We start from the raw sequence: 144,179 nt of genomic DNA, 5'->3' as shown, positions 1-144,179 counted from the left end.
GTCTACATCTAGATCTACATACATACTCCACAATCCACAATACGGTGCGTGGCGGAGGGTACCTTGTACCACAACTATCATCTTCTCTCCCTGTTCCGCTCCCAAACAGAACAAAGAAAAAATGACTGCCTATATGCCTCTGTACGAGCTCTAATCTCTCTTATCTTATCTTTGCTGTCTTTCCGTGAAATATAAGTCGGTGGCAGTAAGATTGGACTCCCACCCGAGTTCCTGAAGCATTTCCGTAACACTCACATGATGATCAAACCTAGCAGTAACAAATCTAGCAGCCCGCCTCTGAATTGCTTCTATGTCCTCCCTCAATCCAACCTGATAGGGATACCAAATGCTCGAGCAGTGCTCAATAATAGGTCATATTAGTGTTTTATAAGCGGTCTCCTTTACAGATGAACCGCATCTTCCCAAAATTCTACCAATGAACCAAAGACGACTATCCCCCTTCCCCACAACCGCCATTACATGCTTGTCCCACTTCATATCACTCTGCAATGTTAGGCCCAAATATTTAATCGACGTGACTGTGTCAAGCGGTAAAGTACTAATGGAGTATTAAAACATTATGGGGTTCTTTTTCCCATTCATCTGCATTAATTTACATTTATCTATATTTAGAGTTAGCTGCCGTTCTTTACACCAGTCATAAATTCTATCCAAGTCATCTCGTATCCGCCTACAGTCACTCTAAGACGACACCTTCCCGTACACCACAGCATCATCAGCAAACATCCGCACATTGCTATCCACCCTATCCAAAAGATCATTTATGTAAATAGTAAACAACAGCAGACCTACCACACCACCCTGGGCACTCCAGATGATACCCTCACCTCCGATGAACACTCACCATCGAGGACAACGTACTGGGTTCTATTACTTAAGAAGTCTTGGAGCCACTCACATATTTGGGAACCAATCCCATATGCTCATACCTTAGTTAGGAGTCTGCAGTGGAGCACCGAGTCAAACGCTTTCCGGAAGTCAAGGAATATGGCGTCCATCTGATACCCTTCATCCATGGTTCACAAGATATCATGTGAAAAAATGGCGAGTTGTGTTTCGCAGGAGCGATGCTTTCTAAAGCCGTGTTGTTGCGTGGATAGCAACTTCTCTGTCTCAAGGAAATTCATTATATTCTAACTGAGAATATGTTCGAGAATCCTGCAACAAACCGATGTTGAGGATATTGGTCTGTAATTTTGAGGATCCTTCCTTCTACCCTTCTTATATACATGCATCACCAGCCCTTTTTTTCCAGTCACTCAGGACTTAACGTTGGGAAAGAGATTCGCGATAAATGCATGCTAAGTAAGGAGCCAATGCAGTAGAGTACTCTCTGTAAAACCGAATTGGAATCCCATCAGGACCTGGTGATTTATTTATTTTCAATCCATTCAGCTGCTTCACAACCCCAGGGATGTCTATCACTATGTCCTCCATACGGGAATCTGTACGGTATGTTTGTACGATCCTCTTGCGTGAAAGATTTCTCAAGTGCTAAATTTAAAATTTCAGCTTTCGTTTTGCTGTCTTCCGTTGTCAGGCCAGACTGATCAGTGAGTGACTGGATGGAAGCCTTCGACCCGCTTACCGATTTTGCGTAAGATCAGAATTTCCTTGGGTTTTCAGCAAGAGCTTTTGCTAAGGTGTGACGGTGGTTGTGGTTGTATGCTTCGCTCATTGCTCTTTTTACTGCAGCACGAATCTCTACTAACTTTTGCCTGTCCTCATTCTCCCGATCTTTCTTGTACCGCTAGTGCAACTGTCTTTGCTTCCTGAGCATTCCCCAAATTGCGCTGTTAAACCACGGTGGGTCTTTTCCGTCCGTAACCCACTTTTTTGGCACATATTTCTCCAATGCATAATTTACAATGTGTTTAAAATTTGCCCATAATTCTTCCACGTCCATCGTACCGGAAGCAAATGAAGTCGATTCATTTACTAAGTGGGATATTAACAACTGCTTATCTGCTCTTTCTAGTAAGAATACTCTCCTAGCCTTCTTGACCGATTTTTTAACTGTCGTAACCATAGTCATAATGACAACATCATGATCACTAATCCCTGACTCAACACTGACACCATCAATGAGGTCTGGTCTGTTCATGGTTACCAGATCTAAAATATTTCCACTACGCATTGGCTGTCAATTTAGCTGGTCATGTCAGTTTTCGGATAATGTGTTCAAAAGTAATTCACACGACGGCTTGTCTGTACCACCTGTAATGAATCCATAGACGTCTCAGTCTATACTAGATAGGTTGAAGTTGCCTCTGACTAATATAGCATGATCCGGGTACTTCTGCGATACAGAGTGTAGACTCCCTTTAAATGATTCTAGAACTGTCATGCCCCTCCACAACACTAAAAACGCACTCCGAACACCCAAGCCCTGCCAAAACAGCCCCCCACACCCAGAGACCAACCACAGACGTACCCCTCCCATATTTCCTTTTCCCAGACTGCGACTTGTCCACCTCCACCACAACCCCAGGCCCAACCAACTTACCCCCATACTTAATAAACTCAGAACATACTTCACGACAAAATGAAAACCAGTCAAGCACACTCTTCTCACTCACACCAGTCTCATGCGAGCAAAATAATGAGAGAATTTGTAACAAAAGTAATACATCAACAACAAAATCTCACACATGCCCAACCTAGACTTCTCGAACCAGGAACCGCGACATATGGAATGCCACAGGTTATCCCTATAGTACTGCCCCATATAACCATCCCTGTGTAATGTCTCTTGCAGCGGTCTCTCCGCGATATTTTCAGAAATTTTATAAATTATATAACTCAGTACATATCTCGAAATATCTCTTCTTATCTTACAATTATCAATGCAAAGTAGTTTCAAGCCCAATTATTCCTTGGAGCGTCCATTTACTCCATGGAATAGCTTCTCTGCTATCTATGTTTTCTCTTAAAAAAAAAGAATAGAGGACTTCTTGCCGATTAGTCGTAAAAGAAAGAGGATGTATATGTATGTATTGTTGGGCTAGTCACCATCTTGATGAGATTCTGTATGAGAAGGAATTTAATACATGAACTAAATTAAAGTAAGTGTGTTTGCGTATTATTTAACTTATTATTATTGACAGCGTCTGCTTACTACGCTGTGTTGCACGGGATCAGTGGGGAATGTCTGATTTACACTGGACGAACCTGCCGTTTTGTATGCTCAAGATATCCAGTTACTTCAAATAAATAGGCTAACACGGTCTTACCAGCAGATCTCCGGTCTTCCCCATGTGATCACCGAAAGTTAATAATTATTACAAATGTTTCCAGGAGATCGACTGACAATTTTCGTCGCTCCGAGACTTCGAAATTGCTTCACTGCCTTATGGAATTTAAGTTAAGCTCAATTTAATCAGGATAGAACAGTATTGAACTGTGTGAATGTGATAAGCCTGCTTTGTCAATGAAAATTCCCTTAATATACGCATGTTTTTACTATCCTGATCAGTGAAGCTAAATCAGGCCGGTGTGAGAGAGGTTTTTAAATTTTTAGATCCCACACAAAAAATATTAAATTTGGCTTCACTGTGACAAGACTCATTTTTGAGCATTACTTAAACATTGTGTGAATTTTATGTTGCATGTGCACGAGAGAAAAGAAGACGAGGCGTGTTCGAGAAGTCACAATTTCGCCACAACCTACGAGAACGTCGTTCAGGCCAGACAATATACAATTAATTTTTGTAGATAGAAATTTATAATAACTATTTAAATGTCTATCGGTTTGAATCAGATTGATTGGGTTGAACTTTTGATAGGAAGTGTTTATTATAAGTGAGTATTATGCAAAGCTTAGGTCAGTGACATTATTAACTCAGATGCGAGTGACTATATATTTGTTGTTCTGTGTATTAATGGTTCTTACTAGGGCGGCTTATAAAATGTCAATGCAACAGCAGAGCGAATCACAACAGCCCTCAGCTGTTTCTGAGGTTAGTGAAACATTAGACGCTAGCTTAACTGAAGTAGTGCCTAGCGGCAGCATTAGTCAGGCCCCACAACAAAGCTTAAGTGTTTCGATGTCGTCTGAGCAGGATGAAATAAACCCATTGACTGTAATCATGCAGCAGTTAACACTGTTAGCCAAAAATGTAACAGACTTAACTAAAGCGCAAATAGAGACTAAAAGGGAATTAACTAAAGTGCAAATAGAGACTAAAAGGAAATTAACTAAAGCGCAAATAGAGATTAAAAGGGAAATGAATGAACAATTAGCAGCCAATGAAGTGAAAGTCCAGGAGCAATTAGAAGCTAATCAAGTGGAATTAAATAATAAATTAATAGAGAGTTTTCAGAAACTTGATGATAAATTAAATAAAACTGCGGAAGAATTGAAAATTCAGAATGAAAAGACAGAATTAAAATTAGCTGCTCAAATTGAGCAAGTCACTCAGCAGTGTAATGAAAATGCGAAGAAGTTACACCTAGAGCTAACTGAGTATGTTGCTACTAAGCTTGATACTATTAAAGAGCAGGTCGAGTCAGTCCCACAGATAGTTCAAGCACAAGAACAGATGCAATGTTCTATGGCGGTAATTCCGGTATTAGTTGAAGTTCAAGATGAATTAAAGCAACAAGTAAATGAGATGTCAGCAGATATGCAGGATTTGAGACAATCACAAGACAAGATCCCGAAGGACATCCAAAATTTGGATAAATCCATAAATAACATAAAGGAGAGACAAGACAAGGTTGATCATAAGGTAAACATTCTCGCGGGAAAATTCTCGCAGTTAAGTTTAGAAAGGCAAAGCATTTCTTCAGACAATATTGAACATACAGTCAGAGCAGCTATACAATCTATGACCGAGAGTTCTGAACAAAATTTATTTAATAAAGGTTTTCGAGAAGCCAAAGAACAACTAGGCGAAGAACTTAAACAATGGAAAGAAAACATTGAGAGATCTTTAAATCTATCTCGAGAAGATTTGTGTTCCACGCAAGGAAATGAACCCATAACAAGATCTATCACTGAAGCTACATTATTTACCCGAACAAGTATAGACAGGGACATTAATGCACACGTTTGTTTTTGCAATCAACATCAATCACAACACTATGAGGGTAGTCATAATGACTGTAATTGTAAAAGCAATACTGAGGAGAAAATGTTGAAACAACGTCAATTCCAGATCTACAACCCAGACAAGAAAAATGTTCATCCCGTAGTGTTTATAAGAAGTTTTAGGGGAGTATTGCCAAAAAATTGGAGTGACTGACAAAAGGTTAGTTTCGTGACCGGTTATATTCAGGGGTCAGGAGCTATAAGGGCATCTGATATGATATCAACTTGGGACACATATGAAGATTTTGAACGAGCATTTTTATCCAAATACTGGTCTGAAGGAGTACAAGAACGTTTAAGGCAGGAGGTATTATACCCGGAACCTTTTTCCTTTTCACGTGGGTCTTTAAAGAAATACTTTGAGAAATATGTAAACAAATCGCGGTATTGGGATAAGCCTATGCCTCTACAAGACGTGATTGGCATATTAAAATCTCAACTTCCGGCCAGCATCAGAAATAGAATGCTGTATATTAATGAGCATGACCTTGACTCTTTCATGACTATGCTTGACACTATAGATATGATCGAGGAAGATGAACATCGGCCAAGACAACTGGTTATGCAGAGGAGAGCGATTGAGGCACCAAACGCAAACCGGAACGGAAACGGATTTAATAATTATTGTACTAGGAATAGTCAGAGATTCAACGGAAACAATTGCAACGGAAATGGAAATTTCAATAACTGTGCTGCGAGGGGCAGATTCAGAGACAATCGAACAGGTCGCAGATACAACCCAATGTTTGGAAATGCAAGAGATTATCAGAACCAGCAGTCTTCAAATAATAATAATGCATACAGAAATTACAGAAATTCTGACCCTCAATTTGAAGCAAATAACACAACCAGTCATCAACAACAACCAGTCATAACAGAAGTAGTAGATGATTCAAGAGGAAATAATAATCGACATTTAAACTGAAGAGGGCCGCTTTATGCTCCGTAAAGTCGGCCAGGGAATACAAAAGGGGCAAACCTGTTTTAAACAAAATTAATTCTGTGGCAATGTTAAGATATAGTGAAGGCGTCGAACAGCCCATACTGTTCTCCGTTGCTTGTTGTACCAAAGCCAGGAGGAAAAGTTCAATTGGTATTAGATGCAAGGGAAATTAACAAAATTATAGTACCTGTGCACACACATCCGGAGAACATTGATGAGTTAATACAGAAATTTCAAGATGTATCCTATTTAACCAGTATTGATTTGAGATGTTCATTCTGGCAAGTCCAGTTAGACAAGGACTCAAGAAAATATACTGCTTTTATATATGGAGGGAGAAGTTATCAGTTCAAGGTCGTTCCGTTTGGTCTCAATATCAGCTCTGGAGTTTTTATTTCTGCATTGGACTATGCCCTAGGACTAGAACTACGTAGTCGAATAACAATTTTTGTGGAAAATCTATTAATTGCCTCTAAAACTTGGGAGGAACATGTACAACTTATTAGGAGGATTTTTGCTGTGTTCAAACAAACTGGTATAACTGCAAATCTAAAAAAATCCCAATTTTCTCTACAGAGAATTAAATTCTTAGGACATATGATTAATGCAAAAGGCATTCTTCCAACAGAAGCGAAGATTAGTGCGATAAAAAATTTTCCAACTCCAAGAAACATAAGACAACTGAAAGGCTTTATAGGCTTGGCTTCATTTTTTCGTTGATTTATTAAAACTCAAGCAATGAACTCTGAAGCACTAAACCAGCTCCTGAGGAAAGATGTACCATGGCAATGGTCTAATGATTGTGAAAAGGCTTTTTGTGAAATTAAGGATCAACTGATAAATGCTCCGTTATTATACTACCCTGATATGAATGTCGGATTCTGTTTAGCCACTGATTCATCAGATGTCGGATTAGGATCTTGTTTATTTCAAATTAGGTACATCGATGGTGTAAAAACCTTTTGTCCAATTGCATTTGCTAGCAGAGTTTTATCCACCTGTGAAAGAGCATATACCACTACGGAATTGGAAGCTTTAGCAGTTATTTGGTCTTTGAAAAGGTTTAATTATTATGTATATGGCTCAAGGATAGCCGTTTATTGTAACCACCAATCACTAGCCTTTTTACAAACTTGTAAGTTGCTGCATCCTCGCTTGTCAAGGTGGACGCTGGCGCTGCAAGAATATCAGTTTCAAATTATTCATGTAGCCGGAAAAGAAAATATTATAGCTGACGCGTTGTCAAGATCTCCAGAAGGAATAACACCTGAACTGGATGCAAATAATAAGGCAGAATTTCCAGTGCGTCTTCTTCAAGAAAATAATTACAAGTTATATTATATTCATTTATGTAAGACAATGGCTCAGCTTCAGAAGAAGGATCGACGATGGAATGCTATAATACGACAATTCAATCAACAAAATCCTATGGTCAATTTGGAATACTACCGGCTTGTGAATAATATTTTATTTTTTAAATCTGGGAAGGCTGAGAATCCAAAGTGGTGTGTCTGCATTCCCGAAGAATATGAAGAACGATTAATTTGGTTTACACATTTGACCTGGGGTCATGTTGGTGTTGTAAAGTGTGCTAATAAGATTAGATATTATTGTTACTTCCCAAATATAAGGCGAAAAGTGCACAAAGTCATACAGAAATGTGTTCTCTGTCAAAAGGCAAAGCCGGACAACAAGGGAAATAAAATTGCGCTTAACTCAATAATACCTGAAGCACCAAGATCACTTATATCATGTGATATTTGTGGACCACTTCCTAGAGCCAGAGGTGGTGTTAAGTACATTATTGGATTCTGTGATGTGTTTACAAAATATGTTAAACTATATCCTATAAAATCAGCAACTGCAAGAGCTGCCGCAGTAAAGTTTGTAAATGACTACATTCCTCAAGCAGGGATTCCAAAATCTATAATCTCCGACAGTGCGAAGATATTTACTGGATATTTATGGAGAAAATTAGTATCACAACTAGGAATAAAACAGATATTTACATCTTGCTATCATCCACAAGGAAATTTAATTGAACGGGTTTTTCGAGAACTAAACAGATTCATGTACTGTCATGATAAACAAACTACCTGGATAAACTATTTGACCGAGTTTGAGCAGATTTATAATAATTTACCTCATAGTTCTACAAACTTTACCCCGAATGAACTGATGTTCAGAGATAACGAAAGAAACTTTTGGGTAGATAACTTGCCTAAACTCGAGGACGCCAAAATGTCATGGGAAGAAAAAATTCGCAATGCTCTCATCAATGTTACGGAGAAAGCAAGACAGCGAAAGGAAATCCTTGACAGAAACATCAAACGGATTCAGATTTTCAATATCGGACAAAAAATTTTTTTAAGAAGACACATCAAGTCATCAAGGTTGAAGAAGACCATCAGAAAATGGAATCTAATTTATACAGGTCCATATATAATAGTTGATATACCGAATCCTGGTGCGTATTTATTAGCATATCCAGATTCTGGAAGAATAAAAGGATTATTTCCCCATGTGGACCAGAAGAGGAACTTTTAAGGAAAGTGTTTCATATTAAATGAAAAGTCTGTATGAAGTAATTGAGTGTTAAAAAAAAAATTGAAGTGCGAAGGACAGTATGCCTCAGCTACTGTGATAGGTTAAATGACAGCATGCCAAGCATCTGTGATAGTTTAATGAACAGTAAGCGATTGCTTCTGTGATAGTATAGGAATATTTAGAAAAGTGGAACTGTAGCTATTGCTGCTGTGAAGACTTACGGATTATCTGTCTACACGATGATCACCAAAGAAGCTTGTGCGTGTGAAATAATATACATTCAGGGAGTGTTAATCTCCAGTGAGAATAAGTTTACTGAAACTATATGATCGAATACGGCGCTTGTGTGTGAAGTTAGTGTTTGTAAACTGACAGTTCACAGGAGAACAAATGAACCGCGTTAGGAAATTAGGATTGATTGCTACTATCCACAGATATAAAGACTCGCCGGTTTTTTTTTTTTTTTTTTTTTTTTTTTTTTTTGCGCGAGCTATATTCTATTCAAGAGAATTTAATTAACCAGCTTAGTGTGTGTTTATAAAATTAGAGTTAGTAAGAAAGTTCTTCATTGAATTTGTAATAATGTGTCATTTTCCAGTTGGATTTGTTTATTGTTATATTGCATTCATATATGTTCATGAGAAAATGCGGCATTTGGAGTATAAAAGAGAAAAATTTTATCGTCAATAACAAAGATTAATTTCAGCTGGAGAGATCATGCAGCAAGACTTAATTAAATGTCCTCTTTCAGCAAAATTTCATTTCAATCATGTATGTGTAAGATATAATTTTTTTTTGGAAATTGTCTCAAATAATGAAGTTTTTAACATTCTGACATGCTATCCACATTCGTATTTGAAACCAAATTGGGAACGATTCAGATCTACTTCCACCTGGAAAAGCCAACGAAAAAAAAAATTAAATAAATAAATAATTAAAACCAAGATTAGAACCTTTCGGCTTACTCAAGAAGATGGATGAAATTATCCATGTTTTCAAAATTGTTTTCTGATCTGGAGTTGTGATATTGTGCAACTACAGTATCGATTAAGACACCTAAGTGTGGAAAGTATAAGATGAATAGATTTTCCCATTCCTCAGATGGAAGATTGGATGGATCAGGTCCATATTTGAGTTCAAAATGAATCTGGAAAATTTCGACTAATCATTCTCTTCCAGGAATCTTTAATAGCTGACCATTCCTTAGACGCATTTCGATTGTTTCATGCCACAATCCTGAGTACCTGTTCCTGAGGTTCCTTCTGGTCTCTCAAATCCATTACGTCTCCTGTCCTGTACGCCAATGCGACGCCTGTCCTCCGTGCCATGTCCCATGTTCCTGTTCGATCAGTTTCACCGCAGTTCAGCAGGACATCGATGAAGAAAATTTTTCAGAAGATTGTAAAAAATTTGCATGTGTAAAGTTTTTTTTTTTGGCTAAGAGGCAGATTTTATCTTTCCTATGAATTCTAGATAACTGTCAAATTTCTAAATTATTCTGTCTTTCCTATCATCTGTGATACCTAGTTGGGGTCTAAGCCTCCAGGTTTTCCGGGGTTTCCCTGTGAAGGCCAGTTCCTGAATAGGTAGACCTGATTAACAACTATATAAGTCCATCTTCCCTGGTTGTGTACGTGGGATGCGGGTATGCCCCAGTACACGTGAAAGCAACAACTAGGTATCTAGGTAACGAAGATACCAAATCTCTTTCAATTCTTGTAATCAAAAAATTCTTACTAACTTCTTAAAATTTATAGGAACATATGTTCCACAAATTCTAACGAGTTAGCTAAGCCAATAGTTAGCTCGCAAAGTGGATACATATCAACTTTGCTCACTGCAAGGAGCGATGTAATGTCTCTTGCAGCGGTCTCTCCGCGATATTTTCAGAAATTTTATAAATTATATAACTCAGTACATATCTCGAAATATCTCTTCTTATCTTACCGATTATCAATGCAAAGCAGTTTCAAGCCCAATTATTCCTTGGAGCGTCCATTTACTCCATGGAATAGCTTCTCTGCTATCTATGTTTTCTCTTAAAAAAAAAAGAATAGAGGACTTCTTGCCAATTAGTCGTAATAGAAAGAGGATGTATATGTATGTATGTTGGGCTAGTCGCCATCTTGATGAGATTCTGTATGAGAAGGAATGTAATACATGAACTAAACTAAAGTAAGTGTGTTCGCGTATTATTTAACTTACTATTATTGACAGTGTCTGCTTACTACGCTGTGTTGCACGGGATCAGTGGGGAACATCTGATTTATACTGGATGAACCTGCCGTTTTGTATGCTCAAGATATCCAGTTACTTCAAATAAATAGGCTAACATGGTCTTACCAGCAGATCTCCGGTCTTCCCCATGTGATCACCGAAAGTTAATAATTATTACAAATGTTTCCAGGAGATCGACTGACAATTTTCGTCGCACCGAGACTTCGAAATTGCTTCACTGCCTTATGGAATTTAAGTTAAGCTCAATTTAATCAGGATAGAACAGTATTGAACTGTGTGAATGTGATAAGCCTGATTTGTTAATAAAAATTCCCTTAATATACACATGTTTTTACTATCCTGATCAGTGAAGCTAAATCAGGCAGGTGTGAGAGAGGTTTTTAAATTTTTAGATCCCACACAAAAATATATTAAACCTGGTCTGAGACGCCGGAACTTTTGCCAATTTCATGTCATGCCCACAAACAGCGCACTTCACAACCTCCGCCAACAAGCCAAACAGCTGCAGAAATTTAATCAACTCCAACAGACTCGCCCCTGTCATAGCATGCAAGCGCACACTGTTAATTTTATCCGTCATATCCATATCTAACAAGAGCAGCAACAAATTAATTTACTCAAATTAACACACGACATGCAGCGAACAGCACTACAATAACTTTCACACAAAAACACTAAATTGTTAACTCACTGAAAACAATTCCTCTCCACACACAGCCAAACAAGAACATGCCAGAACAACTAGTAACACTAAACTGAACCCAATACACCACACAACACGAAACCCCTAAACACACCACCAGAGGGTACCACGAACAGCAACACAAAGACACCTACAAACATGCCACACTCACAAACCAAACTCCACGCCGTCAAGACGTCACACAGCACAACAGCCTTACATCATAGGTCAAAGCCGACGGGTGGGATCAGACGCTTCGATCGAACCTTCTGGATCATTACTCCTCCTAACTATAAGATACATTTCCCTTTTCTGTTTACAGGGTAATTTTATCCCTTTTGTAAGTCATGACCTGTTAGATGATTTCAATTAACTACATGGACTGAACAGATTTCCAATGGGCAGAGATAGCTACACACAAGAACTAAATATAATCAGACAGACTGCCACACAAAATGGTTACAAAATAAACATTGTTGATAAGCTAAACCATAAAATAAAGACACAACTGACACAGAACCTAACATATGACTGATAACCACACAACAGAGAACACAAGAGGCACAGAAGATGAAGAAAACGCAAACAACAGGGAAACATGGCACACCATGACATTTGGCAACAAAATAACGCGCACAAAAGAAACATCACAAAGGAACAAGGTATAAATGTGCCATATAAAACATACAACACTCGGCAGAAAAGACTGAAAATACCTAACACCACCAAAGACAGATTCAACAAAGTAGGTATATACCAACTAACCTGCAAATACTGTGAATCAGTATACATTGGGCAGACATGCAGAAATTTCTATTTATTTATTTGTCCATATAATTCTCTTTTTCAGTATATATATTGTACATAGTATATTGAACAGAAAATCTTTTTTAGCTATTGGTTTTTCAAATGTCAAATATACATGATTTAAATTTTTATGACAAATTGGATCTATACAGTTAATAACTTGAGGACAATATTATGGAAATGGAAGAGGATGTAGATGAAGATGAAATGGGAGATAAGATACTGCGCGAAGAGTTTGACAGAGCACTGAAAGACCTGAGTCGAAACAAGGCCCCGGGAGTAGACAACATTCCATTAGAACTACTGATGGCCTTGGGAGAGCCAGTCATGACAAAAGTCTACCATCTGGTGAGCAAGATGTATGAGACAGGCGAAATACCCTCAGCCTTCAAGAAGAATATAATTCCAATCCCAAAGAAAGCAGGTGTTGACAGATGTGAAAATTACCGAACTATCAGTTTAATAAGTCACAGCTGCAAAATACTAACGCGAATTCTTTACAGACGAATGGAAAAACTGGTAGAAGCGGACCTCGGGGAAGATCAGTTTGGATTCTGTAGAAATGTTGGAACACGTGAGGCAATACTAACCTTACGACTTATCTTAGAAGAAAGATTAAGGAATGGCAAACCTACATTTCTAGCATTTGTAGAATTAGAGAAAGCTTTTGACAACGTTAACTGGAGTACTCTCTTTCAAATTCTGAAGGTGGCAGGGGTAAAATACAGGGAGCGAAAGGCTATTTACAATTTGTACAGAAACCAGATGGCAGTTATAAGAGTCGAGGGGCATGAAAGGGAAGCAGTGGTTGGGAAAGGAGTGAGACAGGGTTGTAGCCTCTCCCCGATGTTATTAAATCTGTATATTGAGCAAGCAGTAAAGGAAACAAAAGAAAAATTCGGAGTAGGTATTTAAATTCATGGAGAAGAAGTAAAAACTTTGAGGTTCGCCGATGACATTGTAATTCTGTCAGAGACAGCAAAGGACTTGGAAGAGCACTTGAACGGAATGGACAGTGTCTTGAATGGAGGATATAAGATGAACATCAACAAAAGCAAAACGAGGATAATGGAATGTAGTCAAATTAAATCGGGTGATGCTGAGGGGATTGGATGAGACACTTAAAGTAGTAAAGGAGTTTTGCTATTTAGGGAGTAAAATAACTGATGATGGTCGAAGTAGAGGGGATATAAAATGTAGACTGGCAATGGCAAGGAAAGCGTTTCTGAAGAAGAGAAATTTGTTAACATCGAGTATAGATTTAAGTGTCAGGAAGTCGTTTCTGAAAGTATTTGTATGGAGTGTAGCCATGTATGGAAGTGAAACATGGACGATAACCAGTTTGGACAAGAAGAGAATAGAAGCTTTCGAAATGTGGTGCTACAGAAGAATGCTGAAGATAAGGTGGGTAGATCACGTAACTAATGAGGAAGTATTGAATAGGATTGGGGAGAAGAGAAGTTTGTGGCACAACTTGACTAGAAGAAGGGATCGGTTGGTAGGACATATTTTGAGGCATCAAGGGATCACAAATTTAGCATTGGAGGGCAGCGTGGAGGGTAAAAATTGTAGAGGGAGACCAAGAGATCAATACACTAAGCAGATTCAGAAGGATGTAGGTTGCAGTAGGTACTGGGAGATGAAGAAGCTTGCACAGGATAGGGTAGCATGGAGAGCTGCATCAAACCAGTCTTAGGACTGAAGACCACAACAACAACAACAACAGTTAATAATTACAAAATTCTAAAATACTGAATATTTATAACTTATTTCTACAATTAAAGATACAAATTACATTTTTTCTTGCATAAGATACTGTGAGATTGAATAGTAGCAGTTTTTCAGAAGGTAGGCTGTCACAGACTTTTTAAAGCTTTGTAGTTCAGGAAGAGATTTTGTATGCCTTGGTAATATTTTGTAAAATTTGTTCAATCATGATATACACCTTTTTGGCATAATGTTGTGTTACAATGAATAACATGTATGTCACTGTCTGACCTGGTACTGTAATCATGGACACTTTTGCTTTGAGGAAAATGTTTTCTTTTCTCAGTATGCTTTTTTTGACTTGCATGACTACTTCCAGTATATAAATGCAGGGAAGGAGTAAGATCTTTAAAGAAAGGTTTGCATGGTTTTCTGAACTGTTATGGCTTGGTGTACATTTCCACAGAAAATGATACCATACTTCAGTATTGAATGTACACGAGCAAAGTCTACACCCCTAACTGTTTCTACACTAGTATTGTTGCAGAGAATTCTTACTACATAGCTCATTTTTGCTAGTTTTGAATTTAGGGATGTGATATGAGTGCTCCATTTAAGATTCTCCTGGATATGAATCCCAAGAAATTTAGCTTCATTGACAGCACTAATGTTTTGGTTATCTATACATATTACAGGTTGTGCCGGATTTTTATTTTGATCAGTGTGGAAATTCATGAGTACCATTTTTTGGGGACTAACTATTAGCCTGTTTCTGGTAAACCATTCAGACACCTCTTTTTGTAATATCTTTTGCAGATGCAGTAAGATTTTCTTCTTTATTCCCTTCAATAAATAGACTGGCGTCATCTGCAAACAGTACTGGTACAGAATCCCTAATGTGTGATGGGAAATCATTAATGTAGACCAAAAAAAGAAAGGGACCTAAAATGGAGCCCTGTGGAACACCTTGGTTTATTCCACATTGTTCTTAAAGATGTACCTGGAGTTCATTTCCTTCCATGTACTTAATTTCAGTTACCTGAGAGCGATATTCCAAATATGATTCAATCCACTAATTTGGCACACCTCTTATACCATACCATTCAAGCTTCCTCCGGAGTATACCATGATCAATCACATCAAAAGCTTTTATTAGGTCCAAGAATAAACCTGAGATATGTCTGTGGTTGTCCAATGCATTTAAGACATGGTTTATCAGATTGAAAGTGGCTGTTTCAATTGATCGCTGTGGTCTGAAGCCATGTTGACATTCAGAAATAATATTATTCTTTTCGAAGAATGTACTTAGTTTTGAAAGGAACACTTTTTCAATAATTTTCGAAAACCCTGACAACAGAGACACAGGCCTATAGTCACCCATACATTGCTGATCACCTTTATATAGGGATAATACTTTTGCCATTTTCAGTTGCTGAGGGAAGACACCACACAATAAGGATGAATTGCATATGTCATGTCCAATAAAGGCAAAAGCATTTGTCTTGCTGTTATTTTTATGATATAATCTGGAATATCATCAATACCAGTTAATACTTACTCTCCAGTGAATTAATGGTATTTAGGAGCTCTCTTTGGCTTACTGTTTCCGAATAAGATACTCAGATACATTGGACAGATATGCAGAAATTTCTTAATTAGATACTCAGAACATTTATGACCACTGAAAAGTGACAGCACACTTCCCATGTATGCAGAGCATCTCATCAAAAACGACTACTCCTTCTGTGTCATAGAAACAGACGTAAATCCTGAAACACAGAAACCTTATGTCACAACTTTTGACAATAGAAGACAATTCCTATCTCCACAAGGCTGCCACATGGGGCAAAAAGTTATCAATGACCAAACAGTACTATGTAATAAACGACTATTCAATATTCTAAATGAATTATCCGACAAACACACACACACACAGATGACATTTCAAAGTTCGCAGGCGTCAAAGAAAAACTAAAGATTAAACAAATGAGAAACGACAGCAGGAAGCGCATCAGAGGTGTAAATTTGTGCAGTTGTGCAGAGTGCAGAGAAATGGGTGTGTTCAAGCTACAGTGAAGTGACAGGACGTAGTATTTGCAAACGAACAGCAGAAAATAGAGTAAATAGTATCAACATGCTAAATCGAATATATGAAGATGTAAACTACAGGAAATAGTTCGCCTTACCAAAGCTTCACAAAATCTTTGTTGATGCCCACAGGGCCAGACCAATTATACGAAATCTCGTTGATATATAAAACAAACTTGTCGCAGCCAAGAACTAGGAAAATACGACAATGGTAAGGACAGAAACGAACATATGCCATTAATTTCACCAAAATATACAAATAATGCAGACGGTTTTCTAACATTCCTCATGTATGCAGATGTCTGGTGTTCTGATTTAGACCTGTGGCTTATTTTGGTGTGCAGCCACAGGACACACTCAGTGTAAAATAAAGGCTAAAGTGCACATATAATTTAAATGACAACAAAATTTGATGCATCATATTCCATAACCTAAAATAACTCATATATATGTATTTTCAGGAAAATAGCAAGAAACCCACTGAGGATGCTACAACTGCTGTGAGCCATTTTTGGGTGATACAGTAAAACACTTTTTTGTGTACTTACGATAAGGTGCACTCATCCTTAATTCATTAATATTTGTCTGCCAGCACTGGAACTGAGCTCAAACTCAAATATGATGTAAATAGAACATTGTATTATAGAAGATGAGAAGCAAAAATCTCAGGAATACCTGTAATGCTGCCTTCAGAGCACGTAGTTCTCCAGTTGAACAACTCTGAAGTTGCTGGGCTTAAGACTGATCAACTACAAGAGGAAATTATCAACAAATGAAGCCTTCAATGGACGGGCAGGTGGATCCTGAGAATACCCTGTGGCTTAGGATCCACTATTTTATGTGTATCTAGTGTTACCTGTGTATTTATTGTAAATAGTGTCGAATAGCAAGTATAGACTGTTGGGTCAGAATTTGTATGAGAAATAATGTTGTGAATGACTGTGCTCCCAGCGCACTTGTGAGAAATACCCCAGCTCACTGTGAGATATACCACAGTGCAGCAAACTAATGTAGACTATGGTGAGAGGTCAATGAAGCTTTCCCCTACAGCCAAACAGAGACTGTGGAGGGCTACTAGTCCTCTACCAACGAGAACTAGGGACACTGAATCCCATTCTTCAAAACCAGATATCTCACAATTATGCCCAAAGTGATAAAATGTAGTGGTAAAATATTGACATGTTTTGTGAAACTATGTATAACTGCTGAAAATAAAGAGTGATAACACTCATAATTTTGTGAGATGTGGTCAGAGGTAAAAGTGTAAAATGAGTGTTATGTTGTATAATTTTGTTGACAATGAAGAAAGTTGCCAGCCATAACTTTGTGAGTTTTAGTCACATGATAATGTAAAATGAATGTAAATAAATGGGAATAATAATCCATTGGCACTACTGATGAGGTGACAAGAAAAAATTTTATTGTCTCTGAGGTCAGTGTCTATAATATTTTTACAACGAGTTGGGAGGTGTCACAGAATCCAATATTAAGACATGAAATATCACATTAAGTGTACTTTGTATCTAAGAGCTGCCTTGGGAAGACAGCAGGTGCTGTTGTGCAATCATTTACTCAAAGAGCATCAGTATGGGACGGGCTTTCATTGGCCCTGAGTTTCCTTGAGAATTACACTGAGTTCTGTCTTGGAGCACCCTTTTAGCTGGTTGGTTCTTTACAGGTTTGAGTCCTGCAACTGCCCGCATGAAAGTCGCTATTCAGTTGCATTGATTGAGGTAAACCCTTGTCAGTCAAACATGAAATCCTTACACCCTCTCAGGACAAGACAAATATTGTTTCTTTATGGGTCTCCATCCTATCCTATGGCATTGTTTTGCACAAAAAAAGAGTATAGAATTAAAGATAATACATGAGAGATAATTTTATGATCAACATGTGTTTTTTTTTATTTTGCTGCTGTTGATGATGGTGAGAAGCTGTGTCAGGTTTCTATTGAGAAATCATCTCACTGTTCTAATGCCCCTGCATTAGGCAGCTTGTACATGCAATGTCACGGGTACAGTATGGTAGTAAGTATACATACTGTGGGGTGAAAGCCCAATAGCTATAGCAGTATTAAGTCATTGAATGTTGTTAATTTTATCACGTTAATACACATGTATCTTAAAATACATGCCGTTCCAAGTCACATTTCATGGCCACTGTTACAAAGAGTGGAGACATTATTTCATTTTTGCAGTAAATTCAGTAATAAAACAGAGCCCCTAAAATGTGCATGCATATTAGCAGCTACATGTGACAGTGGATCAAGAATACCTTTCATCAATATTGCCAGGTAACTTCTATGTGAAGTGCTAATTGGCAGTGGGAACAACCATGGGTGTCAAACCATCATCAGCTGATTAAAATACAGGGCTATTCAGAATCAAGAAACAGAGTTCAGACATTTATATCTTCCAAATTACAAAAGGTAGCACCACAATGCCAACATTTGTGGACAGAGAACAGTTTAATTTTTGAATTGTAGAACTAGACTTGCTTCAAAACTGTTTATTTCCTCAACATGAAGGTGATTCAAATGACTTCAGCTTAATACAAAATGGTGCCCTGGCTCATTTCTCTAAGTACATCCAGTGTTACCTGAAGGTCGCCATTCCAGGTGTTGGACTGGAAGAGGAGGAGCAGAAAATGGACTTCATCACCAGTGACCTCCCAGGTCTCCAGATTTGACTTCTTGTGACTTATATGTCTGAGGTTATGTAAAAGAGCACATTTTTATCCCCCCTATGTCTGACACTCTTGAAAGTCTAGTGACATCGCGTTGTTGATGCTGTGAATTTGATAACAAGGGACTAGCTGCTTTGTGTGCGGCAAGTAAAGGGCCACCGTTTTGATATTTGTTATGTAACACATGGTGCTCACATTAAATACATAAAAATTTGAAATTATCTCTTTCAACAAACATTGGATTTGTGTTACTAATTTTAGTAGTTTGGAGGTGATAATGTTTGAAATCTGTTCCTTCTTTTTGAATAGCCCTGTAAAATTGGTATTTTATTAATTGAAAACATGAAAATAAATCACTAAGAGTTTTGATGAAACATCCATTTTTATATTATGTCAATGGTTTTTTCCATCACTTGTAACTTAGCATACAGTAACTATTGTGTAAGAATGCTATCTGCATGTCAGTTTTTACCTCGCCCATAAATACCTAATCCATTTATAAATCTGACGGCACTTTAATTGTTTGTCTGTTGCTGTCTTCAGTCTGATGACTGCTTTGATGCAGCTCGCCACACTAGCAATACCTTCAGAAGCTTCTTGATCTTCAGCTAATGACTACAAACTACATGCATTTGAACTGCTTGCTGTAGTTCAGCCTTAGTGTGCATCTACAATTATTACCCACCAGGCCTCCTCCATTACGAAACTAATGATTCTACAACTGCACACACACTTACTCACTCACTCACTCACTCTGCAAGTCTGCACCATGTTCGACGACATGTCATTTCCTTTCCTGTTCCATTCCCAAATAGAGTGACAGAAAAACAGCTATCTATAAGCCTCTGTAGAAGCCCCAGTTTCCGGATGTTTTGAATGTCATTGACAAGACATTACTGAAGCTCCAGCCACTCAAAGAAGGTGCTGCAGAAATGCAAGGCAAACATTTAAACAGTCTGTATGACAACAAGTGCTATTATTTATGAAGTGTATCAGTGGTAATGAAAAAGGAAACAGTTAGTGATACATGAGATGCCTTAAAGCAGCAATAAGATGCCACATGCAAGGATCAGTTGTTTTAAAATTTGTAGAGTCATTTTCTCCATTAGTTGGAGATTCATTTGTGCTTCAGATGTGTTCTACACCAATCCCTTCTTTTGGTCAAATTGTGCCACAAATTTCTTTTTCCCATATTTTGATTCACTATCTCATTAGTTACATGATCTATTCACCTAGTGTCCAGTATCCTCCTGTAACAACTCATTTAAAATGCTTCAGTTGTTTTCTTGTCTGAAATGTTTATCATCTATATTTCACTTCCACGCAAGGCTATATTCCGCACAAGTATATTCAGAAAATGCTTCATAAAACATAAATTTATGTGGGATATTAGCAAATTTCTCTTTCTAAGAAATGCTTTTCTCTCTCTTGCCAGTTTGCATTTTGCATCTTCCATACTTATGCAATCATGAATTATTTTGCTGGCCAAATAGCAAAACACACCAACTACTTTTAATGCCTAATTTGCTAATCTAATTTCCTCAGAATTCCTTGATTTAATTGGACTGCATTCCGTTACCCTTATTTTACTTCTGTTGATACCAATATATACTGTTTCCAAATCACTGTCTATTCCATCCAACTGCTCTTCTGGTTCCTTTGCTGTCTTTACAATGTTCTTAGCAGGCCTCAAAAAGTTTTTATTTCTTTTCCTTGAAGTTTAATGTCTTGTGTGAATATCTCCTTGGTTTCCTGTACAGCTTGCTTGATGTACATATTGAAAAACATTGGGGAGAGGCTAACACTTTCTCACTACCATCTCAGCTACTACTTTCCTTTCATGCCCTTCAATTTTTAAAACTACAGTCTGATGTCAATATTAGTTGTAGATAACCAACTGCTCCTTGTATTTTACTTTTGCTGCCTTATAACTACTTTCTGATTCCTGTATTTGTATTCCAGTCAACATTGTCAGAAGCTTTCTCTATATATACAAATGTTTTAACCTAAGAGAAATGATAGGGTCTTTACTACCCCGTATGTTCCTGCATTTCTCTGGAACACAAACTGATTAATTTCCACCAGTTTTTCATGATTCTGTAAATAATTTGTGTACTTATTTTGCAGAAATGACTTAATAATAGTAGTTCAGTAATATACTACTTCAATAATATTCACACGTATCAGCAACTGCTTTTCTTGGAATTTGAATAATTATTTTCTTCTTAAAGTCCAGCAGCAATTCGTCTATCTCATATATCTTGGCGTACCAGGTAGAGTAGTTTTGACATGACAGGTTCCCTCAAGGACCTCAGTAATTCTGAGGGGCCTCTTTCAACTTAACATTTTCAGTGTTTTGTCAAATTCACTCACAGAATCGTATCTCCCACCTCATCTTCATCTATTTGTGCTTCTCTTTCTGTAAGTTCTTCTGTCTTCAAGTTTCTTTCCCTTAGTGTACATATTCATTTCAACTTCTGATATTCCATTCTTTGTTTAGTATGTTCTTGCTACCTGAGCTCTTAATATGCTACCAGTGTTTCCCTTTTCTATGAAGATCTCTTTACTTTTCCTATAGGCAGTATATATGTTTCGCATAGTCATGCATGCTTCTATAACATTGCATTTCTAATCTAGACATTGGTGCTTTGGTAATCTGCATTTCCTGTCAATCTCATTTTTTAGGTATCTGTAATTCCTTTTGTCTGATTAATTTGTTGCATTTTTACATTTTCCCCTTGAGTTACTTATCTTCAATAACCAATACATTGACCAAGGATGTCTATTGAACTTTGTCTTTTTGCTTATTTGATTATCTGTTAATCTCACTATTTTGTCTTTAAAAGCTACCCATTTGTTTATATTTCTTTCTCCTGTTTTAGTCAACCATTGCCTACTTATGCTTCCTTTCAAAGTTTCAACAACTCTAAAACCAGATTTGCCCATGGAAATTTTTTACAATTGAAAATTTCATTTTGAAATCTCTGCTTTACTATTACATTATAAGTGTGAAACTTTCTAGTGTGTACTTTGCACAACTAATTGTAAGTTAAGAACAGAAGACCCATCAACAGCTCTTAACTTCTCTCAGAAGCCAGTGTAATCACCAAAATAATTTGAAATCATCACATGCATTTACATATTGTGCCCTACTTGGTAACAGAATGACATACTACCATAGTTTACTTTTTCATACAACTGCATCACCTTAAAACTCAGGAAGAGTATCATTTGTCTACTTTTCCCCAGCATGATTGATATTACTGTAAGCTCCAATACTACAGTCAGCAGTTTCCTCAGCATTAATTCCTTCTGTAATTGTAATTTTAATATATCAAATGGTGGAAAATCCGGGATGGAATAATGACAGAATTATGAAAAATACGGATTGGTACTCATCATACAGTGGAGATGTTGAGCTGCAGATAGGCAGAACAAAAAGACTGGCAAACATTTAAGCTTTAAGCCAAAAAGGCCATCACTGATGTGCTGTAGTGGGAGCAGGAAAGTGGGTAGGAGGGTGGAAAACAATGGCTAATGAAGGCTGAGGTCAAAAGGGCTACAGGAACATAGGATATACTCCAGAGAGAGTTCTCATCTGCGCAGTTCAGAAAAACTGATGTTGGTAGGAAAGATTGTGGCACAGGCTGTGAAGCAGTCATTAAAATGAAGAATGTTGTGTTGAACAGTGGCTCAGCAACTGGGTGGCCCAGCTGTCTCTTGGGCACTGTTTGCAGGTGACCATTCACATTCAGACAGACAGATTGTTGGTTGCTAGGCCCAAGTAGAACACAGCACAGTGGGTGCAACTTAGCTCGTAGATAACAAGACTTGTTTCACAGATTGCTCTGCCTCTAATGGGATAGGTGAGGCTTGTGATCAGACTGGAGCAGGTAGTGGTGGGAGGAAGTATGTGACAGGTCTTGAATCTAGGTCTATTACAGTGATATTAGCTCTGAGGCAACAAGTTGGGAGCAGGAGTTGTGTATGGATGGATGAGGATATTGTGTAGTTTTGGCGAGCGGCAGAATACTACTGTGGGGGAGGGGTGAGAAGGATTGCGGCTCGGACAGCCCCCATTTCAGGGCATGACAAGAGGCAGTTGAAACTGTGCCAGAGCATGTGATTCAGTTGCTCCAGTCCTGGATGGTACTGAGTCACGTGGGGAATGCTCCTCTGTGGTGAGATGGTGGGACTTTTGTACATGGAGGTTGACTGGAGAGATAAGGCATGGGAGATCCGTTTGTGTACGAGGTTGGTAATGTAATTACAGTTTGTGAAGACATCATTGAAACCCTTGGTATATATCACGTGGGATTGTTCATCATTAGAGATGCAGTGGTCACGGGTGATTAGGCTTTATGAAAAGAGTGGCATCTGTTGAAGTGGAGGTATATCTCACGGTTAGAAGAGTTGATATGGATGGATGTACAGAAATAGCAATCTTTGAGAAGAGGTCAATATCAAGGAAGGTGCCTTGTTGGGTTGAGGAGAACCAGATGAAGTGAATGCAGCAGCAGGTGTTGAGATTCCGTAGGAATGTGGATAGGGCACAGGGCCCTCACTACTCGATCCAGACCATAAAAATGTCATCAGTGAATGTGAACCAGGTAAGGTGTTTGGTATTCTAGGTGGTTAGAAAGGATTCCTCCACATGGCCCATGAATATGTTGTCATAGGATGCTGCCATGCGGGTGCCCATTGCCATACCCTGTATTTGTTTGCTGGTGATGCCTTCAAAGGAGTAGTAATTGTGGGTGAGGATATAGCTGGTCATTGTAGCTAGGAAGTAGGTTGTAGGCATGAAATCCATTGGGTGTAGAGTTCAATAGTGGCAAGGCCAAGGGCATTAGGAATATTAGGGTAAAGGGAGGTGGCAATAATAGTGACAAGTGGGATACCATGTGGTACCACCAATGCACTCATCGTCTTTTTACTTGTCTCGTTATCCACTGCCCCCTGCCTCCCCTTTCTCTACCTTTTGTCTAAGCTCCTGACTTCACCTAGCTGCCCTACCCTCTCTCTACCTTGTCCATGTATGCTCCCATAAGTAGCACTTTACCATCCCCCACTCCTGCCCTACTACCCCTCCGCCTCCTCCATACCAATACCACCCAGACTGCTTCTCCTATCATGCAGTGCTGCTCACTATCTGGTCTGAGCAGTTGGAGACTGTGGTCATGTGTGTGTGATTTGTGATTGCATGTTTGTGTTGTCTAATGCTGATTATGACCTTTTGGCCAAAAGCATACTTGTTTGATAGTCTTTTTGTTCTGCATATCTGCTACCAACATCTGTGCTGTACGGTGAGTAGCAATCTGTCCTATTCATAATACTGTCATTTTAGTATACCTAAGTATTATTTTCAGCAGTGCATGATGCACCTATGTTTTTGCATCTTGAACTTAAAAAGCTAGATTAACTGCGTACAATAAATTTTGTGTTGTGGGCTGTATTAAGTTCATCAGATTTGCAAGTATTCCTAAATAGAGTTAAGCATTATTGAAAGCCAGTGGCCCACCTGCTTTCTATCTTGTTTCTGTTGGCAAAGATAATGATTTTGATCCATTATGCCATATTTCTGTAAAATCCTTATCTTAAATGCAGACTGATTTATTTGAATCCAATTGTCTAAGTTCTTGATTTATAAACCTAAGTAGTAATCAAGATCGTGTACAGTGATGTGGAAGGAAATAGCCAACTGTTCTATACATTTACTCTCTCAATCTGCAGAGCTCATTTTAGCATATTAGCAACAAATGTCCACTACCAATGGGTGGAAAGGTGTTCTCCAGGTTGTCAGGATGGCATCCAGCTCTCTCCACCTGAGTGTTTGGGGAATGATGGGTAGATGAACACTACAGGAGTCTGTTAGATGCGTAAAGTGGCCATAGCTAGACAGATGGCATGCATACAAATTCTTTATCATTTCAACAATTTTATTGCAGGTTCAGTTGTGCACTCTCATCATGTGGCGAGTGTGACATTGATCCACAGCATCCATGCTCCATGATGTGATCAGGTTTTGATCTCACAGTGGAGAAACATTGTGGTAGAGATGGCACTTGGCATGACCCAAGCACAGAGCAGCCTTGCACAGTAGACATTCTGCAGCAGCACTGTGTCATGTGCTGATGTGGCTGACTTATTTTGTTTCGGTGCTAGTGAGGCAGCCGTAGCTGTCCAGCTGAGGCAAGTGACATCTGACTGTGATCCCAGTGGCCTAGAGGCTGGGAGGGACTCAATTTGATCCCCAGCTCATCATGCAGTGTCTGTACGTCAGCTGGGCTTGACACAATGATTGTTGACTACTCAATGACTTGCAGATTTGAATCATGGTGTGATGATGTAATTGGCCTGACAGCCAGTATTTACATATGCTAAAGTGTACCTGTTGTGGTGCTGTATCTGCTAAAGTCATATACACTGCATGCTGACCTGCTTTGTGGTGTTGAGCCCATCTGCCTCCACGTACAGCTTTGCTCCACAATCAGTCCATCATCAACAGGAAAAAGTAATAATGGTGTCGTATTTTCATTGTGGAACATGTAAAGATCAATTCAGATCTCTCAGACATTACATCCACTGTGAAATTTAATAGCACATGTATATAAGCATTTTAATGCTTGCTTCGAACTATAGTTTTCAACAATTTTCTTACAGGTCCCTTATTACTGTCGTAGCATTCTGACTGATGCATTAAAATTACGTCTTCAAAAATACCATTTAGAAATGCAGTCCTTATATAAAATTGTTTTGTTGTGGATTGGCAAGACAGCCAACCCACTATGAGAGGAAGCCGAAAGGCACGTGTTTTAGCTCACGCAGGCTGGCGTGAGGTCTGGAACAGGTCAAGGAAATGAGACTAACGAAAAACATATGTAGCTGCTGGAATACTTAACTTTAATCCATAATTGGTGAACATCGCTCTTAACGGTACATGTTTTACAGCATCAATAATAACTGGTAATGGCGCTTTGCTAGGTCGTAGCAAATGACGTAGCTGAAGGCTATGCTAACTATCGTCTCGGCAAATGAGAGCATAATTTGTCAGTGAACCATCGCTAGCAAAGTCGGCTGTACAACTGGGGCGAGTGCTAGGAAGTCTCTGTAGACCTGCCGTGTGGCGGCGCTCGGTCTGCAATCACTGATAGTGGCGACACATGGGTCCGACGTATACTAACGGACCGCGGCCGATTTAAGGGCTACCACCTAGCAAGTGTGGTGTCTGGCGGTGACACCACATGTTTCATGTCTCAGATCTTGCTGCAGGACTAAATGTGCCAGTATAACCTAATCCAAATCACTATATACCCACATTTGACTTCATCAATCCACTTTATCTTTTGCAATTTAATGCACTCATCACCGTCCAGTACATTTATACCATATTTATAAAAGAATTATAGCTCCTCATCATTAAAATCTTCCTCTTAGTTTTATACATATTTATATTATTTTCATTTCTGGAAATTTCCATGCTTCATCTGTGGTCATTCACCACAGTGAAGTGCATAGTGGATGGTATTGTGCGTTGCACCAATTATTAAGGCTTCTTGCTGTTACATTCACATTTGGAGTGTGGAAGAATCATTGCTCAACATCTTGGTGCACACTGTAATCTTGTCTTTGTGATCTCAGTGGAAGCAATATTTTGGGGCTTACAATATATTTCTAGATTTATCAAACTTGCTTCTTGAAATTTTCTAAGCAGCCTTTTACACCGATAGTGTGCATCTGTCTTCAAGCAAATGCTAGTCAGTTTTCTCAGCATCTCTGTAACACTCTTCTGTGGGCCAAAGAAACCTGTGACCATTTGTGCTTCCCTTCTTGCATGGGTTCAGTATCCACAGTTAGTCCTATTTGGTATGGGTCACTCACACTTAAGCAATATTGTACGGCGAGTTGCACAAGAATTTTACAAGCAGTCTCCTTTGTAGACTGATTGCATTGCCATAGTATTCCCCAGCGAACTGTTTAGCCCCCTACTTTACATATTATTGAACCCATATGACCGTTCCAGTTCATATATATACAGTCTGTTACACCCAAATGATTGCATGCTTTCACTGATTCCCACTGTGACTTATGTGTATTGTAGTCATACACTCCGGGAAATGGAAAAAAGAACACATTGACACCGGTGTGTCAGACCCACCATACTTGCTCCGGACACTGCGAGAGGGCTGTACAAGCAATGATCACACGCACGGCACAGCGAACACTCCAGGAACCGCGGTGTTGGCCGTCGAATGGCGCTAGCTGCGCAGCGTTTGTGCACTGCCGCCGTCAGTGTCAGCCAGTTTGCCGTGGCATACAGAGCTCCATCGCAGTCTTTAACACTGGTAGCATGTCGCGACAGTGTGGACGTGAACCGTATGTGCAGTTAACGGACTTTGAGCGAGGGCATATAGTGGGCATGCAGGAGGCCGGGTGGACGTACCGCCGAATTGCTCAACACGTGGGGCGTGAGGTCTCCACAGTACATCGATGTTGTCGCCAGTGGTCGGCGGAAGGTGCACGTGCCCGTCGACCTGGGACCGGACCGCAGCGACGCACGGATGCACGCCAAGACCGTAGGATCCTACGCAGTGCCGTAGGGGACCGCACCGCAGCTTCCCAGCAAATTAGGGACACTGTTGCTCCTGGGGTATCGGCGAGGACCATTCGCAACCGTCTCCATGAAGCTGGGCTACGGTCCCGCACACCGTTAGGCCGTCTTCCGCTCACGCCCCAACATCGTGCAGCCCGCCTCCAGTGGTGTCGCGACAGGCGTGAATGGAGGGACGAATGGAGACGTGTCATCTTCAGCGATGAGAGTTGCTTCTGCCTTGGTGCCAATGATGGTCGTATGCGTGTTTGGCGCCGTGCAGGTGAGCCCCACAATCAGGACTGCATACGACCGAGGCACACAGGGCCAACACCCGGCATCATGGTGTGGGGAGCGATCTCCTACACTGGCCGTACACCACTGGTGATCGACGACGGGACACTGAATAGTGCACGGTACATCCAAACCGTCATCGAACCCATCGTTCTACCATTCCTAGACCGGCAAGGGAACTTGCTGTTCCAACAGGACAATGCACGTCCGCATGTATCCCGTGCCACCCAACGTGCTCTAGAAGGTGTAAGTCAACTACCCTGGCCAGCAAGATCTCCGGATCTGTCCCCCATTGAGCATGTTTGGGACTGGATGAAGCGTCGTCTCACGCGGTCTGCACGTCCAGCACGAACGCTGGTCCAACTGAGGCGCCAGGTGGAAATGGCATGGCAAGCTGTTCCACAGGACTACATCCAGCATCTCTACGATCGTCTCCATGGGAGAATAGCAGCCTGCATTGCTGCGAAAGGTGGATATACACTGTACTAGTGCCGACATTGTGCGTGCTCTGTTGCCTGTGTCTATGTGCCTGTGGTTCTGTCAGTGTGATCATGTGATGTATCTGACCCCAGGAATGTGTCAATAAAGTTTCCCCTTCCTGGGACAATGAATTCACGGTGTTCTTATTTCAATTTCCAGGAGTGTAGTAATCCTATGGTTTTTTTTTTCGTTTTTTTAGCCTTAGAATTTTACATATATGAACATTTAAAGCAAGTTTCCAATCTTTGTACCACTTTGGAATGTTATCAGTAATGTGACAGAATATTTGTGCAACTTTTTTTCAGACAATAATTTATTGTAAACTACAGCAGCAGAAAATTCTGAGTTTACTGTTAGTATTTTCTGCAAAGTCATAAATATATAATATGAACAGCAAGAATCCTTACACACTTCTCGACAGCATAGCTGAAGTTACTTCTGCATCTGTAGGTTACATTCTATATTTACATCTATGTCTATACTCTCCAAACCACCGTGAGATGGTGCATGGCAGAGGGTATATCCCATTGTATCAATTATTCCAATCATATACGGAATGCAGGAAGAATGGTTGTTTCAATGCCTCTGTGTGTACAGTAATTATTCTACTCGTCATAGTCATGGTCCCAATGTGAACAATATATAGGGGTTTTGTTGTATATAACTACAGTAATCAATAGACTTTTTCAGGGTAGTTTGTGTCTGTCTTGAAGAGTCTTTCAGTTCAGTTCCTTCAGTATCTCTGTGACTCTCTCCCATGGATTAAACAAACCTGTTACCATCCATGCTGCCCTAATCTGTATATGTTCAATATCCCATTGGGCCTATCTGGTATGGGCCCCATATACTTGAGCATTATTCTATAACCAGTAGCATGACTGATTCGGAAGTAATCTCCTTTGTAGATGGCTTGCACTTCGCCAGTATTCTGCCAACAAACCAACCACCTGCTTTACCCCTGACTCAGCCAATGTGATCATTCTGTTTCATACCCCTGCAAAGTAATACACCCTGGCTTTTGTATGAGTTAGCCAATTCCAACAGTGACTCATTTCTATTATAGTCACAGGATACTATGTTGTTTTTTTTTTCATTTCATGAAGTGAATAATTTCATTTTTCTGAAAATTTGAAGCAAGTTGCCAGTCTTTTCACCACTTTGTAATCTTATCAAGGTCTGACTGACTATTTCCGAAGTTTGTTTCAGATAAGTACTTCATTACAGGTAACTGCCATCATCTGCTTAAATCCTGGTTTTACTATTACTGTTGTCTGCAACATCATTAATATATAACAAGAACAGCAAGGGTCCCAACATACTTTGCTGAGGCACACCTGAAGTTACTTCTACATCTGATTATGAATCTCCATCCTAGATGATTCGCTGCCTCCTCCCTGCTGAAATGTATTCAATCTAGTCACAAATTTCACTTGATATCCCATATGATTGTACTTTCCACAATAAGTGTTGACATTGTACTGAGTCTTGGGTTTTCTGAAATCAAGATACACAGTACCTATCTGATTTCCTTGATCCAATGCTTTCAGTATATTATAGGAGGAAAGTGTGAGTTGGGTTTCACATAATCAGTGTTTTCGAAATACATGCCAGTTGGCATTGAGGAGGTCATTTTGTTCGAGGTACCTTATTATGTTTGATCACAGAATATCTACTAAGATTCTACAACAAATCAATGTCAAGGATACTGAACGGTAGTTTTGTGGATCACTTCTATTACACTCCTGTGCTTTTTCCAAGAACTGGGCACAGATTTTTTTGTTTGAGGGGTCTGTGATAGATTATAGTTAGAAGAGGTTCCAACTGAGCAGCAAATTCAGTATAGAGTCTACCGGAATTCCATTGGGCCCGGGAGCTTAGTTCAGTTTTAATGATTTCAGCTGTTTCTCAACAACACTGACACTAAAAATTATTTCTATCATCTTTTTCATGGTACAAGGATTAAATTGGGGCAATTATCCTGTGTATTAATATGTGGGGGAACATTTGAAAATGAAGTTAAGTGATTCAGCTTTTGCTTTGCTACTCTCTGTTTCCGTTCCTGTCTCATTCACTAGGGGCTGGACACTAACTTTAGTGCCACTAACAGCCTTAATATACGACCAGAATTTCTTTGGGTTCTGTAAGAGATCAGTTGACAATATTCTGCTACAGTAGCCACTGAAGGCATCACACATCTCTCTATATACAGCCCTACCCTTTGTTTAACGTCCATTATGCAGTAAACTCTGTTTAGAAGTTTCTTTACAGTGACTGTGTATCATGGAGGTTCCTTCCCATTATGAACTGTCCTTATAGGTACTTATCTATACAGTGCATGGTCAACTATTCTTTTAAACTTGAGACAGAGTTGCTTTACATGTTCCTGCCCTGTGCTGAAAGTTTCAAGTTCCTAACTGAGATATGGCACTACTGATTTTTTTTATCTAGTTTACTGAAGATGTATATCATCCTGCTTGTCTTAGTTGTCCTTTGTACTTTGGTAATCATTGCTGCCACAATCATGTCATTGTCACTGATACCAGATTCAATGTTGACATCCTCAAAAAGGTCTGATCTGTTTGTTGCCATTAGATCAAATGTATTTCCATCATGAGTGTGGTTCCTAGATACCTGTTCTAGATAGTTGTTAAAGAAGGCATTTAGTAAAGTTTCACAGGATGTCTTAAGAGCACAATTCCTAGATACCTGTTCTAGATAGTTGTTAAAAAAGGCATTTAGTAAAGTTTCACAGGATGTCTTAAGAGCACCACAAACAAAACTGTAATTTTCCCAATTTATTATTGGATGCGTAAAGTCTCCACCGATGATTACAGTATGATTGGGGAACACCCCTGATACTGAGTCTTGCCCAAACGATCTCACATGCAGCTTCAATTTTACCTCAGTGGATTTGAGTTTCTTATCTGCTGTGACAAATACACTACCTTAATTTCCCGCTTGTCTATCCTTTTGATATACACTTAAAGTTTCCACAAAATTCTCGCTGCTATCAATTCCACATTTCAACCACCTTCTGTACCCAGTATTAGATGAGCTTCACTGCTTTTCATGAGCGCTTCAAACTCTGGCACTTGGTTGTGAACGCATCAGTGGTTTACCATCAGGATTTTAATACTCTCACCTGTGGGAGGCAGTTTTTACGATCTTACACCGATACTTCTGGGTTTCCTACAGCTATGATAATCTGGATTGGATGGAGAGTTGCCTAATCTAAAAAAATCCTTGTGTGCACCCCACATATGTTCAGCTACCTGAATAGCAGCCTCTGATGTGTAGAGCACACCTGACCCATCCTGGGGGACCCTACAGTTCTCAACCCTATGGTGCAAGTCCGGGAAGTCACACCCCGGCTTGTCACAGAACTTTTGAAGTCTCTGGTTCACTCCTTCCACCTGTCTCAGAAACAAAGGGCCACGATCAGTTCTGGAGACAATGCCGTAGATTGTGAGCTTCGTTGAAACTCCAAGCACAAGGCTAGTCTTCCCGACATTCTCTGTCAGTCTCTGGAATGACAAAAGAATGACCTAGGAGCCCAGATGACAGGCATCATGTGTTCCAATATCTGCCACAATCTGCAGTTGGTTGCAACCTGTTCCCTCAGTGGCTACTGGAATAGCCTCTTCAGCATGTTGAATGAGGCACCCAGGCATAGGTAGCGCACCTGACATCCCTTGCTTCCATTTCCCTAAGGGGCACTATCATTCAACATATGTTTGAACTGGCGATGATTAATAAAAACCTTTCCATTTGCATTTCCTTCTTTTGACACCAGACAAAACAGGTTTCCCCAAAGCAGGTGAAGTGAGTCCCGTTGGGTCAGTTTCAATTTCAGTGAAAGACAGCACCTGAAACTTATTGGTTTGGGGGGACTGGTACAATACCATGAGTATTCCCTGGTCCCCATCCATCCTGTACAGGACGTCTAGATCTACCATTGCTGCACCACTCACAGTCAAGTAGTTGAGCAATGACAGATCTTGTACTTCCTGCAAAGGAGACAGGATCCACGGGAGAGGATAGTACTTGAGGTACCTCTGGTACGGTTATCACAGGTACACAACTCTTGGGAGCTCTTCCAATACAGCAGTTCGCAGCAACTGCCAATCATTTGACAGCATTAAGGGCTATTTCCAGCTGCTCATGAACATCAACCAACTCATCACATCTTTCGAGAACAGCATTCACAGTGCGACTGCACTTTAGGTGGTGCAGTGTGTTATAAGGAGTGAAAAAACATCTTTAAATTAAGTCTGATGATTATCTTTTACTCTGATCTAGCTAAAAAGTTGCCAATTCCCTGAAAATACACAAAACAATATATCTATTAATACAGCAAGAAAACCTGTTGTAAGGATAACAAGCTATGTCCTCTCTACCCTTAAATCCTCAACCCAGTCACAAATTCTGCATAATAGCACATACAGGTGTACTTTTGATAATAAGTGTATGAGTGGTAATGAGTTTGATTCATTTCAGAAGTCAAGACATTTTGTATCTAAGAAATACTGTATCTATATTGCTGCCTTGATCCCTGGTCTTCAGATTTCATGTGAGAAAAGTGAGAGTTTGGTTTCAGTAGATTAATGTTTTTGAAATAACTGCTGGTTGGCATGGAACAGGTTATTCTGTTTGAGATACCTTGTCACACTTGAGCTTAGGAAGTGTTCTAAGATTCTACAGCAAGTGGATGTTAAGGATATTGGGTAATACTTTTGTGATCAGGTCCGCTACCCTTCTAACAGAGGGTGTGACCTATTCATTCTTCCAACCACTGAGGATAGTTTTTTGTTTGAGGACTCTCCAATACCTTAAAACTAAAAGTAGGGCGAAATCAGTGACAAATCTAGTAAAGAATTTCACAGAGATTCCATTGGGTCCTGGAACTTGGAGAATTCAATTGATTTTTCAGTGCCACTGATGTTTTTTTCCTTCTTAAAATTGTTATTAAGCTGTGCCAAGCACTGATGGAGAACTCAGTAAATTTCTGCTTTTGCTTTTCTACTCTCAGTTTTGTTTATTTTCTTGGTATGATTGTCTGGACAATGACTGTGGTGCCAAAAACCTGTACATGTGACTGGAATTTCTTTTGAGCAATGTAAAATCCAGGATGGAATAATGTCAATATTATGATAAAGATTGATTGCTACTTAGATAGTAGCAATCTATCCTTTTCATAATATTGTCAGAATTTTTTTTTGGTATTATGAGATATCTTTCAATAACACTCTGCTGCAGTAGTTGTTGAAGGCTTTACCGTCAAGTGCATCTCCCTATTTACATCCCTATACTTTGGTTTACACCTGTTATGCTAATTACATCCCTATACTTTGGTTTACACCTGTTATGCTAATGTCCCTTTTCTTTTTAGAAGTTTCATTACAATAGCTATATACCATGTATGATCCCTCTCATCACAGAATGCTCTTCCAGGAGACATCAATATTGCTGTTGTGTACCAATGTTGTGTAGGGCCCCAGGGCACCAAAGTGGTTAAAATTTTCAAACTCCCAGAGCAATGCTGTCGTGCTACATTACAGCATTGTCATCACAAGTCAATTGCAATGAGAACATTTCACCACTGAGACTGGGTTAGAGCAAAACACAATATCAGTGTTTCTGGCAAGCCAGGCAGCAGACTTAAGCAGAATGTAGTGGGTCAGAGCAGCCAAACACAGTTGATTCACCTTCGTATGTGATGAAAGAAAGACTAAGGTGAATGCACCAAATGGTACCAAGAGTTTTACAAACCATTTCTATGCTATAACAAACACATTAAGCTAGCACAGCTGATGGAATACCTTTGTAATGGCAAGCCCTACGCAGTCATGGTGAATGATGTTGGGTAAACATTAGCCACTACTTCACTCCATCAATACCCCAGCAGTTTAGCTTGTAAGGCACTTGGTCGGACAGATCAATGGTGTACATGGTGTTTTCACTCAATCCCCTGATTGCAGCGAAGTGACTTCTGGTACAAGTCTGTTGTAGATTTCTTGCATGCTATTGACAACAACAGCTGCTACTAGGAGAGACGGCTACCTCACCAAATTGATCATGAAAAGGAGCACAGAATAGCACGTGCACTCAACACTGATGTATGCTACCAGAAATATTTTTCTCTGTGATTTGTGTGTAGTTTAATTTTGGCCTCATACATCAACAATGAAATCTTGTTCAACAATAAATACCATCAGCACTGTTGTTAGAAATTGCAGTCTGATACGATTAATTTTTTTTTTATAAATAGAGTTCAGTACCACCAGTGCACATTTATTTCTTACACTTGGGAATATTGTTTGCAGTTTCAAGTAATTTAAATTTGCCACTGTGATAAAGTTAAGATTGCGGCCAACAAGAGATAGAGGATTTCTTTTTTAATTAATATTTTCCTTTGCTCAATAAATAATTATTCATTTAAATTGATGCCACCAATAAAAAAATTATTAAATTGTTTTGCAAATTAGTTTAACACAAACCCATGCTATTTTCAACTAGAAGTATAGACGAAGTTGCTATATAATCGGAACTAACAATGGCTCCACTTCTTGCAGCTATGATAAAACAATTAATACAAAATTATAATTAAAAGAGGAAGTGATTTTTTCGATACTTAATTATAAATAGTTTTAACGCATTTGGCTCAATTTGTTTTTTACCAGCAAATGAACATAAAAGTACAATAATTTTACATTAAATGTTTTTCATTCAACAGATCTCAAATCGAATTGTGTCTTGCATCAGCGATGTACCTCAGAAGAAGACTACAAAAGGGTACAAAGCAAAAGAAAAGAATGACACTGATTAACAAAGAATGTGAGACAAATATTGTCTCTGTTTTACATTATTATCAACTTTTTAAGAAATAATTACATAATTGGATGAATATTATTGAGTTACGTAATTTTCCACATGTTCATAGTCCACTCGTAAAATATATATATATATATAGTTAGTTATAATAGAGGGAAACATTCCACGTAGGAAAAATATGTCTAAAAACAAAGATGATGTGACTTACCAAATGAAAGTGCTGGCAGGTCGACAGACACACAAACAAACACAAACATACACACAAAATTCAAGCTTTCGCAACAAACTGTTGCCTCATCAGGAAAGAGGGAAGGAGAGGGAAAGACGAAAGGATGTGGGTTTTAAGGGAGAGGGTAAGGAGTCATTCCAATCCCGGGAGCGGAAAGACTTACCTTAGGCGGAAAAAAGGACGGGTATACACTCGCACACACACACATATCCATCCACACATTTACAGACACAAGCAGACATATTTGAAGACAAAGAGTTTGGGCAGAGATGTCAGTCGAGGCAGAAGTGCAGGGGCAAAGATGTTGTTGAATGACAGGTGAGGTATGAGTGGCGGCAACTTGAAATTAGCGGAGATTGAGGCCTGGTGGATAACGGGAAGAGAGGATATATTGAAGAGCAAGTTCCCATCTCCGGAGTTCGGATAGGTTGGTGTTAGTGGGAAGTATCCAGATAACCCGGTCGGTGTAACACTGTGCCAAGATGTGCTGGCCGTGCACCAAGGCATGTTTAGCCACAGGGTGATCCTCATTACCAACAAACACTGTCTGCCTGTGTCCATTCATGCGAATGGACAGTTTGTTGCTGGTCATTCCCACATAGAATGCGTCACAGTGTAGGCAGGTCAGTTGATAGATCACGTGGGTGCTTTCACACGTGGCTCTGCCTTTGATCGTGTACACCTTCCGGGTTACAGGACTGGAGTAGGTGGTGGTGGGAGGGTGCATGGAACAGGTTTTACACCGGGGGCGGTTACAAGGGTAGGAGCCAGAGGGTAGGGAAGGTGGTTTGGGGATTTCATAGGGATGAACTAAGAGGTTACGAAGGTTAGGTGGACGGCGGAAAGACACTCTTGGTGGAGTGGGGACGATTTCATGAAGGATGGATCTCATTTCAGGGCAGGATTTGAGGAAGTCGTATCCCTGCTGGAGAGCCACATTCAGAATCTGATCCAGTCCCAGAAAGTATCCTGTCACAAGTGGGGCACTTTTGGGGTTCTTCTGTGGGAGGTTCTGGATTTGAGAGGATGAGGAAGTGGCTCTGGTTATTTGCTTCTGTACCAGGTCGGGAGGGTAGTTGCGGGATGCAAAAGCTGTTGTCAGGTTGTTGGTGTAATGCTTCAGGGATTCCGGACTGGAGCAGATTTGTTTGCCACGAAGACCTAGGCTGTAGGGAAGGGACCGTTTGATGTGGAATGGGTGGCAGCTGACGTAATGGAGGTACTGTTGCTTGTTGGTGGGTTTGATGTAGACGGACGTGTGAAGCTGGCCAATGGACAGGTGGAGGTCAACATCAAGGAAAGTATCATGGGATTTGGAGTAGGACCAGGTGAATCTGATGGAACCAAAGGAGTTGAGGTTGGAGAGGAAATTCTGGAGTTCTTCTTCACTGTGAGTACTCAGGTCCAGATCATGAAGATGATGAAGCATCAGATACGTAAACAGAATTTTCTGCTCATATCTACCTATGATCATGAAAGATGTGAAGCACAAATTTGGCACCTGCTTAGTGAGGTGCTAAAGATTTCAATCTAAAGTATATTGTTTTGAACACAAGTATCTTGACACAGATACAGATACGAGACAATGAATGGTTATTCATAGCTCCCAAAGTGAGGGATTGACAGTTCCATCTAATGAGTTACTGCTGTTTGATGTCATACTATGCGATACTGGCAAGTTGACGTTTCTGGGAAAATGCAGGGCTTCTGGAGCTTCGAACATGTTATGATCAGAACACATGACACATGCCAATATAAGTAGAGATAGCACCTTCTCTAAGCCCCAGTTACAAGATGTGCGTAACCTGTACACCTATGCTCCAGTGCCCCCAATCATGCATATCTGTAACTACACACTGGTTCCACTATGGAGGTAATGCTATTAATAGCGATGGCAAAGACAGCCACACTTAGAACGCTACCCTGAGGGACGCCGTTCTCCTGCTCAAAGTGGTCAGACAGGACGTCACCAATTCGGTATCTAAAATATCGTGGCGAGAGGAAATACTGAATAAAAAGAGGAAGACAACCACGAACACCCCATTCGTGAAGCTGCTCCAGGATGAGACGCCTTCAAGTGGTATCGTAGGCTTTCTCAATGTCAAAAAATACACCTAGAAGGTGATGATGGCTTAGGAAAGCTTGTTGTATAGCTGCCTCCAGGAGGGCAAGGTTATCGAAGGTGGAGCGAAACCTCCAGAACCCACATTGAAAGCGACTAAGGAGTTGCCAAGATTCTAACATCCAGACAAGGCAGCAGTTGACCATCCGCTCCAACTAGTGAGGGCAACACTACGGTAGCTACTCAGGCTCGTGCGGTCTTTCCCAGGTTTTAAAAAAGGAATTAAAACTGCCTCACGCCTCGCTTCAGGAAAGTGACCCGATGCCCAAATGGCATTAAAAAGTGCGAGGAGGATTTCTTTGTTGCGCATTGTGAGGTGCCATGGCATACTGTAATGGATCCTGTCATGACCAGGGGATGTGTCACGAGCTCCAGACAATGCAGAATCCAGCTCCCACTATAGAAAATTGGCAGTTGTAAACTTCATGAGATGTGGACTGGAAGTCCAGACTACATCTCTCAGCAACGGCTCTATGGCGCTGGAAACCTGGATCCTGACTGGTTGTTGCAGAAACTGTGGCAAAATATACTGCCATAGTCTGGGCAATGTCTCGTGAATCCACGTGGAGAGTGCCGTTATTCATTACAGCAGCCATGGAGCACCTCCCTCCTCTGCCAGAAATTCTCCTGATGGTCTCCCACACAATGGAACTTTTGGTGGAATGATTAATAGTGTTCAGGAACTTTTGCCACGACCTCTTCTTGCTCTCACGAATAATGTGGCGACATCTTGCCCTCGCCACCTGAAAGGCTGCAAGATTCTCAGCAGTCGGCCGACACTTGAACCGACGCAGAGCCGCACTCTTCGTCCTGATTGCAGAGCGGCATTCGACACTCCACCAAGGCACAGGTGGCCTCTTCCAGTGGCCTGTGGACTGTGGAATGGATGCTACAGCGGCGTGGTGGACCGTTTTGGTAATATGATCCACCCACACCTCAACATTCACACAGTGTTTGAACTGGGCCAACTGGCTATAAAGTGCCCAGTCGGCTCCACTGAGCACCCATCGTGGTGGTCTCCTTTCGGGGCTCACGCCACCTGGCAGGTGAATCCAGATTGGGACATGATCACTGCCGTGCAAGTCAGCAACCACTTCCCAGTGAGCACTGGTGGCAAGAGCTGGAGAGCAAACCAAGAGATCACTGGCAGAGAACGACCCAGTCGCTGTGCAGAAATGAGTACTCTGTCCTCCATTGAGCAAGTAGGCACAGGATGACAGGAGAAGCCTCTCAATTGCTCTACCCCTGGGGCAGGTAATTGCAGAGCCCCAAAGTACATTGTGGGCATTAAAATCACCACAAATAATGAATGGCTGGGGGAGCTGTGTAAGAAGGTCGGTGATGGCCACTTCATCAAGTGCGTCATGTGGGGGCAACTAAAGTGAACAGACAGTCAATGGATGACGCACGTGCATGGACACAGCGACGGCCTGTAAAGTCGTCGTAAGCAAGAGAGGCGAGGAGTGGTAGTCCGTCCTGACGAAAATACCTACGCCTCCTCTAGCTCTCTCTCCACGCAGGTCATCCTTTTTGTGGAGTGTATAGCCTCGTAGCTCAGGAGAGTATGAGGGACGGAAATAAGTCTCCTGGAGACAGAGACATAGTGGTCTACCCTGAGAGAGTAAACGAAGTTCCTCCACATGCGTCCTGAAACCTTCCAAGTTCCACTGAAGTATGGGAGCCATCTGTGATGGGGGTAGCACCTTCATCTTGTCTCTCTGACGGGGCAGGGAGACCGCAGCAGGTGGAGCGGCAGGCATGGGGCGAGATGATTGTCCCATACATACGTCGTATTTCATCAACTCTGGGGAAGAGTCAGATGAAGCCTCACGTAAAACAACATCCGCATGGTCAGACGGTTTACCACGGGATTTGAAATGCTGTTGCTGTTGTACGGGAGCTTTCTGCGGTTTGGTGGGCTTTGGGGGAGCCGATGTGGCAGTGGTAATGGCCATACTGGGCCTCAGAACCGCATCAGCTATTGGAGGCGCCAGGGGCTGGCCCAAGTTCACCACTATACCCTTGTCTGCCATTCGAGTAGGGGCTATTGGCTCTGAAACACTGGCTGCATTGCAAGTGCACTGACAGCTGCAGATATTAGTACCAATATTCATCACCTCTGTCTGCGTTGAGGCATCGGCTTTCGGAGAAGGCTTTTGAACCAGGGATGCAAAAGATGTAGCAAATGTGGGAGGTTGCATCGACTTATAGATCTTCTTGGCCTCACCATATGGGATACGCTGGGTTGTTTTTATTTTCCTGGACTTTGTGTTCCTCTAAAAATATTCGGCAGTCCCTACTCCAAACAGGGTGGTTTCCAGATCAATTGATACATCTGGCTGGAGACGGGCAACCAACTCCTTCATGAGCAGCCTTACCACAGTTGCCACAAGTCGCTTTGCCTTTACACCCTAACGTGGTATGCCAAAAACACTGGCATTTAAAACAGCGCATTGGGGTCAGGAAATAAGGCCTCACACTAAGGCGTAGGAAGCCAGCTTTAATATGTTCTTGAAGTTTCGTGCTACTGAAGGTCAGAATAAAGGAGTCGGATTTCACAAGATTGCCATCAACACTCTTCATGATATGTTCGACATCAATGATACCTTCCGGAGCCCACTTACGTTGCAGTTCGTCTTTGGGAATGTTGACTAGATCCTGGCATGTCACAACACCTTTTCTATAATTCAGGGTGCTGTGCAGTTCGGTGTCTATGGCATACTCCCCAAGGCAAATTGCACCTTGGAGGTTAGTTGCTTGCTGGGAAGTGGAAGTTTCCACGAGCAAGGTCCCATTACGCAAATGCTTCACTGATTTTAAGGAGCCACAGATGCCCTCCAAACCCTTTTGTATATAGAAGGGTGAAACCTTCTCAAAACTACTCTCCTTCCGTTTTACAATGAGAAACATGTTTTGTTTACCAGAATGCATTCTGTTACTAAAGACTTGACTTGTCAAAGATGTGTGGCTGTCAGGGGGACTGACTGCATGAGCCCTCTTCAGAGACTGGGTGTTAGAACCTTCCAGCAGCCCACCCTTTCCGCTGGGAAGAGGAAAAGAGGATTTCGAAGGATCCAGCTCGGTCTCACGAGCAGCTATGGAACTAGAAGTCCACCTAGACAGAGCCCCGTGTGCCTAGGTAAGCCTTATACAACTGGGGTGCGGCAGGTGCCCCAGAGGTTGCCCGCTTGTGACTGTTCCACCCCAACAGCCATGCATCTTATAGGCGCGCAGCACACCATAAGATTGAGGGGTTTTTATAGAGGTTTACCTTCCTCGCAATCTAGGCGGTCATGCCAAGATTACCGTTCCCTGCAGCACACAACATTCCACCGCCGCAGCATATGGTGGTCACTGAAGCACGTCCGGGGGTTACGATGACAGGAGACTGGCGGCGCTTACCAGTCCCCAGCTCAGGACCTCGGGGTTGCCAAGCCCGTACTCAGCAAAAGAATGCTGAGCCCCTAGGGGCCGTGGCTACCAGATCTAAAATATTTCCATTACGCATTGGCTGTCAATTTAACTGGCCAAGACAGTTTTCGGATAATGTGTTCAAAAGTAATTCACACGACGGCTTGCCTGTACCACCTGTAATGAATCCATAGACATCTCAGTCTACACTACGTAGGTTGAAGTCACCTCTGACTACTATAACATGATCCGGGTACTTCTGTGATACAGAGTGTAGACTCTCTTTGAATGATTCTAGAACTGTCACACCCCTCCACAACACTAACAATGCATCCTGAACACCCAAGCCCCGGTAAAACAGCCCCCAACACCCAGAGACCAACCACAGACTTACCCCTCCCATATTTCCTTTCCCCAAACTGCGACTTGTCCACCTCCGCCACAACCCCAGGCCCACCCAACTTACCCTCATACTTAATAAACTCAGAACATACTTTACGACATAATGAAAACCAGTCAAGCACACTCTTCTCACTCACACCAGTCTCATGCGAGCAAAATAATGAGAGAATTTGTAACAAAAGTAATACATCAACAACAAAATCTCACACATGCCCAACCTAGACTTCTCGAACCAGGAACCGCAACATATGAAATGCCACAGGTTATCCCTATAGTACTGCCCCATATAACCGTCCCTGGTCTGAGTCGCCAGAACTTTTGCCAATTTCATGCCATGCCCACAAACATCACACTTCACAACATCCGCTAACAAGCCAAACAGCTGCAGAAATTTAATCAACTCCAACAGACTCGCCCCTATCATAGCATGCAAGCGCTCACTGTTAATTTTATGCGACATATCCATATCTAACAAGAGCAGCAACAAATTAATTTACTCAAATTAACACACGATCTACAACGAACAGCACTACAATAACTTTCACACAAAAACACTAAATTGTTAACTCACTAAAAACAATTCCTCTCTACACACAGCCAAACAAGAACAGGCCAGAACAACTAGTAACACCAAACTGAACCCAATACACCACACAACACGAAACCCCCAAACACACCACCAGAGGGCACCACGAACAGCAACACAAAGACACCTACAAACACGCCACACTCACAAACCAAACTCTGCGCCGTCATGACGTCACACACCACAACAGCCTTACATCACAGCTCAAAGCCGACGGGTGGGATCGGACGCTTCGATCGAACCTTCTGGATCATTACTCCTCCTAGCTATAAGATACATTCCCTTATCTGTTTACAAGATACTTTTATCACTTTTGTAAGTCATGGCCTGTTAGATGATTTCAATTAACTACATGGACTGAACAGATTTCCAATGGGCAGAGATAGCTACACACAAGAACTAAATATAATCAGACAGACTGCCACACAAAATGGTTACAAAATAAACATTGTTGATAAGATAAACCATAAAATAAAAACACAACTGACACAGAACATAACATATGACTGATAACCACACAACAGAGAACACAAGAGGCACAGAAGATGAAGAAAATGCAAACAACAGGGAAACATGGCACACCATGACATTTGGCAACAAAATAGCACACACAAAAGAAACATCATGAAGGGACATGGTGTAAATGTGCCATATAAAACATACAACACTCGGCAGAAAAAACTGAAAATACCTAACACCACCAAAGACAGATTCAACAAAGTAGATATATACCAACTAACCTGCAAATACTGTGATTCAGTATACATTGGGCAGACATGCAGAAATTTCTATTTATTTGTTTATTTGTCCATATCATTCTTTGTTTCAGTATACATATTGTACACAGCACATTGGACAGAAAATCTTTTTTAGCTACTGGCTTTTCAAACGTCAAACATACATGATTTAAATTTTTGTGACAAATTGGATCTATACAGTTAATAATTACAAAATTCTGAAATATAACTTATTTCTACAATTAAAGATACAAATTACATTTTTTCTTGCATAAGATACTGGGAGATTGAATAGTAGCAGTTTTTCAGAACGTAGGCTGTCACAGACTTTTTAAAGCTTTGTAGTTCAGGAAGAGATTTTGTATGCCTTGGTAATATGTTGTAAAATTTGTTCAATCATGATATACACCTTTTTGGCATAATGTTGTGTTACAATGAATAACATGTATGTCACTGCCTGACCTGGTACTGTAATCACGGACACTTTTGTTTTGAGGAAAAAGGTGCTTTTTTTGACTTGCATGACTACTTCCAGTATATAAATGCAGGGAAGGGATAAGATCTTTAAAGAAAGGTTTGCATGGTTTTGTGCTGCTCACTCGTTTCATTATTCTTATAATAGCCTTTTGTTTCCCGAAAACTGATATGGCTTGGTGTTCATTTCCACAGAAAATGCAAATTCTTACTACATTGCTCATTTTTGCTAGTTTTGAATATAGGGATGTGATATGAGTGCTCCATTTAAGATTCTCCTGGATATGAATCCCAAGAAATTTAGTTTCATTGACGGCACTAATGTTTTGGTTATCTATACATATTACAGGTTGTGCTGGATTTTTATTTTGATCAGTGTGGAAATTCATGAGTACGGTTTTTTCGGGACTAACTATTAGCCTGTTTCTGGTAAACCATTTAGACACCTCTTTTTGTAATATCTTTTGCAGATGCAGTGAGGTTTTCTTCTTTATTCCCTTCAATCAATAGACTGGCGTCATCTGCAAACAGTACTGGTACAGAATCCCTAATGTGTGATGGGAAATCATTAAAGTAGACCAAAAAAAGAAAGGGACCTAAAATGGAGCCCTGTGGAACACCTTGGTTCTTACATATGTGCCTGGAGTTCATTTCCTTCCGTGTACTTAATTTCAGTTACCTGAGAGCGATATTCCAAATCTGATTCAATCCACTGATTTGGCACACCTCTTACACCATACAGGCAACGGCTTGCCACTGTGGATACACCGGTTCCCGTGAGATCACCGAAGTTAACCGCTGTCGGGCGTGGCCGGCACTTGGATGGGTGACCATCCAGTCCCCATGCGCTGTTGCCATTTTTCGGGGTGCACTCAGCCTTGTGATGCCAATTGAGGAGCTACACGACCGAATAGTAGAGGCTCCGGTCACAGAAAACCATCATAACGACCGGGAGAGCGGTGTGCTGACCATACGCCCCTCCTATCCGCATCCTCCACTGAGGAAGACATGGCGGTCGGATGGTTCCGATGGGCCATTTGTGACTAAAGACGGAGTGCTTTTACAACATACCATTCAAGCTTCCGCCGGAGTATAGCATGATCAATCACATCAAAAGCTTTTGTTAGGTCCAAGAATAAACCTGAGATATTTCTGTGGCTGTCCACTGCATTTAAGACTCGGTTTATCAGATTGAAAGTGGCTGTTTCAATTGATCGCTATGGTCTGAAGACATGTTGACATTCAGAAATAATATTATTCTTTTCGAAGAATGTACTTAGTTTTGAAAGGAACACTTTTTCAATAATTTTCGAAAACCCTGACTATAGAGACACAGGCCTATAGTTACTTATACATTGCTGATCACCTTTATATAGGGATATTACTTTCGCCATTTTCAGTTGCTGAGGGAAGAGACCACACGATAAGGATGAATTGCATATGTCCAATAAAGGCGAAAGCATTTGTCTTGCTGTTATTTTTATGATATAATCTGGAATATCATCAATACCAGTTGAATACTTACTCTTCAGTGAATTAATGGTATTTAGGAGCTCTCTTTGGCTTACTGTTTCCGAATAAGATACTCAGATACATTGGACAGATATGCAGAAATTTCTTAATTAGATACTCAGAACATTTACAGGGTGTTTCAAAAATGACCGGTATATTTGAAACGGCAATAAAAACTAAACGAGCAGCGATAGAAATACACCGTTTGTTGCAATATGCTTGGGACAACAGTACATTTTCAGGCAGACAAACTTTCGAAATTACAGTAGTTACAATTTTCAACAACAGATGGCGCTGCAGTCTGGGAAACTCTATAGTACGATATTTTCCACATATCCACCATGCGTAGCAATAATATGGCGTAGTCTCTGAATGAAATTACCCGAAACCTTTGACAACGTGTCTGGCGGAATGGCTTCACATGCAGGTGAGATGTACTGCTTCAGCTGTTCAATTGTTTCTGGATTCTGGCGGTACACCTGGTCTTTCAAGTGTCCCCACAGAAAGAAGTCACAGGGGTTCATGTCTGGCGAATAGGGAGGCCAATCCATGCCGCCTCCTGTATGTTTCGGATAGCCCAAAGCAATCACACGATAATCGAAATATTCATTCAGGAAATTAAAGACATCGGCTGTGCGATGTGGCCGGGCACCATCTTGCATAAACCACGAGGTGTTCGCAGTGTCGTCTAAGGCAGTTTGTACCGCCACAAATTCACGAAGAATGTCCAGATAGCGTGATGCAGTAATCGTTTCGGATCTGAAAAATGGGCCAATGATTCCTTTGGAAGAAATGGCGGCCCAGACCAGCACTTTTTGAGGATGCAGGGACGATGGTACTGCAACATGGGGCTTTTCGGTTCCCCATATGCGCCAGTTCTGTTTATTGACGAAGCCATCCAGGTAAAAATAAGCTTCGTCAGTAAACCAAATGCTGCCCACATGCATATCGCCGTCATCAATCCTGTGCACTATATCGTTAGCGAATGTCTCTCGTGCAGCAATGGTAGCGGCGCTGAGGGGTTGCCGCGTTTGAATTTTGTATGGATAGAGGTGTAAACTCTGGCGCATGAGACGATACGTGGACGTTGGCGTCATTTGGACCGCAGCTGCAACACGGCGAACGGAAACCCGAGGCCGCTGTTCGATCAGCTGCTGCACTAGCTGCGCGTTGCCCTCTGTGGTTGCCGTACGCGGTCGCCCTACCTTTCCAGCACGTTCATCCATCACGTTCCCAGTCCATTGAAATTTTTCAAACAGATCCTTTATTGTATCGCTTTTCGGTCCTTTGGTTACATTAAACCTCTGTAGAAAACTTCGTCTTGTTGCAACAACACTGTGTTCTAGGCGGTGGAATTCCAACACCAGAAAAATCCTCTGTTCTAAGGAATAAACCATGTTGTCTACAGCACACATGCACGTTGTGAACAGCACACGCTTACAGCAGAAAGACGACGTACAGAATGGTGCACCCACAGACTGCGTTGTCTTCTATATCTTTCACATCACATGCAGCGCCATCTGTTGTTGAAAATTGTAACTACTGTAATTTCGAAAGTTTGTCCGCCTGAAAATGTACTGTTGTCCCAAGCATATTGCAACAAACGGTGTATTTATATCGCTGCTCGTTTAGTTTTTATTGCCGTTTCAAATATACCGGTCATTTTTGAAACACCCTGTATGACCACTGAAAAGTGACAGCACACTTTCCGCGTTTGCAGAGCATCTCATCAAAAACGACTACTCCTTCTGTGTCACCGAGCGTGGTGGCGCAGTGGTTCGACACTGGACTCGCATTCGGGAGGACGACGGTTCAATCCCACGTCCGGCCCTCCTGATTTAGGTTTTCCGTGATTTCCCTAAATCACTCCAGCAAATGCCGGGATGGTTCCTCTGAAAGGGCACGGCCGACTTCCTTCCCCATCCTTCCCTAATCCGATGAGACCGATGACCACGCTGTCTGGTCTCCTTCCCCAAAACCAACCAACCAACCTTCTGTGTCATAGAAACAGACGTAAATCCTGAAACACAGAAACCATATGTCACAACTTTTCACAATAGAAGACAATTACTATCTCCACAAGGCTACCACACGGGGCAAAAAGTTATCAATGACCAAACAGTACTATGTAATAAAAGACTATTCACCATTCTAAGTGAATTATCCGACAAACACACACACAGACACACACACACACACACACACACACACACACACACACACACACACACACACACAGACCACATTTCAAAGTTCGTGGGCGTCAAAGAAAAACTAAAGATGAAACAAATGAGAAACGACAGCAGGAAGCGCATCAGAGGTGTAAATTTGTGCAGTTGTGCGGACTGCGGAGTGCAGAGAAATGGGTGTGCTCGAGCTACAGCAAAGTAACAGGACGTACTATTTGCAAACGAACAGGAGAAAATGTGAGTAAATACTATCAAAATGTAAAAGAGAATATATGAAGATACAAACAACAGGAAATAGTTTGCCTTACCAAAGCTTAACAAAATCTTTGTCTATGCCCACAGGTCCCGATCAATTATACGAAATCGCGTTTGGTATATAAAACAAACTTGTCGCAGCTAAGAACTAGGAAAATACGACAACGGTAAGGACAGAAACGAACATATGCCATTAATTTCACCATAATATACAAATTAAAGATTGGATAATAAAATTAATGCAGACGGTTTTCTAACATCCCCCACGTATGCAGATGTCTGGTGTTCTGATTTAGACCTGTGGCTTATTTAGGTGTGCAGCCACAGGACACACTCAGTGTAAAATGAAGGCTAAAGGGCACATATAATTTAAATGGTTACAAAATTTGATGCATCATGTTCCATAACCTATAATAACTTCTATGTATGTATTTTCAGGAAAATAGCAAGGAACCCACTGAGGATGCTACAAATGCTGTGACCCAATTTTGGATGATACAGTAAAACACTAATTTGTGTACTTACGAAAAGGTGGACTCATCCTTAATCCATTAATATTTTTCTGCAACCACTGGAACTGAGCTCAAACTCAAATATGATGTAAATAGGCCATTGTATTATAGAAGATGAGAAGCAAAAATCTCAGGAATACCTGTATTGCTGCCTTTAAAGCATGTAGTTCTCCAGTTGGACAACTCTGAAGTTGCTGGGCTTAAGACTGATGAACTACAAGAGGAAATTATCAACAAATGAAGCCTTCAAAGGATGGTGTACAGGCAAGTGGATCCTGAGTATCCCCTGTGGCTTAGGATCCACTATTTTATGTGTACTAATTATCTAGTTTTACCTATATATTTATTGTAAATAGTGACGAAATAGTGGTAAGAAAATGTGTCGAATAGCAAGTATAGACTGTTGGGTCAGAATTTGTATGAGAAATAATGTTGTGAATGACTGTGCTCCCAGCGCACTTGTGAGAAATACCCCAGCTCACTGTGAGATATACCACAGTGCAGCAAACTAATGTAGACTATGGTGAGAGGTCAATGAAGCTTTCCCCAACAGCCAAACAGAGACTGTGGAGGGCTACTAGCCCTCTACCAACGAGAACTAGGGACACTGAATCCCATTCTTCAAAACCAGATATCTCACAATTATGCCCAAAGTGATACAATGTAGTGGTAAAATATTGACATGTTTTGTGAAAATATGTATGACTGTTGAAAATAAAGAATAACACTCATAATTTTGTGTGATGTGGTCAGAGGTAAAAGTGTAAAATGAGTGTTGTGTTGTATAATTTTGTTGACAATGAAGAAAGTTGCCAGCCATAACTCTGTGAGTTTTAGTCACATGATAATGTAAAATGAATGTAAATAAATGAGAATAATAATCCATTGGCACTACTGATGAGGTGACAAGAAAAAATTTTATTGTCTCTGAGGTCAGTGTCTATAATATTTTTACAATGAGATGGAAGGTGTCACAGAATCCAATATTAAGGCATGAAATATCACATTAAGTATACTTTGTATAGCATTAAAGATAATACATGAGAAATAATTTTCTGATCAACGTACGTCTGTGTGTGCCCTTGCGTTAGGCAACATGCATATGCAATGTCACGGTTACAGTATTAAGTAAAGTATGGTAGTAAGTATACGTACTGTGGGGTGAAATCCCAATAGCTATAGCAGTATTAAGTCTTTGAGTGTTGTTAATTTCATCACATTAATACACATGTATCTTAAAATACATGCTGTTCCAAGTCACATTTCATGGCCACTGTTACAAAGATTGGAGCCATTTCATATTTGCAGTAAAGTCAGTAATAAAACAGAGCTCCTGAAATGTGCATATTTATTACCAGATACATGTGACAGTGGATCAAGACTACCGTTCATCAGTATTGCCGGGTAACATCTGTGTGAATTGCTAATTGGCAGTGGGAACAACTACAATACAGGGCTATTCAGAATCAAGAAACAGATTTCAGACGTTTATATCTTCCAAATTAAAAAAGGTAGCACCACAATGCCAACATTTGTGGACAGAGAACAGTTTAATTTTGGAATTGCAGAACTAGACTTGCTTCAAAACTGTTTATTTCCTCAACATGAAGGTGATTCAAATGACTTCGGCTTCAGGCAAGATGGTGCCCTGGCACATTTCTCTAAGTACATCCAATGTTACCTGAAGGTCACCTTTCCAGGAATTAGACTGGAAGAGGAGGAGCAGAAGATGAACTTCATCACCAGTGACCTCCCAGGTCTCCAGATTTGACTTCTTGTGACTTATGTCTAAGGTTATGTAAAAGAGCACATTTTTATGCCCCCCCTGTCCGACACTTGAAAATCTGTGACATCGCATTGTTGAAGCTGTGAATTTGATAACAAGAGACCAGCTGCTTCGTGTGTGGCAAGTAAGGGGCAACTGTTTTGATATTTGTTGTGTAACACATGGTGCTCACGTTGAATACATAAAAATTTGAAATTATCTCTTTCCACAATCGTTGGATTCATGTTTCTGTCTTTAGTAGTTTGGAGGTGATAAATGTTTGAAATCTCTTCCTTCTTTTTGAATATCCCTGTAAAATTGGTATTTTATTCATTGAAAACATGAAAAGAAATCACACAAGAGTTTTGATGAAACATCCATTTGTTCCAACAGAAAGAGGAGAACTAGAATATATATTTCATGTTGAAATATTGTTAAGATATAATACCATTAAACTCACAAATATTTTCCTATTCCCTCCACATATTTTATATTATATCAATGATTTTTTCCATCACTTGTAACTTAGCATATAGTAACTATTTTGTAAGAATGCTATTTGCTTGTCAGTTTTTACCTCGCCCATAAATACCTAATCCATTTATAAATCTGATGGCACTTTGTTTGTCTGTTGCTGTCTTCAGTGTCATGACTGCTTTGATGCACCTCGCCACACTAGCAAAACCTTCAGAAGCCCCTTGATCTTCATCTAAGAAAAGAATTGGTGACACTATTCTATATGTTATCTACTTTATAGGTGAGCTACACTTTCCCAAAATTTTTCCAATAGTACAATGTTTAGCATTGGCCTTCCCTACTGCCAATCGGGTACGCTCATTCCATTTCATATCACTTTGCAATGTTATGCCTAGATATTTGAGTGATGTGATTATATCAAGCAGCACACTACTAATGGTGTATTTGAACGTTACTGTATTGCTTTTCCTAGGCACCTGTATTAACCTACATTTTACTGCACTTCGAGCAAGGTAGGAACTTTGTCCACATAGTCTGACCTTTGTCAACAGTGTGCAGTGGACACTTTCTCGAAAGCTAGGAATATGGAATCTGCCTGTTGTCCTCCACCATGATACTGCCCTAAATATATTTGTATTTGATTGTTTAATGAGAAAGGTCAACAGCAGTTACTGATGAGGAAAGCAGCTCTCTGTATAATTTTCTGTTTTTTCTTGTACAATATATGATTGAGAGTGAAATATTCTGTGTAAAACTACAGACTGCAGACTACTGTTGGTCTGGAAACTATTCAGCGTAACAGGTTACAGGTCCAGTTTCAGTGAAGTGTTCTTGGCAAATCTTCTTCTGAACTGTGAGTGTTCAAAAGACAAATTTTAAGCACTCTAGAAAATACCGTTGCAAGTTGATGTTAAAGTGTCGACAAATGAGTTTAGAGCACTGTCAGTTGAATTTTGAGGTTAGAAACATTAACAGCTGTGTTTTAGGTTAAAAGATTTGTATTCAGAAAGTAACTTGTGATCATATAGTGTACACTTAGATCAAGGTCTGCAGAAATGGGTACGTTGCTTTATAAGGTACATAAATCATTACCCCAAGAATTTGACTGGTGAGGCTGGAAAAGGAAGGTATTCAATTACCATGAAGGTGTTTTGAATGTCATTGACAAGACATTACTGAAGCTCCAGCCACTCAAAGAAGGTGCTGCAGAAATGCAAGTCAAAAAGCACAAGGAACAGTTTGATTTGTTTCCTAAGGCAAACATTTACACAGTCTGTATGACAACAAGTGCTATTATTTATGAAGTGTATCAGTGGTAATGAAAAAGGAAACAGTTAGTGATACATGAGATGCCTTAAAGCAGCAATAAGATGCCACATGCAAGGATCAGTTGTTTTAAATTTTGTAGAGTCATTTTCTCCATTAGTTGGAGATTCATTTGTGCTTCAGATGTGTTCTACACCAATCCCTTCTTTTGGTCAAATTGTGCCACAAATTTCTTTTTCCCATATTTTGATTCACTATCTCATTAGTTACATGATCTATTCACCTAGTGTCCAGTATCCTCCTGTAACAACTCATTTAAAATGCTTCAGTTGTTTTCTTGTCTGAAATGTTTATCATCTATATTTCACTTCCACACAAGGCTATATTCCGCACAAGTATATTCAGAAAATGCTTCATAAAACATAAATTTATGTGGGATATTAGCAAATTTCTCTTTCTAAGAAATGCTTTTCTCTCTCTTGCCAGTTTGCATTTTGCATCTTCCATACTTATGCTATCATGAATTATTTTGCTGGCCAAATAGCAAGACACACCAACTACTTTTAATGCCTAATTTGCTAATCTAATTTCTTCAGAATTTCTTGATTTAATTGGACTGCATGCCGTTACCCTTATTTTACTTCTGTTGATACTAATGTATGCTCTTTCCAAACCACTGTCTATTCCATTCATCTGCTCTTCTGGTTTCTTTGCTGTCTTTACAATGTTCTTAGCAGTCCTCAAAAAGTTTTTATTTCTTTTCCTTGAAGTTTAATGTCTTTTGTGAATATCTCCTTGGTTTCCTGTACAGCTTGCTTGATGTACATATTGAAAAACATTGGGGAGAGGCTAACACTTTCTCACTACCATCTCAGCTACTACTTTCCTTTCATGCCCTTCAATTTTTAAAACTACAGTCTGATGTCAATATTAGTTGTAGATAACCAACTGCTCCTTGTATTTTACCTTTGCTGCCTTATAACTACTTTCTGATTCCTGTATTTGCATTCCAGTCAACATTGTCGGAAGCTTTCTCTATATATACAAATGTTTTAACGTAAGAGAATTGATAGGGTCTTTACTACCCTGTATGTTCCTGCATTTCCCTGGAACACATACTGATTAATTTCCATGATTCTGTAAATAATTTGTGTACTTATTTTGCAGAAATGACTTAATAATACTAGTTCAGTAATATACTAGTTTAATAATATTCACACCTTTGAGCAACTGCTTTGTTTGGAATTTGAATAATTACATTCTTCTTAAAGTCCGGCAGTAATTTGTCTGTCTCATATATCTTGGCATACTAGGTAGAATAGTTTGGTCATGACTGGTTCCCTCAAGGACCTCAGTAATTCTGAGGGGCCTCTTTCAACTTAACATTTTCAGTGTTTTGTCAAATTCACCCACAGAATTGTATCTCCCACCTCATCTTCATCTATTTGTAATTCTCTTTCTATAAGTTCTTCTGTCTTCAAGTTTCTTTCCCTTAGTGTACATATTCATTTCAACTTTTGATATTCAATTTTTTGTTTAATATGTTCTTGCTACCTGCACTCTTAATTTGCTAACAGTGTTTCCCCTTTCTATGAAGATCTCTTTACTTTTCCTGTATGCAGTATATATGTTTCGCATAGTCATGCATAATATTGCATTTCTAATCTAGACATTGGTGCTATGGCAATTTGCACTTCCTGTCAATCTAATTTTTTAGATATCTGTAATTCCTTTTGTCTGATTCATTTGTTGCATTTTTACATTTGCTCCTTGAGTTACTTATCTTCATTAACTAATACATTATCCAAGGATGTCTATTGAACTTTGTCTTTTTGCTTATTTGATTATCTGTTAGTCTCACTATTTTGTCTTTAAAAGCTACCCATTTGTCTTGTATTTCTTTCCCCTGTTTTAGTCAACCATTGCCTACTTATGCTTCCTTTCAAAGTCTCAACAACTCTAAAACCAGATTTGCCTCTGGAAATTTTTTACAATAGAAAATTTCATTTTGAAACCTCTGTCTTACTATTACATTATAAGTGTGAAACTTTCTAGTGTGTACTTTGTACAACTAATTGTAAGTTAAGAACAGAAGACCCATCAACAGCTCGTAACTTCTCTCAGAAGCCAGTGTAACCACAAAAATAATTTGAAATCGTCACATGCATCTACATATTGAGCCCAACTTGGTAACAGAATGACATACTACCATAGTTTACTTTTTCATACAACTGCATCACCTTAAAACTCAGGAAGAGTATCATTTGTCTACTTTTCCCCAGCATGATTGATATTACTGTAAGCTTCAATACTACAGTCATCAGTTTCCTCAGCATTAATTCCTTCTCTAATTGTCATTTTAATATATCAAATGGTGGAAAATTTGGGATGGAATAATGACAGAATTATGAAAAATGCAGATTGGTACTCATCATACAGTGGAGATGTTGAGCTGCAGATAGGCAGAACAAAAAGACTGCCAAACATTTACACTTTCAACCTAAAAGGCCATCACTGATGTGCTGCAGTGGGAGCAGGAAAGTGGGTAGGAGGGTGGAAAACAATGGCTAATGAAGGCTGAGGTCAAAAGGGTTACAGGAATATAGGATATACTCCAGAGAGAGTTCTCATCTGCGCAGTTCAGAAAAACTGATGTTGGTAGGAAGGATTGTGGCACAGGCTGTGAAGCAGTCATATAAAATGAAGAATGTCCACATGACTACTCTGCAATTCACATTTAAGTGCTTGGCAGAGGGTTCATCGAACCACAATCATACTGTCTCTCTACCATTCCACTCCCGAACAGCGCGCGGGAAAAACGAACACCTAAACCTTGCTGTTCGAGCTCTGATTTCTCTTATTTTATTTTGATGATCATTCCTACCTATGTAGGTTGGGCTCAACAAAATATTTTCGCATTCGGAAGAGAAAGTTGGTGACTGAAATTTCGTAAATAGATCTCGCCGTGACGAAAAACGTCTTTGCTTTAATGACTTCCATCCCAACTTGTGTATCATATCTGCCACACTCTCTCCCCTATTACGTGATAATACAAAACGAGCTGCCCTTTTTTGCACCCTTTCGATGTCCTCCGTCAATCCCACCTGGTAAGGATCCCACACCGCACAGCAATATTCTAACAGAGGACGAACGAGTGTAGTGTAAGCTGTCTCTTTAGTGGACTTATTGCATCTTCTAAGTGTCCTGCCAATGAAATGCAACCTTTGGCTTGCCTTCCCCACAATATTATCTATGTGGTCTTTCCAACTGTAGTTGTTCGTAATTTTAATACCCAGGTACTTAGTTGAATTGACAGCCTTGCGAATTGTACTATTTATCAAGTAATCGAATTCCAACGAATTTCTTTTGGAACTCATGTGGATCACCTCATAGTTTTCATTATTTAGCGTCAACTGCCACCTGCCACACCATACAGCAATCTTTTGTAAATCACTTTGCAACTAATACTGGTCTTCGGTTGACCTTACTAGACAGTAAATTACAGCATCATCTGCGAACAACCTAAGAGAACTGCTCAGATTGTCACCCAGGTCATTTATAGATCAGGAACAGCAGAGGTCCCAGGACGCTTCCCTGGGGAACACCTGATATCACTTCAGTTTTACTCGATGATTTGCCGTCTATTACTACGAACTGCGACCTTCCTGACAGGAAATCATGAATCCAGTCGCACAACTGAAATGATACCCCATAGGCCCACAGCTTGATTAGAAGTCGCTTGTGAGGAACGGTGTCAAAAGCTTTTCGGAAATCCAGAAATACGGAATCAACCTGAGATCCCCTGTCGATAGCAGCCATTACTTCGTGCGAATAAAGAGCTAGCTGCGTTGCACAAGAGCGATGTTTTCTGAAACTATGCTGATTACGTATCAATAGATCATTCCCTTTGAGGTGATTCATAATGATTGAATACAGTATATGCTTCAAAACCCTACTGCAAACCGACGTCAGTGATATAGGTCTGTAGTTCGATGGTTTACTCCTACTACCCTTCTTAAACACTGGTGCAACGTGCGCAATTTTCCAATCTGTAGGTACAGATCTATCGGTGAGCAAGCGGTTGTATATAATTGCTAAGTAGGGAGCTATTGTATCAGTGTAAACTGAAAGGAACCTAATCGGTATATAATCTGGACCTGAAGACTTGCCTGTATCAAGCGATTTGAGTTGGTTCACAACCCCTAAGGTATCTACTAAGAAACTCATGCTAGCAGCTGTTCGTGTTTCAAATTCTGGAATATTCCATTCGTCTTCCCTGGTGAAGGAATTTTGGAAAACTGCGTTCAATAACTCCGCTTTAGCGGCACAGTCGTTGGTAACAGTACCATCGGCACTGCGCAGTGAAGGTATTGACCGCGTCTTTGCCACTAGTGTACTTTACATACGACCAGAATTTCTTTGGATTTTGTACCAAATTTCGAGACAATATTTCGTTGAGGAACCTATTAAAGGCATCTCGCATTGAAGTCCGTGCCATATTTCGCGAGTCTGTAAATTTTAACCAATCTTCGGGATTTCGCGTTCTTCAGAACTTTCCATGCTTTTTCCGTTGCCTCTGCAACAGCGTTCGGACCTGTTTTGTGTATCATGGGGGATCAGTTCCATCTCTCACCAATTTATGAGGTATGAATCTCTCAGTTGCTGTTGCTACTATATCTTTGAATTTGAGCCACATCTCGTCTACATTTGCATAGTCAGTTTGGAAGGAATGGAGATTGTCTCTTAGGAAGGCTTCTAGTGACACTTTATCCACTTTTTTAAATAAAATTATTTTATGTGATTCTTAAGTTTCTCCCGGCGTATTTCATAATCAAAATATCCACGGGTATGCTGCCGGTCTATAGTGTCCAACGGGCACAATATTGCGGCGATCATACAAGTCGCCATCATCAGGTGAACTGACGGACTGAGCTCCTGTGAACATGCCGGCACGGAGATCCGTACGCTATGGCTGCTCAGAGGGAACTGGGTTCGGTCGCGACGGCGGCCAATTTAAATACCCTCCGCCCGGGGCGCGCTGCCTCCGCCGTCCGCGCCCCGCGCCCCGCGCCCCGCGCCACGGTCGCGCGGTGGAACAGATTGCGACGGCGCCTGAGATGATGTCGGTGTGATGGCTCTGTCCGCCGTGGTCGTCCCAACTATACGTTTGCTCGATTTACTCTTGATTATCCCGATCGCTGGTTCCCAAGCCTTGCTAAGATTATAGCCACAGTCACGGTTTATGAGGTCTTCATTGGTGCGAATTTCGATGGCCTCTCTAACAACGCTGTCCCAGTATCTCGACGTCTGTACCAGAATCCTCGTGCGGTCATACTCCATGGCGTGATTTTCCGACAAACAATGTTCAGCGACCGCCGACTTGCTCGGATACATCAGTCGAGTGTGCCATTGGTGTTCACAGCAACGATCCTCAACGGTACTCATCGTCTGAGTGGCAGATTCAACGTGCTCTCCGCCCAACCACTGCAGCACAACCTGTTGAGATGGATGACGTCACGAGGGGGGAGGTAGGCACTGCATTTATTCCATACACAGGCGCACTCTCGGGGAAAATCGCCCGCATTCTGAAGAAACACCGGGTCAGAACTGTGTTTTGTCCTCCTAATAAAACTTGTGCACTGGTGGGGAGCGCCAAAGATGACCTCGGTTTGAGGAAGGCCGGCATGTACCAGATTCCGTGTCAATGTGGCAAGTTGTATATTGGTCAGATGATGCGTACCGTCGAGGATCGATGCCGTGAACACCAGAGGCACACTCGACTGATGTATCCGAGCAAGTCGGCGGTCGCTGAACATTGTTTGTCGGAAAATCATGCCTTGGAGTATGACCGCACGAGGATTCTGGTACAGACGTCGAGATACTGGGACAGCGTTGTTAGAGAGGCCATCGAAATTCGCACCAATGACGACCTCATAAACCGTGACTGTGGCTATAATCTTAGCAAGGCTTGGGAACCAGCGATTGGGTTAATCAAGAGTAAATCGAGCAAACGTATAGTTATGACAACCACGGCGGCCAGAGCCATCACACCGACGTCATCTCAGATGCCGTCGCAATCTGCTCCACCGCGCGACCGTGACGCGGGGCGCAGACGGCGGAGGGAGCGCGCCGCGGGCGGAGGGTATTTAAATTGGCCGCTGTCGCGACCGAACCCAGTTCCCTCTGAGCAGCCATAGCGTACGGATCTCCTTGCCGGCACGTTCACAGGAGCTCAGTCCATCAGTTCACCTGATGATGGCGACTTGTATGATCGCCGAAATATTGTGCCCGTTGGACACTATAGACCGGCAGCATACCCATGGATATTTTGATTAAAATTGTTTTATGTTTCTTTCTGGTGGGTTTGGAAGAAACGGTATTGAGCCTAGCTACAACGACCTTGTGATCACCAATCTCTGTATCAGTCATGAAGCTCTCTATTAGCTCTGGATTGTTTGTGGCTAAGAGGTCAAGTGTGTTTTCGCAACCATTTACAATTCGCGTGGGTTCATGGACTAACTGCTCAAAATAATTTTCAGAGAAAGCATTTAGGACAATCTAGGAAGATGTTTTCTGCCTACCACTGGTTTTGAACAAGTATTTTTGCCAACATATCGAGGGAAGGTTGAAGTCCCCACCAATTATAACCATATGAGTGGGGTATTTATTTGTTACGAGACTCAAATTTTCTCTGAACTGTTCAGCAACTATATCATCGGAGTCTGGGGGTCGGTAGAAGGAGCCAATTATTAACTTAGTTCGGCTGTTAAGTATAACCTCCACCCATACCAATTCGCACGGAGCATCTACTTTGACTTCACTACAAGATAAACCACTACGGACAGACACAAACACTCCACCACCAATTCTGCCTAATCTATCTTTCCTGAACACCATCTGAGACTTCGTAAAAATTTCTGCAGAACTTATTTCAGGCTTTAGCCAGCTTTCTGTACCTTTGTGTTGGGCAGTGGCTCAGCAATTGGATGTCCCAGCTGTCTCTTGACCACTGTTTGCTGGTGACCATTCACATTCAGACAGACAGATTGTTGGATGCTAGGCCCACACAGAACACATCACAGTGGTTGCAGCTTAGCTTGTAGATAACATGACTTGTTTCACAGGTTGCACTGCCTCTGATGGGATAGGTGAGGCTTGTGATCAGACTGGCGTAGGTGGTGGTGGGAGGAAGTATGGGACAGGTCTTGAATCGAGGTCTATTATAGTGATATTAGCTCTGAGGTAACAAGTTGGGAGCAGGGGTTGTGTATGGATGAATGAGGATATTGTGTAGTTTTGGTGAGCGGCAGAATACTACTGTGGGGGAGGGGTGGGAAGAATTGCAGCTAGGACAGCCCCCATTTCAGGGCATGACAAGAGGCAGTTGAAACCATGGCAGAGCATGTGATTCAGTTGCTCCAGTCCTGTATGGTACTGAGTCACGTGGGGAATGCTCCTCTGTGGTGAGGTGATGGGACTTTTGTACATGGAGGTTGACTGGAGAGATAAGGCATGGGAGATCTGTTTGTGTACGAGGTTGGTAATGTAATTACAGTTTGTGAGGATATCAGTGAAACCCTTGGTATATTACAAGTGTGATTGTTCATCATTACAGATGCAGTGGCCACGGGTAACTAGGCTTCATGAAATGAGTGGCAGCTGTTGAAGTGGAAGTGGATTTACAGAAATAGCCATCTTTAAGAGGATTCTGATTAAGACCTTTTTGGCCAAAAGCTTACTTGTTTGATAGTCTTTTTGTTCTGCGTATCTGATACCAACATCTGTTCTATATGGTGAGTAGCAGTCTATCCTTCTCATAAAATTGTCATTTTATTACACCTAAGTATTAGTTTCAGCAGTGGATGATTCACCTGTGTTTTTGCATCTTGAACTGTCAAAGGTAGGTTAACTACATACGATAAATTTAGTGTTATGGGCTGTATTAAGTTCATCAGATTTGCAACTATTCTGAAATAGAGTTCAGCGTTATTGAAAGCCAGTGACACACTTGCTTTCTATCTTGTTTCTGTTGGTAAAGAACGATATTGATCCATCATACCACATTTCTGTAAAATCCTCATCTTAAATGCAGACTGATTTATTTGAATCCAATTGTCTAAGTTCTTGATTTATAAACCTAGGTAGTAATCAAGATTGTCTACAGTGATGTGGAAGCAATTAGCCATCTGTTCAATAAATTTACTCTCTCAATCAGCAGAGCTCATTGTAGCAGATTAGCAACAAATGTCCACTACCAATGGATGGAAAGGTGTTCCTCAGGTTGTCAGGATGGCATCCAGCTCCCTCCACCTGAGAGTGTGGGGGAACGATGTGTAGATGAACGCCACAAGAGTCTGTTAGATGCGTAAAGTGGCCATAGCAAGACAGGTGGCATGCATACAAATTCTTTATCATTTCAACAATTTAATTGCAGTTGCAGTTGTGCACTCTCATCATGTGGCTAGTGTGACATTGATCCACAGCATCCATGTTCCATTTTGTGGTCAGGCTTTGATCTCACAGTGGAGAAGCATTGTTGTAGAGATGGCAGACCTTCTGGAGCAGCATTGTGTCATGTGCTGATGTGGCTAACTTATTTTGTTTCACTGCTAGTGAGGCAGCCATAGCTATCAAGCTGAGGCAAGTGACATCTGGCTATGTGGTCCCAGTGGCCTTGGCCTACAGGCAGGGGGGGGGGGGGGGAGGGGGGGGGCGCTTCAATTTGACCCCCAGCTCATCATGCAGTGGTGATGTGATTGGTTGGACAGCCAGTATTTATACATGCCAAAGTGCACCTGTTGTGGTGCTGTACCTGCTAAAGTCATGTACATTGCATACTGACCTGCTTTGTGGTGTTGAGCCCATCTAGCTTCACTTGCGGCTTTGCTCCATAATCAGTCCATCATCAACAGGAAAAAGCAGTAATGGTACTGTATATTCATTGTGGAACATGTGAAGAACAATATAGATCTCCCAGACTTTACATCCACTGTGAAATTTAACAGCACATGTAGATCAGCAGTTTGATGCTTGCTTCAAACTGTAGTTTTCCACAATTTTCTTACAGGTCCCTTATTACTGTCGTAGCATTCTGACTGATGCATTAAAATTTGTTCTTCAAAAATACCATTTAGAAATGCAGTCCTTATACAAAATTGTTTCATGTCCCAGTCATGTCTCAGATCTTGCTGCAGGACTAAATGTGCCAGTATAACCTAATCCAAATCACTATGCACATGCATTTGACTTTATCAAACCACTTTATCATTTGCATTTAATGCACTCATCACAGTCCAGTATATTTGTACTACATTTATAAAAGAATTACAGCTCCTCATCATTAAAATCTTCCTCTTAGTTTTATACATATTTACAGTGTGTAAACTTTTAGATGGCAGACCTCTCCCTAGTCCTGAATCGGTAGAAGTCAGTAAACATCGCGAGGCTTCGGTAGGCACGCAGTTTCGATTGCTGCCAACATTACGTAGCTGACTGTGTTGTACAAGGTAGCCATTGTCATCTGCTTCATTATTGTTTTGCGCTGTGCTGTTCTGTATGTTTTTATTGTGCAGTTGTGCTAAACATTATCAAAATGAGTGAAGAGGCAGTTGCTGGCCCATCTCGGGAGTTGCCAACAACCCCTACCGGTAGGCCTACGGTTAGAAGGAAACCAGTATTATGTAGTGATGCTCGCAAAATTATCAGATGAATGGTTTGTGAGCGCATGGTAGACAAACATACATACATTCATTTTTATATATATAGATTTTAATGTACATGACGATTTCAGTTTCGTTTACGAACAACATTTAAGACGAGTTTTACTTCCAAGCCTTTTGTCTGCTTTCGTGTAAGCATTACGCGCAATTTGCAGTGCCAGCTCTGCAACTGGCAGGCGTGCCTTCCCCCCCCCCCCCCCCCCCTCCACCCCTATGGCTCCTCTCCCCTCACCAGCCAATGCTTGCTTCCTCCTCTCCCCGCACTCCCCTCATAACTCTGCTGTCTTACAGTTAACACACTGTATATTATTTTCATTTCTGGAAGTTTCCATGCTTCTACATCTGTGCTCAGCAACGACAGTGAAGTGCATAGTGGATGGTATTGTGCATTGCACCAATTATTAAGGCTTCTTGCTGTTACTTTCACATTTGGAGTGTGGAAGAATCATTGCTTGAACATCTTGGTGCACACTGTAATCCTGTCTTTGTGGTCTGAGTGGAAGCAGTATTTTGTGGCTCATAATATATTTCTAGATTCAACAAAGTTGCTTCTTGAAATTTTCTAAGGAGCCTTTTACGGAATAGTGTGCATCTGTCTTCAAGCATTTCCTAATTGGTTTTTTCAGCATCTCTGTAACACTCTCCTGTGGGCCAAAGAAACCTGTGACCATTTGTGCTTCCCTTCTTTGCATGGGTTCAGTATCCACAGTTAGTCCTATTTGATATGGGTCACTCACACTTATGCAATATTGTGCTGTGAGCTGCACAAGAGTTTTACAAGCAGTCTCCTTTGTAGACTGATTGCATTGCCATAGTATTCCCCAGCGAACTGTTTTGTTCCCTACTTTACATATTATTGAACCCATATGACCATTCCAATTCATATACATACAGTTTGTTACATCCAAATGGTTGTATGCATTCACTGATTCCCACTGTGACTTATGTATATTGTAGTCATAGTATCCTATGTTTTTTCATTTTTTTAGCTGTAGAATTTTACTCATATGAACATTTAAAGGAAGTTTCCAATCTTCGTACCACTTCGGAATGTTATCAGTAATGTGACAGAATATTTGTGCAATTTTTTTTTCAGACAATAATTTATTGTAAACTATAGCAGCAGAAAAAATTCTGAGGTTACCGTTAGTATTTTCTGGAAAGTCATAAATATATAATATGAACAGCAGGAGTCCTTACACACTTCTCGGCAGCACAACTGTAGTTACTTCTGCATCTGTAGGTTACTCTCTAGATCTACGTCTATACTCTCCAAACCACCATGAGGTGCATAGCAGAGGGTACATCCCATTGTACCAATTATTGCATTCGTGTATGGAGTGCAGGAAGAATGGTTGCTTGATTGCCTCTGTGTGTACAGTAATTATTCTACTCGTTATCTTCATGCTCACAGTGTGAACAATATATAGGGGTTTTCTTGTATATTCCTACAGTAACCATTTAAAGCACCTTGTTAATAGGCATTTTCAGCGTAGTTTATGTCTGTCTTGAAGAGTCTTTCAGTTCAGTTCCTTCAGTATCTCTGTGACTCTCTCCCATGGATTAAACAAATCTGTTACCATTCATGCTGCCCTAATCGGTATATGTTCAATATCCCGTTGGGCCTTTCAGATATGGGCCCCACATACATGAGCATTATTCTAGAACCGGTAGCATGACTGATACGTAAGCAAACTTCTTTCTAAATGGCTTGCACTTCACCAGTATTCTGCCAACAAACCAACCACCTGCTTTACCCCTGACTCAGTCAATGTGATCATTCTGTTTCATACCCCTGCAAAGTGTTATACCTGGGCCTTTGTATATGTTAGCCAATTCCATCAGTGACTCATTTTCATTATAATCACAGGATACTATGTTATTTTCATTTCGTGAAGTGATGAATTTCATTTTTCTGAATATTTGAAGTAAGTTGTCAGTCTTTTCACCACTTTGAAATCGTATCAAGGTCTGACTGACTATTTCTGCAACATCTTTCAGATAAGTACTTCATTACAGGTAACTGCATCATCTGCAAAAATCCTGATTTTACTATTAGTATTGTCTGCAACATCATTAATATACCACTGGTTCTCTCTCTCTCTCTCTCTTTTTTTTTTTTTTTTTTTTTTTTTTTTTTTTTTTTTTTTTTTTTTTTTTTTTTTAGTTATGAGTATGATTGAACATCAAACATAATTCGCTTCACATCCTACCCACCAGCAATAACAAGAACTTCCAGAAACAATTCCGCAGGACAGCTCGTGACTGCGTCACGATCACAATGGCTTACGTTCTAGTGTTTCCTCGTGCTGCAGCGGCTACCGGCCACCAGCCAGACGCCACCCGCTGCAGGAAATCCGGCATCGCCCAGGTGAACGAGGCGCGACGTTGTCAGTGTATGTGTCAACTGTCACTTTCGATTTTGAAGCTCTAGTTATCATCTTACAGTTAAGCATTCGATTTTGCATGCCCAAAAATCATGAACTACGGTTAAGCATTGTAAAATTGAGTTACAAGTGGAAAAAGGTGTAACATCTGGAACACGGTATTTACTTTTGGTATAACAGAGGGATGAATGCAGAGGAGGCAGCTACAAAGATTTGAACTGTGTGCGGAGTGTGTGCTTTTGGGAAAAATACGCCAGGAAAAGATATTCCTGTTTCAACAAATATCATTCTGGCGTGAATGATTTTCCACATAACGGAAGTCTCTACTACTGATATATGTGATGGATTACCATTTACCCATCATACGACATTAGCATTCAACAGGGAAAGTTCAGAAGTCTGGTGTAGGAGTACCGCTTACTCTAATTCGAAACAACAAAAATCAACGGAGTGACTATTATCGGATGTCATCAGGTCGCTCATTGAGCATTCCTATGCAGTACTGTTACTGGTGACGAGTTCTGCTGCCTTTATCGTTAACTTCCTAAGAAGAAATGAATGGCTGAGCCCCACCAAAAGACATAAACTCGACAAAGGGTAGTGTGAACATAACAGTTTACATCTGATAGCTCCAAAAATGTGTTTTGAGCTACGAATTCTGCCCCAAGTCGTGTGTGCATCACAGCAAAAATTAGTTGCCAACAACTGAGATAACTTTCAGTCGCAGTGTAAGAAAATTGACTGGTAAAACTACATCACCTGTGCTACTGCACGATAACTCACTCTGTTGATTTGAGAAACAAAACTATCCTGTAGTTCGATAGGAAAGTCATCTCTCAGGCACTTTTATTGATAGGGAAGTCCTCTCTCAAGCAGTTGTCCCTCTCGTCATAAATGGTTCAAATGGCTCTGAGCACTATGGGACTTAACTTCTCAGGTCATCAGTCCCCTAGAACTTAGAACTACTTAACCCTAACTAACCTAAGGACATGACACACATCCATGCCCGAGGCAGGATTCGAACCTGCGACCGTAGCAGTCATGCGGTTCCAGACTGTAGCACCTAGAACCGCTCGGCCACTCCGGCTGGCCTCTCATCATATACTCGTAGAATTTTACATTAGAATTTCACGTTTCCTGCTCTTGATTGATCAACTGTCAAGAAAATTCATTTCTAGATAAAAATACTACTCAAACTACACTGGCTTAATGACATCGTTAGAAGCAGCAGGTTTCTACGGGCGTTGTACTTGTAAACTACTTTAGCATTGTCAGATTGTTTTAGATATCATGAAAGAAAATTCAGCTGCTGATTAATTTCTCTTTGATGATTACTGTTGCGTTCAGTAAACTAATGAAAAACTCAATAAAAATATTCACTGTACTAACACACATTAAATTCAGCTTACTACAGAAACATCATGACGGCAGTCTATCATAATAAAAATATTAAGTATCTGTAAGACGATTGCGCCTATTTTAACACTAATTAGTAGGATATTACCGACTTTTGACTTCAAAAGGTCTGTATTTACTTCATTTCCTGTACCATTCGCAAGTATTATGAAAATGTGGCAGTTCATAGATAAAATTATGTAGGCACAATAAAAAATATGTCGGCTGAAAACAGAAGTGGCATTATGAATTTTGCAGTACCATAAGGTTTTCTCTCTGACACTAAGAGGTACTAAAAGTAGCAATAATAATAATTTTAAGACGTTGGTGTAAGTGTTTCGGTGTGTTGAACTTGTACCAATGATTTTTCTATAGGTTTTTTCTGTTCCAAATAGAGAGTTGAAGTCTCCCATTAGCATTTTCAATTCTCTTGGTGAATTTTGCTCATAGTTTTTTCGAATGTGTTACAGAATTTTTCAACATTTTCGGTGTTTTTCTTATTTTCGATGTTGGTGGGGGCATGTGCATTGATGAGCGTATATTTTTTACTGGGGCTCTGAAAGAGCATAGTCATAAGTCGATTGTTGATGGGTGTGATTTCTTTGACAGAGTTGATGATAGATTTGTGTTCGAGAAATGCCTTGCCAAAGATTGGTGTGGATTTCGCTACTTTTTGTTGTGTTTTGCTCTTGAAGATGCGATGGTTCCCGTAATGCAAGGTTTCATTGTCAGTAATTCGTGGTTCTTGAAGAGCAAGCATGAGAATTTTATGTTGGTAGACTTCTTATGTGAGATTATTTAGTTTCCGTTTTTGGACCAATGTATCAATATTTAGTTTGCAAATGCATGTTTTCTGCATGTAGAGATATTTACCAGAGATCTCCAATATTCTCTGCCGTGCTAGGCTGGATTCCCCAGAATCCGAAAATCCAACTGCTACCTGGGGTAAAGTTGACTTTTCTTGCACAGTTCATGTTTGCTTCCGTTTCATTGGTTCAGCATGGGTGATACCAAGATCAGACAGGACCAGAGGGTGTCGAAGCCTTTGGAAGCAAATATTTTCAGCCGAGCTCATTGAGCTAACAGACAGTGACCAGAGTACCGGTGATTTTCACTCAGACGTATCTGGATTTTGTGTTCAATGGATTGAGTAGCCATTCAGAAATGTGTTAGTATTTGGTTCACCCTAAGTATTTGATTTCCTCGCTACCACCCATATGTGGGAGGCTTTCCCCTATCCACCACATGGGATTATTATTATTACTATTATTATTATTATCATTACGTCGTTAGCAAATTCGATATGGTGTATCTTCCCACCACTGAAGTAGATGTGTATTGTTCGATTCAATATTGCCATCAGATAAATGTGCGTTATAATTACGTTACATTGCTGCTAGTAGAAATATTTCTCACTTTTTCTTAGACAGTTGCTAAATGTTACTCCATCAAAGGAATTATGTGCCCAGCATTGTTGCAATACAGACGTTCAAATTATCCGATTTCTGTAATTTCATTTCGATACCAGGTTGTTCTAATCGGATTCAGCCAGTCAGTCTTAATGTGCATATCCAACTACTGCTCTCATCATACGATGGACTGGGTAAACCACATTCTTAATCGGACTGTTGAATCTGGATCACTTATCTATGACAGGGCCTGAATCCTTAAACACTATGGAAAATACTAATATAATGTTCATATTACAAATACTTTATATAAATATAAATATATGAAGTAATGAGATAACAATTTATTTACAGGAGCAGAGCGCCATCCATCATAGCAGAGCAGTGCAAGATTGGTTTCAGGGTCAAGAGAGGATAAAACTGTTACCATTTGTTCCACGATCACCGTACATCAACCAGATAGAGAAGATATGGGCAGAGGTAAAAAGGTCATTGCCATGTGGACCTACAAATGCAAGCGACCTTTGGTCGAATATAGAAAACGTAAGGTGGGAATGAAACCATGATGCTACACTGTCGACGACGTAATAAAATCAATGCCCCTACGCCTTCGAGAAATCTTACATAATGATGATGGGTGGGTTGGTTACTAAAAGTATACTCGTCCATAAAACCCACGTGGGCAGTCATCTGATAATTGGTCAAGTTTTGCTTACAACTCTTGCAATGCAAGGTAATTGGCAGTGCCCAATGCTATCTCTTCAGATTTTTGCCTGCAGGGATGGTTAAAGGCGAAGTCTACAATGAAATAGTAAACCCAAGAGCCGATTTGATCGTTCGGATTGTGAATAGTGCAGCCCTCATAAAAGAACACAAAGAAGTCCTCAGAAGAGCTACACATGGTGTTATCAAGGAAAGTCAAATGTGAATTGAAAATCAACTTTGAACGTCCTCATTTGCATTTCTTTTGAGTTTGCTAGGGTTACGTACTAACAGCTGTTATCTCTGTACTCAATAAAAAGTGGACACATTTATTTGGAATTTTTTATGTAATTCGTCTGTACTACCACCTGCTAAAATATCTACTATTCCTCCTGAAAAACCCTGAATATTTATATATGTGTGGTGTCTGTTCTTTTGGACATGTCCGAAAGAAAAGACACTACAAATCCGGGTTCGAACCTGGTGAGGCACCAATTTTCATAGGACGCCATTGTTCTGTTTTAACGCCAATGACAGCCTGGACATCTGTCCTTTGATATTTAATTGATTAACAAGGCTGTCTATTTTGATTCGTAGTGTCTGTTCTTTCGGAAATGTCCGAAAATTTCGGGAAATGTGTGGCAACTCAGTGATAGTGCTGGACTGGAGCTGCATCAACTGATTCATTTTATTAGATATAGTTGTAATTTCCTGAACAATTCCTCTTTAATAAGTGACAGAGACAGTGTCTCTCACCATTTACTTTGTCAGAAACCTGCTTCTTTCTGCCCTAGCCTATGCTACAGCAATGAGTGATTGCTTACATTCTTGATACCTCACTGGACATGCTACTGCAACTGTAGCCAAAGATTCAAATCCCACTGGAAAAGTATGTTTCAAGTCAGATGGTTTTGCTCCTCCCCTGCTGTCATTGAAAACGATCACAACGAAGTTAAGTATAGGAGTCCTATGAAACCCTTGAGTTCACACTGCAGGGCTGTGCAATTGAAAAAAGTAGTTTTTCACAATTATCAGATGACAGATGGAATTTGTCAGATTCCACTAATTATCACTGCATTATTAATTGTTGGTTCACAGGTGCTTTTCTGCTGCTTATTGTAACTGTTTTCTGAATGTTAGAGCTGGAAGAATAGAATCATCAAATTTTTGCCATATGGAATGTTCGAATTCACCTGAAGTCTTCACGTTACGAGCAAAGGCAGAATATCGCTCACAACAGCTGACAACAAAAAGCCAGGCCATGCCTGTCTTCTGGTGGATGTGCCAATGACAGTGATCTCAATAACAATACTCTACAGCAAAGATACGTTGCCAACTCAACCACTGGAGAAACTCCAAAAATTGTGATCTCGTCTGGTGAATACACTTTCAAAGTTTTGGTCCAATTAAGGCAGCAAAACACAAATAATTTATTAATTTATGGCATTTAGTTTGCACTCATTGCATCGATGTGTTACAAGTAATTACGCTTTAGCTCCTAAACCTAGTTACAGAAATGCGAATGAGACTCATTGACATACAATGAGGATATTACGGCCCTTGCCACCCACAACTCTGAGACGAAGCTATAGTCACTTCTGAGGCCACACACAGAACACATCAGCTGGTATCCTTCCTGGCAGTATAACTCAAACTTGGCAACAGTGCAGAATATGTTTGGCAACTCTGTGACCGACGAGTTACTTCCTTGATGGCATAGAACTATCCTGCTAAATTCACTTGACATTATAGTGTCATTTCAATTGAATAATGTGATTTTCTCTTGGAATGTGACATACGGATATCAGCTAATGCTTTTGAGTCAATGGAAGTCGTTCCACACGCAAAATACAGCTACTCTCGTCTCTTATGTTGCGATTTATCTGCCACAGCAGCTACTGGGCCAATAAGTAAGTCACAGACATCCCATTTGCTCACTAGCTCCCAGGTAACGTGCTTGCCTGTCGAGTGTACGTTGCCTTTGTTCACCTTTCGAGACTCGCTGAAACCCAAATTTTTAATTCTTTTGTCGCAGAGCTACAAGCAGGCAGATACAAAGTCAATAAGTGAATAGTAAGACAACGCTTGAGCAAAATTCTGTGAAGTGTTGTGGCAGTTGGTAGTCATTCCTGAATACAGACGTGTGCAAATATTCTCACTGCTCTAGGGGAACTCATCTTTGTTCCATTTTTCCCATACTGTAATTAGCACAACAACATAAGTCTTATTCTGCTGAAGAACTTGATGCCCACAAGTCCTTAAATAAGACTTTTATAGTCCTGTCTTCCTCAGTTGCGTGTAATATTACGGTATATTAATAATTTTTACTTATGGACCGTCTGACAGCAACTGAATAAAACACAATTTTAGTGCCATACGCGTTTCTCCTTTATTTTCTGCAAGGCATCATCAGTGGCAGGTTGCCTGGACAATTTCCTACATATTACGCTCCTGTTGCATATTTGGTGTTGTTCTTCTTCTTATGAACGCCAATTTGCGGTTTTTTCCCCATTCCACAACACTATGCACTGAACGCTTGTTTTAATTTGGTGTTGTTCTTCTTCTTATGAACGCCAATTTGCGGTTTTTTCCCCATTCCACAACACTATGCACTGAACGCTTGTTTTAAAGCGTTCAGTGCGTAGTGCTGTGGAATGGGAAAAAAAAACACAAATTGGCATTCATAAGAAGAAGAACAACACCAAAAATGCAACAGGAGCGTAATATGTAGGAAATTGTCCAGGCAACCTGCCACTGATGATGCCTTGCAGAAAATAAAGGAGAAACGCGTATGGCACTAAAATTGTGATTTATTCAGTTGCTGTCAGACGGTCCATAAGTAAAAATTATTAAAATACCTTAAATAAGAATCTCCAAGTGGTAGTAATGCATGAAAGGAAACATACTGTTGGACAAAAGAATGGACAGCTTCCTGCTTTTTGCTTTTCCGATAGCGCCTACGATAATAATCTGGTGTCATATTATGCTTCAGAACCCTAAACTGTTTATTTTTTACTTCATACTAAAACAAAAGCTATGATATGAGAAGAGGAAATAACTTATATGCTTCTGAGGAACTTTAGTTTTTCGCGTTTATTTTCTCACTTCATACTAAAACAAGGGCGTTGATATGAGAAAAGGAAATGAAATATCTGCTTTCAAGATATAATATTTCCTTGTGTGCTACTACTCCATGCATGAAAGCTCTGCGCCGGCCGGAGTGGCCGAGCGGTTCTAGGCGCTACAGTCTGGTACTGCGCGACCGCTGCGGTCGCAGGTTCGAATCCTGCCTCGGGCATGGATGTGTGTGATGTCCTTACGTTAGTTAGGTTTAAGTAGTTCTAAGTTCTAGGGGACTGGTGACCTCAGATGTTAAGTCCCATAGTGATCAGAGCCATTTGAACCATTTTTGAAAGCTCTGAAGTTAATTTTTGCATCTTAAATAAATTTTGGTATCACCTCACATTACTTTGTGAGAAAGTTCCCATTTTTTTGGGATTCAAATAGAGTGGACATTTCATCACTGGTAAATATTCTGATGACTAATGACATGATACCCATTGCAATTCGTCCATGGTACATGTGAGTAGAGTCTCACGTTTGTTACTACAAGAACATGGAGGGAGTGATGTCCGTTCACTGCAGTCAGAGCCAAGGTGATTACTTTCTGTTTATGGCGAAGTGTCTGCTGCAGTGACCATGCTCAGCCAACATAAACAAATCGCACACGTGCGCACACACACACACAAACACACACAAACACACACACACAGACACACACACACACACACACACACACACACACACACACACGCACACAAACTGTCATTGATTCCAGCGAGGATGACGACTACTGTGTGTTGAACAACACATGCTCCAATCAATTCCACAGTTGGTGTCGAGTGGATGAGATTTTTCAATTACCTTGCATTGCAAGAATTGTAAGAAAGAGACTGAAAGTAAATGGACTTGTATGCTAAAGAGTTGCGACAAAGCAAAGCTTGACCGAATATAAGATAATTGCCCACATGGGTTTTGTGGATGAGTGTACCTTTAGTAACCAACCCACCCACCATCATTACGTAAGATTTCTCGAAGGCGTAGGGGCATTGATTTTATTGTCGTCGATAGTGTAGCGTCATGGTTTCATTTCCACCTTACGTTTTTTTATATTCATCCAAAGGTCGCTTGCATTTGTAGGTCCACATGGCAATGACCTTGTTGCCTCTGCCCATATATTCTCTATCTGGTTGATGTACGGTGATCATGGAACAAATGGTAACAGCTTTATCCTCTCTTGACCCTGAAACCAATCTTGCACTGCTCTGCTATGATGGATAGAGCTCTGCTCCTGTAAGTAAATTGTTATCTCATTACTTCATATATTTATATTTATATAACGTATTTGTAATATGAACATTATATTAGTATTTTCCATAGTGTTGAAGGATTCAGGCCCTGTCATAGATAAGTGATCCAGATTCAACAGTCCGATTAAGAATGTGGTTTACCCAGTCCATCGTATGATGAGAGCAGTAGTTGGATATGCACATTAAGACTGACTGGCTGAATCCGATTAGAACAACCTGGTATCGAAATGAAATTACAGAAATCGAATAATTTGAACGTCTGTATTGCAACAATGCTGGGCACATAATTCCTTTGATGGAGTAACATTTAGCAACTGTCTAAGAAAAAGTGAGAAATATTTCTACTAGCAGCAATGTAACGTAATTATAATGCACATTTATCTGATGGAAATATTGAACTGAACAATACACATCTACTTCAGTGGTGGGAAGATACACCATATCGAATTTGCTAATGACATAATGATAATAATAATAATAGTAATAATAATAATCCCATGTGGTGGATAGGGGAAAGCCTCCCACATATGGGTGGTAGCGAGGAAATCAAATACTTAGGGTTAACCAAATACTAACACATTTCTGAATGGCTACTCAATCCATTGAACACAAAATCCAGATACGTCTGAGTGAAAATCACCGGTACTCTGGTCACTGTCTGTTAGCTCAATGAGCTCGGCTGAAAATATTTGCTTCCAAAGGCTTCGACACCCTCTGGTCCTGTCTGATCTTGGTATCACCCATGCTGAACCAATGAAACGGAAGCAAACATGAACTGTGCAAGAAAAGTCAACTTTACCCCAGGTAGCAGTTGGATTTTCGGATTCTGGGGAATCCAGCCTAGCACGGCAGAGAATATTGGAGATCTCTGGTAAATATCTCTACATGCGGAAAACATGCATTTGCAAACTAAATATTGATACATTGGTCCAAAAACGGAAACTAAATAATCTCACATAAGAAGTCTACCAACATAAAATTCTCATGCTTGCTCTTCAAGAACCACGAATTACTGACAATGAAACCTTGCATTACGGGAACCATCGCATCTTCAAGAGCAAAACACAACAAAAAGTAGCGAAATCCACACCAATCTTTGGCAAGGCATTTCTCGAACACAAATCTATCATCAACTCTGTCAAAGAAATCTTTTTCAGAGCCCCAGTAAAAAATATACGCTTATCAATGCACATGCCCCCACCAACATCGAAAATAAGAAAAACACCGAAAATGTCGAAAAATTCTGTAACACATTCGAAGAAACTATGAGCAAAATTCACCAAGAGAATTGAAAATGCTAATGGGAGACTTCAACTCTCTATTTGGGACAGAAAAAACCTATAGAAAAATCATTGGTACAAGTTCAACACACCGAAACACTTACACCAACGTCTTGCTACTTTTAGTACCTCTTAGTGTCAGAGAGAAAACCTTATGGTACTGCAAAATTCATAATGCCACTTTTGTTTTCAGCCGACATATTTTTTATTGTGCCTACATAATTTTATCTATGAACTGCCACATTTTCATAATACTTGCGAATGGTACAGGAAATGAAGTAAATACAGACCTTTTGAAGTCAAAAGTCGGTAATATCCTATTAATTAGTGTTAAAATAGGTGCAATCGTCTTACAGATACTTAATGTTTTATTATGATAGACTGCCATCATGATGTTTCTGTAGTAAGCTGAATTTAATGTGTGTTAGTACAGTGAATATTTTTATTGAGTTTTCCATTAGTTTACTGAATGCAACTGTAATCATCAAAGAGAAATTAATCAGCAGCTGAATTTTCTTTCATGATATCTAAAACAATCTGACAATGCTAAAGTAGTTTACAAGTTCAACGCCCGTAGAAACCTGCTGCTTCTAACGATGTCATTAAGCCAGTGTAGTTTGAGTAGTATTTTTATCTAGAAATGAATTTTCTTGACAGTTGATCGATCAAGAGCAGGAAACGTAAAATTCTAACGTAAAATTCTACGAGTATATGACGAGAGGCTGGCCGGAGTTGCCAAGCGGTTCTAGGTGCTACAGTCTGGAACCGCATGACTGCTACGGTCGCAGGTTCGAATCCTGCCTCGGGCATGGATGTGTGTCATGTCCTTAGGTTAGTTAGGTTTAAGTAGTTCTAAGTTCTAGTGGACTGATGACCTGAGAAGTTAAGTCCCATAGTGCTCAGAGCCATTAGAACCATTTATGACGAGAGGGACAACTGCTTGAGAGAGGACTTCCCTATCAATAAAAGTGCCTGAGAGATGACTTTCCTATCGAACTACAGGATTGTTTTGTTTCTCAAATCAACAGAGTGCGTTATCGTGCAGTAGCACAGATGATGTAGTTTTACCAGTCGATTTTCTTACACTGCGACTGAAAGTTATCTCAGTTGTTGGCAACTAATTTTTGCTGTGATGCACACACGACTTGGGGCAGAATTCGTAGCTCAAAACACAATTTTGGAGCTATCAGATGTAAACTGTTATGTTCACACTACCCTTTGTCGAGTTTATGTCTTTTGGTGGGGCTCAGCCATTCATTTCTTCTTAGGAAGTTAACGATAAAGGCAGCAGAACTCGTCACCAGTAACAGTACTGCATAGGCATGCTCAATGAGCGACCTGATGACGTCCGATAATAGTCACTCCGTTGATTTTTGTTGTTTCGAATTAGAGTAAGCGGTACTCCTACACCAGACTTCTGAACTTTCCCTGTTGAATGCCTGTCCTTTTTCCCCCTAAGGTAAGTCTTTCTGCTCCCGGGATTGGAATGACTCCTTACCCTGCCTGGAACAGTTCCGTCCTCTGTCACAGCGGGACCCACCTCCTCTTCCTCAAAATCACCCTCTCCAAACCTTCCTGGAATTTCTCACTTCCAATTTGCCTCTCAGTCCTTCTTAAAAAAACCTTAATCCTACTCCCAACATTACCACTGCTGAAGCCCAGGCTATCCGTGATCTGAAGGCTGACCGATCCATCGTCATTCTTCCGGCGGACAAGGGTTCCATGACCGTGGTACTTGATCATCGGGTGTATGTGGCTGAGGGACTGCGTCAGCTTTCAGACAACACTACATACAAAGTTTGCCAAGGTAATCCCATTCCTGATGTCCAAGCAGAGCTTCAAGGAATCCTCAGAACCTTAGGCCCCCTACAAAACCTTTCACCTGACTCCATCAACCTCCTGACTCCACCGACACCCCGCACCCCTACCTTCTTCCTAAAATTCACAAACCCAATCATTCCGGCCACCCCATTGTAGCTGGTTACCAAGCCCCCACAGAACATATCTCTGCCTACGTAGATCAACACCTTCAACCCATTACATGCAGTCTCCCATCCTTCATCAAAGACACCAACCACTTTCTCGAATGCCTGGAATCCTTACCCAATCTGTTACCCCCAGAAACCATCCTTGTAACCATTGATGCCACTTCCATATACACAAATATTCCGCACATCCAGGGCCTCGCTGCGTTGGAGCACTTCCTTTCCCACCGATCACCTGCCACCCTACCTAAAACCTCTTTCCTCATTACCTTAAACAGCTTCATCCTGACCCACAACTACTTCACTTTCGAAGGCCAGACATACCAACAATTAAAGGGAACAGCCATGAGTTCCAGGATGGCGCCCTCATACGCCAACCTATTCATGGGTCGCTTAGAGGAAGCCTTCTTGGTTACCCAAGCCTGCCAACCCAAAGTTTGGTACAGATTTATTGATGACATCTTCATGATCTGGACTCACAGTGAAGAAGAACTCCAGAATTTCCTCTCCAACCTCAACACATTTGGTTCCATCAGATTCACCTGGTCCTACTCCAAATCCCATGCCACTTTCCTTGATGTTGACCTCCATCTGTCCAATGGCCAGCTTCACACGTCCGTCCACATCAAACCCACCAACAAGCAACAGTACCTCCATTATGACAGCTGCCACCCATTCCACATCAAACGGTCCCTTCCTTACAGCCTAGGTCTTTGTGGCAAACGAATCTGCTCCAGTCCGGAATCCCTGAACCATTACACCAACAACCTGAAAACAGCTTTCGCATCCCACAACTACCCTCCCGACCTGGTACAGAAGCAAATAACCAGAGCCACTTCTTCATCCCCTCAAACCCAGAATCTCCCACAGAAGAACCCCAAAAGTGCCCCACTTGTGACAGGATACTTTCCGGGACTGGATCAGACTCTGAATGTGGCTCTCCAGCAGGGATACGACTTCCTCAAATCCTGCCTCGAAATGAGATCCATCCTTCATGAAATCCTCCCCACTCCACCAAGAGTGTCTTTCCGCCATCCACCTAACCTTCGTAACCTCTTAGTTCATCCCTATGAAATCCCCAAACCACCTTCCCTACCCTCTGGCTCCTACCCTTGTAACCGCCCCCGGTGTAAAACCTGTCCCATGCACCCTCCCACCACCACCTACTCCAGTCCTGTAACCCGGAAGGTGTACACGATCAAAGGCAGAGCCATGTGTGAAAGCACCCACGTGATTTACCAACTGACCTGCCTACACTGTGAAGCTTTCTATGTGGGAATGACCAGCAACAAACTGTCCATTCACATGAATGGACACAGGCAGACAGTGTTTGTTGGTATGAGGATCACCCTGTGGCTAAACATGCCTTGGTGCACGGCCAGCACATCTTGGCACAGTGTTACACCGTCCAGGTTATCTGGATACTTCCCACTAACACCAACCTGTCAGAACACCGGAGATGGGAACTTGCCCTTCAGTATATCCTCTCTTCTCATTATCTGCCAGGCCTCAACCTCCGCTAATTTCAAGTTGCCGCCGCTCATACCTCACCTGTCTTTCAACAACATCTTTTGCCTCTGTACTTCTGCCTCGACTGACATCTCTGCCCAAACTCTATGCGTTTACAGATGTCTGCTTGTGACTGCATATGTGCGGATGGATATGTGTGCATGTGCGAGTGTATACCTGTCCTTTTTTCCCCCTAAGGTAAGTCTTTCCACTCCCAGGATTGGAATGACTCCTTACCCTCTCCCTTAAAACCCACATCCTTTCATCTTTCCCTCTCCTTCCCTCTTTCCTGATGAAGCAACCATTTGTTGCAAAAGCTTGAATTTTGTGTGTGTGTTTGTGTTTGTTTGTGTGTCTGTCAACCTGCCAGCGCTTTCCTTTGGTAAGTCACATCATCTTTGTTTTTAGATATATCCCTATATTTTGTTTTACACCTGTTATGCTGTTGTCCCATGTCTTTTTAGAAGTTTCATTACAGGAGCTATATACCATGTATGATCCCTCTCATCACAGACTGCTCTTCCAGTACACATCAATATTGCTGTTGTGTACCAACATTGTATAGGGCATTAAAGCGGTTAAAATTTTCAAAGTCCCAGAGCAATGCTATCGTGCTACATTACAGCATTGTCGTCACAAAGCAATTGCAATGAGAACATTTCACCACTGAGACTGGGTTAGGGCAAAGCACAACATAAGTGTTTCTGGCAAACCAGGCAGCAGACTTAAGCAGATTGTAGTAGGACAGAGCAGCCAAACACGGTTGTGTCACCTTCGTATGTGATGAAAGAAAGACTAAGATGAATACAACAAATGGTACCAAGAGTTTTTGCAAACCATTTCTATGCTATAACAAAGTTGTTAAGCAAGCACAGCAGATGGAATACCTTTGTAATGGCAAGCCCTATGCAGTCATGGTGAATGATGTTGGGTAAACATTAGCCACTACTTCTCTCCATGAATACCCCAGCAGTTTAGCTCATAAGGCACTTGGTCGGATATACCGATGATGTACATGGTGTTTTCACTCAATCCCCTGATTGCAGTGAAGTGACTTCTGGTACAAGTCTGTTGTAGATTTCTTGCATGCTACTAGGAGAGACGGCTACCTCACCGTAATCACTAGTCACAGAATTCAATACCACAGTCTGCCTCTCTCCCTGATGGAAGGACCTGGGGGCCTTTGTGCCCCACCAGGATGAGGACACCAGCATTCCTGACATTGCTGTGGACTGAATAAGCTCTACCTGGACAGCAGGCAAATATTGTCGAACATCATTGCTTCACAGCAACCACCATTGCGGTATTATGGATGGCAAAGAAACGTGGTGAGCTGGTGGGGACGTAGCACCTCCCAGGTCAGATTGTATAAGTTCAATACACATGCCAACATCACTCAATGCCATGTTGTCATGGCAGAGCCAAAGATGGGGGCACCACACGTGGTGAACTGCCAGCGCAACATCCGGCTGGCACGAACTCTGTGGTGTCAACTGCTGTGAGTAGGCTGAAGGCTGCTTATGACGCGGTTCCTCAGTGGACATTGACATCCGATGCCAACTACAAGTCAAGATGCTACCTGTATTTTTATGGAAATAAATATACAATTTTTAATGTTCTTTCACTGTGCCTACCAGTGACCTAGGTCACTACCATCCTTGTGAGGAAAACCGGCAAGGAGTGAACTGGGAGAGTACCTCCTGATACAGAACTATGTTGGTGCACTAAAATGCTATTGGTGTGTTCACTGAAGCACAAATATTGGTTAAACCGTGAGTGAAGACAATACCACATTAATCAAGTAACGTCGAAATACCAAATCATAACTGAGGAGAAAACCAGCAGAATAGGGTCATCACCAGTAGATACACCAGAGAACTTGCTGTTAACATTGGCTGGTTGACAAGTGAGACAGTGGCAGTTTACAGGAGCTCTTAAATGTGCTGTGTATATATTTTACCATATGATCTGCCACTGGCAGATGAATCCTTCCATGCCACACCTATTCACTTAGTCTCCTCACCATGTTCAAAAGCTTCAAGTTATTGTGTCTAGGGGTACAGACTTGCTGCTGAAAATTAATTTAATGTTGTGGGTTCCTGAAGACAAAATAACTGACAGTATAATTATCTATTGCTATAATTTTCTTTTTTTTTATTCCAGTCTTCTAAATCACACCATATTTACAATCATAACGCACATTACATTATTAGTGACACATGCAAAAACACATCTGATTCCATCAGAGGCATGCCCACTGTTACTACTACATTCTGAGGTAAACACAATATTCCAAAGGGTGTACGAAACAAAAAAGTTTAAAGACTTTCCTAAAAAAAGAAGTATCTTTGCTAAAATATATCATTATTTTGTAAATGAATCCAGAAATAAATTTATTAATTAGTGTTAGATTGTGCTGTTAATAATATGAATTTTAAGTATCTCAGAAATTTTGTAATTTCGATTATTTTTAAAAGGGGAGTAATTTTAACCGTACATACAGAGTGTAACAAATTAATTTCTTTTTATACAATTGTCATTTACAACCAAATTACCCCAACCAAATCTGTTTAGCAGTGGGATATAGGTAGAATAAAGACTTTGCAAAGGCTTGGTTTGAAACCTGGGGCCTTTTCACTGTCGATACTGAAGAGCATTGATGATCAATTAATTACAGCAGCTGAGTTCTCAATCAAAAACAACTGAAGCATAAGTTTATCAATGGAGACTGTCTAAAAGAAAACAACTTAAGGAAGAAGAAGAAACTGCTGAATGTGCATATGGTTAACTCTGAATCAACAGACACTAAATGTAACAAAATAAAAGCTATGTCCTGTTTTTAAATTATTTTTCCTGTAAGTTTACAAGTTTGCACAAGGAAGACCTATTTGTTTATGGAGCTATTGATCTGGCAGTGTCAGTAAATCTTCAGATTAGGGCAGCCAGACGTTGTTGAGTTCAACCCCAGATGAAAAGTAGGGACAGAGGGAGGGAATTATATTCACTGCTTATGAAAGAATTGAGGCTCGAAGATCCACAGAATTTGGAGCTTCGGGAGGATGAATATGGCCTGTTTCAAGAAAATGCTATCTATGACAGAAGATGGAGTTAGCAAGTGTGACACAGTCATGAGGCAAGCTGTCTCACGTTCTCGAAAGTAAGAATTAAATAATATGTGTATGCGTTTTGTGATCTTAACAGCTTAGATCTTGAATAACATACCGGTAAATGCCCTGTTCCATTGCAGGCTGGTTGTAACGTTACATACATGGCTACTACGGAATCTTTTGAGAGTCTGGCTTTTAGCCACAGAATACTGCAGCCCACCATTCCAAAGGTTGTTGTGGATATGTGTTATGCAATGTTCAACACTTTAAAGGACCAGTACTTAAAAGTGCACTTCTGTTATTTATCCAAGTTTGGACTATGTATATGTGCTACTCAGAGTTTTGCAACCCTCGTCTGTCACACTGAGCGAAACTGCATGGACATTCTCCCCTATCACTGCCAGTTTCTCTTTTCTGGCATGCTGAAATTAAACAAGAGATGCAATAACATCAAACATGAGCTTTCATAAACTAAGGCAGATTTAAGATGCTTAATGCCTCTTTCCTCCATTTCATTTTTAGAATATGAACCAATCAATAGAAAAAAATGTTTTCACAAGTAGCTAGTATAAAAGAGTCTACTGCAAACAGAAAAAAGAGCTCTTTTCCTGCAATTATGAAACCTACTTATTGGAAAAAAAGAAAAAAAAAGTGCAAAATCCCCAACACAAAACTCTGAAATTAACCACTAGCCGCCCAACAACAAGCAGAAAGCACTGTGGTACACCCTTTGTGCGAGTTATCGCAGCCTAATGTGCATGTGTGGATTGACGGCAGTTTAGAACTACTCTCTATTCTGGTGCACAGATAATATGTCTGCTAATTTTTGTAGTTTCACCCATTCTACCGCTAGATGGCTGTTGTGCTGGACCAGTACCGTTCACGGTGGATCGTCATATAATACCCGTTTTAAATATATAAATAGACAATGGATTAAGGTTGGATCCACCTTTTTGCAAGTACACAAATTATTGTTTTGTTTTATTACCCGAATCAATACACACCCGCATACCAACTGAAGAAACAAAGTAATTGAAAGAAAACTACACTGGACAAGTATAATACCAAAAATTACATACACAAGAAGTCTCAACTATTATGAAGGTAATTACAGGTTAAAACTATTTCAGAGTTAAAGATTAATTCTACATCCTTCACAAAGGATTCCCCATGTGGTCACTGATAAGTGGCCTGGTGGCCAACATCTTCCTTAACCATCTTGAAAACAAAATCTTTGGAGAAATAATAAAATCAGAACAGTACAAAGTAATATACTGGTACAGCTATGTGGATGCCATAATTTGCTTGACAGATGAAACATATGATTGGGTGCTACAGAATACACAGAGCCATCAATACTGGTCACCCAAATATATCCTTCACCCTTGAAACTGAAGAGACAAATACATAGGTTTACTAGACATCACAACAGAAACCAAAAAATTCGAACACTGGTTTTCAGTGTATAGAAAACCAATGCCGAATGGTACAATTATTTGCAGCACAGCTAACCACCCAACAATCCACAAGCAGGCCAGCCTCAGATACATCCTACATACATAAATAAATACTTGTTCCACAGATCAAGAATATGACATTTCATAATGATGTGAATCATGTCACTTTAACATAAGTTTTCTTTACACATTTTCTTTTACTGCTTCATATCTAAAAATTCATCTGTTGAGTAGTAGTCGTCATTCAGAATTTTTTTTAAAACTTGTTTTTAAATGTTGATTTGCTATATGTCAAACTTTTAATGCTATTTGACAAATGACCAAAAATTTTAGTTTCAGCATAGTTCACCCTTTTCTGTGCCAAAGTAAGGTTTAACCCAGAATAGTGACACTCATCCTTTCTTTTAGTGTTGTATCTATGCACTTTACTGTAATTTTTGAATTGGGATGGGTTATTAATAACAAATTTCATAAGTAAATGAATGTATTGTGGAGGTACTGTGAATATCCTGAGTTCCTTAAATAAATGTCTGCAAGGCGATTTTAGGTAGGATCCAGCTATCACTCTGGTTACATGCTTTTGTGCAATGATTACTTTTTCTCTGAATGAAGAATTCCGTCAAAATATGATGCCATATGAAAACAATGAATGAAAATTGGCATAGTAAGCTAATTTGCTGATATGTTTATCACCAAAATTTGCAATGACCCTAATAGCATAAGTAGCTGAACCTAAATGTTCCAGCAGATCATCAATGTGTTTCTCCCAATTCAATTTACCATCAACGTACACACCCAGAAATTTTGAATTAGTAACAGACTTCCATCCATAGTCTATATTTATAAATTGTTTTATGCCATTTGCTTTAGTGTACAGAATTGTATATACTGTGTTTTCTCAAAATTTAGTGATAGCCCATTTGCAGACAACCACTTCATAATTTTCTGAAATACATTATTTACAATTTCCTCAGCTGAACCTTGTTTGCTGGGTGTGATTATGATCAGCAAAAAGAACTAGTTTTGCATTTTCATGAATATAGAGTGGCACGTCATTGATATATATTATGAACAAAAAGGGACACCAATCTTGATACCTCCCCAGTTAGAGGATTCTGCTGATTTTTGCAGACTATCTGTACTGTTAATTTCAAAACCAAATTGACATTTTGTTAGTACCATACTTCATTTTTACAAATATGTGATGTTACTCTTGAATACATTATTTTTTCAAAAATTTCGGATAAAGCTGTCAGAAGTGAGATTGGGCAGTAGTTCAAATGGTTCAAATGGCTCTGAGCACCATGGGACTTAACATCTATGGTCATCAGTCCCCTAGAACTTAGAACTACTTAAACCTAACTAACCTAAGGACAGCACACAAAACCCAGCCATCACGAGGCAGAGAGAATCCTGGACCCTGCCGGGAATCGAACCCGGGAACCCGGGCGTGGGAAGCGAGAAAGCTACCGCACAACCACGAGAAGAGGGCTGGGCAGTAGTTGTTAGCAAGAAACATATTCCCTTCTATTTTAGTCTATATGGAAAAATTCCCTGTTTCAGTGAGCTGCTACATATGTGGCTGAGAATCCTACTTATCAGTTGGGAACAAGCTTTTAGTACTCTGTTGAAAATGCCATCAATTCCGTGTGAGCTTTTACTTTTGCGTGAATTTGTTATTTTCCTCATTTCAGTAGGAGAAGTGGGTTGAATTTCAGTTTTACCAAATTGCATAGGTATTGCCTCTTCCACATACAGCCTTGCATTTTCTAATGAATGGCTAAATCCTATTTTCTCTAAAACACTTAAAAATTATTGTTACCATTGTTTTCTGCTTCTGACTTCTTGTTAACAAACTTTTCACTGAGTTTGATAGAAATACAGTCTTCCTGTGCTCTCAGTTGCCCTGTTTGCCTTTTAACAATATTCCAAATTGTTTTAATGTTGTTATCAGATGCCCTAATCCAAGACATAATGCATATTATTCTGGACTTTTCAATAACTTTTCTTAAAACAATGCAGTGGTTTTTGTAATGTTTCACTCTTTCTGGATCGGAAATACAGAAGCGTCTGATTCACTCTTTCTGGATCATTACTCCTCCTAGCTATAAGATACATTTCCCTTTCCTGTTTACAAGATATTTTTATACCTTTTGTAAGTCATGGCCTGTTAGATGGTTTCAATTAACTACATGGACTGAACAGATTTCCAATGGGCAGAGATAGCTACACACAAGAACTAAACATTATCAGACAAACTGCCACACAAAATGGTTACAAAATAAACATTGTTGATAAGGTAAACCATAAAATAAAAACACAACTGTCAAAGAACATTCACAACAGTATCAAAACTTAACATATCACTGATAACCACACAACAGAGAACACAAGAGGCACAGGAGATGAAGAAAACACTAAAACAAGGAAACATGGCACACCATGACATTTGGCAACAAAATAACACACACAAAAGGAACATCATGAAGGGACATGGTGTAAATGTGCCATATAAAACAAACAACACTCGGCAGAAAAAAACTGAAAATACCTACCACCACGAAAGAAAAATCAAACAAAGAGGTATATACCTAGTAATATGCAAATACTGTGATTCAGTGTACATTGGGCAGACATGCTGAAATTTCTGAATAAGATACTCTAATACATTGGACAGATATGCAGAAATTTGCGAATTAGATACTCAGAGCATTTATGACCACTGAAAAGTGACAGCACACTTTCCACATTCGCAGACCAGCATTATTCATTGAACTACCCAGAGCAGGTAGAGAAGTCCCACGTAAAAAAGTTTATGTAAAAAGGATCTTCAACCAAGAAACTTTGACTCTATTCCATGATAAGCTGAAGGAGACAGAATGGCACTTTGATAAAAATATTTCATGCATAGCAAATTTTGAAGCATTTCTAAGGGATTTTCTAAGTGTTTTGAATGAAATGTTTCCACAAAAAACTTACTTTAATAAAATGACAGAATTAAAATGGGTCACTAAAGGTATAAAAATCTCCAGTGCTAAGAAAAGGCAGTTACATAAGGAACTAAGACATAATAAAAGAAATTGATTTTATTGAATATGTTAAACGATACAAAAGTACATTTAAGAAAGTTGTCAAAGCAGCAAAGCAAATGACAAATAATAAATTAATCTTAAAACATGAGAATAAATCAGATGCAGTGTGGTCAGTTGTAAAACACAAATTAGGTTTCAAAGCCTCTAGACATGGAATTATTACTATTAAGCTTGAAGATGAGATCATTGTAAATCCGGCTCAAATTTCAGAATGGTTCAGTGAGTTCTTCATTAATGTAGTGAAACCAGAGGTTAATGTTGCAGATTATGAGAACAATGTATGTCCCTTTGGACTAAATCATAATTCTGAATGCCTCACAAAATTCAAATCAGTTTCAACAATAGATGTAGAAAAAATTATATTAAAACTAAAAAGCAAAATTTCCTCAGGTTGGGATGGAATACCAGCAAAAGTCCTTAAATTTGTGTGTAAAATAATAAACCAATCCTTTGAACAAGGAAGCTTCCCAGAGGTGCTGAAGTATGCAGAAGTAAAACCATTGCTTAAAAAAGGGTCAAGAGAGGATATGGGGAATTATCGTCCCATCTCCCTCCTTCAGTCCTATCAAAATTCTTTGAAAATGCTGCTGCTATGCAGGTTCGAAATTTTCTGGAGAAATATGATATTATTATGGAAAACCAATTTGGTTTCCAGCATGGCAAAAGTACTATTGATGCAATTAACAAGTTTATTGACAAGATTGGCACATCATTAGACAACCGTAATAAAGTTGCAGGAATCTTTTGTGATCTCACTCTCTGTAAATCATGCACTGCTCATCTATAAGCTTGACAAGTATGGGATCAAGGGTAATGTTCTAAATTAGCTTATTTCATAGTTATCAAATAGGAAACAAAGAGTGATTGTCTCATTAAATGCAGCAAATTACTATTGAAAATGGAAAACAGTAGCCCAAGGTGTCCCTCAAGATTCAATTCTAGTACTTATTTTGTTTTTGTTCAATGTTAATGATTTCCCAAACAATATAAATGGTCTATCGATTTTATTTGCAGATGACACATCTGTATTAATTGAAAACCAGGAGCCAGAAAACATCCTTCTCTACTTAATAAATACAATGAACAAACTAGAAACATGGTTCCAACTGAATGGATTAAGATTGAACATCCCCAAAACCCACATGGTCCAATTGAGAAAAAAACAGTCAAAGGCCCAATAAATTAAAATAACTCATAAAAATCAGGATATAGAAGAAGTGGGTTCTGTGAAGTTTTTAGGGTTAAACCTAGACAAAAATTTAAATTGGAATAAACATGTTGAATATCTGCTAAAAAATTATGTAGCTTTGCATTTGCTATGCAAATATTAGCTGGTGCAAGAGACATGAATACAAGGAAAATTGCATACCACAGCTACTTTCAATCAGTTGTTAGGACGTAGTATTTGCAAACAAACAGTAGAAAATGTGAGTAAATACTATCAAAATGCAAGACACTATCCATGAATATACAAACCACACGAAATAGTTCACCGTACCAAAGCTTCACAAAATCTTTGTCGATGTCCACAGGTCCAGATCAATTACATGAAATCACATTTGATATATAAAACAAACTTGTCACAGCTAAGAACTAGGAAAATACTACAACGGTAAGGACAGAACGAACATATTCAATGAATTTTACCAAAATATACAAATTAAAGATTGGATAATAAAATCAATGCAGACGGTTTTCTAACATCCCTAATGTATGCAGATGTCTGGTATCCTGATTTAGACCTGTGGCTTATTTTGGTGTGCAGCCACAGGACACACTCGGTGTAAAATAGAAGCTAAAGTGCACATATAATTTAAGTGGCAACATAATGTGATGCATCATATTCCATAACTTTACAATAACTTGTATGTATGTATTGCCAGGAAAATAATAAGAAATCCACTGAGGATGATACAACTGCTGTGACCCATTTTTGGGTGATAAAGTAAAACAATAATTTGTGTACTTACAAAAAGGTGGACTCATCCTTAATTCATTAACATTTTGCTTCAAGCACTGGAACTGAGTCCAAACTGAAATATGATGTAAATAGACAGTTGTATTATAGAAGATGAGAAGCAGAAACTCTCAGGAATACCTGTAATGCTGCCTTTAGAGCACGTAGTTCTCCAGTTGGACAACTCTGAAGTTGCTGGGCTTAAGACTGATGAACTACAAGAGGAAATTATCAACAAATGAATCCTTCAAAGGATGGTGTACTGGCAAGTATTCCACAGGGGATACTCAGGATCCACTATTTTTTGTGTATTAATAATCTTGTGTTGCCTATGGGTCATTCCATGTCAAATCAACAAATGAAACCATCATTTTCAACCTTACCATCTTGGATTAATTAAGTATGCCTATAGTACTCATAAATAGTGCCACAAATTAATTTTTTCACATTTTTCTGATTAAATGTTACTGAGTAATGGACTTCCAAAAATTGAAAAAATTATAAATTTTTGACTCACAGAACAATGTTGTTTTCTTTATAACTCATGTTCTAATTAAGCCAGAACAATAAAATTTACTTCATTGGAAAGCTCTTTTAAAGAGCTTTTATATGATATCAAACATCATTAGTGAAAAACACACACACACACACACACACACACACACACACACACACACACAAACACACAAGCAGACGTCTATATATGTGTGGATGGATATGTGTGTGTGTGTGTGTGTGTGTGTGTGTGTGTGTGTGTGTGTGTGTGTGCGAGTGTATACCTGTCCTTTTTTCCCCCTAATGTAAGTCTTTCCGCTTCCGGGATTGGAATGACTCCTTATCCTCTCCCTTAAAACCCAAATCCTTTCATCTTTACCTCTCCTTCCCTCTTTCCTGACGAAGCAACCGTTGGTTGCGAAAGCTTGAAATTTTGTGTGTGTGTTCGTGTGTTTTTTTATTGCGCCTACCTACCAGCGCATTCCCGTTTGGTAAGTCATGGAATCTTTGTTTTTAATATATTTTTCCCATGTGGAATGTTTCTTTCTATTTTATATATTGTTTACAGGTACTAGTAGATGGGAACAATGGCAGGAGGGTGTCCACAATGAGGAAATCAAAGAAAAACTGGGAATGAACTCTATAGATGTAGCAGTCAGGGCGAACAGGCTTAGATGGTGGGGTCATGTTACACGCATGGGAGAAGCAAGGTTACCCAAGAGACTCATGGGTTCAGCAGTGGAGGGTAGGAGGAGTTGAGGTAGACCAAGGAGAAGGTACCATGATTCGGTTAAGAAAGATTTTGAAGTAATAGACTTAACATCAGAAGAGGCACCAATGTTAGTCCTGAATAGGGGATCATGGATGTATTTTATAAGGAGGACTATGCTCCAGACTGAATGATGAAAGTCATAATCAGTCTTAAATGGTGGTGATGATGATGATGAAATTGTTTATTAAAACAACATTGTTGAATTTATCGAATTTTGAAAAACTGTATTTTTAAAATTCTCAAAAAATATATGTGAAAGTTACACATTACATCTACATATTCTGAAAGTTTCAACTTGGGATGAGCATGGGATCACTATCAAAAGCAATTTTATGTTTACCACTAATCACCAAAATCACAGTCAGATAGGTGAATTTCTATTCATTTGCTACACATGAAAATGTTGCAGTGTTAGATTTTGTTACATGGTCCACAAATTGTCCTTTTGAAATGAATAACTGCTTATTAAACTTTAGAGCTAACTATTTATTAATAGCTGTAAAACCACGGGAAAAAAAGAAAAAAAAGGACGCTATCTCTCATTTTAAAGATTATATATAAAATGATTCTTTGGTGTTACTATATTTTATCTCTGGTTAATATTGTCAACAATTTTCACCTATTGTTGAAAGTGACCCACACATTCTTTTGTTGTGAGGCAGCTGTAGTGAAATTATGTAATTAACACTGAAAAGTGTTTTGAATCTAGCTTAAAGGTACTTTTGTACAAACCTCAAAAGAGTCTGTTAAGTTTGTATGCATACAACCAGTTAACATAATGAAATATTTTTTTAGAGGAAGTGAAAGAATAGAGAAGTAATATTGTGTAGTATTGAGTATAGAAAGCTGGGGCATTCTACTTCAAAAACATTTTTTTAAAATTAGTTTGTTCATTTGAGAATTACAAAATGCCTAAAATTTCAGCTTTGTGCTGTAATCCATTTAATGAAAAGTGCCACAATAACCACAAGAAAAACTTACGGCCTGTTTCACAGTGGATGATAGCAAGAAAACCTTTCTTCACTTTAAATCAAAAAGTGTGTGACAACTGCCATAAAAAAATTGCACGAGTCTAAATTTGTGATATGTCTAGCACAGAAAATGATGATGATCTGCTGTATTCTGTGGTGAAACAAGAAAGTGAAAAGGTTTTATGTGATAGTGATGTACAAGACACTGCAGCAAGTGAGGCCTTAGAAAGGTTGAATGCTTCTTTGCAGTCCGTTGGTGAATCACCAATTAAGAAGAAACGACTGTGTGAAGCAAAATATCCTAAGGATAAACTAATTAAATTCACTTCAACAATTCAAACAAAGGTATTATTGCTTCCTTCTGAAAAAGAAGAAGAGGTACAAGATCATGCAGAATCTGAGATGATCAGTCACCTAAAAGATAAATTTCGTACATGTACATTTCGAAGTAAACAAATGGAAACTCTTACAATTTTACCTAAAAGCTGGAGAGTTAAGAAGCTTCAAGATGAATTTAACATAACAAATAACATGGCTTGAAGAGTAAAAGATTTGGTGAAGGCCAAGGGAATTTTGTCTTCACCAAACCCAAAACCTGGCAAGACTCTTGATCAAACAACTGCTGATTTTGTTAGAAACTTTTGTAGTTCTGATGAGATAAGCAGGGCAATGCCTGGGGAAAAAAGATTTTGTGCTTGTGAGAGATAACGGAGAAAAACTGCAAGTACAAAAACGGCTAGTTTTAAGTAATTTGAAAAAAATTTACACGAACTTTAAAGACAACCATCCAGAGCTCCACATTGGATTTTCGAAGTTTGCAGACCTACATCCCAAAAATTGTGTTTTAGCTGGAAGTAGTGGTACACATAGTGTCTGTGTGTGTACTACCCATCAAAACTTCAAACTCATTCTGACTGGATGTAACATTCCTCAGCTGACAAAGGATGAAGATAATCCAATAAAAACTTACAAAGACTGCATTGCAAGTGTTGTATGTAATCCGTCTTTACCTGCTTGTCATTTTGGTGAATGTAAATTCTGCACTGGCCCAGAAACATTTAAGACATATTTACAAGATTTGTTGAATACTAATGATATTGATAATATAACTTATTAGCAATGGGTTTCTGTTGATCTCACATCTCTAGAAACTATCATAAAATCATCTGACAACTTTATTTATTTTTTTTTTTTGATAAATTAAAATCGCTTACATGACATTCATTTGTTGCTAGTCAACAATCAACCTTCCAAAAGAAACTGAGAAATGAACTTAAAGAAGGTGAGGTCTTAGCGATCTGTGAAATTTCTGAGAATTACTGCTTTGTCATCCAGGACAAAGTTCAAGGCTATCACTGGACAAACATGCAAGCGACGATTCATCCCATTGTTGCTAATTACAAGGATGGGAACAAACTCGAGCACACAAGTCTTGTAATCATATCAGAATGCATAACACATGACACTGGTGCTGCGCATTTGTTCCAATTGTACTTGATGGACTTCCTGACTGTTAAATTTGGTAGAAAACCAAGAAAAATATATTATTTCTCTGGTGGAGCAGCAGCTCATTATAAAAATAGGAAGAACTTTATCAACCTGTGCCATCATGTTGAAGATTTCCAAACTGAAGCTGAATGGCATTTTTCAGCCACCTCGCATGGGAAGGGAGCTAGTGATGGTGGAACAGTTCAACGACTTGCAGCTCGAGCAAGTCTGCAACGGCCATACAGTGATCAAAATGACAGCAAAACAACTTTATATGTTTGCCAAGGATTACATAGAAGGAATGAACTTCAAGTATGCTGCTAAAGAAGATTACAAAAATGAAGAAATGAAACTTATGGAGAGATTTGAGAAATGCTGCAAAATTGTAAGGATACAAAAACTTCACACTTTTATTCCTTTTAGCAAGGACAAAATAATAACAAAAATGTATTAAAACTCTGATGATGGTAAAATTGAACTGGTGACAGTTTCTGACAGTGATACAATACCGTTCAAAGACATAAAAAGATATGTTGCTTGTGATTATAATGGACACTGGTGGTTAACCTGTGTACTTGAAAAAAATCAGGAGGAGGATGAAATCACAGTTAGTTTCTTACATGCACATGGACCGTCACCATCTTTTACATTTCCGAGTCGTCCAGACATTCTTTCCATAAGCAGTAGGGAAGTAGTGGCAATCGTGAACCCTCAAACTGCTACAGGCCAACATATAAGTTATCCAGTGCACAAATGTTGATGTGCAACAGACTGATTAGTTCGAAGTATGAAGAAGTGCACTAATAGGGGGCCTATTTGTAAATAATAGTAATTACTAACTGAATTTAGGTCTGATCTCAGGTATACATCTTTCTGTGTTTATTTATTTATTTTAAGTTTTCATTTTGTATTTATTAATTACAGAAGCATAAAACATATATTCTTTTGTCAATTATAAGTTATTTTCAATTTCCACATTTTACAACAACATACAACTGGTGAGAAGTAGACCTAATATCTAAAATTAATTAGTTTTTACGAATTTTTAAAGCACCACCCTCAACGTAAAATTGCTTTTGATAGTGATCACATGCTCATCCCAAGTTGAAACTTTCAGAATATGTAGATGTAAAGTGTATCTTTCACATATATTTTTTTGAGAATTTTAAAAATACAGTTTTTCAAAATTTGGTAAATTCAACAATGTTGTTTTTTTAACAATTTGTGTATAAATATTAAACTAATGATGTTTGGTATCATATAAAAGCTCTTTAAAAGAGCTTTCCAATGAAGTAAATTTTATTGTTCTAGCTTAATTAGAACACGAGTTGTAAAGAAAACAACATTGTTCCGAGAGTCAAAAATTTGTCGTCTTTTCAATTTTTGAAGGTTCATTACTCAGTAACTTTTCGTCAGAAAAATGTGAAAAAATTAATTTGTGTCATGATTTATGAGTAACATACGCATACTTAATTTCAAAAAAATCTGGGAGAGTCAGGTTGTAGCACTTGTTGATTTGACATGGAATTACCCCTATATATTTATTATACAGGGTGATTCAAAAAGAATACCACAACTTTAAAAATGTGTATTTAATGAAAGAAACATAATATAACCTTCTGTTATACATCATTACAAAGAGTATTTAAAAAGGTTTTTTTCCACTCAAAAACAAGTTCAGAGATGTTCAATATGGCCCCCTCCAGACACTCGAGCAATATCAACCCGATACTCCAACTTGTTCCACACTCTCTGTAGCATATCAGGCGTAACAGTTTGGATAGCTGCTGTTATTTCTCGTTTCAAATCATCAATGGTGGCTGGGAGAGGTGGCCGAAACACCATATCCTTAACATACCCCCATAAGAAAAAATCGCAAGGGGTAAGATCAGGGCTTCTTGGAGGCCAGTGATGAAGTGCTCTGTCACGGGCTGCCTGGCGGCCGATCCATCGCCTCGGGTAGTTGACGTTCAGGTAGTTACGGGCAGATAAGTGCCAATGTGGTGGCGCTCCATCCTGCTGAAATATGAATTGTTGTGCTTCTTGTTCGAGCTGAGGGAACAGCCAATTCTCTAACATCTCCAGATACTGTAGTCCAGTTACAGTAGCACCTTCGAAGAAAAAGGGACCAAAAACTTTATTGGCTGAAATGGCGAATAAATGTACAACTAAATGAAACTTTATAGCTCCCTTAATTCGCCGACAGATAGTGCTTAGCTCTGCCTTTTGTCGTTGCAGAGTTTTAAATTCCTAAAGTTGTGGTATTCTTTTTGAATCACCCTGTATATGGTATTGAAATAGTGGTAAGAAAATGTAATGAATAGGAAGTATAGGCTGTTGGGACAGAAGAACTAAGGACGCTGAATCCCTTTCTTCAAATCCAGATTTCACACAATTATGCCCAAAGTGATACAATATAGTGGTAAATATTGACATATTTTGTCAAAATATGTATAACTCTGTTGAAAATAAAGAACAATAGCAGTCTTAATTTTGTGAGATGTGGTCAGAGGTAAAAATGTAAAATGAGTGTTACGTTGTATAATTCTCTTGACAATGAAGAAAGTGGCCAGCCATAACTTTGTGAGTTTCCTTGAGAATTACACTGAGTTCTGCCTTGGAGCACCCTTTTAGCTTATAGGTTCTTTACGGGTTTGAGTCTCGCAACTGCCCGCGTGAAAGTTGCTCTTCAGTTCCATCGATTGACGTAAGCCCTTGTCAATCAAACATGTGATTCTTACTCCTTCTCAGGACAAGACAATATTATTTCTTTATGGCTCTCCATCCTATCTTATGGCATTGTTTTGCACAAAAAAGAGTATAGCATTAAAGATAAATCATGATAAATAATTTTCTGATCAATGTGTGTGTGTGTGTGTGTGTGTGTGTGTGTGTGTGTGTGTGTGTGTGTGTGTGTGTGTGTGTGTGTGTTTTGCTGTTGCTGCTGTAAGCAAAGAAGGGAAAGCAGAAAGGTGGAAGGAGTATATAGAGGGTCTATACAAGGGCGATGTACTTGAGGACAATATTATGGAAATGGAAGAGGATGTAGATGAAGATGAAATAGGAGATATGATACTGCGTGAAGAGTTTGACAGAGCACTGAAAGAACTGAGTCGAAACAAGGCCCCGGGAGTAGATAACATTCCATTAGAACTACTGACGGCCTTGGGAGAGCCAGTCCTGACAAAACTCTACCATCTGGTGAGCAAGATATATGAGAAAGGAGAAATACCCTCAGACTTCAAGAAGAATATAATAATTCCAATCCCAAAGAAAGCAGGTGTTGACAGATGTGAAAATTACCGAACTATCAGTTTAATAAGTCATGGCTGCAAAATACTAACGTGAATTCTGTACAGACAAATGGAAAAACTAGTAGAAGCCGACCTCGGGGAAGATCAGTTTGGATTCCGTAGAAATATTGAAACACATGAGGCAATACTGACCCTACGACTTATCTTAGAAGCTAGATTAAGGAAAGGCAAACCTACGTTTCTAGCATTTGTAGACTTAGAGAAAGTTTTTGACAATGTTGACTGGAATGCTCTCTTTCAAATTCTGAAGGTGGCAGGGGTAAAATACAGGGAGCGATAGGCTATTTACAATTTGTATAGAAACCAAATGGCAGTTATAAGAGTCGAGGGGCATGAAAGGGAAGCAGTGGTTGGGAAGGGAGTGAGACAGGGTTGTAGCCTATCCCCGATGTTATTCAATCTGTATATTGAGCAAGCAATGAAGGAAACAAAAGAAAAATTCGGAGTAGGTATTAAGATCCATGGAGAAGAAACAAAAACTTTGAGATTCGCCGATGACATTGTAATTCTGTCAGAGACAGCAAAGGACTTGGAAGAGCAGTTGAATGGAATGGACAGTGTCTTGAAAGGAGGATATAAGATGAACATCAACAAAAGCAAAACGAGGATAATGGAATGTAGTCCAATTAAGTCGGGTGATGCTGAGGGTATTAGATTAGGAAATGAGACACTTAAACTAGTAAAGGAGTTTTGCTATTTGGGGAGCAAAATAACTGATGATGGTAGAAGTAGAGAGGATATAAAATGTAGACTGGCAATGGCAAGGAAAGCGTTTCTGAAGAAGAGAAATTTGTTAACATCGAGTATAGATTTAAGTGTGAGGGAGTCGTTTCTGAAAGTATTTGTGTGGAGTGTAGCCATGTATGGAAGTGAAACATGGACAATAAATAGTTTAGACACAGAAGAGAATAGAAGCTTTTGAAATGTGGTGCTACAGAAGAATGCTGAAGATTAAATGGGTAGATCACATAACTAATGAGGAGGTATTGAATAGGATTGGGGAGAAGAGGAGTTTGTGGCACAACTTGACTAGAAGAAGGGATCAATTGGTAGGACATGTTCTGAGGCATCAAGGGATCACCAATTTAGTATTGGAGGGCAGCGTGGAGGGTAAAAATTGTAGAGGGAGACCAAGAGATGAATACACCAAGCAGATTCAGAAGGATGTGGGTTGCAGTAGGTACTGGGAGATGAAGAAGCTTGCACAGAATAGAGTAGCATGCAGAGCTGCATCAAACCAGTCTCAGGACTGAAGACCACAACAAAAACAATGATGGTGAGAAGCTGTGTGAGGTTTTTCCTGACAAATCATCTCACTGCCCTTGCATTAGGCAATGTGCATATGCAGCGTCACAGTTACAGTGGTGTGAATTACAGTACAGTACAGTACTAAGCATATGTATTTTGGGGTGAAAGCCCCATAGCTATAGTAGTATTAAGTATTTGTATGTTGTTAATTTTATCACTTTAATACACATGTATCTTAAAATACGTACTGTTCCAAGTCATGTTTCATGGCCACTATTATAGAGACTGGGGACATTATTTCATTTTTGGAATAATGTCAAGAATAAAACAGAGCTCCTAAAATGTGAATACGTATTAGCAGCTACATGTGACAGTGGATAAAGAATATGATTCATCAGTATTGCCAGGTAACTTCTATGTGAAGTGCTAATTGGCAGTGGGAGCAACCATGGGTATCAAATCATCATCCTCTGATGAAAATAGGGGGCTATTCAAAATCAAGAAACAGATTTCAGACATTTATATCTTCCAAATTACAAATGGTAGCACTATAATTCCAATGTTTCAGGACATACAACAGTTTAAATTTTGAATTCTAGTACTAGAATTACTTCAAAACTCTTTATTTCCTCAACATGAAGGTGATCCAAATGACTTAATCTTCGTGCGAGATGGTACCCTGGGTCATTTCTCTAACTATGTCCAATGTTACCTGAATGGCACCATTTCCAGGCATTGGACTGGAAGAGGAGGAGCAGAAGATGAACTTCATCACCAGTGACCTCCCAGGTCTCCAGATCTGACTTCTTGTGACTTATATGCCTGAGGTTAAGTAAAAGACCACATTTTTATCCCCCATACATCTGACACTGTTGAAAGTCTGTAACAGCGCATTGTTGAAGCTGTGAATTTGATAACAAGAGACCAGCTGCTTTGTGTGTCGCAGGCAGTGGGCCACTGTTTTGATATTTATCGAGTAGCACATGGTGCTCACATTGAATACATAAAAATTTGAAATTATCTCTTTCCACAAACGTTGGATTCATGTTTCTATCTTTAGTAATTTGGAGGTGATATATGTTTGAAATCTCTTCCTTCTTTTTGAATAGCCCTGTAAAATTGGTATTTTATTCATTACAAACATCAAAATAAATCACACAAGAGTTTTGATGCAACAGCCATTTTTTTCAACAGAAACAGAAGAACTAGAATAACACCAAAGACTTCGTACATAATCAGTTTACATGTTGAAATATTGTTAAGATATAATACCATTAATCTCACAAGTACTTTCATATTCCCTCCACATGCTTTATATTATGTCAGTGATTTTTTCCATCACTTGTAACTTAGCATATAGTAACTATTTTGTAAGAATGCTATCTGATTGTCAGTTTTTACCTCGCCCATTCATACCTAATCCTTTTATAAATCTGATGGCCATTGACTTTTTGTTTGTTGCTCTCTTCAGTCTGATGACGGCTTTGTTGCAGCTTGCCACTCTAGCGAAACCTTCAGAAGCCTCTTGATCTTCACTAATGACTATAACCTACATGCATTTGAATTGCTTGCTGTAGTCCAGCCTTACTGTGCATCTACAATTATTATCCACAAGGCCTCCCTAAATTGTAAAACTGATGAGTCTACAACTGCACACACACTCTGCAAGTCCCTGTACAGTGCACAGCAGAAGGTACCATGTTCTACTACAAGTCATTTCCTTTCCTGTTCCACTTGCAAATAGAGTGACAGAAAAACAGCTATCTATAAGCCTCTGTAAAAGCCCCATTTTCTTGCATCTTATCTTTGTGGTCCTCATGCAAAATGTACATTTATGGCTATAGAACTGATCTGGAGTCACCTCATATGCTGGGTCTCTAAATTTCCACACACTGCTTTGTGAAAAGAACATCAACTTCCTTCCAGAGATTATCATTTTAGTTTAAGAAGCATCTCTGTGTGCTGATCAAACTTACTGGTAGCAAATCTAGCAGCATGCTTCAGAATTGCTTTAATGTCTTCCTTTATTCTGACCTGATGGGGATACCAAACAATTTAATAGTACAAAAGAATGGGTGACACTAGCATCCTATATGCTGTCTCCTTTATAGGTGAGCTACACTTTCCCGAAATTTTTCCAATAAAACAAAGTTGAGCATTTGCCTTCACTACTATCAACCTGGTATGCTCTTTCCATTTCGTATCACTTTGCAACATTATGCCTAGATATTTTTTATTGATGTGATTATGTCAAGCAACATACTACTAATGCTGTATTTGAGTGTTACAGTATTGCTTTTCCTAGTTACCTTACCCTACATTTTTCTGAATTTATACCAAGCTGCAATTCATCACATCAGCTAGAAATTGTTTACAGGTCACATTGACTCCTCCTACAGTCACTCAACGACAACCCTACCCAGAGACCAAAACATCATCAGCTAATGGCAATAAATTGCTGTGAAGCCTGTCTGTCGGATCATTTATGTGAATATAGACTAACAGTGGTCCTATCACACTTTCCTGTGGCACTCCCGGTAACACCCTTGTCTCTGATAAACACCCACTGTCAATGACAACACTCTGGCATCTATTATCTAAGCAGTCTTCAAGCCACTTACATGTCCCTTGTTGACAGTGTACAGTGGACACTTTCTGGAAAGCTAGGAATATGGAAACTGCCTGTTGTCCTCCACCAATGGTTTGTAGGATATCATGTGAAAAAAAAAAAAAAAAGGCAAGCTGAGTTTGGCCTGAGTGATGCTTTCTAAATTTGTACTGATTTGTGGTTACAACCTTTTCTATTTTAAAGAAATTTATTATATTCATGCTCAAAATGTGTTCAAAACATATGCAGCAAATAAATGTTAAGGATATTAGTCTTTAATTATAACATACTGACAAATTTTACCACCACTATCACAATATAAAAATTGTATTTTTTTAAAAGAATTCAGTAAAACATAGTGGGAATATTCACATGACAAGGGAACTATCAGAACTTATTAGTGGTGTGTTTTTCTTTCATTCAACCACACTATTGTAACTGAACTTGTAATTCTTTATGTACTGTTCTGCTTCATGACACAACACACACCGTTAAAAAATTAAATTATCAATACAATCAAACACATGAACAAAATTGTAGCACTGAAATAATAGTGAACAATAAAATTAAGTCTTTTTCTTCTACAGAAAAGAGTTATTACAAGCAATATTCATTGTAAATTTCATCAACTGGAACTAATTATCTTGTGGGGGGAAGGGGGTGGGAGGGGGTGGGGGGGGGGGAGGGGGACACACAAAGAATTTGCCTCATAATTGTTGCTGTCCTAAATATATTTGTATTTTTGTTTAATGAGGTAGGTCAAAAGCAGTTACTAATAAGAGAAGCATGTCTCTGTATAATTTTGAGTTTTTCCTGGTACAATGTATGACTGGGAGTAAATATTCAGTGTAAAACTACAGACTGCAAACTACTGTTAGTATGGAAACTGTTCAGCTTAACAGGTTACAGGTCCAGTTGCAGTGAACTGTTCTTGGCAAATCTTCTAAACTGTAAGTGTTAAAAAGAAAAATTTTAAGCATGCTAGAAAATACAGTTGCAAGTTGAGGTTAAAGTCCCATAAAATGAGTTTAGAGCACTTTCAGTTGAATTCTGAGGTTAGAAACATTAACAGCTGAGTGATTGGTTAAAAGATTTGCATTCATACACTTAGATCAAGGTCTGCAGAAATGGGTATGTTGGTTTATAATGTACATAAATCATTAGTCCAAAAATTTGACTGGTGAAGCTGGAAAAGGAAGATATTCAGTTACCAAGAAGGTGTTTTGAATGTCATTTACAAGACATTACTGAAGCTCCAGCCACTCAAAGAAGGTGCTGCAGAAATACAAGCCAAAAAGCACAAGGAACCATTTGATTTGTTTGCTAAGGCAAACATTTATTCAGTGTGTATGACAACAAGTTCTGTTAATTATGTAGTGTGTCAGTGGTAATGAAAAAGGAAACAGCTAGTGATACATGAGATGCCTTAAAGCAGCAATTTGAAGCCACATTCAAGGATCAGTTGTTTAAAATTTGTAGAGTCATTTTCTCTGTTAGTTGTAGATTCATTGGTGCTTCAGATGTATTCTACACCAATCCCTTCTTTTGGTCAAACTGTGCCACAAATTTCTTTTTCCTCCATATCGATTCAATTCCTCATTAGTTACTTGATCACCTAGTGTCCAGCATTCTTCTGTAACAACTCATTTCAAAAGCTTCTGCTCTTTTGTTGTCAGAAATGTTTATCATTTGTATTTTACTTCCACACAAGGCTATACTCCAGATAAATATCTTCAGAATATGCTTCATAACACTTAAATTTATTTTTGATATTAACAAATTTCTCTTTCTCAGAAATGCATTTCTTCATATTGCCAATTTGCATTTTGCTTCTTCCGTACTTATGCAATTGTGAATTATTTTGCTGCCGAAATAGCAAGACACACCAACTACTTTTGATGCCTATTTCCTAATCTAATTTCTTCAGTACTACTTGATTTAATTAGACTGCATGCCATTACCCTTATTTTACTTCTGTTGATACTAATGTTATAACCTCTTTCCAAATCACTGTCTATTCCATTCAACTGATCTTCTAATTCCTTTGCTGTCTTTCAGAATTACAGTGTTGTTAGCAGGCCTAAAAAAGTTTTTATTTCTTCTCTTTAAAGTTCCTTTGTTTCCTGTACAACTTGCTTGATGTACATATTGAAAAACATTGGGGAGAGGCTAACACTTTCTCACTACCATTTCAGCTACTACTTTCCCTTCATGCCCTTTACCTTTCATAACTACAGTCTGATGTCTATATTAGTTGTAGATAACCAAATGCTCCCTGTAGTTTATCTCTGCTGCCTTATAACACAGTATGATTCCTGTATTTGTTTTCCAGTCAAAAGCTTTCTCTAAATATACAAATGTATTAACCTAAGATAAGTGACAGGTCTTTACTACCTCGTATGTTCCTGCATTTCCCTGGAACCCAAACTGATGTCGCCTGAGGATAATTTCCATCAGTTTTCCATGATTCTGTAAATAATTTATGTACTTTGGAATTTGAATAATTGCATTCTTCTTGAAGTCCGGCAGTAATTTGTCTATCTCATATATCTTGGCATACCAGGTAGAATAGTTTTGTCATGACTGGTTCCCTCAAAGGACCTCAGTAATTCTGAGGGGCCTTGTTTCAACTTAACATTTCAGTGTTTTGTCAGATTCACTCACAGTATTGTATCTCCCATCTCATCTTCATCTATTTGTGCTTCTCTTTTTATAAGTTCTTCTGTTATCAAGTTTCTTTCCCTTGGTGTACATGTTCATTTCACCTTTTGATAGTCCATTCTTTGTTTAGTATGTTCTTGTCACCTGAGTTCTTAATTTGTTAACAGTGTTTCTCTTTTCTATGAAGATCTCATTACTTTTCCTACAGGCAGTATCTATGCTTCCCATAATCATGCATGCTTCTAAAATGTTGCATTTCTCATCTAGCCATTGGTGTTATGGCAATTTGCACTCCCTGTCAATCTCATTTTTAGATATCTGTATTTCCTTTTGCCTGCTTCATTTGTTGCATTTCTGCATTTTCTCCTTGTGTTAATTATCTTCAGTAACTAATACATTATCAAGGATTTCTATTGAACTTTGTCTTTTTGCTTATTTGATTCTCTGGTAGTCTCACTAATTCATCTTTAAAAGCTACCCATTTGTCTTGTCTTTCTTTCCCATGTTTTAGTCAACCCTTGCGTACTTGTGCTACCTTTGAAAGTCTCAGCAACTGTTCCCCAGCTTGATTGATATTACTGTAAGCTTCAATACTTTGTTCATTGGTATCCTCAGCATTAATGCCTTCTGTAATTGTCATTTTAATATATCAAAAGGTGGAAAATCTTGGATGGAAAAATGACAGAAGTATGAAAAATACAGATTGCTGTTCACCATACAGTGGAGATGTTGAGCTGCAGATAGGCAGAACAAAAAGGTTGCCAAACATTTAAGCTTTGAGCCAAAAATGCCATCATTAATGTGCTGTGTTGGGAGCAGGGAAGGGGGTAGGAGGGTGGAGGCTGACGTCAGGAGGGTTACAGGAACACAGGATATACTGCAGAGAGAGTTCTCATCTGCGCAGTTCAGAAAAACTGATGTTGGTAGGAAGGATGTGAAGCAGTCATTAAAATGAAGAATGTTGTGTTGGGCAGTGGCTCTGCAACTGGGTGGCCCAGCTGCCTCTTGGCCACTGTTTGTTGGTGACCATTCACAGTCAGACACACAGATTGTTGTATGCTAGTCCCACGTAGAACATAGCACAGTGGTTTCAGCATAGCTTGTAGATAACGAGTTGTTTCACAGGTTGCTCTACCTGTGATGGGATAGGTGAGGCTTGTGACTGGTCTGGAGTAGGTTGTGGCGGGAGGCTGTATGGGACAGGTCTTGCATCTAGGTCTATAACAGTGATATGAGCCCTGAGGCAAGAAGTTGAGAGCTGCGGTTGTGTGTGGATGGATGATGATATTGTGGATTTGGATGAAGGTACAGACGTAGCTATCTCTGAGTGGAGGTCAATATGAAGGAAGATGCCTTCTGGGTTAAGGAGGACCAGATGAAGAGAGTGTGGTGGGAGGTGTTGAGGTTCTGGATGAATGTGGATAGGGCACAGAGTCCTCACAACTCGATGCAGATCACAATGATGTCATCAATGAATGTAAACCAGGTAAGGTTTTTGGTATTCTAGGTGGGAGAAAGGATTCCTCCACATGGCCCGTGAATATGTTGGCATAGGATGCTGCCATGCGGGTGCCAATTGCCATACCTTGTATTTGTTTGCTGTTGATGCCTTTAAAGGAGAAGTAATTGTGGGTGAGGATGTAGTTGGTCATTGTGACTAGGAAGTAGGTTGTAGATGTGAAATCCATTGGGCATTGGGAAACGTAGAGTTCAATAGTGGCAAGGCCAAGGACATTAGGAATATTAGTGTAAAGGGAGGTGGCATCAATAGTGACAAGTGGGATACCATGTGGTCCCACCAACACACACACAATCTATGTACTTCTCTCATTATCCACTGCCCCCTGCCTTCCCTCCCCCTTCCCTACTCTTTGGCTAACCTCCTGACTTCACCTAGCTGCTCTACCCTCTCTCTACCTTGTCCATGTATGCTCCCGTAAGTAGCACTTAACCATCTCCCACTCCTGCTCTGCTACCCCTCCTCCTCTTCAACCCACCCCCCCTCCTTACCACTACCACCCAGATTGCTTCTCCCATCATGCACTGCTGCTCACAGTCCGGCCTGAACAATCAGAGACTGTGATCATGTGTGTGTGATTTGTGATTGCATGTTGTGTTGTCTAATTCTGATTAAGGCCTTTTTGTTTGATAGTCTTTTTGTTCTGCTTATCTGCTACTCAACAACTGTTCTATATGGTGAGTAGCAATATGTCCATTTCATAATATTTTCATTTTAGTATACCTAACTATTAGTTTCAGCAGTGCAAGATGCACCTGCGTTTTTGCATCTTGAACTGTCAAAGGTAGATTAACTACGTACAATAAATTTTGTGACGTGGGCTGTATTAAGTTCATCAGATTTGCAACTATTCTGAAATAGAGTTCAGTATTTTTGAAAGCTGGTGACCCTCCTGGTATCCATCTTGTTTCTGTTGGTAAAGATAATGATTTTGATCCATCATGCCACATTTCTGTAAAATTCTCATCTTAAATGTAGACTGATTTATTTGAATACAATTGTCTAAGTTCTTGATTTATAAACCTAGGTAGTAATCAAGATCATGTATAGTGATGTGGAAGCAATTAGCCATCTGTTCAGTAAATTTACTCTCTCAATCAGCAGAGCTCATTGTAGCAGATTAGTATCAAATGTTCACTACCAATGGGTGGAAATGGTATTCTGCAAGTTGTCAGGATGGCATCCAGCTCCCTCCACCTGAGAATTGGTGGAGCAATGGGTAGATGAACACTATGGAGTCTATCAGATGCGTAAAGTGGCCATAGCAACACAGGTGGCATGCATATAAATTCTATATCATTTCAACAATTTAATTGCAGCTGCAGTTGTGCACTCTCATGTGTGACATTGATCCACAGCATCCAAGTTCCATGATGTGGTCAGGTTTTGATCTCACAGTGGAGAAGCATTGTTGTAGAGATGGCATTCGGCATGACCCAAGTGCATAGCAACCTTGCATAGTAGACATTCTGCAGCAGCATTGTGTCATGTGCTGATGTGGCTGACTTATTTTGTTTCACTGCTAGTGAGGCAGCCGTAGCTATCAAGCTGAGGCAAGTGACATCTGGCTATGTGGTCCCAGTGGCCTAGAGGCTGGGGGGGGGCTTCAATTTGGCCCCCAGCTCATCAGGCAGTGCCTGGATGTCAGCTGGGGTTAACAAAATGATTGTTGACTATTCAATGACCTGCAGATTTGAATAATGCTGTGGTGATGTGATTGGTTGGACAGCCAGTATTTATACATGCCAAAGTGCACCTGTTGTGGTGCTGTACCTGCTAAAGTCATGTACATTGCATACTGACCTGCTCTGTGGTGTTGAGCCCATTTGACTTCACTTGTGGCTTTGCTCAATAATAAGTCTATCATCAGTAGGAAATAGCAGTAATGGTATTATATTTTCATTGTGAGACATGTAAAGATCAATACAGATCTCCCAGCATTTTGATGCTTGCTTCGAACCATAGTTTTCAACAATTTTCTTACAGGTCCCTTTTTACTGTTATGGAATTCTGGCTGATGCATTAAAATTCCTTCTTAAAAAATACCAGTTAGAAATGCAGTCCTTACATGAAATTGTTATATCCCATTCATGTCTCAGATCTTGCTGCAGGAGTAAATATGTCAGTATAACCTATTGCATATCACAATACATACCGTTTTGACTTTACCAAACCATTTATCATTTGCATTTAATTTTATATTGAAAAGCCAGTTTGCACTCAACTTCCTTGTTTAAGATAATTACTGTACTTCTTCTCATGGTAATTGAGTGATTTTCATTTGCTTCCTTCCAGTTTTCAGAGTCTTCTGAGTGTATTGCTTGCTGCTTCATGAAGGAACATCGTCCTTGGCTGATTGTCTGAATCTTTACTCCAACATACTTCTAAGTTGCTACCAAACTGTACTTCACTGAGATGCAAGTGATTGCTAACATTGTCATTACATACATCTCTGTTGAAACAGTCTTATTGACCAATCTCTTCAACTTTAACTGGTTCATGTCAGATTCCTGAAACCACATAATCTTTCTCAATAGCTAATGTACAAACATCCCTTTTAACATGATTCAGTGGCTTTAATACTTGTTTGAAGCTACAAATCTCTGCATATGTAGACACACCATTTTTCAGGAAGCAACCATGGTACCCATAATCTAATTAACCAACCACATATTTTGTAGTAGATTAATCATCAAATTTCTTGTTTTCATTTTGGCATCCAAGTCTAATGCTTTGTTCCAAATATTACAAAATTGTTGAATTGGCCTTCATTCTTGAAAAGCATTTGAATTGGAGACTTGCCTTAATTTTCATGGGGCCAATTTGATTCAAGGTCCAGGCTGCAGCCAAAATTGCTTCATCCCGCAATGCTTTCAGTAGATGTTCAGCAGGGCAGAGCCAAGAATGTGCCATTTCACAGAGGGTTCAGTGTTCAAACTCGGCAACTTCATTTTACTGGGAAGTATGTTTGGCAGTAATTGAAAGTTTTTGTGTAATTGAGCCAGCAAAATGACTCGTATCGTTGTTACTAAACTCCTTACCACCATTTATATGTAATTCTCCTACTGTAAAATCAGATTATATCTTTATATTCTTTGAAACAGTGGTAATTTTTCTTTAATTTCATCTATGTGTGGGAAAAAGTATGAGGCAGTGAAACTGGAAAAATCACCTTTCCTCCATCAGTCCACAGATATCTGTGTAAACTAAATTTCTGGTTTTTGTGGATTTCTACCGTATCACTAAATACCAACCTATGATGATGTTTTCCGTAGTCATACCGTTGACAGAATCTGCTATCAGTTGATGTTTCTTTATTGTGATTGTCAAAAACTGCTGCACATAACTTTGGCTTTGATAGCTGATTTTATCTTTCCATGCTTCTTTTAGGCAGAACATAATATCAGAAATCATTCTGTTCATTTCTGTTTGCTGAACAGCCACACATCAATTTTACACATTCAAAATTTTTCAGCTTGTAGCACTCTTCATCCATCCTGGTGTTTCAGTTGGCTGCTAAGTAGTATATCTATCATATTGATTTGTTACATGTTGCAGCACTCATCACAGTCCACTTTAGTTGTACCATATTTATACAAGAAGTATAGCTTCTCATCATTAAAATCTTCCTTTTAGTTTTATACATATTTATATTATTTTCATTTCTTGAAGTTTCCATGCTTCTACATCTGTGCTCAGCAAACCACAGTGAAGAGCATAGCGGATGGTACTGTGCATTGCATCAGTTATTAAGGCCTCTTCCTGTTACAGTCACATTTGGAGTGTGGAAGAATCATCGCTTGAACATCTTGGTGCACACTGTAATCCTGTCTTTGTGGTCTCAGTGGAAGCAATATTTTGGGTCTTATAAAATATTTCTAGATTCATCAAAGTTGCTTTTTGAAATTTTCTGAGAAGCCTTTTATGGGATAGTGTGCATATGTCTTCAAGCACTTCCTAGTTAGTTTTCTCAGCATCTCTGTAACACTCTCCTGTGGGTCAAAGAAACCTGTGATCATTTGTGCTTCCCTTCTTTGCATGGGTCCAGTATCCACATTTAGTCCTATTTGATCTGGGTTACTCACACTTGAGCAATACTGTATGGTGAGTTGCACGAGAATTTTATAAGCAATCTTCTTTGTAGACTGATTGCATTTCCATTGTATTCCCCAACGAACTGGTTTGCCCCTTACTTTACATATTACTGAACCTATATAATAGTTCCAGTTCATAAACATATAGTTTGTTACACCTAGATGATTGTATGCATCCACTGATACCAACTGTGACATGGATATTATAGTCATAGTATCCTATGTCTTTTTTCTTTTTTTTAGATGTAGAATTTTACATTTATGTACCATACATTTAAAGCAAGTTTCCAATATTTGTACCACTTTGCAATGTTATCATTAATGTGACAGAATATTTGTGCAACTTTTTTCAGACAATAATTTATTATGAACTACAGCCATTGAAAAAATTCTGATGTTACTGTTAGTATTTTCTGCAAAGTCATAAATATATAATATGAACAGGAAGAATCCTTACACACTTCTCAACAGCACAACTGAAGTTACTAATGCATCTGTAGGTTACTTTCTAGATCTACATCTATACTCTCCAAACCACCATGAGGTGCATGGCAGAGGGTACATCCCATTGTACCAATTATTCCATTCATGCACGGAGCGCAGGTAGAATGGTTGTTTGAATGCCTCTGTGTGTGCACTAATTATTCTACTCTTATATTCACAATCCCTATGTGAACTATATATAGGGGTTTGTAGTATATTCATACAGTGTTGATTTAAAGCACTTTGTTAATAGACTTTTTCAGGGTATTTTATGTCTATCTTGAAGAGTCATTAGGTTCAGTTCCTTCAGTATCTCTGTGACACTCTCCCATGGATTAAACAAACCTGTGACCATTCATTCTGTCCTTATCTGTATACATTCTATATCCCATTAGGCCTATCTGGTACGGGCCCCATACGCTTGAGCATTATTCTAGAACCATTAGCACAACTGTTTTGTAAGCAGTCTCCTTTGTAGCTGGCGTGCACTTCACCAGAATTCTGCCAATAAACCAACCACCTGCTTTACCCCTGACTGAGCATATGTGTCATTCCGTTTCATACCCCTGCAATGTGTTACACCCAGGTTTTGTATGAGTTAGCAAATTCCAACAGTGACTCATTTATATTATAGTCTAAGGATACTATTATTTTTTTTTCAATTTATGAAGTGAATTTTATTTTTCTGTAGATCTGAAGCAAGTTGCCAGTCTTTTCACCACTTTGAAATCTTATCAAGGTCTGACTGACTATTTATGCAGCTTCTTTCAGATAAGTGTTTCATAACAGATAAGTGCATGATCTGCAATAATCCTGATTTTACTATTAGTATTGTCTGCAACATCATTAATGTACAACATGAACAGCAAGTGCCCCAACAAACTTCGCTGATGCACACTGAAAGTTACTTCTACATCTGATGATGAATCTTCATCCTAGATGATGCGCTGCTTCCTCCCTGCCAAAAATTCCTCAATCTAGTCACAAATTTCACTTGATACCCCATATGATTGTACTTTTGACAATAAGTGTAGATGTGGTACTGAGTCAAGTGTTTTCAGAAATCAAGATAAACAGCACCTACCTGATTGCTTTCATCCAAAGGTTTCAGTATGTTACAGCAGAAAAGTGTGAGTTGGGTTTCACTTGATCATTGTTTTCGAAATCCATGCTAGTTGGCACTGAAGAGGTCATTCTCTTCAAGGTACCTCATTATGTTTGATCTCAGAGTATGTTGTAAGATTCTACAACAAATCAATGTCAAGGATACTGAAAGGTTGTTTTGTGGATCACTTCTATTACACTCCTTGTAGGTGTGTGTGACCTGTGCTTTTTCTGAGGACTGGGCACAGTTTTTTGTTTGAGGGATCTGTGACAGATTATAGTTAGAAGAGATTCTAACTGAGCAGCAAATTCAGTATAGCGTGTACCGGAATTCCATTGGGCCTGGAGCTTTGTTCAATTTTAATGATTTCAGCTGTTTCTCAACACAACTGACACTAATACTTATTTCATTCATGTTTTCCATGGTACAAGGATTAAATTGCGGCAATTCTCCTGTGTTTTAATATGTGTGGGAACATTTGAAAATGAAGTTAAGTAATTCAGCTTTTCCATTGCTACCCTCAGTTTCAGTTCCTGTCTCATTTACTAGGGGCTGGACATTAACTTTGATGCCACTAACAGACTTAACATATGACCAGAATTGTTTTGCATTCTGTGAGAGGTCAGTTAACAATATTCTGCTACTGTAGCCATTGAAGGCATCAAACATTGCCTCTTGACAGCTGAACAAGTTTCATTTAATGTCTCTATATTTATAGCCCTACCATTTGTTTTACATCCATTATGCAGTAATCTCTGTTTAGAAGTTTCTTTTTAGTGACTGTGTGTCATGGCGGTTCCTTCCCATTATGAACTGTTCTACTAGGTACATATCTACACAGTGCATGGTCAGTTCCTCACTGAGATATGGCACTACTGATTTTTTTATCTAGTTTACTGAAGATGATTATCATCCTGCTTGTCTTTGTTGTCCTTTTACTTTGGTAATCATTGCTGCCACAATCATATCATGGTCACCGATACCAGTTTCAATGTGGACATCCTCAGAGAGGTCGGATCTGTTTGTTGTCATTAGATCAAATATATTCCCATCATGAGTGTGGTTCATAGCTACCTGTTCTAGATGGTTTTTAAGAAAGACATTTAGTAAGGTTTCACAGGATGTCTTATGACCACCACTAACAAAACTGTAATTTTCCCAATTCATTGTTGGATGATTAAAGTCTCCACCGATGATAACAGTAAGATAGGAGAACGTACATTCAAGTGAACTGAAGTTTTCTCTAAATTTTTGATTAAATCAGGAGAGGAGTCTGGTGGGCATTACAAGAATCCAATTTTCGTTTTATGCCCACCACTGATACTGAGTCTTGCCCAAACGATATCACATGCAGCTTCAATTTTACCTCAGTCGATTTGAGTTTCTTGTCTACTGTGACATATACACTACCTCAATTTCCCACTTGTCTATCCTTTTGATATACACTTAAAGTTTCCCCAAAATCCTCACTGCTATCAATTCCAGACTTCAACCGCATTTCTGTACCCAGTATTATGTGAGCTTCACCGCTTCTCATGAGCGCTTCAAACTCTGGCAGTTTGTTGTGAATGCTTCGGCAGTTTACCATTAGGATTTTAATAATCTCACCTGTGGGAGGCAGTTTTTTCGATCTTACACAGATACTTCTGGGTTTCCTACAGCTATCAGTATCTGGATTGGATGGAGAGTTGGCTAACTTAAAAAACCCTTGTGTGCACCCCACATACGGTCAGCTACCTGAATAGCAGCCTCTGATGTGTAGAGCACACCTGACTATTCAGGGGGGACCCTACAGTTCTCAACCCTATGGTGCAAGTCCAGGAAGTCACACCCCAGCTTGTCACAAAACTTTTGAAGTCTCTGGTTCACTCTTTCCACTTGACTCAGAACCAAAGGGCCACGATCAGTTCTGGAGACAATGCTGCAGATTGTGAGCTTTGTTGAAACTCCAAGCACAAGACTAGTCTTCCCGACATTCTCTGTCAGTCTCTGGAATGACAAAAGAATGACCTAGGAGCCCAGACAACAGGCACCATGTGTTCCAACATGTGCCACAATCTGCAGTTGGTTGCACCCTGTTCCCTCGGTGGCTACTGGAATAGCCTCTTCAACATGTTGAATAAGGCACCCAGGCATAGGTAGTGCATCTGATGTCCCTTGCTTCCATTTCCCTATGTGGCAATATCATTCACCATATGTTTGAACTGGCAATGATTAATAAACCCCTTCCCATTTGCATTTCCTTCTTTTGACACCAGACAAAACAGGTTTCTCCAAAGCAGGTGAAGTGAGTCCCATTGGGTCAGTTTCAATTTCAGTGAAAGACAGCACCTGAAACTTATTGGTTTGGGGGGACTGGTACAATACCGTGAGTATTCCCTGGTCCCCATCTATCCTGTACAGGACGTCTAGATCTACCATTGCTGCACCACTCACAGTCAAGTAGTTGAGCAATGACAGATCCTGTACTTCCTGCAGAGGAGACAGGATCCATGGGAGAGGATAGTACTTGAGGTACCTCTGGTACAGGTATCACAGTTACACAACTCTGGGGAGCTCTTCCAACACACCAATTTGCAGCAACTGCCAATCATTTGACAGCAGTCAGGGCTATTTCCAGCTGCTCGTGAATGTCAACCAACTCATCCCATTTCTCGAGAACAGCATTCACAATGGGACTACATTTTAGCCAGTGCAGTGTGTTATAAGGCAATGAACAAACAACTTTAAATTAAGTCTGATGATCATCTTTTAATCTGATCTAGCTAAAAAGTTGCTAATTCCCTGAAAATACACAAAACAATATATCTATTAATACAGCAAGAAAATCTGTTGTAAGGATAACAAGCTATGTCCTCTCTACCCTTAAATCCTCAACCCAGTCACAAATTCTGCATATTAGCACATACAGGTGTACTTTTGATAATAAGTGTATGAGTGGTAATGAGTCGGATTCATTTCAGAAGTCAAGAAATACTGTATCTATATTGCTGCCTTGATCCCTGGTCTTCAGATTTCATGTGAGAAAAGTGAGAGTTTGGTTTCACTAGATGAATGTTTTTGAAATCACTGCTGGTTGGCATGGAACAGGTTATTCTGTTTGAGATACCTTGTTACACTTGAGCTTAGAAAGTGTTCTAAGATTCTGCAGCAAGTGGATGTTACGGATACTGGGTAGTACTTTTGTGATCAGTTCCGCTACCCTTCTAACAGACCGTGTGACCTGTTCATTCTTCCAACCACTGAGGATAGTTTATTTGTTTGAGGACTCTACAGTACCTTAAAATTAAAAGTAGGGCTAAATCAGTGACAAATATAGTAAAGAATCTCACAGAGATTCCATTGGGCCCTGGAACTTGGAGACTTCAGTTGATTTTTCAGTACCACTGAAGTTTTTCCTTTCTTAATAATGTTATTATGCTATGCCAAAAAAAACTCAGTAAATTTCTGCATTTGCTTTTCTACTCTCAATTTTGTTTCTTCTCTTGGCATGACTGTCTGGACAGGATATTGGGTAGTATTTTGTTATCAGTTCCTCTACCCTTGTTATAGAGGGTGTGACTCATTAAGCAAGCAAAGCTGAAGGAATACCTTCATAATGGCAAGCCATATGCAGTCATGGTGAATGATGTTGGGTAAACATTAGCCACTACTTCACTCCCTGAATACCCGAGCAGTTTAGCTTGTAAGGCACTTGGTCGGATAGATCAATGGAGTACATGGTGTTTTCACTCAATCCCCTGATTGCAGCGAAGTGACTTCTGTTACAAGTCTGTTGTAGATTTCTTGCATGCTATGGACAAAAACAGCTGCTACTAGGAGAGACGGTTACCTCACCATAATCACTAGACACAGAATTCAATACCACAGTCTGCCTGTCTCACTGATAGGAGGTCCTGGAGACCTTTGTGTCCCACCAGGGTGAGGACACCAGCAACCCCAACATTCCAGTGGACAGAATAGGGCATACCTTTACAGCAGGCCAATATTGTTGAACATCATTGCTACATATCAGCCATCATTGCAGTAGAATGGATGGCGAAGAAAGGTGGTCATGGTACAGCCAAAGATGGGGGCACCACAAGTACTGAAATGCCAGCACAACATCTGGCTGGAACGAACTCTGTGGTGTCAACTGCTGTGAGCAGGATGAAGGCCACTTATGTCGCCATTCCTCTGTGGACATCAACATACAATGCCAACTACGAGTCAAGATGCTACCTGTATCTTTATGGAAATGAATAAATAATTTTGAATCTTCTTTCACTGTGACTACCAGTGACCATAGGTCACTACCATCCTTCTAACAAGGGAACCTCCCCATCGCACCCCCGCTCAGATTTAGTTATAAGTTGACACAGTGGATAGGCCTTGAAAAACTGAACACAGATCAATTGAGAAAACAGGAAGAAGTTGTGTGGAACTGTGAAATAATAAGCAAAATATACAAACTGAGTAGTTCATGGGAACATATGCAACATCAAGGACAATAGGATCACAGGAGTGCCATGGTCTCGTGGTAACGTGAGCAGCTCCGGAACGAAAGGTCCTTGGTTCAAATCTTCCGTAGAGTGAAAATTTTTATTTTTTATTTTCAATTTATGTGACAAACTCTTATGTTTTCATCACTTTTTTGGGAGTGATTATCACATCCACAAGAAAATCTAAATCGGGCAAGGTAGAAGAATCGCCAAGTGTACAAGTTAGGTGGGTCGACAACATATTCCTGTCATGTGGTGCACATGCCGTCACCAGTGTCATATAGAATATATCAGATGTGTTTTCCTGTGGAGGAATCGGTTGACCTATGACCTTGCAATCAAATGTTTTTGGTTCCCATTGGAGAGGCACGTCCTTTCGTCTACTAATTGCACGGTTTTGCGATGCGGTCGCAAAACACAGACACTAAACTTATTACAGTGAACAGAGACGTCAATGAACGAACGGACAGATAATAACTATGCAAAAATAAATAAAGTAAAATTTTCACTCCAGGGAAGACTTGAACCAATGACCTCTCGTTCTGCAGCTGCTCACGCTACCATAGGACCACGGCCCTCCTGAGCTTACATTGTGCATGATGTTGCCTATGTGGCCCATGGACTACTCACTTTGTATATTTTGCTTATTTTTTCACAGTTCCACACAACTTCTTCCTGTTTTCTCAATTGATCTGTGTTCAGTTTATCAAGGCCTATCCACTGTGCCAACTTATAACTAAATCTGAGGGGGGTGCGATGGGGAGGTTCCCTTGTAAGGAAAACCTGCAAGGAGTGTACTGGGAGATTACCTCCTGACACAGAATGAACTTGGTGCACTACTATACTATTGGATTGTTCACTGAAGCACAACTGTTGGTTAAACTGTGAGTGAAGACTATACCACATTAAGCAAGTAACAGCGGAGTACCAAATCACAACTGAGGAGAACACCATGTAGCATAGGGTCATCACCAGTAGATACACCAGAGAACTTGCTGTAAACATTGGCTGGTTGACAAGTGAGACAGTGGCAGTTTACAGGAGCCCTTAAATGTGCTGTGTGTATTTTGCCATATGACCTGGCACTATCAGATGAATCCTTTCATGCCACACCTAATCTCTTACTTGTCTCACCATGTTCAAAAGCTTTGAGAGGCATAAGAAATAGAGAAGAAAAAGTTTTTAGTTATCTTGATTATCTCTTCTTGTTGTTGGATCCAAGTTACTGTGTCTAGGGGTACATTCTTGCTGCTGAAATTTTGATTTTATGTGTGGGTTCCTGAGGACTAAATAACTGACGAAGAATTATCTGTTGCTATAATTTTCTTTTATTTTATTCCATCTTTGTAAATCACACAGACTTTATAATTTTCACTTCTATCACACCACACATTACATTGTTAGAGACACACTCAAAAACACATCTGATTCCATCAGAGGCATGTCCACTATTACTATTACATTCTGCGGTACTCACAATATTCCAAAGGGTGTACAAAGCAAAAAAGTTTAAAGACTTTCTTAAAAAAAGAAGAATCTTTGCTAAAATATGTCATTATTTTGTAAATGAATCCAGAAATAAATTTATTAATTAGCGTTAGATTGTGCAATTAATAATATGAATTTTAAGTATGTCAGACATTTTGTAATTTTGATGATTTTTAAGAGGAGAGTGATTTTAACCATACATACAGAGTGTAACAAATTAATTTCTTTTTATACATTTTAGCCTGAAACATAACATTGTTTACAAAATCATATGAAGTTCATTCAGTTAGACAGCTGATATAATGTTCATCTACGCAAGAATCAATAGTATACATTGTTTCGGTTATTTATATAAAATAAAGGTAATGTTAGTGAAGGGAGGCGCATTACAGTGGGAAGATTAGATTAAGTATTATGGAAACAAATTGTCATTTGCACCCAGACTACCCCATTATACTCTAATTACCCCTACCAAAACCGTTTATCAGTGGGAATATAGGTAGAATCAAGACTTTACAAAGGCTGAGTTTGAAACCTGGTGCCTTTGCACTGTCAATACTGAAGGGCATTGATGATGAATGAGTTGCAGCAGCTGAGTTCTCAGTCAAAGAAAACAACTTGAGGAGGAAGACGAAGAAATTGTTGAATATGCATATGGTTAGAACTGAATCAAAAGAGACTAAATATAACAAAATAAAAGCTATGTCCTGTTTTTAAATTATGTTTCCTGTAAGTTTACTTTTTACAACTTATATTTATTATTTCTCTTAATGTGTACGAAATACAAAGGTAAAATCTGTCATGTTGCTGTAAATCCTTATGCTAAAGAACTCTTTGGCGCCATTAAAAAATGCAGCGAGCTTTGTGACATGTTGTTGTTGTTGTCGCTGTGGTCTTCAGTCCAGAGATTGGTTTGATGTAGCTCTCCATGCTACTCTATCCTGTGCAAGCTTCTTCATGTCCCAGTACCTACTGCAACCTACATCCTTCTGAATCTGTTTGGTGTATTCATCTCTTGGTCTCCCTCTATGATCTTTACCCTCCATGCTGCCCTCCAATACTAAATTGCTGATCCCTTGATCCCTCAGACTATGTCCTACCAACTGATCCCTTCTTCTAGTCAAGTTGTGTCACAAATTTCTCTTCTCCCCAATTCTATTCACTACCTCCTCATTAGTTATGTGGTCTACCCATCTAATCTTCAGCATTCTTCTGTAGCACCACATTTCGAAAGCTTCTATTCTCTTCTTGTCTAAACTATTTATCGTTCACGTTTCACTTTCATACATGGCTACACTCCATACAAATACTTTCAGAAACGACTTCCTGACACTTAAAATGTGTACTCGATGTTAACAAACTTTCCTTCTCCGGAAAAGCTTTCCTTGCCATTGCCAGTCTACATTTTATATCCTCTCTACTTCAACCATCAGTTGTTTTGCTCCCCAAATAGCAAAACTCATTTACTACTTTAAGCGTCTCATTTCCCAATCTAATTCCCACAGCATCACCCGGTTTAATTCGACTACATTCCATTATCCTTGTTTTGCTTTTGTTGATGTTCATCTTATATCCTCCTTTCAAGACACTGTCCATTCTGTTCAACTGCTCTTTCATGTCCTTTGCTGTCTCTGACAGAAATACAATGTCATCGGCAAACCTCAAAGTTTTTATTTCTTCTCCATGGATTTTAATTCCTTCTCTGAATTTTTCTTTTGTTTCCTTTACTGCTTGCTCAATATACAGATTGAATAACATCGGGGATAGGCTACAACCCTGTCTCACTCCCTTCCCGACCACTGCTGCCCTTTCATGCCCCTCGACTCATAATTGCCATCTGGTTTCTGTGCAAATTGTAAATAGCCTATCCCTCCCTGTGTTTTATCCCTAACACCTTCAGAATATGAAAGAGAGTATTCCAATCAACATTGTGAAAAGCTTTCTCTAAGTCAACAAATGCTAGAAATGTAGGCTTGCCTTTCCTTAATCCATTCTCTAAGATAAGTCGTATGGCCAGTATTGCCTCACGTGTTCCAACATTTCTACGGAATCCAAACTGATCTTCCCAGAGGTCAACTTCTACCAGTTTTCCCATTCGATTGTAAATAATTCGTGTTAGTATTTTGCAGCCATGGCTTATTAAACTGATAGTTCAGTAATTTTCACATCTGTCAGCACCTGCTTTCTTTGGGATTGGAATTATTATATTCTTCTTGAAGTCTGAGGGTATTTCGCCTGTCTCATACATCTTGCTCACCAGATGGTAGAGTTTTGTCAGTACTGGCTCTCCCAAGGCTATCAGTAGTTCTAATGGAATGTTGTCTACTCCCAGGGCCTTGTTTTGACTTAGGTCCTACAGTGCTTAGTCAAACTCTTCACGCAGTATCATATCTCCCATTTCATCTTCTTCTACCTCCTCTTCCATTTCCATAATATTGTCCTCAAGAACATTGCCCTTGTACAGACCCTCTATATATTCCTTCCACCTTTCTGCTTTCCCTTCTTTGCTTGGAACTGGGTTTCCATCTGAGCTCTTGATATTCATGCAAGTGGTTCTTTTTTCTCCAAAGGTCTCTTTAATTTTCCTCTAGGCAGTATCTATCTTACCCCTAGCGATACATGCTTCTAAATCCTTACATTTGCTCTCTAGCCAACCCTACTTAGCCATTTCACACTTCCTGTCGATCTCATTTTTGAGACGTTTGTATTCCTTTTTGCCTGCTTCATTTACTGCATTTTTGTATTTTCTCCTTTCATCAATTAAATTCAATACCTCTTCCGTTTCCCAAGGATTTCTATTAGCCCTCGTCTTTTTACCTACTTTGTAACCTCCCCCTCACTTATCGATCTTAATGACAGTGAAAAATTAAACCGCATGCACGTAATGGCAATTTGGGAAAAGCAATCGTCACCGAAGTTAATTTGTCGGTAAAGAGGGAGTGAAGGGTTACATCTAAATGAAAGGAAAAATGTAAATGAAATTGGTGGAAATTAATTTTGAGAAAACGGTAAAATTAATAAAGAAAGTAAATGTGCGGTCGTTATGTTAACAATTAATTGGCATTAATTAGATATTTGAGATTTAGGGAAAATTACGGTCACCAGTCCTATGGAAAACTTCTATAATAACTGAAAATGAAAGATTAATGAACATATAATTAGCACAAAAAGCGTGGCAACTGAAGGTTGACACATGCTGTGTGAAAACTGAATGTTTGTCAGAAGTAATAAATTTTGCCGCACTCTGACTTAATTTAGCAAAAGAATTAAAAAACCGGAAAACTGAAAGTTAATTTAGTGACTGAAGTTAATAGTGAACTTTGTTTCTGAAGCACTATGAAATTCAGTAAAATAAGGTTAGTCTTGGGCTACCTCAACAATCATTTCAAAAGCTACTTGAATCTATGCAATTTAGAAATAAGAGATTTAACTTTGAACTTGAATTAAATGATTCTGAACAATTAACAATAGTAAAATTTAGTACGTACAAAGCTGAGCTGCAGTCCCAGGTAAGCTAAAATATGGTAACAAAACTCGCACTCTTAATTTGTGCTTGTGTAATCTAAATATTGTAGCCAGCTACATCTACATCTACATCTACATCCATACTCCGCAAGCCACCTGACGGTGTGTGGCTGAGGGTACCTTGAGTACCTCTATCAGTTCTACCTTCTATTCCAGTCTTGTATTGTTCGTGGAAAGAAGGATTGTTGGTATGCCTCTGTGTGGGCTCTAATCTCTCTGATTTTATCCTCATGGTCTCTTCGCAAGATATACGTAGGAGGGAGCAATATACTGCTTGACTCTTCGGTGAAGGTATGTTCTCGAAACTTTGACAAAAGCCCGTACCGAGCTACTGAGCGTCTCTCCTGCAGAGTCTTCCACTGGAGTTTATCTATCATCTCCGTAACGCTTTCGCGATTACTAAATGATCCTGTAACAAAGCGCGCTGCTCTCCGTTGGATCTTCTCTATATCTTCTATGAACCCTATCTGGTACAGATCCCACACTGCTGAGCAGTATTCAAGCAGTGGGTGAACAAGCGTACTGTAACCTACTTCCTTTGTTTTCGGATTGCATTTCCTTAGGATTCTTCCAATGAATCTCAGTCTGGCATCTGCTTTACCGACGATCAACATTATATGATCATTCCATTTTAAATCACTCCTAATGCATACTCCCAGATAATTTATGGTATTAACTGCTTCCAGTTGCTGACCTGCTATTTTGTAGCTAAATGATAAAGGATCTATCTTTCTGTGTATTCGCAGCACATTACACTTGTCTACATTGAGATTCGATTGCCATTCCCTGCACCATGCGTCAATTCGCTGCAGATCCTCCTGCATTTCAGTACAATTTTCCATTGTTACAACCTCTCAATACACCACAGCATCATGTGCAAAAAGCCTCAGTGAACTTCCGATGTCGTCCACAAGGTCATTTATGTATATTGTGAATAGCAACGGTCCTATGACACTCCCCTGCGGCACACCTGAAATCACTCTTACTTCGGAAGACTTCTCTCCATTGAGAATGACATGCTGCGTCCTGTTATCTAGGAACTTCTCAATCCAATCACACAATTGGTCTGATAGTCCATATGCTCTTACTTTGTTCATTAAACGACTGTGGGGAACTGTATTGAACGCCTTGCGGAAGTCAAGAAACACGGCATCTACCTGTGAACCCGTGTCTATGGCCCTCTGAGTCTCGTGGATGAATAGCGCGAGCTGGGTTTCACATGACCGTCTTTTTCGAAACCCATGCTGATTCCTACAGAGTAGATTTCTAGTCTCCAGAAAAGTCATTATACTCGAACACAATACGTGTTCCAAAATTCTACAACTGATCGACGTTAGAGATATAGGTCTATAGTTCTGCACATCTGCTCGACGTCCCTTCTTGAAAACAGGGATGACCTGTGCCCTTTTCCAATCCTTTGGAATGCTACACTCTTCTAGAGACCTACGGTACACCGCTGCAAGAAGGGGGGCAAATTCCTTCGCGTACTCTGTGTAAAATTGAACTGGTATCCCATCAGGTCCAGAGGCCTTTCCTCTTTTGAGCGATTTTAATTGTTTCTCTATCCTCTGTCATCTATTTCGATATCTACCATTTTGTCATCTGTGCGACAATCTAGAGAAGGAACTACAGTGCAATCTTCCTCTATGAAACAACTTTGGAAAAATACATTTAGTATTTCGGCCTTTAGTCTGTTATCCTCTGTTTCAGTACCATTTTGGTCACAGAGTGTCTGGACATTTTGTTTTGATCCACCTACCGCTTTGACATAAGACCAAAATTTCTTAGGATTTTCTGCCAAGTCAGTACATAGAACTTTACTTTCGAATTCATTGAACGCCTCTTGCATAGCCCTCCTCACACTACAATTCACTTTGCATAATTTTTGTTTGTCTGCAAGGCTTTGGCTATGTTTATGTTTGCTGTGAAGTTCCTTTGCTTCCGCAGCAGTTTTCTAACTCGGTTGTTGTACCACAGTGGCTCTTTTCCATCTCTTACGATCTTGCTTGGCACATACTCATCTAACGCATTATGTACGACGGTTTTGAACTTTGTCCACTGATCCTCAACACTATCTGTACTTGAGACAAAACTTTTGTGTTGAGCCAACAGGTACTCTGAAATCTGCTTTTTGTCACTTTTTCTAAACAGAAAAATCTTCCTACCCTTTTTAATATTCCTATTTACGCCTGAAATCATCGATGCCGTAACCGCTTTATGATCGCTGATTCCCTGTTCTGCGTTAACTTTTTTAAATAGTTTGGGTCTGTTTGTCACCAGAAGGTCTAATATGTTATCGCATATGTTATTGCCATGAGTCAGTTCTCTGTTTAACTGCTCAAGGTAGTTTTCAGATAAAGCACTTAAAAAAATTTCACTGGATTCCTTGTCCCTGCCACCCGTTATGAACGTCTGAGTCTCCCAGTCTATATCCGGCAAATTAAAATCTCCACCCAGAACTATAACATGGTGGGGAAATTTACTCAAAATATTTTCCAAATTATGAATACCTTAACTGAACTTTGAAATTAAAGCAGTGAAATCGAATGATATTACTTTAATGCTGGTGTTTGAATTTCAATGACACTTGGGGTTCATTCCGGAAAAGGAAGGGACCTTGCTTGGTAATGGAATTGGGACATGCTAATTTGCTGTAATTACGTGAGGCAACAGTTTGAAAAAGCTGAGGTCTGCCATACAGTTCTAAAACTTTATGTGCTTTTAGTCTTCCTTGTTGGTTGATTGAAGGTTTGAAATCGTCGATCGGGGAGGTGTCGACAGTCACTCATTGTCGGCCGTTGCTGTTGCAGAAGCTGGATGTTGGCACGCCTTCTTCTTGACATGGTCACCAGGCGAAACGGGCTCTTGATGTGCGCCAGCTAATGCCTCCCTTCCGCGAACCGTATCAGAAACTATCATAGCAAGTCGAGCACAATTACATGCTGCCAAACCCTGAAAGCGCGGCAACTCGCGGGAGCATCACACAACACACATGCTCCACCGCCCTACTCCAGCCAGACTCTGCTCTGCCCGTGCTCCACACGGCCAAGTTAACACTACCAAAGATCCTAAACACTTCGGTTCTCCACACAACTTATCGATGTAATCGTTCGATAGCATAGTTTTCCCTAGGCCAGACTCAGCGTAAAAATACAAATAATATTTACAAAACAAACGAATTATACATCACATAAAGTATATAAACAAAGATGATGTGACTTACCAAACAAAAGCGCTGGCAGGTTGATAGACACACAAGCAAACACAAACATACACACAAAATTCAAGCTTTTGCAACCAACGGTTGCTTTACCAGGAAAGAGGGAAGGACAGGGAAAGACAAAAGGATGTGGGTTTTAAGGGAGAGGTTAAGGAGTCATTCCAAACCCGGGAGCAGAAAGACTTACCTTAGGGGGAAAAAAGGACAGGTATACATTCGCACACACACACATATCCATCCGCACATACACAGACACATCTTCAGGTAACAAAATAAGGAAAAAAAATTATAGTACAATAGATGGAAATAGGAGGATATGCATTTCCGGCGTTACAACTTGATTCCTTGCTGCTTTCACTATTTCGTCTCTCAAAGCTACCCATTCTTCTTCTTCTTCTTCTTCTTCTTCTTCTTCTTCTTCTTCTGTATTTCTTTCCCCCATTCTTGTCAATCATTCCCTAATGCTCTCCCTGAAACACTCTACAACCTCTGGTTCTTTCAATTTGTTCAGGTCCCATCTACTTAAATTCCCACCTTTTTACAGTTTCTTCAGTTTTAATCTACAGTACATAGAATGTGGTCAGAGTCCACATCTGCCCCTGGAAATGTCTTACAATTTAAAACCTGATTCCTAAATCTCTGTCTTACCATTATATAATCTATCTGACACCTTCCAGTATCTCCAGGCTTCTTCCATGAATACAACCTTCTTTTATGATTCTTGAACCAAGTGTTAGCTATGATTAAGTTATGCTCTGTGCAAAATTCTACCAGGTGGCTTCCTCTTTCATTCCTTAATCCCATTCCATATTCACCTACTACATTTTCTTCTCTTCCTCTTCCTACTACTGACTTCCAGTCACCTGTGGCATAAAATGTTGAAAAACTATCTAAAATTTTTTTAGCATATCTGAATAGCAGTTAAAACCAAATGAAAAAAACGTAAAAAAAGTCTTTTCCATAGATGTTTTTTTAAAAACCATTATGTAGATTACATGTTCAGAATTTAGAGTCTTGGGGTGTGGTGGTTTTCTACAAATGGTATATTTAATAGGTACACATCATTGTAAAATGTAGCTTCCAGTATTCAAAGACCTTTAAGATGAAGACTTTTGACAATTGGTTCATACATAAAAAACACATATCTAAGTAAGTGTTCGAAGTTTCAGTGAATAATTGCAGAAGCTGTTAATGTCATAATAGTTTTTTTCCAGGGGTGTAATTTTGCATGTGTCTCCCCTTAAGGGTATCCAAAGACCAAGTGACGATAGTGACGGTTTGCCCAATGAGTTTTAACTAGATGTTCTATTATTTATGAAGAATGAAAAGATAATCATCAGTGGAGTTCAGAAATTAAGTACACATGTGGAACAGTATGAAAATGGGATGAATAACAAGTTAACAATAAGCATTGATTCTGATAATGGTAAATGAACAGCTGGTACAATTAGTGGCAATGTGCAATGAACTGGAAAGGAATATGATTTGCTAATAACAGCCATAGTGAATGCAGACAGAGGGTTGTTTGAAACTCACTTAATAAACCCATTACAGGTGTTACAATACTTAATTACAGATGATACAAAAGACTAACAGTTTCTGATCAAACTCACTGTGGACCAGGGTTACCAGTTATCACATATTACAAATTTCAGTGTACTCTTAGCTGACAGTAAATTACGTTATGTTCTAAGTGTAGCACTAGTGTATAACAATGAGTACAATACATACAAAATATGGCCATTACCAGCAGAAGTTGATGGAACTAGGAGAATGTTTATCTATATTGCTCCTGAAATAGATTTCTCACTAACTGATGAAGGCAAGAGGCAGTATGTGCAACTGTCTCTTGAACAACAAAAGGTAAAAATTTTAAGGTGAGGCATCAGATACATAAACAGAATTTTCTGCTCATATCTACCTATGATCATGAAAGATGCGAAGCACAAATTTTGCTGCTGGTTAGAAAGGTGCTAAAGATTTCAATCTAAAGCATATTGTGTTGAACAGAAGTATCTTGACACAGATGCTGGACAATGAATGGTTATTCATAGCTCACAAAGTTAGGGATTCACAGTTCCATCTAATGAGTAACCGCTCATTGATGTCATACTATGCAATACTGGTCATTGATGTCATACTATGCGATACTGGCAAGTTGACATTTCTGGGAAAATGAATTGCTTCTGGAGCTTAGATCATGTTATGATCAGAACATATGAGACATGCCAATATAAGTGGATATAGCACCCGCTGTAAGCCCCAATTACATGATCTGCATAAACTGTACACCTATGCACCAGCGCCCCAAGTGTGCATATCTGTAACCACACATTGGTTCACGTAGACCTATTACACCATCCACATGTGTTATACCTGACACACATGTCCATTACACAAACAGAAACACAAACAGATCTGTCTTATCTCTTGTAAGGTCATTCTTTCTACAGCAAAAAACACAAGGGGGACTGTGTCACATATTGGAACGTCATTGATTTAAATTATTTAAGTGACTCAAGGTTCCTATATAATAAGAAACTGTTCTTTATCATTATTTATTAAGTAACTGTTAGTCTCTTAGGTACGTTACTACTGTTCTGAATTACAGACCCAACAGCTAGTTTTATATTATGACACTGGTTACACAGGTACATGTATTTATACAGCATTTTGCACATGTAGGACCCATGTGTTTGTGGAGTTATTGCCCTGTCAGTGACAATAAATCTTCGGATTAGGGCAGACTGATAACAAAAACCAAAAGCCAGATGTTTTTGAGTTCAAACCCAGCTGAAAAGTAGGGACAAGGGCAAGGAATTATATTCACTGCTTGTAAAAGAATTGAGCCTCAAAGATTCGCATGAAATTTGGAGCTTCAGGAGGAAGGACATGGCCTGTTTCAAGATGGTGCTGTCTATGACAGAAGATGGAATTAGCAAGTGTGACACAGTCATGAGGGAAGCTGTCTCACGTTCTCAAAAGTAAGAATTAAATCATATGTCTATACATTTTGTGATCATAACAGCCTAGATCATGAATAAAATACCAATACCAGTAAATGCCCTGTTCCATTGCAGGCTGGTTGTAACGTTATGTATGTGGCTACTGCGGAATCTTTTAAGAGTCTGGCATTTAGCTACAGAATAGCGCAGCCCACCATTCCAAAAGTTGTTGTGGATATATGTAATGCAATTTGCAACACTTTAAAAGACCAGTACTTAAAGGTGCACTTGTTATTTTTCCAAGTTTTGACTATGTATATGTGCTACTCAGTTTTTTGCAGTCCTCATCTGTCACACTGGGGCAAACTGAATGGACTTTCTCCTCTATCACTGCCAATTTCTCTTTTCTGGCACGCTGAAATAAAGCAAGAGATGCAATCAAATCAAACATGAACTTTCATAAACTAAGGCATTAAGATTCAAATCAAAAATCACTGTATAACGTTATATGCACATTACTCAGAAAGAGACCATTGGTGCCATACCTTATTCTGATATAATGGTTCATACATACACCTTTCCTTGCCTGATTTAAGATGCTTAATGCCTCTTTGCTCCATTTCACTTCTACAATATGAAGGAGTCAATAGAAAAAAAATGCTTTCACAAACAGCTAGTATAAAAAGAGTCTACTTTAAAAAAATTCTAGCATTATGAAACCTATTTATTGGAAAAAGTGCGCAAAATCCGCAACACAAAAATCTGAAATTAAAAACTAGCTGCCTAACAATAAGCAGAAAGCACTGTGGTATACCCTTCATGCGAGGTATCACTTCCTGCTGCGCATGCGCAACTGATGGCAGTTTAGAACTCATCTCTATTCTGGTGCAAGGATAATGTGTGTGCTAATTTTTGTAGTTTCACCTGCTCTAATGCTAGATGGGTGTTGCGCTAGACAGCACGGTTCATGGCAGATCATCATGTAATACCCATTTTAAATATATAATAAATAGACACTGGATTAAGGTTGGATCCACCTTTTTGCAAGTACACCAATTATCGTTTTGTTTTATCACCCAAATCAATACACATCCGCATACCAACTGAAGAAACAATCAAAAAAATAATTGAAAGACAACTACACTGGACAAACATTATACCAAAAACACATACACAGGAAGTCTCATCTATATTGAAGGTAATCACAGGTCAAAATTATTTCAGAGTTGAAGATGAATTCTACATCATACACAAAGGATTCCGGAGTCACCGATAAGTGACATGCTGCCCAACATCTTCCTTAATCACCTTGAAAACAAAATCTTTGAAGAAACAATAATAATGAAACTGTACACAGTAATATACTGGTACAGTTATGTTGATGACATAATTTGCTTGACAGATGAAGCACATGATTGGACACTACAGAATACACTGGTCACCCAAAAATACCTTTCACCCTTGAAACTGAAGAGACAAATATATAGATTTACTAGACATGACAATAGAAACCAAGAAACATGAACACTGGTTTTCAGTGTATAGAAAACCATCACCAAACTGTACAATTATTCCACCACAGCTAACCACCCAACAACCCACAAGCCTCAGATACATCCTACAATACATACATAAGTATGTACATACATACATACATAAATACTCGTTCCATAGATCATGAATACAACATTTCATAAAGATGTGGAATATGTCACTTTAACACAAGTTTTCTTTACACTGCAGGCCAGCAGCTGTCACTACCCAGCACAGAAGAATGGTGTTCTTAAGACATTGGTCCACAGAGTGCATGCCCTGTCAGACCAAGAAAGTCTATTGACAGAAACAGAGCATCTCAAAACAGTGTTCTGCAAAAATGGATATACACCAAGACAAATTAAGATGGCACTCCAACCAGCCACTACACCACAAGTTCCAGAAGCAGAGCAAGATGAAGCAAAGAAGGTGGCGTTTTTGCCCTAAGCTGGTTCTACTTCTGCCAGAATTAGTAGGATCCTCCATAAACACAATATCAAGTGTGTTTTCTGTCCATCCAGCAAGATTGAGGGACTGGTGGGAAATGTTAAGGACAACCTGGGTTTATGGATACCGGGAATTTATAATGTAACCTGCCAATGTGGCATGTCCTACATTGGCCAGACAACCAGAACAGTAGATACCAGGTGTAAGGAACATCAGAGGCACACGTGATTAAGACAGGCAACAAAATCAACCATTGCTGAACACAGTCTAGACCTAGATCATGCCATGAAGTATGAAGAAACCAAGTTTCTAGCACAGACGCCCTGACACAGGGTACCAGCTAATTAGAGCCTGGGATCCTGCTCTGGAATTGTTGAAGAAGCAACAGGGACAGCTGCAGCGCTCCAAAAATAGGAGAACTGAAGACATAGACATGGAGAATGATACAGAGTTCCAGGCGCACCAGACCAAAGATGGAACACCCAGCATCGGGTCTGATGGGCGCGGACTGCAGAGGGAACATCTAGAACTGCAGTGGACCGAAAATGGATCAGCAACACTCCAGCAGATCACAGTGAGCGGGAGAGGACCACAGGGTGAATGCCTGGTACCACAGATGGGATTCCGAATGCACCAGACCGAAGATGGAACACACTGGAGCATGTCTGGCGGGTGTGGACCTTAAAGATAACACCCAGGACTGCAACGGATAGAAAAGGGAACGGCAATGCTCCAGAAGATTGCAGCGAGCGGGCGCGGACCGCAGAGGGAGTGCCTGGTGAAGGGGGAAGGCCACAGGCATAAATACTGGACCAGGTCCACTTGAGGAGCACAGGAGCCGGGAGCCATCGGCAGTGGACATCTGAGTCACAGCAGACAGCGGTCAGAAAGTGAGCTGCTGCCAGGAGAGTGGAGCATTCCCTACCCTTGCATCGCCTTTCACCACTATCCCACCTGTCTACTGGTAGATAGCAGCGGGTGCCGCAGCAAGACACATTCCCCACGCAGACGGCGCAGTGAGCGGAAGAATGTTGAGGACGACGACGCGCTGATCCGATGTAGGGTCAGACGCTGCCTCCCGATCAGCAACGTAGTCTCCCGCATAGCAGTTTTGTCATGTCATCCCCACCTACTTGTAATAAGTGCTGGGAAAAGCAAGATTATAGTGTTTACATTGAAGAGTCTCTGGCAGTGAGACTGTCTCCCCCCACAAGAGTAGGGCAATCACATACCAGGGTCTGTGGTGCCACCCAGCAACCCGTGTGTGCCAGATTTGGCTGACTCAGCGCATGGAAATGTATAACGGTGTCAACTAATTGCTCCTGAGTCGGACTCCCAAAAGTGATGACACAAACACACAGACCAGGCTCAACAATCAACAAGCATGGACTCTAACAAAGGGAGACCCCGCCCCCTCCCCCCCCCCCCCCCCCCCCCCCCCACAAACCAGCACCAACCTCCTACCTCCACTACCCGTCGACTGAGAGCAGGGGCCAGCGTCTTCAACTCGAAGATCTGAGAACTGTGACCTATGAAGTACAGTACCTTCCAGAAGATACGGCAGAGAGGAAGGTATTTTTCTTCATAAAACAGTTCATCCAACAAGAAGTGAAGAACACCATCAAAGACCTGAAGGTTAGATGAGGAGGCATTGCCCACACCCAAATCGTCAAATCAGAGGAAGAAACGTATCTCCAGAAACTCTTCAGACGAAAACTGCACCCTAAAATAGTAGTGTGACAAGTATGCCCACGAGAACGAAGACCCAGACAACCCTCACTTAACTTATATATGTTCTTTTTCTTATGGGTTTTTGTTTTTTTTATGTTGCACTAGATTAGGTGTTTATACCGTTATGATTGCTGGTTGATCTTCTAATTCAAATTATTCTTTATTAGGTTCTCTTCATTCTGTTGCTCAAACAATTTCATATGAAGTTACTTAGAGTTATAATTCTCAAGATTTATAATTATAAAATATTTCAGGTCAAGGTACAGCTTATAGTTAAGAGGAGGTGGGTTACAATAGATTTTTGTTTATAACGGATTTGATGGTGAAATACTGTTAATGAAGTTGGATTTGATAGTAATTTAATTTAACTGATATTGACTCTGAGGTGTGTACACATCGCCCATCGCTCTCATAATTGATTATTCTATTTTTATTATTTTAAGGTAGCTTCAATTTAGATAAGTCGTAACATAGTAGATGTACTGGAAAGTGTATCTAGGAAGAGGTTCAAGATATAACTTATTAGTAAAGTGTTCGATTACACTGAAAATTTTTCTGTGCAAGTCAGGATATCTTGATTATTTATTTTATTATATTTATTTTTTGTTTATTTAATTATTTAATATAAATAATTTTGTTGAATTTTGTCTTAGTACATTTTATAGAATCGATTTTTTAAACTATAGTTTATTTGTAATATAAGTGTTTTATGAAATATTATTCTAAATTTTTTAAAGTAGATTTTATTTATTGTACCTTTTGTATCAGGGTTTATCAAAATTTTAGTATTTATTTTACTTATCTCGATTTGGGTTGATTTATAAATAATTTATAGTTAATGTATCATAATTATTATTAAATTATTTATAGAAATGAGATGTCAATCGTTTCCTAAGATATCTAGTTTCTTAAGAAAAAATTTAATTTTTTAAAGTTAATTGTTTTTATTTAATTTTTTAAGTATAAATATTAACTTATTTCTTCTTTAAGGGATAAGCTTTCAAGTTACTAACATATAATTTGTTTTATAAAAATATAATAGTAAGTTTTAAACCAGCTATCTTTAAGATTACGTTTTAGCTCATTATTTTTTATTTTGATTTTATAAGTATTTTAGGTTTTTTATTAAGATTATTAATTTAATTTTATAATTTTTGTAATAATGATAGAATTAGTATATTTATTTGTATAAAATTTTTACCTTGTAAACTTATTATAAGGAACTAGGCAAAATTGATTTCCGCCTGTTTATCAAAAACATGTCCTCTTGAAAATACTTTGAGGTCTGGCCTGCTCACTGAGCGGATTTTTGAAGAGCCGCGGTATTTTGACCGTGCAAAGGTAGCATAATCATTAGCCTCTTAATTAGTGGCTGGAATGAATAGCTTGATGAGAAATCAATTGTCTCTTAATAAATTTTTGAATTTAACTTTTGAGTCAAAAGGCTTGAATTTTTCTTTAGGACAACAAGACCCTATAGAGCTTAACATTTTACTTTAATACAGTTTTTTGTTTGTCTTTCTATATTTAATGATGATGTTTTGTTGGGGTGACATGAAGAATAAATAAACTCTTCATTATTATATCATTGATTTATGTTTATTGTTTTGATCCATAATTTATGATTATAAGATTAAGTTACCTTAGGGATAAAAGCGTAATTGTTTTTGAGAGCTCATATCGACAAAGCAAATTGCGACCTCGATGTTGGATTAAGAAAAATTTTGGGTGCAGGAGTCCAGTAATTAGGTCTGTTCGACCTTTAAATTCTTATATGATCTGAGTTCAGACTGGCGAGAGCCAGGTTGGTTTCTATCCTAAGATTATTAATCCATATTAGTACGAAAGGACCATATGGTTGAAATATTTTTCATTATATTGATTAATATTAATTAATTTACTATTTTGACAGATTAACGTGTTGAATTTAGAATTCATTTATGTAAATTTTTCTACAAATAGTATTGATACTTTATGATTTATTTATGTTTATTTTAAATTTTCTTTTATTAGTTATTTGTGTTTTAATTAGTGTTGCTTTTCTAACTTTATTAGAGTGTAAGGTTTTAGGTTATATTCAGATTCGCAAGGGTCCAAATAAGGTAGGATTTGTAGGAATCCCCCAACCCTTTAGTGATACTATTAAGTTGATTTGTAAGGAGCAGCCAATTCCTATTATATCTAATTATTTACTTTATTATTTTTCTCCTGTTTTTAATTTAATAATTTCTTTGGCTGTTCGAGTAATTTTCTCTTACTTAACTTATATATGTTCTTTTCCTTATGGGTTTTTGTTGTTTTATGTTACACTAGATTAAGTGTTTATACCATTATGATTGCTGGTTGATCTTCTAATTCAAATTATTCTTTATTAGGTTCTCTTCGTTCTGTTGCTCAAACAATTTCATATGAAGTTAGTTTAGCTTTAATTTTATTATCTTTAATTATTTTAATTGGTAGTTTTAACATGTTTGATTTTATAAATTATCAGCTTTATTGTTGATTTGTTATTATTTCTTTTCCTTTAGCTTTAGCTTGCTTTGCTTCTTGTTTAGCCGAAACTAACCGTACTCCTTTTGACTTTGCCGAAGGTGAGTCTGAGCTAGTTTCAGGTTTTAATATTGAATATGGTGCAGGTGGTTTTACTTTAATTATTAGCTGAGTATACTAGAATTGTTTTTATAAGAATATTATTAGCTTTAATTTTTTTAGGTGGTGATTTTTATTCTTTTATATTTTTTATTAAGCTTGCTATTATATCCTTTGGCTTTATTTGAGTTCGTGGTACATTACCACGTTTCCGTTATGATAAGTTAATATACTTAGCTTGAAAAAGTTTTTTACGTTTATCTTTAAATTTTTTTATTTTCTTTGTTGGTTTATTTAGTGAATTTTTTTAAGAAAAGTTAATAGAAGAGTTAAACTTCTAGTTTTATGTTTTCAAAACATATGGTTTTCCTAAGCTAATTAACTTATTATTCCTTAATTAGCTTATCTCATGCGTTTGCAACATGGACATTAATTAAGAAGTATGTAAACTAAATAATTGTTAAGATTTGCCCTGTTATAATGTAGGGTTCTTCAACAGGTCGTTTACCAATTCATGTTAATGAGCATACAACAACTCCTATGATTCAGAATAAAATCTGATTAATAGGATGGAATTGGATACCTCGGAACAGTGTTTTATTATAAAATGGTAAAATTATTAAGATTCTAATTGATAAGAATAATGCAATAACACCTCCTAACTTATTAGGCATTGATCGTAGAATTGCATATGCAAATAAGAAATATCATTCTGGTTGAATATGAACTGGTGTTACTAATGGATTAGCAGGTACAAAATTATCTGGATCTCCTAGGAGGTAAGGATTAATTAAGCATAATATAATTAATAATGATGTTATTAATACGAATGTAATAGAATCCTTGAAAGTAAAGTATGGGTGAAATGGGATTTTTTCAATATCTCCGTTTAGTCCTAAGGGGTTATTAGACCCTGTTTGGTGAAGAAGAATAAGTGAATTGCAGCTATAGCTGCAATAATAAATGGTAATACAAAATGGAATGTGAAAAATCGATTTAATGTTGCGTTATCAACGGCAAATCCCCCTCATACCCATTGAACTAAATCTGTTCCTAAATATGGAATTGCTGATAATAAATTAGTAATTACTGTTGCACCTCAAAATGATATTTGACCTCAAGGTAAAACATATCATAAAAATGCAGTTGCTATAACTAAGAATAGAATTACTGTACCAATTATTCAGGTGTGTATGTATATATAAGATCCATAATAAATTCCTCGCCGTACATGCAAATAAAATCAAATAGAAAATATAGATGCTCCATTTGCATGTAAAGTTCGAATAATGCAACCATTATTTACGTCTCGGCAGATGTGTACTACACTACTAAATGCTATTTCAATATTTGATGTATAATGTATAGCTAAAAATAGTCCAGTTACGATTTGAATTACCAAGCATAACCCTAGCAGGGACCCAAAATTTCATCAAAATGATACATTTGTTGGTGCAGGTAAATCAACTAAAGAGTTATTAATAATTTTAATTAAAGGATGTCTTAATCGTAAGGATTTATTCATTAGTAAATTATCTTATTTTACGAATAGGCCCCTGGTTAATATTAGTAATTTTAACTACTGCTAATAGTGCTAAAAATAAATAAATAATTATTATTATTGTAATAATGAATGTTGGTCTGTTATATCATTTTTCTAAAGATATTGTTATTTCTTGGTAACTGATTGAATTATCAATATTTATAGTTTCAGTATTTTTGAAAAAGTCTATAAATATTGTTATATCTAGGATAATTAATGTTGATATAATAAATACTCATATTGTTAAGGTAATAATTATGGTAACTGATTTAGGTTGAAATATTTCGTTTGATGAAATTCTTGTAATATAAATAAATAGAACTAATATACCACCAAGAAATGTTAAAAATAAAATATATGATAATCAATATCTTTCCATTATTGTTCCTGTTATTAATCCAACTAAAAAAGTTTGTAAGATAATGAAAAGCATTATTGATATTGGGTGTCTTAATTTAATAAAATTAATATTTATTACATTTGATAGTGATATAATTATTGTTTTAATCATTTCAAGGGTTACTTTATTTAAAATATCGGTTTTGGGGAGCATTGATGGAATCTTTTCCACCTCTGAAGTTTTAAAAGTGGGGGCTAGACTTATTTCCGGTTTACAAGACCGTGCGTTTTTTTAAAACTATTAAAACTAATGTTTATATTCTCAGTTTTTACTTCTTTATTGGTTTATTTTGCTGGTGTTTATGTTTTTTCTTCTAAACGTAAACATTTATTGATGGTTCTTCTGAGATTAGAGTATATTGTTTTTTCTTTGTTTATATTAATTATTGTTTTTCTTATTGAGTTTGATTGTGATTATTTCTTTGCTGTTACTTTTTTAGTTTTTTCTGTTTGTGAAGGTGCTTTAGGTCTTTCTATTTCAGTTTCAATAATTCGTTTCATGGTAGTGATTTTTTTAATTCTTTTGCATTATCTTTATGTTAAAGTATTTATTTATAACTATTTTTTTGATCCCTCTTTGTTTGGTGAATAATTGTTGCTGGTTGGTTCATTCTTTAATGTTTCTGTCGAGTTTTGTTTTTATAATTTGTGTTTATTCATTTGCAGATTTGAATATAATTAGATATTATTTTGGTATTGATTATTTTTCTTTTAGTTTGATTTTGTTGAGTTTTTGAATTTGTTCTTTAATAATTACTGCTAGAGGTTCAGTTTATTTAAGTTCTTATCATTCTAATTTTTTGTCTTTATGGTTTTAATTTTAAAGATCATGCTTTATTGTTCATTTGCTAGACTAAGTCTTCTTTCTTTTTATATTTTATTTTGAGGCTAGATTGGTTCCTACTTTACTTTTGATTTTGGGTTGAGGTTATCAACCTGAACGTTTACAGGCTGGTGTTTATTTCATTTTTTATACTTCAATTGCTAGATTGCCTTTATTACTGGTTTTATTTAACGTTTATGATTTTTCTAATACTTTATATTTTCCTTTATTGGTTGATTTTGGTTCTTATTATTTTATATTTTATGTGTTTATAATTTTGGCTTTTTTAGTTAAGATGCCAATATTTATGGTTCATTTATGGCTTCCTAAGGCTCATGTAGAGGCCCCTATTTCCGGTAAAATAATTCTTGCAGGTGTTTTATTGATGTTATGTGGTTATGGTATTTTTCGTGTTATAAAGGTTATTTCTTATTTGGGTTTAAAGTTTAATTATTTTTGATTATCTTAAGGTTTATCTGGAGGTGTTATTGTTAGATTTATTTGTTTTTGTCAGGTTGATTTAAAGTCTTTCATTGCATATTCTTCTGTCGCTCATATAAGAATGGTTATTGGTGGATTGATAACTATAAATTGGTGAGGTTGTATAGGTTCTCTTTCCTTAATGGTTGGTCATGGTTTATGTTCTTCTGGATTGTTTTGTTTATCTAATATTATTTATGAACGTTTAGGTAGACGAAAATTATTAATTAACAAGGGTATAATTAATTTAATATCTAGAATGGCTTTATGGTGATTCCTTTTGAGATCTTCAAATATAGCTGCTCCCCCCTCATTAAATCTGGTAGGTGAACTTAGATTATTAAATAGAATTATGTCTTGATCTTCTTTCAGATTTTTTGCTTTAATTTTTTTTTATCTTTTTTAGAGCTGTTTGTACTTTATATATATATTCATATTCTCAGCATGGTAATTATTATTCTGGGGTTTATACTTGTTCTCTTGGTTATTTTCGTGAATATCATCTTTTACTTTTACATTGATTGCCTTTAAATATTCTCTGTTTAAAGGGTGTATATTTCTTTGTTTAATTTGCTTAAGTATTTTAATTAAAAATATTGTTTTGTGGAATCAATGATATGAAGTTTTTCATCTTAGCCCATGAATTAATTTTCTATTTGTTCTTTGAGTTTTTTTCTTTATTCTTTTCTAGAACTATAATTTTTATTTTAGGTATTTATTATTTAATAATTGATTATAGAGTTTTTGTTGAGTGGGAACTTTTTAATTTAAATGGTTCTATGGATGTTATAACTTTAATCATGGATTGAATGTCTCTTATTTTTATATCTGTTGTTATATATATATCTTCTTTGGTTATTTATTATAGAGAGGATTATATATGAGGTGAAAAGAATATAAATCGTTTTATTATTATTGTTTTAATATTTATTCTTTCTATAGGGTTCTTCATTATTAGTCCTAATTTGAGTAGAATTTTGTTAGGATGAGATGGTTTAGGTTTGGTTTCATATTGTTTAGTTATTTATTACCAAAATGTGAAATCTTATAGTGCTGGTATATTAACTGCACTTTCTAATCGTATTGGTGATGTTGCTATTTTAATTTCTATTGCTTGAATATTAAATTTTGGTGGTTGGAATTATATTTATTATTATGATTTTATTTCTAACTGTTTTGAAGTAAAGCTTATTACTATATTAATTGTTTTGGCAGCTATAACTAAGAGAGCTCAAATTCCCTTTTCTTCTTGACTTCCTGCTGCTATGGCTGCCCCTACTCCTGTTTCTGCTTTAGTTCATTCTTCTACTGTTGTTACTGCTGGAGTTTATTTATTAATTCGTTTCAGACCAATATTAGATACATATAATTGTGGTTGATTTTTACTGTTGATTGGTTGTATAACTATATTTATGGCTGGATTGGGGGCTAATTTTGAGTTTGATTTGAAGAAGATTATCGCTCTTTCTACTTTAAGACAACTTGGTTTAATAATAAGAATTTTGGCTATAGGTTATCCAAAACTTGGATTTTTTCATTTATTAGCTCATGCTTTATTTAAGGCTTTATTATTTATGTGTGTAGGTTCAATAATTCATAATTTAAAGGATTCTCAGGATATTCGTTTTATGGGCTCAATTGTTAATTTTATACCTTTAACTTCTGTTTGTTTTAATGTCTCTAGTTTGTCTTTGTGTGGTATACCTTTTTTGGCAGGTTTTTATTCAAAGGACTTAATTCTTGAGATGGTTTGTTTAAGATGAATTAATTGTTTAATTTTTATTTTTTTCCTACTGGTTTAACTGCTTCTTATTCTTTTCGTTTATTTTTTTATTCAATATCTGGGGATATTAATTTTTATTCTAGATTCTCTTTTGATGATAAGGGTTATTAGATTTCATTTGGTATAATTGGTTTATTGTTTGTTGCTGTTTTTGGTGGTAGTCTTTTGTCTTGGTTAATTTTTCCTATTCCTCATGTGATTATTTTGCCTTATTATTTTAAGTTTTTAACTATTACAGTAGTTGTTTTAGGGGCTTATTTGGGTTACTTTATTTCTAAGTTTGATTTTTCTCATGATTTATTTTCTTTAAGTATGCTTTCTTTTGTTAGATTTGCTGGTTCTATATGGTTTGTACCTTTTCTTTCAACTAAGTTTGTTAGCTATATTCCTTTAAAGTTAGGTTATTATTCATCTAAATCATTTGATAATGGTTGAGGTGAATTATTTGGTGGTCAAGGTTTAAATAGACTATTTATTTATTTAATTAGATATATTCAGGGTTGGTATGATTCTAATTTTAAGATTTATCTTTTAACTTTTATTTTTTGAATATTTATTTTGGTGATATTATTTTTCGTGTACTTAAATACCTTATAATTAGAGCATGACACTGAAGATGTTAAGGAAGTATTTTTACTTTTAGGTATTTATAAATATAGATATATTATTTTTACAGTGAAAATGTAATGTTTTATTTAAACTATATAAATTTAAGAAATGTTAACCGCTAATATAAAAAGTTAGCAGCTTTCATATTGGCTTTACATTTCCTTAATTGGAACTTTATAGTTCAAATATATTATTAACAGTAATACGCCTCTTTTTGTCTTCAATTAATGAGAATAAGGGTATTTTATTTACCAATCTTCCAGGTCAAAACTGACTGCAATATTTCGCTTCTTATTCTATTTAAGGTTGATTGATTATATCAATACTTTTTTAATGCAACCCAAATGTTATAGTTAACTACAACCCTTTATTCTGCTCATTGTAAGGCTCCTTGATTTCATTCGTGATATAGTCCTCCTAATAGGACTAGAATAAAAAATATTGTTGATAATGTTCAGATTATAATGTCTGAGGTTTTGAAAATAATTACAATTGGAAGAATTAGTGCTATTTCTACATCGAAAATTTAAAAAATTACTGCGATTAGGAAAAATCGTAGAGAGAATGGTATTCGTGCTGATCTTTTTGTATCAAAACCACATTCAAAAGGGGATCTTTTTTCTCGATCATTGATTGATTTCTTTGATAATGTTGTTGCAAGGATTATAACAATTATTGGAAATTCAAACTCTTGTAGATAGAATTATGATTGTTTTTCTTCATTTATATCAAGCTTTCTGATTGGAAGTCAAATGTACTATTTATACTAGAAAAACAGTTATCTACCTTATCAATAAATAGAGATGTATAAGAATAATCATACTACGTCTACAAAGTGTCAGTATCATGCTGCTGCTTCAAATCCAAAGTGGTGTCTTGGCGAGAATTGATTTATTGTGTGTCGAAGTAGACATGTTGTTAAGAAGATTGTTCCAATAATTACGTGGAGACCATGGAACCCTGTTGCAACATAGAATGTTGATCCATAAACTGCATCTGCAATAGTAAATGGTGCTTCTCAATATTCGTATGCTTGAAGTATTGTGAAATATAGTCCTAATAATACTGTAAAAAATAGTCCTTGTAATGGTTGAGTATGGTTAGATTCTATTAAACTATGATGTGCTCATGTTACAGTTACTCCTGAGGCTAAAAGAATAGCTGTATTAAGTAATGGAATTTGTATAGGATTAAAAGGTTGAATTCCTATTGGAGGTCATAATATTCCTAGTTCAATTGTTGGTGCTACTCTTCTTCTGAAGAAGGCTCAGAAGAATGAAACGAAGAATAATACTTCTGATGCAATAAATAGGATTATTCCTCATCTTATTCCAATTGATACAAACCCAGTATGTAGTCCTTGATATGTTCCTTCTCGAACTACATCTCGTCATCATTGAATTATAGTTAGTAAGGTAATTTCAAATCCAATTATAAATAAGTTGATGTTGAATAGTTGAAATCATTTTGCTAATCCTGATACTAGGACTATTGCTCCCATTGCTCCTGTTGTTGGTCAAAGTCTATAATCTATGAAGTGGAATGGGTGATTTGAGTGAGTTTTTAACATAGGTTAGTATACTTCTCTAGAATATAAAGTTCTTAGAATTGAGAAAACATAATCTTGAATTATTGCCACTGCTGATTCTAGAATTAATAGAAGTATTTGTCCAATAATTAGTAGTGAGATTAGGTTTATTGCTATAGATGGTCCTGTATTTCGTAGTAAGGTTAATAATAAATGTCCTGCAATTATATTTGCTGCTAGTCGTACTGCTAGTGTACCAGGTCGAATGACATTTCTAATTGTTTCAATTAATACTATGAATGATATTAATGCAGGTGGTGTTCCTTGTGGAACAAGTTGTGTAAATATATGATTAGTCTGATTAATTCATCCAAGTAATATGAATCTTAATTATATAGGTAGGGCGATTGCAAATGTTAATGCTAAATGTCTTGTTCTATTAAAGATGTAAGGAAATAATCCTATGAAATTATTAAATAGTATTATAATAAAAATTGAGATAAAGATGAATGTTGTTCCATTAAATGATTTTGGTCCTAGTAGTGTTTTGAATTCGTTGTGTAAGGTTAGGTTTAGTTTATTTCAGATAATATTAATTTGTGATGGTGTAAGTCAGAACATTGATGGGACAAATAACAGTCCTAAAAATGTTCTAGTTCAATTTAATGATAAATTGAAGATGTTAGTGATAAATAAAATGTTGAGAATAAGTTTGTTATAATTATTAATTTAAGTTTTTCATCTCAATTGTTCTTTTTTCTGCTGTTTTAATAATATTAGGTTTAAATGAGGAAAAGTTTATTTGATTAAATAGGATTAGGGTAGCTGAAAATATAATGAATAGGGAGAATCATATGAGAGGAGATATTTGAGGGATTTAGATTTAATTTCCCGATCAGAAGTAGTCATTAGTTTACTATTTTTTGGTTTAAGAGACCATTACTTACTTTCAGTCATCTGATGTTTCAAGGTGTACTAATTGTTTAGTCATTTTAGATTGACACTCTAATGTTATTTATTTAACTAACTCCTTAGATTATCTTAGACAATCACTTGATAAATAAATTTACTGAAGTTGTTTCAATTACAATTGGTATAAATCTGTGGTTTGCTCCACAGATTTCTGAGCATTGTCTGAAGAATAATCCAGGTCGGTTTATTGTAAATGTTCCTTGATTTAGTCGACCTGGTGTTGCATCAATTTTAACTCCTAATGCAGGAACTGCTCATGAGTGTAGAACATCTGACGCTCTTGTTAATACACGTACTTCTGTATTTATTGGGAGAATTGTTCGGTTATCTACGTCTAGAAGTCGGAATCCATCATTTTATAAATCTTGTTCTGGTGTTATAAAAGTGTCGAATTCTACGTCTATAAAGTCTGAATATTCATATCTTCAGTATCATTGTCGTCCAATGGTTTTGATTGTAATTATTGCGTCTACTGAATCATCAAGTAAGAATAATAGTCGTAATGATGGTAAAGCAATAAAAATTAGGGTAATTGCTGGTAATGCTGTTCAGATTGTTTCAATTAAATGTCCATGAAGTATGTTTCGGTTTGTATAGGCAATAAATAATATATAACTTAGGGCATAACCTACAATTACTGTAATTAATAATAATATGACCATAGTATGATCATGAAAGAATGATAGTTGCTCCATTAATGGTGAAGCTCCATCTTGAAGGGATAAATTTGATCATGTTGCCATTTATAATATTTTCTAATAAAAGGTCAAACCTTTATTTGTAGAGCTTAAATCTACTGCACTACTCTGCCATATTAGAATCTAGAAATTAATGGTAATTCTGAGTTACTGTGTTCTGCAGGTGGGTTATTTTGTAGCCATTCTGTTGATCTTCTTATATTAGCTCTAAATATAATTGCTCGTTTGTAACCACTCTTTCTCATATAATTACAATGAATATAATAATTCCTACAATAGAAATTGTAGATCCAATTCTTGATACTACATTTCATGTTGTATATGCATCTGGGTAGTCTGAAGATCGTTGTGGTATTCCTGCTAACCCTAAGAAGTGTTGAGGGAAGAATGTTAAGTATACTCCAATAAATATAATTGTGAATTGGATTTTTAATCATGTATTGTTTATGGTTAATCCTGTAAATAGTGGGTATCTTTGAATAACACCTCCTATAACTGCAAATACTGCTCCTATAGATAATACATAATGGTAGTGGGCCACTACATAATATGTATCATGTAATACAATATCAAGTGATGAATTTGCTAGTACTAATCCTGTTAATCCACCAATTGTGAATTGGAAAATAAATCCTACAGCTCATAATAATGGTGGATTGAACTAGAATTTAGTTCCATATAGTGTAGCTAGTCATCTGAATACCTTAATTCCAGTAGGTACAGCAATAATTATTGTTGCTGATGTGAAGTATGCCTGTGCGTCAACATCCATTCCTACTGTAAATATATGATGTGCTCATACAATAAATCCTATTAGCCCAATTGATAGTGTGGCGTAAATTATACCTAATGTTTCGAATGATTCAATTTTTCCTCTTTCTTGACATACAATGTGTGAAATAATACCAAATCCGGGTAGAATTAGAATGTAAACAACTGGGTGCCCAAAGAATCAGAATAGATGTTGGTATAAAATTGGGTCTCCTCCTCCTGCAGGGTCAAAGAATGATGTATTTAAATTTCGATCTGTTAATAGTATGGTAATAGCTCCTGCTAAAACTGGAAGTGAAAGAAGGAGAAGAAGGGCTGTAATAACTACAGATCAAACAAATAAAGGTGTTTGATCTAAAGTTATACTTTCTGATCGTATATTAATTGCTGTTGTAATGAAGTTTACTGCACCAAGAATAGATGATACACCTGCTAAGTGAAGTGAAAAAATAGCTAGGTCTACAGATGCCCCCCCATGTGCGATAGCTCCTGCAAGAGGAGGGTAAACTGTTCATCCTGTACCAGCACCGTTATCTACTATAGAAGATGTAAGAAGAAGGGTTAATGAAGGTGGTAATAATCAAAAACTTATATTATTTATTCGTGGGAATGCTATATCTGGTGCACCAATTATTAATGGTACAAGTCAATTACCGAATACACCAATTATAATGGGTATTGATATAAAGAAAATTATTACAAATGCGTGGGCTGTAATAATGACATTATAAATCTGATCATCTCCAATTAGAGACCCTGGTTGACCAAGTTCAGCACGAATAAGTATTATTATTGATGTTCCTACTATTCTTGCTCATGCTCCAAATAGGAAGTATAAAGTACCAATGTCCTTATGGTTTGTTGAAAATAATCATTTTTGCGGTAAGATGGCTGAATTTTGGGTGGTAGACTGTAAATCTGCTTATGAGATACTTTCTTTCTTATCATATTTTGGTCTTATATTCAATTATGATTCTAGACTGCAATTCTAGAGGTGTAAAATTTTACTAAGGCCTAAAAGTTTATTCTTTTAGTTATAACTTTGAAGGTTATTAGTTTAATTAACTTAAGTCCTTAGTATAATGGTATTAGAGTTGATGTTGAGATAAACCCTATTGTTCAAATTATTACTGTCATAGGAAGAATAATTCTCGATTTTTAGACTTTATCTTTATAGATCATGAATTTTCTGTGTATGATATAATTAAGGCTGAGAATCTAATACGTATGTAATAATAAAGTGTAATTGTAGTTAGTACAATGATAATAGTTATAATAGTTGTTATGTTGTTTTCTATTACTGATTGTATAACAATTCATTTTGGTAGGAATACAAGAAATGGTGGTAAACCACCTAGAGATAGAAGAGATAAGAATATTATGAATTTAATTTCAGTTTTTATATTTCTGGCTGAATAAATTTGGTTTATGAAAAATAAATTTATTTGCTTAAATAATAAAACCAGAATTAATCTTATTAGTGAGTAATTCCAATCCCGAAGAAAGCAGGTGTTGACAGATGTGAAAATTACCGAACTATCAGCTTAATAAGTCACAGCTGCAAAATACTAACACGAATTCTTTAGATATGAATGGAAAAACTAGTAGAAGCCAACCTCGGGGAAGATCAGTTTGGATTCCGTAGAAACACTGGAACACGTGAGGCAATACTGACCTTACGACTTATTTTAGAAGAAAGATTAAGGAAAGGCAAAAATACGTTTCTAGCATTTGTAGACTTAGAGAAAGCTTTTGACAATGTTGACTGGAATACTCTCTTTCAAATTCTAAAGGTGGCAGGGGTAAAATACAGGGAGCGAAAGGCTATTTACAATTTGTACAGAAACCAGATGGCAGTTATAAGAGTCGAGGGACATGAAAGGGAAGCAGTGGTTGGGAAGGGAGTAAGACAGGGTTGTAGCCTCTCCCCGATGTTGTTCAATCTGTATATTGAGCAAGCAGTAAAGGAAACAAAAGAAAAATTCGGTGTAGGTATTAAAATTCATGGAGAAGAAATAAAAACTTTGAGGTTCGCCGATGACATTGTAATTCTGTCAGAGATAGCAAAGGACTTGGAAGAGCAGTTGAATGGAATGGACAGTGTCTTGAAAGGAGGATATAAGATGAACATCAACAAAAGCAAAACAAGGATAATGGAATGTAGTCGAATTAAGTCAGGTGATACTGAGGGAATTAGATTAGGAAATGAGGCACTTAAAGTAGTAAAGGAGTTTTGCTATTTGGGGAGCAAAATAACTGATGATGGTCGAAGTAGAGAGGATATAAAATGTAGGCTGGCAATGGCAAGGAAAGCGTTTCTGAAGAAGAGAACTTTGTTTACATCCAGTATTGATTTAAGTGTCAGGAAGTCATTTCTGAAAGTATTCGTATGGAGTGTAGTCATGTATGGAAGTGAAACATGGACGATAAATGGTTTGGACAAGAAGAGAATAGAAGCTTTCGAAATGTGGTGCTACAGAAGAATGCTGAAGATTAGATGGGTAGATCACATAACTAATGAGGAAGTATTGAATAGGATTGGGGAGAAGAGAGGTTTGTGGCACAACTTGACCAGAAGAAGGGATCGGTTGGTAGGACATGTTCTGAGGCATCAAGGGATCACCAATTTAGTATTGGAGGGCAGCGTGGAGGGTAAAAATCGTAGAGGGAGACCAAGAGATGAATACACTAAGCAGATTCAGAAGGATGTAGGTTGCAGTAGGTACTGGGAGATGAAAAAGCTTGCACAGGATAGAGTAGCATGGAGAGCTGCATCAAACCAGTCTCAGGACTGTAGACCACAACAACAACAGTGAGTAAATAATAAAATATAGTTCTCAGATGTTTTCTCTGACTGTTAGGGATCTAATCTTTCACCCTAAATGTCTAATTGAAGAATATGCTAGAAGTTGATGTAGAGATGTTTGATTTAAACCCCCTATTGCTCCAATAATAATTCTTAAAATGATAATTGTACAAATGAAAGTTCTTAGTTGAATACAATATGATAATACCATTATTGGAGCAATTTTTTGTCATGTTATTAATGTTAGACAGTTATTTCATCTATTAATTCATACTTCTATTAATTCTAGAATCAGCGGTGGCAATAATCCAAGCTTATGCTTTCTCAATTCTAAGAACTTTATATTCTAGAGAAGTATACTAACCTATGTTAACAACTCACTCAAATCACCCATTCCACTTCATAGATTATAGACCTTGACCATCAACAGGAGCAATTGGAGCAATAGTCCTAGTATCAGGATTAGCAAAATGATTTCACCTATTCAGCATCAACTTATTTATAATTGGATTTGAAATTAACTTACTAACTATAATTCAATGATGACGAGATGTAGATCGAGAAGGAACATATCAAGGACTACATACTGGGTTTGTATCAATTGGATTACGATGAGGAATAATCCTATTTATTGCATCAGAAGTATTATTCTTCGTTTCATTCTTCTGAGCCTTTTTCAGAAGAAGACTAGCACCAACAATTGAACTAGGAATATTATGACCTCCAATAGGAATTCAACCTTTTAATCCTATACAAATTCCATTACTTAATACAGCTATTCTTTTAGCCTCAGGAGTAACTGTAACATGAGCACATCATAGTTTAGTAGAATCTAACCATACTCAAGCACTATAAGGACTATTTTTTACAGTATTATTAGGACTATATTTCACAATACTTCAAGCATACGAATATTGAGAAGCACCATTTACTATTGCAGACGCAGTTTATGGACCAACATTCTTTGTTGCAACAGGGTTCCATGGTCTCCACGTAATTATTGGAACAATCTTCTTAACAACATGTCTACTTCGACACTCAATAAATCAATTCTCGCCAAGACACCACTTTGGATTTGAAGCAGCAGCATGATACTGACACTTTGTAGACGTAGTATGAATATTCTTATACATCTCTATTTATTGATGAGGTAGATAACTGTTTTTCTAGTATAAATAGTACATTTGACTTCCAATCAGAAAGCTTGATATAAATGAAGAAAAACAATCATAATTCTATCTACAAGAGTTTGAATTTCCAATAATTGTTATAATCCTTGCAACAACATTATCAAAGAAATCAATCAATGATCGAGAAAAAAGATCCCCTTTTGAATGTGGTTTTGATACAAAAAGATCAGCACGAATACCATTCTCTCTACGATTTTTCCTAATCACAGTAATTTTTTAAATTTTCGATGTAGAAATAGCACTAATTCTTCCAATTGTAATTATTTTCAAAACCTCAGACATTATAATCTGAACATTATCAACAATATTTTTTATTCTAGTCCTATTAGGAGGACTATATCACGAATGAAATCAAGGAGCCTTACAATGAGCAGAATAAAGGGTTGTAGTTAACTATAACATTTGGGTTGCATTAAAAAAGTATTGATATAATCAATCAACCTTAAATAGAATAAGAAGCGAAATATTGCAGTCAGTTTTGACCTGGAAGATTGGTAAATAAAATACCCTTATTCTCATTAATTGAAGACAAAAAGAGGCGTATTACTGTTAATAATATATTTGAACTATAAAGTTCCAATTAAGGAAATGTAAAGCCAATATGAAAGCTGCTAACTTTTTATATTAGCGGTTAACATGTCTTAAATTTATATAGTTTAAATAAAACATTACATTTTCACTGTAAAAATAATATATCTATATTTATAAATACCTAAATGTAGAAATACTTCCTTAACATCTTCAGTATCACGCTCTAATTATAAGGTATTTAAGTACACTAAAAATAATATCACCAAAATAAATATTCAAAAAATAAAAGTTAAAAGATAAATCTTAAAATTAGAATCATACCAACCCTGAATATATCTAATTAAATAAATAAATAGTCTATATAAACCTTGACCACCAAATAATTCACCTCAACCATTATCAAATGATTTAGATGAATAATAACCTAACTTTAAAGGAATATAGCTAACAAACTTAGTTGAAAGAAAAGGTACAAACCATATAGAACCAGCAAATCTAACAAAAGAAAGCATACTTAAAGAAAATAAATCATGAGAAAAATCAAACTTAGAAATAAGGTAACCCAAATAAGCACCTAAAACAACTACTGTAATAGTTAAAAACTTAAAATAATGAGGCAAAATAATCACATGAGGAATAGGAAAAATTAACCAAGACAAAAGACTACCACCAAAAACAGCAACAAACAATAAACCAATTATACCAAATGAAATCTAATAACCCTTATCATCAAAAGAGAATCTAGAATAAAAATTAATATCCCCAGATATTGAATAAAAAAATAAACGAAAAGAATAAGAAGCAGTTAAACCAGTAGGAAAAAAATAAAAATTAAACAATTAATTCATCTTAAACAAACCATCTCAAGAATTAAGTCCTTTGAATAAAAACCTGCCAAAAAAGGTATACCACACAAAGACAAACTAGAGACATTAAAACAAACAGAAGTTAAAGGTATAAAATTAACAATTGAGCCCATAAAACGAATATCCTGAGAATCCTTTAAATTATGAATTATTGAACATACACACATAAATAATAAAGCCTTAAATAAAGCATGAGCTAATAAATGAAAAAATCCAAGTTTTGGATAACCTATAGCCAAAATTCTTATTATTAAACCAAGTTGTCTTAAAGTAGAAAGAGCGATAATCTTCTTCAAATCAAACTCAAAATTAGCCCCCAATCCAGCCATAAATATAGTTATACAACCAATCAACAGTAAAAATCAACCACAATTATAAGTATCTAATATTGGTCTGAAACGAATTAATAAATAAACTCCAGCAGTAACAAGAGTAGAAGAATGAACTAAAGCAGAAACAGGAGTAGGGGCAGCCATAGCAGCAGGAAGTCAAGAAGAAAAGGGAATTTGAGCTCTCTTAGTTATAGCTGCCAAAACAATTAATATAGTAATAAGCTTTACTTCAAAACAGTTAGAAATAAAATCATAATAATAAATATAATTCCAACCACCAAAATTTAATATTCAAGCAATAGAAATTAAAATAGCAACATCACCAATACGATTAGAAAGTGCAGTTAATATACCAGCACTATAAGATTTCACATTTTGGTAATAAATAACTAAACAATATGAAACCAAACCTAAACCATCTCATCCTAACAAAATTCTACTCAAATTAGGACTAATAATGAAGAACCCTATAGAAAGAATAAATATTAAAACAATAATAATAAAACGATTTATATTCTTTTCACCTCATATATAATCCTCTCTATAATAAATAACCAAAGAAGATATATATATAACAACAGATATAAAAATAAGAGACATTCAATCCATGATTAAAGTTATAACATCCATAGAACCATTTAAATTAAAAAGTTCCCACTCAACAAAAACTCTATAATCAATTATTAAATAATAAATACCTAAAATAAAAATTATAGTTCTAGAAAAGAATAAAGAAAAAAACTCAAAGAACAAATAGAAAATTAATTCACGGGCTAAGATGAAAAACTTCATATCATTGATTCCACAAAACAATATTTTT

General features: G+C 38.3%; 2 pseudogenes; one reads left to right on the top strand and one right to left on the bottom strand.

Moving 5' to 3' along the window:
* The first annotated feature begins 87,663 nt into the window (after window positions 1-87,663).
* LOC124622967 lies at window positions 87,664-128,339 on the top strand (annotated as a pseudogene).
* Window positions 128,340-128,414: 75 nt separating this feature from the next.
* LOC124622966 lies at window positions 128,415-129,164 on the bottom strand (annotated as a pseudogene).
* Window positions 129,165-144,179: the final 15,015 nt, after the last annotated feature.

The sequence above is a fragment of the Schistocerca americana genome, chromosome 7 (genome assembly GCF_021461395.2).
Source record: "Schistocerca americana isolate TAMUIC-IGC-003095 chromosome 7, iqSchAmer2.1, whole genome shotgun sequence".
Taxonomy (NCBI): domain Eukaryota; kingdom Metazoa; phylum Arthropoda; class Insecta; order Orthoptera; family Acrididae; genus Schistocerca; species Schistocerca americana.
Note: the sequence above shows the minus strand (reverse complement) of the source record. Positions and strands in the feature narration are given on the sequence as shown.